This window comes from Phocoena sinus, chromosome 4 (genome assembly GCF_008692025.1).
Source record: "Phocoena sinus isolate mPhoSin1 chromosome 4, mPhoSin1.pri, whole genome shotgun sequence".
Taxonomy (NCBI): Eukaryota; Metazoa; Chordata; class Mammalia; order Artiodactyla; family Phocoenidae; genus Phocoena; species Phocoena sinus.
The window spans coordinates 50,892,381-51,036,559 of NC_045766.1; positions in this window are offsets into that span (position 1 = coordinate 50,892,381).

The following is a 144,179-nucleotide window of genomic DNA, read 5'->3' on the forward strand; positions in this document are numbered from 1 at the left end:
AGATAGCTCTTTTTCGTCGGGATTAGCGAGGAAAATTCGGCTTGTCTATACAGTGTGAGTTGTGGGACGAGAGTAATGGGGATACATGGGAAGGGGGAGGAAGAATTGATCTCTTTTGTGAGGGAACCATTGCACCACAAAAACATGCCTGGTGGTGCTTCAACTGATGTGTTTACCGTGAGGGATGAGTTGCAAAGAAACCCAGTATCGGCCAGATTTGGGCGGCTGCCGTAACAGATGGTTTGATTTTTTGAATCAAGGAGGCAGGAGGGAAGCCGCGTTCAGGCGAGGGGAGAGATCAAGAGAAATAGCTGGGTTTTCAATGAATAGTAGGTGGAACTCCTGGATGCAGGAGGGGCCCAGCAGGGAGAGGGACTTGTGGCCTAGGAGGTCGACCCGCCGGTGGGAGGAAAACACGGTTAGTGGGTGGGCCAGAGTCAGTATGAGTGTTTGTTTGGTCAGTTCGGCTGCCGCTGCTAGGGCCCCAAGGCATGGTTGCCATCCCCGAATGATTGGGTCTAGCTGTTTGGAGAGGTAAGCCACGGGGCGGTACGAAGGCCCTACAGGCTGGGCAAGGAGTCCAGTGGCTATTACGGCCCGTTCATCCACAAAAAGATGAAAAGGTCGGTTTGGGTTGGGCAGAGAAAGGGGAGGAGAAGATATCAGAGCGTTACGGAGGGTGAGAAAGGCCTGTCGAACGGCGGAAGGAGCGGTGAGGGGTCCTTGAGGGGTTTCTTTAGCGGTTAGATATAAGGGTTTAGCGAGGAGAGCAAAGTTAGGGATCCAAGTGTCGGAAAAATCCTATAAGGCCCAAAAAGGAGAGAATTTGTTCCGCTGTTTCCGGAGGCTGGAGTTCACGGATAATCCGGGTGCGGTCGGCTGTTAGACCTTTTGTGGTAGGGGTAAGGTGGAGCCCCAGGTAGGTTATAGAAGATACAGATAACTGAGCCTTGTCTGGGGAGACCCGATAACCTCGAGAGCCAAGGTAATTGAGGAGATCTGCAGTATGTTGTCTTGAGAGGCTGAGAGACGGGCTACAAAGGAGGAGGTCATCTACATATTGAAGGAGTGTGCCTGGGGGTAAGGGAGCAGGAAGTGAGGTCCCGTGCCAGCGCCTGACCGAAGAGGTGAGGACTGTCGCGGAAGCCCTGGGAAAGAACTGTCCAGGTGAGCTGACTGGAAGTATGAGTATCCGGATCCGTCCAGGTAAAGGCGAAGAGGAAATAGGAGTCGGGATGTAGAGGGGATAGTGAAAAAGGCATCTTTGAGATCCAGAACCGTAAAGTGGGTTGTGGATGGGGGGATATGGGAGAGCAAGGTGTATGGGTTTGATACTACTGGGTGGAGAGGAATTATGGCCTCATTGATTATTCGGAGGTCCTGGACCAGGCGATAATCCCCAGAGGCCTTGCGGACAGGCAGGATGGGGGTGTTGCAGGGAGAGTCCATGGGGATAAGGAGTCCCTGGTTTAGGAGTCTGGTGATAATAGGTTGTAGGCCCCTAAGGTGAGTCTCAGAGATGGGAAATTGGGGCCTTGATGGAAATTTGGAGGGGTCCTTTAGGCAGATGAGAACGGGGGAATGGTGTGTTGCTATTATGGGCTTAGAAGTATCCCAGACTTGGGGATTGATTGGGTTCGGTGTGATTGGAAGAGGGGGATAGGAGGGGGAGGGTTCTAGAGACAGGCCGAGAAGAGGAAGCAGGAGTTGGGAGGAGGGGACCTTAGGGTCAAGTCTAACCAGCTGGAGGGAGGCCCCTAAGTGGAAAAGGACATCTCGGCCTAGCAAGGGAACGGGGCAGGATGGTATGACTAAGAAGGAATGAGTAAAAGGGAGTCCTTCGATATGACATGGGAGTGGACTGGTCTGGAGTGGGAAGGATGGTTTGCCATCAATACCCATGACCGACATCTGGGAAGGAGAAACTGGCCCGGAATAAGTAGGCAGGACCGAATAGGTAGCCCACGTGTCCACCAGAAATGAGATGGACTTACCCGCTACCTGTGGCGTTACCCTGGGCTCGGCGAGGGTGATGGGGGTCTTCGAGTCCGGGCGACGTCAGTCGTCAGCCAACCTCAGCAGTTCGAGTGGTAATGCCATTGGGTCGGCCTGCCCCCCGCGTGGAGACGCTGAGGGAGGGCCAGTCGTAGGGCAGTCACTCTTCCAGTGGCCCGTTAGCCCGCGCTGGGACAGGGCTTAGAAGGAGGTTGGGGATTGGGACATTGGCGAGCCCAGAGGCCTTCTTTTCCGCATTTGAAGCAGGCCCCCGGCGGGGTTGCCTTTTTCGGACCCCGTGGATGCTGTGATCCATGGGAGATGGCCGGCCTTAGGGTGGCTACAAGAGCTTGGGTTTGGAGGGCCACCTTCTAGTGCATCCGAGCCTGTCGGCTGGATTCTGCCAAATCCTCACGGCCATTGTAGACTTTAAAGGCCATCTTTACCAGATCTCGAATAGGGGTTTGAGGGCCGTCTTCCGTCCGTTTTAATTTTTTTCGGATGTCCAGGGCTGATTGGGTGATAAAATGGGTGGCTAGGACCGCTGCCCCTGCCGGGGTGTTGGGGTCCAGCCGGGTGTAGAGAGTTAAGGCCTCTCTGTAAGGTGATTGAGAAAGATAGCTGGATTTTCGTTAGGTTCTTGGGTTATCTCTTTTAGTTTTTCAAAATTGACCACCTTATGAGCAGCAGCCTGCATGCCAGCCAGGAGGCATTGGGTCATGAGGTCGCGTTTACGGCGGCCATCTTGGCCATCCTGGTAAGTCCAGCCTGGATCGGTGCCAGGTACGGCAGTCGCTCCGACAGGCATGGAGTTGTTGGTAAGGTGAACCTGATCTGCATGGTTTCGGGCAGCAGTTTGAATTCTTTCCCTCTCGTCAGGGGTCAGAGTAGAAGATAGGATCACAAAGGTATCGTGCCAGGTTAGATGGTAAGCTTGAGAGAGGTAGCGAAATTCTTTGATGTAGCGGGAAGAGTCGGCAGAAAAGGAGCCTAATCGCTTTCCTATTTGAGAGAGATCTTGGAGGGAAAAGGGAACATGAACTCTAACTAATCCTTCCGCTCCTGCTACCTCCCTCATAGGGCAGAGGAGATTTGGATCTTGGGAGTCGTGAGAGCGTGTATGTGCACTAATTGGCGAAGCAAGGGGCGTGGGAGGAGAAACCGTCGAGGGAGGCGGGGGAACGGTTGGAGGGGCTGGAGCGGGTTCGGAAGTAGGAGGGGACCGCCTCAGGGTAGGGTGGACGTTGGAGAGGAGCTCTGGAGCGGGGAGAGGCGAGAGATTCGGGTGGGTCGGCTAGTGGAGAGGCATCCAAGGGGATTGAAGTTTTGGATGGAGATGTTTGTTTGGCAAGGAAGATTTGAGAGGTAGAACAATTGACGCAAAGGGAGGGGCGGGAGCGCAAATACCAAAAAACCTGGACATAGGGGACCTCAGACCATTTGCCCGTCCTGCGGCAGTAATTATCTAGATCACGGAGGATGTTAAAATCGAAAGTCCCTTCAGGATTGATTGTCTAGAGGATATTGTAGCCAGGCCACAGTGGAATAGAAAATAAGCCGTCGGCGACGGAGATCTTGGGAGAAGCCGAGGGCTGTAAAATTGGCTAGGAGACACCCCAGGGGCGTCTTAGGATCTGGTTTCGATTGTGAGTTTCCCATGACCCCCAGTCTGTCCCTGAGTGAATGGAGAGGGAGAGAGGCGTCCCTGGTCTCAGCCTCCAATTCACGGCAGGTTGGAGGGCGGTCAGGCGATTGGGACGTCTCCACAGTTGCCCGAGACCCGGAGAGAGGACGGAGGAATCCCTGACGCAGCCGCGATTAAGGACAGGGAGTCCAGTGGGCAGGGACTCTGGGAGTCAGAGGGAACAAGGGAGGGGGACTTACCCCATTTTCTGCCGGATCGGGTGGATGAGTAGAGGTTCCCTGGTTGTCTCCTGGCGGAGGGGAGGAGCGGCCCGCGCAGTAACCCGCGGGGCTTGGTACCCCTCCCGGGTTTCGGCACCAAATGTAAGGTCGGATCTTAACAAATGGCACCGCGAAACAGAGGAAAGCTTCCAGTGAGCTTTATTAGGGAGTGCTCCTGGGCGAGGTTCACTGGTTCACTGGTCCGAGAGAAAGGGGCCAGAGAAGTCGCGCCCGGGCGAGGGTTGGGCAAGATTTTATAGGGGAAGAAGGGAGAGGGGTGTGGTGAATCTGGGAGGGCGCAGGGTATTCCTTATTTGGTGGTCTTTTCGGGTATCCTGGGGGACCGTTGGTCCCGCCCCTCGAAAGGTGGGAAGGCTGGGCTGGGTTCAAAATCCCCAGGTCAGTTCCTGGAACTGGGTGGTCCGGAATGTCTCCAGGGCAGTTTCTGGAACCGGGTGGTCCGGAGAATTTCAGTCTGATGCAACCTGTGAATCTGATTGTGTTCCCCTGCCTCGGGCCAGTTGGCCTTACAAAAAGCAGAGGTGATTACCTGGATTTGAGATTGATGTCTGAAGTGGAGGTGAGGGTTCAGTCTTGCAGGACTGAGACTTTAACCTGTGGGATCTGATGATAACCCCAGGTGGACAGTGTCAGAACTGAAGGAAATTGTAGGACATCCAGCTCATGTCACAGAATTGCTTGGTGTGGGAAACACCTCCCCCATTTTGTCCCCAGAAGTGTTCTGGAAGTATAGTATGAGACGAGAGGAGAAACTCAGGGGCATATTTTGCCTTTATGGTGTCCTTGTTTTCTAGATGCTTTAAGACATGCCCTTGGTCTATGGTTTTCAAAGACAAACTTGATTATGATGTGCCTCGAGTTTTATTTCGGTTTTTGGTATGTATCTTGCTTATAATTCACCGAGTCCCTTGAATGCATAGTTTGATTTTTTTTCATCAGTTTTGAAAAATTAACAGCCATTATCTCTTCGAGTAGTTTGCCCCATTCTTTCTTTCATCTTTTTTGGGCAGCCTAATTACATATGTATTACACTGCTTGATACTATCCCTCATATTTTAGATATTCTGTTCGTTTTAATTCCTATTTCAATTCCTATTTTTACTTTTTTTTTTCTCTTTGTTTCTGTTAGGAAGCTTTTTATTGATCTGCTTTCAGTACTGATACTGCCCTCTGCTGTGTCCAGTCTATTAAGTCCATATTTTACCACAATTTTGACATATAACGTTTCTATTTAGATCTCTTATGTCTTTGCTGAAACTTAACATTTCTTCATGCTTATTTATCCACCATTTTAACTATATTCTTTAACTTTTTAAAAAATCATGGTCATTTTAAATTCCTGGTTTGATAACTCTAACATTTGAGCTCTCTCTAGATCTACTACTATTCACTATTTCTTCTCTTGTCCATTGGTCATATATTTTGCTTTTTTTGTTGTCTTATAACCTTTCATTTTTTGCCACGTATTTTGTATAAAAGGAAGAAGGAACTGAAGTAAATAAGATTTGCTTTTAGAAAGGGGCACTTTTAAATTAGGCCACTGGAGCAGGGACTGAGTCTATATGATCTAGTTAAGCTGGGTTTGACTTATTTCAACATTAGCTTATTTTTGTTTCCCACTGTCTTCAAACGTTTTGAAGATTGGAATCAGGACTTTTCCTTCTGCTAGGCTTGAGATCAGAGCACTGCCAAGACTCCAGAGATCTGCATGTGCCTCAAAGCTGAGCTGTAAGCTTTTAGAACTGTGGAATATATCCCCCGCATAGGGAGATTTGTACTCAGTTGAGCCCTTGTACATGTCGGTGGGGCTGTTTCTTAGCTCTCATTCTTTGACACCACTCCCCTCTGCTTTTAGTGTATTACTCCTTACACTTGAGCAAGAATTGGCGGGTAGGTGCAGATTTGGTCTGTGGGTGGAGTTCTAATTCCAATCTGCAGTGCCAGCTCACAAGTGACTGTTAACACTTTAAATCTGTATCTAATGTCTACTTATGCCCCTCCCACATTCCACCCCATGTCATTCTTCCTCAGCACCTTTGTTCTTTTCTCTTCTATGAGCTTGGCACTTTCTGGACATTAGTTCATTGAAGTTTCATTGTGTCCTCAACTCTTCAATGAGTTTTAAAAACTATGATTTTTGTAGCTTATCTGGCTTTTTGTTGTTATTGTTAGAGTGGGAGTAATAGTCTCTTGTGACTTTCTTATCTGATTGGAAAAGAAACTTCATTTACATTATTATTATTATTGTCATCATTATAATTATTATTATTAATTTGAAATGCCCTCATTATGCATGGGATCTCTAGTATAGTTGCAAGTGACACATATAACAGAGGAATCAAACTACAACGCCCCCTATTCTCACTAGAAAATGCTTGTAAGAAATTAGATGTTTTTGTTCTCTCCTGAGTTTAGCAAACTGAATTTTGTAGTACTTAAAACATGAGGGAATTTTGGAGCAGGGCATCTTAATGACTCATGCTCTCCTTCTGGTTTCTTGAAATTCAAATTTGGAAACATTTAGCAGAAATATTTTGGTGCTCTGAACTGGTGATGGTGTATATAGGACCCTAATTGTCACTGACTCATTTCACAAAAGATCTTTTCCCCTGCATTCTATTTCCTACTTCTCTAACTTCCAAGAAATATTTTTGATAATTAAGAAGACCTGTACTTTCATGTGTTGCTCTTCTTTTACTTTACAAATTAAGACATCCTCCATATCCATGCTACAGTTTTTTCGGATGTTGTGTGATGTGATTATGCTATTAATGTTTTTACTTTCAAACTTCATATATTTACTTATTTTAGTCTGTCCATGTACATCAGTGCCTTTATCTATTTAATTACTTTCATTCTTACTTGAATATAATCCATGGTGTTTATATAAAATTTCTGGTACACTTATCCAAACATAGTCATGTACACGTGTATGTGTGTGTATATATATTACATGTATGTGTATTCATATATAACAAATATTAATAAACATGCACACATTTTAACAGAATTTCTGTATCAGCATAAAGCTTTTCATATTACATTAGTACCATCTATACTCTGAAATAGAATAGACAGTTTTGTAACTTGTTTCTCCCATTCACTATCCATATATTCTTAAATATATGGATATTGATAGCCCATTTTTCCTTCTGTTGTGAGAATTGTCGTATTTAAAACTTCAGTAGCTTATCCTAGCAATTTGATCATGCATCTTGCCCTGATGGAATTCTGCCTGGACAAGGATTAAGTAGCAATTTGACACATATTTGTTTTCCTTTGGTGAATATAAATCTCCCATTCTTGGAATGGAGAATAGGTACCTTTTTAAATTTATTTTTTAAACACTGGTTTGCAAAATCTTCAGAGTAATTCCCATTCCTAAAATCTCTTTTATTGGTTTTGTATTGATGAGTTTTCTTGGTATAGTGGAAAGTAAAATTGCATAGAAGCAATGATGAACAGCTTTGTTTACTTTTTTATATTATAAGTTTATTTTAGTCTGATTGTCCAGTGTTGGATGGGACCCAGTGGACACTACTCCACAGATGATTTACTTTTCTGGGCTAGGGAAGTACAGACGGGGTTTGAAACATTGCATACCATTGTCGAACAAATTGGACAAAAGTAAATCATATATGGAGTTCCTGATTAGGTTAACTTGAAACAACATTGAGGGACCTTTCCAAGTTTTTAGAATTGCTGGCTTCTTCAACAAATGCTCCTCTAACATTGAAAATAACCTATGACCCCTAAACTTGACCTGGACAAAAGGGTCTCCTTCCTTGGGTCAGCAAGTTAGATATTCCTTTATAGCACAAACATACACAAAAATACAAAATACAGACAAAAAACAACATTTAAAAAAAGGATACCTCTGTCACTTGAGATCTGGCACTCAGCACTGGTATAACATGGCCTATAGTCCTAAGCATCTATTCTTGTGGCCAGCTCCATTCAGGCACCAGGGAAAAGCCTCTCCATGTCTTTAGTTTTTTTCCCTAGAAATCACAGAAGATGGCCTCCAAATGTGGTGAAGGTTTGGGGATAATGCCTTCATGAACATTGAAAATTGACAATGTTTTATAGTACAGGAAGGATTTGAGAGGCAGAAATGCTTCATTGGCAGAAAAGACATGTTAATTAACTTGTCAAATGCTTCCTTCCAGATAGCATGACTGCAATAGATTTTGCAGTATAATGAAATATTGTTTCTCAGTAGTGATGCTTAGTTTCACTATTTTATTTTGCTTAGTTTCCTGTTCTAATTCATGGTTCTGGATGTACTAATGACACAGCATGAAATTTACAACAGTTGCATATGATGACTGAGAAATTTTTACAATAAAAAATCATTGGTATTTACTCACCTTGTGTGTATGTAGATCTAGAGGTAATTTAGGTGAAGTGTGACACTAGTTTTTTACATCAACAACAAGATGGACATTGATTGCAAGAATTGAGAATAGTTATGGTCTTATCAAAAAGTAATGGCTTAATTAAAATTTTCAAAAATTAAGCACAAATATCAGATTTTAAGTAATGGATTTAAATTTTTTTTTATTTTAATATTAATTTTATGATTTTAATAGTTGACAGAATATTTTATAAGAAAATAAGACAAAATAATTTTAATTAAAAAATTTGATAGCATTTAATGAAGTATATTCAAATTTAATAAACTTTTGAAAATAATAACATTACTTTTATTTATTTAAACCATTTCTATCAATACAGCACACGTTATACTAAATCATGATCAGAATGATAAAAATCAGTGTTTCTGTTGAAATCAAGAAAAATAAAATATAATAAGTTATGAATTACATATATCTGTATTTCATTACACGTCCAAACATTACCAGCTGACCAAGGAACACCCAGCATTTGCAGTAATAATAATCTTTTGATATTTTTTAAACTTTCAATTATATAAGAACCATAGCTGTATGCATATTTTTCAAGTTTTTTATTATGTAAAGGTATATTTGTCAATGTAGAAGAATAAAAATAATGTATCTAGTAATTCATTTGCTTGACATATAGTTTTAAAATTATTATTTAGTGGTTAAATATTTAGTATAAAATTTTGAGTATTTAATTATGATACATGGATCTCATTTGGCCTTTGATTCTACATTTGTTAAGCATAGAACTGCACTTAATTCAAAAAAAATGTAAACCAGTTATTATATATTAAAAGTTATCATTGATTTCCTTAGGTATGATAATACCATCATACAGTTAAATGTCTATGTTTTGTAGAGACTCTTATAGAATTATTTAAAAGTTGAAGTGATAAAACATCAGAAATTTGCTTTAAAGTATGACCCCCAAAATCATTGTAAGTTCCCTTGGTTTTTATTATCTTAATGGAACTCTATTTGAAAAGAAAACGAGTAGGCAGATGTTCCATTTGTAAGTTAGAGTTTAGTGAAAAAATGTCTCTTATTCCATGTAATAAAGAACTTTATTTTCATTTACCTCAAAGTATATTTTGAAAGTCTTAAAAAAGTCCTGGTGGCATTAGAGTTCAGGGGCTAAAACTGTGTGTTTTAAAATGAGTCCGACCTGGGTTTCGAGTCTACATTTTCAGTAGCTTTTTGACTCGTGGGTAAGTTGTTTATCTATCCTAAATCTCAATTTTCTCATTTGAGAAATGACAATAATGCTACTTATACTATTGTCATAGCATCATAGTGAGAATTAAACAAAATAATATATTTTGCTTAACACAGTGCTTGATCCAGAACAAGCACTCAAGATGATAGGTACTTAGTAGCATTAGTCTTCATGAGTTTGGGGTTATAAAAAGACTAGATATGAAAGTGGTTGTTCTCCTTTGTTTATGGAAATAGATTATTGGCAATGTTTATAGAGCATTTATGTTTTTCTGGGCATTCAGTTAATTGGACCTTTAGCTAAAAGTGTATCTTTTCTTTCCATATAGCATAAGTTTCTGAAAGGAAAGTGAGCGTTTCTGGTTTGGACATGGTGAAGCTCAGAAATTCTGAGGTTGTCATATTGGATGTTTGTACTTGAGCAGACATCATTGCCTGGTTGAAGTGGGATGGTTGGTAGTGGGAGAAGAGGGCTGAGGTTGGATGGGAAGAGAAAGAAAAGAGGAAGAGAGAAGAACAAGAGAAGGATTTAAAGAACTAAAGAAAGAAATATTGGTGCCTGTCACTTAAAAATGGCAGACAATAGGAGAAAATGTTCTAATTTTCAGAGTAATAGAAGTCTTCAAGCTACATAATGTGAGTCATTTTTAGTATTAGAGATGGGTATATATACAATAGAAATATATATATAGTACATATTTTGTATATTTTCACACACATATATATATATGAAAGATGAAAGAGAGAATTAGAAAATAGGTATAAAAATTAACAGCCATGCCTTTGCTGCCTATCATCTGAAATCAAAGAGGCTGGGAGTTTCCCTTAGGCTACCACTTAGAGCCAGATATTGTAGATTTTATATATATATATAATATACACATATATATTCATGTTTAAGGAGCCAATTAATTGACATGCTAATTGATAAGTCAGTAGCTCATATGAGTTTTCTGTGGTATGACATAATATTAATGGAACAAAAAGTACTCCAAATACTCTTAGAAAAATTACACTGCGTTAAGTTGCTCATTTTGGACATCTCCTGGGTGACAGTCATAGACTTCCTGCATATATACTCCTCAGCTAATGTTAGGGGCTCCAGAGCTCTGGGATGACTAGAATGAAATTCAAATAGCTTCAGGATAATTTAAAATTTTAATATTATGTGAGCTGTTTCCTCTTGATCTTTCTGACCTAAAATCTTAGAGTTATTTTCAGCACCGTTCTCTCAACCTCACGTTCCAATATTTATAACACCCTTGCATTACACTCATTTCTCCTCTGCAGTTACTCAAGAAAACAGTAACTTATTTATTCTCATGCTGATAGTCTTTTCCAGTTCCAGATTCCATATAACACAGGAGAAGCAGGAAATGCTACCAAGGCATAAATGCCCGTGAGAGAGAGTGAATTCTGTTGCAAGGTTCTGTTGTATATTCTTTGAGGGTGAGGGTTCCAGAGACAGGGTTGAAATCTTGTTTAAAGCTAACCTTCTACAGCAGGTTTACAAATCAGCAAATAGAAGAGGATGAGTCTTAAGCATGTCATCAGTAGCTCTTCCCTAGGGAAACAGGAGCTGCAAAGAGGCAATTCCCATACTATGTATATGGAGAAATATATCAGGGGAGCTAAAGAATTACTCCTGAGACCCATTACATTGGAGCGTGGTGGCATCTGTCCCAGTGATCTATAGCTTATGTGCTATGCATGTATTTTTGCTTTGGATGATCATTAGCTATGTGTACTGCAAGTGCATCTCCATGCTAGAGGAAAAGGGGAAAGGAAACCTTTGGCGAATGCTCTTTTATTGAAAGGGTGAATTGTTCTTAGGCAGGTTGGAAGAAGTAAGCCAGGTAGGCATGGTAACAGAGGAAATCAATGATAGGACGTTTGTGATTAGAAGTTTGTGACTCAAAGTAAATAGTGGAGAAGGAAACCGTAGCAACAATAAAGTGCACAAACAGAAAACCTATCCACCATGGAAATTTTAGCCTAGTTAAGAGGATTTCCTTGTTGGAGTGTGTGGGAACTGTTTGAAGAAACACAGGATATAGAACAGTGGGGACTGTTTGATACACAGGAGAATCATGGGCTCCGCCAAATGGGAAGAACCTTGCTAATAAGCCGGGAGGAAAAGACTTAACATGACAACCCTCCTGTGAGGGGTTAAGAGGCAGCTGCAGGTGGGCTTGCCATGGCTGTGAAGAAAGCTTTTCATTCAGTGCCCAGCACGGGGAAAACCAGAATAAATGGGACACTGTTGCTCCCTTCATTGCATCAGTTCTCATAAATGCCCCCGCTCCAAGCAGGCACATAAAAACTCGAATCGGATACCACCTGAATTCTAGCTCAGAGAATTTCTCCAGTTTCACCTTTCCTTCATACACTTTAAATTTTTTCATTCATCAGATCATGCTTTAATCAATTCTTGATTCATCAATTCCTGACATACTTAGATTAAGATATTGGTCTCCACCATTTAACTTTATCATGTTTGGATTAGGTCACCCTGCTTCAGACAGTAGACTGTGTACCCATGTAAGGTGTTACTTCTGGCAATTGCTCCTTAGTTCTCTAGCTGCCAGCATGGGCACAAGGTCCTGAAATTCTGGGCAGAGCCCTGTTCCCTGGGACACTGCAGGCTTGATCCATGGTTCCATTCAGCTTGCTGGCATCTTACTTCGAGTTAATAGAAGTAAAAACAAAAACCATAAGGAAGTGCTATTACAGAGGTACAAACTAAGTGCTGTGGGAACTAGTGGATGGAGCAGACAACTAGGTTTATTTTTATTAAGGCCTCTGAAAAATATCTCACTATATCCAGTGGGAAAGATGGGGAAAAAGTAGGTGAGTAGTTAAGTACTTTTTCATCTAGTTGGACAGCTATCCCCAAAGTAACTAATAATGTTAATCAACTAAGTAAATGTTGGAATGAAATCCTGAATCGCAGCACTTAATACCAAGCAGAGGAAAACAGAAACAAGCGGTGACAAGAACTAGTACCTAGGAAGACAACAGCAGTGGCAGCTACCACTTATCTGATAGTTGAACTGTACTGGAGCTTTGCAAGTATCACAGTTAATCCTCTCAAGACTCTTTTATGAGCTGAGCTCGGCCCTTATTTTATAGAGTCGGGAAGGGGAGGTAACTTGCCCAGGTTTGCACAGCTAGTACAAAAGAGCCAAGATCTTACCCCAGGTTGGTTCACATAGAAGGCCCCTTTATTTGTGTTAACTCATTTCATTCTCACAGCACAATGAGCTAGATTTTGTCAGCATCTCCCTTTAACAAACAAGGGAACAGAGGTAACTCTAGCTCCAAACTTTGGCTCACCACTAGAACATAATGATAGTTGTAATAATAACATAAACACTTGGTAAAAGCTAATGGTAAAAAGCTTGGTTAGAGTAGAAATTAAGGCTTGGAAAAACACATATGATTTATTGTGGATCAGAAAAGAGAAGACCTGGGTTATAGTTCTATTTTATCATTTATTAGCTATGTGCCCTTGGGCCAGTGTGTTAAACTCTCTGTACCTCAGTTTCATTATCTATAAACTGTGGAAAATAATACCAGCCTCCATACACCATAAAGCTTTAGAAGGAGAAAATGTGACAACGTATATGAAATTGATTTGAAAGTATGAGTGTTATGCAAATCTATGCTTTTGTTTTGTTGTTATTTTGAAAAGGCAACTGGTAAAAAAAAATAATCATCTGAAAATGGTGCAATAAAAAGTGTTATTTTATGCTTACATGAATTAAAATAATTCAGACACATGATTTTAAAGATCAGGGAGCTAGAAGTTTGCCTTTGCAATGAAAATGAAAATTAAACACACTTAAAAGCCAAGCCTAATAAGGTAACATATGGGTCTGAAGTGTAGCTGTCCCCTTAATATTCTTAGGGCTTTTTACTCCTTCAGTTAAAGACAAGAAAAAATGAGTCTTATAGACAAGACAACCTGTGGGTAGTAGAAGCACAAAAGAACCCCTCACTAGACACAAGTATATATTTTAGGATATATTCTTTTGATTCTTTGATGTGAGTGTAAATCTATTTACTTACAGAATTGCAAACCCACTTACCAACACTATTATCCAGGCATAGTATTTCTAAAAGAAAAATAATTATAATCAATAAAGTTTCCGCCTTCCACAGGATCAAAGAAAATACAATAAAAGAGAAGTTAATTGAAAGCTAATTTAATTCCAGTAGCAGATTTAAAAAATTATAATTTGAAATAAAATTTGAATTCCAATTGTGTGGTTTCTTTTCCTTTTAAAATATGGGGTCTTTCTCCCAGGTTTAAATAATTATATTCCAAAATTGTTGGGGAGAAAAACCATCAACTATTCTTTTCTCACTTGCTTTCATCTTGGTCCCCACCACAGAGAATGACCATGGCTTAATTTACATGAGATCATCTTTTGAATGTTTTTGTCTTTAGAGTTTTTTAAATTTATGTCCTTCACTCCTATAAAGTAAAGGAATTTCCAGCATTGGATAGCAGAGAGAAGGTCTGTTGTATTCATAGCTAATACTAAGGGATGAGAAATATATGTAAAATGGATTACGTGTCATCTTTTGAAGCTGTGACCCCTATGGGTCAATCTCAGAGTAATCTCTCTTGCAGAAATGTATAGTCTAAATAATAATTTTATTGTTTCTTCATTTCTCTAGAAGAATATAAGGAGCCGTGTTTCACAGGAAAGCTTATAAAAATTCTAGGTTGTCTCCTATTCTCTAAAACCCCATATCTCTTAGGTATTTACCTCATAGGAATATTACAAGGAAGAAGTAAGATTTATTGAACTCACTGATTGTAAGCACCTAATAAACATTAGCTATTTTCAATAGCATCTGAGAGGACCCTTCTCCTCATTCATGACTTTCTGTCCCTTCCATTTCTCTCCATCCCCCATCCCCAAACACAGACTCCCCTCTGAACTCCTCTGGAACCCCTTTGTCCTCACCTTCCACCTTCACTATCACAGCCCACGGTTCCTGTTTTATTCCCACTGTATTTCTCTCCACAGCCTGTCAACAAAGTTATAACCTTCTATGTTTTGACCTTTTTTTCCAATTCTGCAATGCTGAAAAAAAAAAAAAAAGAATGTGGCAACAGCAGAAATTTCCTTAGAGGGATGAAGAGGACCAAGAACTGAACAGGCAAAGCCAGGACCCTCTGGCAGACCAAGGGAGAGAAAAGACTGAGAACACTCACACTTCACAGATACACAGGATCAGGAAGTGGAAGTTATTTTTTCCTGGTCTCAGGGATAGGACAGGACACTGACATTTGTGGAATGTGTTCTAAATGGCAGCCACTTAATCCTCCCACAACTCGGTGATGCTGGTATTATTGCCATCATCCTTACAGACAAGGGATTTGTATGACATTAAGTCATGAGTCTGGGTTGCAGCTCAAAACCTTGTTTCTAAAGACCCTACTCTCATGAATAAAAGGTGCTAATTCCCCCAGCTGAGGATGAAGCAAAGCATTCGGTGAAGGAAGTTTGACTGATTTGTGAGCTTTCTACCAACAAGCATTCAAAATGTTTTTATTGAGGGGCAGTTAGGCACCAAATATTGGTTTAGGTACTGGAGTGGTTTATAAGACAACAGCAAGTTTACATCCTAATAGTGAGGGCAATGAAGAAAGCCAGGAAGCAAGGAAGGGAAGGTGGAAGGGAGGGAGGAGGGAAGGATAAGAGTTACGGTAAATTCAGATCTACTAGAGATTGGGTGGTTAGAAAACCAACTTGATAAGGAGAAATTTAGATTTTATCCCAAATGTGATGGGACTTTCTTTTTTCTTTTTCAAAGACACTTAAATTCTCAAAGTAACTTGGTGACCATACTTCCTTCATCATCAGCAATGGACTGGAGATTTATTTTCTGGATGGGTTGGAAAAGAGGGAGTCTGGGTTTATTGACATTAAGCCAGATGAGCATTTTGGTACTTTATTGAAAATAAAAATTCAATAAAAATCTACTCAGTTAAAAATGAAACTGTCCAACTGTCATTCCCTCGGTGGCCATCCATGCTTATATTCTTATTCCACACCGTGCTTTGCCCACTCCCAGAGAGATTAGGAGATTTTCCTTGGATAAACAAAATAGGAAAGTGATAACACTATAGATGCTAATTATAGTGATCCCCCAATGAAATGTCTGAGTTAACACTGTTACCTCAGAGTAAAGCCTGCCACTCCCCAGGCCAACCCATCACCACAGAGACCTCTCACCTATCACGACAGTCAATAGATGCTACCTAAAACAAACAAGCAGATAGAAATAAGAGTTTAATCAGATTCTTTAAAATGATATAAACACCAGAGGAAACAGTTAAAATGACTTGAAAAATGGTTGCTTCTGGAAGTTGGAAATCATGGGTAAAAAGGGTTGGGGATGTCATTTATTTAAAGTGTTTATAGAAATATTTGACTTTTAAATTATATATACGTCTCACTTTAATACACGTAAAAATTAAATTTAAAGGGTGAACCATTATTAAAATGTGCCCAAATTCCTACAGAAAAGACTATTGGTCAAACAACATTTAAAATCTAAACAAAAATTCACGGAAGGGATTGATGAGAAGTATAATAGCAAAAACATGATTCACTAGGTTAGATGAAGGTGATTTTATGTGGCTCTAGTGAGTGTTAAGTTTACATATTCTGATATATGATCTCTATATACAGAAAAATGTCTTTGGATATAGACAGAGGAATACTTTAAACTTATAATCGTACACAAAATATCCCATAACATTATTTTTTGTTCTTTCACAAGAGAAGCATCAGTATATAACGGTTAGGAGCCCAGAAGAGCCAAACAGCCTGGGTATGAGTCCTGTCTTTGCCATGAACTAGCTGTGCCTAATTTCCCAGCTGTAAAATGGGTGTTATAATAATACCTCGCTCATGGCATTGTTATGAAGAGTAAATGACAATATTTGTAAAGTTACAAGAGTATCTGACCCATAGTAAGCACTAGATAAGATTTTCTTAAATAAAAATCACAAACATATTTTTTTTGTTACAAACTTTATTAATGCTCTAGGCCTATTCCAAATTTATTAAGTTTGAAAACTAATATCTCAAATATTGAAAACTGTTTAAGACATTTCTTATATTAAAACTTACTACAGTTTATTAAAAGAAACTAGTTCTCTATTTCATCCATGCATATAAAATTAAATATTCATGTATATAAAGTACACATATCTCTGCATGTACCTTTAAATGGTAGTTCTAGTGGAATAAAGTTATGAGCAATTAACCAAAGTAGACAAGAGATGGACACATTTAAGATAGAAAGCTTTGCACTGAAAGGCAACATTTATCACTTTTCAGTGTCAATTTGATTATGGGTTTGTTTTAACCTGTTCTCTAATGGTTAAAGTTAAATAGCATTATGAAGACATTGTAACTAAGAAAGGACTCTGGGAAAGGAAGTTGCTTATGGGATTAAAACTTAATGAAAAGTAGACTTGAACTGGATCCTTCATGGTAACTTTTAAAAGCATTGTTAATCTGTCAGCATGTGGGTAGTATTTGTGTGGACATTTACAGGGTCCAGGCTTTATAGTTTCCATTAAGGAAAAAAACAAAAAACAAAAACCTCTTCTTCTGTTAAACAACTGAGGGAAATTGCTGTGGCTTCAATCGACAAATATTATTGAGCACATACAAAATTTCTAAGGCATACAAGAAAAATTACACATTGTTCCTGGTCTTGTTAGGGAGGTAAGACATAAACCTGAGTTAAACAATTCAGGAAAAGTTCACCAATGTCATAAAACCATAGGAGTCTTAACTGAAAAATAAAGACTGATATAAAAAATAAAAAGTACCTGAAGGTGAAGAAAGGAGGGATAACTGGTGTGGCTGAAGTGGTGTGGAATTCAATTCTTTATGGAGAAAGTGGAAGTCAGCAGGTTCTTGGAAGATGGATACAATTTGAGTATTCAGAGAAGAAAGGAAATGATATTTCCATTCATGGAAGATAAAATGGGGCAAGGTCTGTCAAGTAACTAGTTTGGTTAAGGAAGTAGAAAGGACTAGAAATAAGTCTTCTAGATCTCTTTTTCAACCAAATAAATGGTCCAGGTGCACTGACTTGAGCTGAGCTTTCTCAGGGTTGAGCCCTGAAGGAAGTACAGGTATGATCTGTGACTTTGAAGCATGGAATAAAGGGGCATCTGAAAAAATAACACCAAGGACAAAAATAAATGAAAAATCAAAGTGGACAGCCCAGAAAACCATGTGTGAGTTAAAGGGACTGCCTTTAATGAGAGCAGGATGAAAGGAACAAATTTAGGTGGACACACAATAGACAGATGTTGAGGAATTCTCCAAAAGTTCTCCTCTAGAGAGTCAGGGATGGATGGACATATGGCCTCATCTGTGGCTGGTGATGGAGCCATGAAGGACACCATGAAGGTTCCAATGTAAGTTGGAATGCTAGTTTGGGACCAAGTTATCAGAAATCATGAGTTTTAGGGCAGGCATGAATTTCACTCTGGAGGCAATAATGATCTCCTGGATCATTAACTAACTGAGATAAGGAAATAATAAATTCAGGAAAACCACGTAGGAGGTTATTCGTGTATCCCAAGTGATAAGTGGTGATAAGACATGAACCAGAAAATTAGAAATGGGAATGGAAAGAATGAAAAAAATATAAGAGACATTGAGGAAGAAGGATTGTTAAGGTTCAATGATCATTTGTCTCCCAAGAGTGAGGTCAAAAAAAAGAAATGAGTCAAACATAATTCTCAGGACTTGAGAATAGGTAACCGGGAGAATCTTCTGGGGGAGCTGCTGAAGGAAAGGGAAGGTGAAGATTACATTGCTTTCAGTTGGCTGGCATTGAAAATAAATTGTATAAGTAAAATCATTTACTGAATTTAATTAATGAGGAATTCATAGCCAACTATTAGGCTATGCTATTTTAAAAAGGTAAAAATTCTTAGGCTTTGCTATTTTAAAAAGGTAAAAATTCTATATCTATTAATACCGGTTGATTCATAATTAATCTTGATTAGCCTATGGGTCTCATGCTATTTTTCTTGCAAGCTGATAGACAATATTTGGTATTTGACTCAGCATTAATTAGTTAAATTTAACTCTAATGGTCTTGATTTGGTTTCTTGGGGATAGATGTTATTTCACCTTTTGCTGTATTCTTAGAACTAGCTATTAGGATGAAAATTATATCATTGAGGCCAAAGTTCACTCCACCATTGAAATTTCTTCGAGTTACAGGCCAGTCATGGTCTAACACAGCTTTGAAGATTTTATAGAGTTGGAAGAAGAGACACTAGGAAAGGATACAGCAAGGCAGTGACCAATGAGGTAAGAGATAGGGGAAGAACAAATATTTTAAGACTTGAGAACGATGTTTCTGAAACTTTAATGTGCATATAAGTCACCTGAGGAGGGATTTTGTTAAAATGCAGACTTCGATTCAGTAATTCTTTGGAGAGGCCCAATACTCTGCATTTCTAACATGTTCCTAAAAGATGCTGAAACTGCTGATCCCTGGACCACATTTTGAGTAGCAAGGCACTAGAACTCAAAAGAGAGGATTTTTAAATGAAGGAAGGTTTCCGTGCTCCTCGCTTTCAGTTTCTTTTCAGATGCTCTCTCCACCCTTCTCCACCTGGCACTGTGCCCCAGGAGGCTGATGTTTATGGATTATAACAGTGGGCTTCTTTGTTTTGGTTTTCTGTTGGTTTGGGTTAGTAAGAAGAATTGGCTGAAAATGGAAGGAGGCATGTGAGTGAGATCTGGGTATGTACAATTAGTTTTGCTATAACAGGACATTTCTTGTCCTAAAAATCACCACACAGTGCAAAGTCACGCAGTTAAAACCACAGGGTTGGGCTTCCCTGGTGGCGCAGTGGTTGAGAGTCCGCCTGTCGATGCACGGGTTCATGCCCCGGTCCGGAAGGATCCCACATGCCGCGGAGCGGCTGGGCCCGTGAGCCATGGCCACTGAGCCTGCGCGTCCGCAGCCTGTGCTCCGCAACGGGAGAGGCCACAATGGTGAGAGGCCCACGTACCGCAAAAAAAAAAATAATAATAAAAACAAAACAAACAAACAGAAATCCCACAGGGTTATGGGAAAATGGGATTAGGGGCAGAACACACAAAATCTTTATCAGTGACACACACACACACACATACACACACACACACTCAAAGATGGAAACCCAATAAAAAATATAGCACAGTTTTACACATGTTAAATTGTTAAAAATACACAGATATATTACAATAAATATGGCACTTTACCTCAAAAAGGACCTGCATGCAGTTTGATTGCAGAAGTGGGCATTGGAAAAGTTGTAGAATATGAGTTATTGTAAAGTGGTGGAAGGTGGATTATCTGAAATTGGAAGGAAAGTTGTAACACCAGATGTGAGTGTTCGTGGCTCATAACACATGGTGAACTGAGGTAGCAGGTCGATATTTGAGGTGTGTGCGCATGTGCCTTTTGTGCGTTCCTGCTCAGCATAGTTTAGCTATGCACTTTTCTCTGTTCGCTCAGTACTTCTCATGGATGAAATTGTGCATAAGCAAACATCAAATTTAGTTATGCTTAAATTGTTCCTTAATATATCAGTCGCATTGGAACAAGTTTGCATTTTCAAAGTAAGAGTTTTGTTGCAGGTTGCCGCCGGTCGTCTGCATTTCTCTGTTTAGGTACATGGCTCTTGTAGGTATCCCCTCCTACAGCTACAGAACTTACTTCTGGCTTCTGGTAACCACCGGTCTCCTGTCCACTTCAGAGAAGGTATGGTAACAACTCCGTTATTTCTAGCCCTGGGTGATTTCACCATTGACTGTTAGTTTTACTTAAGCTTGCCTACACCTTTGTAAATAGTCCTTTTAATGTCGTATTACCTACAATTACCTACACTGTTTGAGTTGGCCAAATGTGTCCTTCCAGACCTGGATAGTATTCAAATGTGATTAGTGATGTGAAGAGGTAAAGGAGAATGAGGGCTTGGTGGAGGACTTTGGATATAACTTCTATTGGGATCCACTAACAGATATTTTAATGAACCGGTTCTGCACACGGCAGCCTTTAAAAAGTAAAAGTAAATCAGATCAAGTCATTCCCCTTCTCAAGAACTTACAATGGCCTTCCTTTGATCTTAGAGTAAAGGCAATGGTCCTTTCAATGGCTTACAAGACTCCGCATGGCCTGTTTTTCTGCTCCATCTCTGAATTCTTTACTCTCTAGTACCAAGTCTCCATTTTGCTCCCTTTGCTCCAGAGACCCTGGCCTCCTTGTGGTTCCGGGACACAGTAGGCAGTCTTTTCAATGATGTAGGCAGGAGTTTGTGGAGGCATCTTAACTGAAGAGATTGGAAGGCTGTTTTCTAGATTAGGAGTATAATTTGTAACAAGGAACAAATTTCCTAAGTATGAAGGCCCTTGACTTTTCTGGCTGGGTCAGACAATTCATTCATCACTGAAAAGCTAAGCAATGTTGTTCAGATTAAAATGTTTTCAAATTGTGCAAATATGACTCGAATGAAAAGGGAGGGCTACAGAACTACCACAGGCTGTTGGAACTCATTCAAGAAGCCCACTGCCTGACCCATGCAGGAATCTTACCATCTGTGAAGCTGGTCATCCAGTCATGGCCTGAAAATATTTCAGGTTCTGTCTTACATTTTATTAGGATTCAATTATAAGTCATTTTTGAGTAAAAAAAAAAAATGTGTCTCCCTGCCCAACAGCTCCAGCCAGGCACTATGGCAATAATATACCACTTTGTTTCATTAAAATTAAAATTTCCTTTTTTGTTTAAGGTTAATCCCTAAAAAGTTCGGAAACCCAGCAATTCTTCCTCAGATTCTAACAGTTTCATCCAGCTTTGCTCCAGAACACAACCAGAATTTTGCCCACTCTTCAACGTTCATTTATACTTCGCTGCAAAATGTTCTGTTTTACATTCTTATAACCATCACCAGCATCATAAGCTCTTAAGTGATTTAAGGCAGACAAATGAGGGAAGCTCTTCTAATGATGCAAATAAATTACATTTCATAGTTTGAAAGATTAAAGAATGTGCCTGATTTTTCTCCCAACATTCTTAGCTTTACTTAGAATAGATGAATTCCCCAGGTTTGGAGTTTCCATATGTTTACACATAAGAAAACCAGGGGATCTATTTTCTTACATTTCTATCTGAGAATAATTTTTATTGAACTTTCAAGACTAGTTTAAGGTGAGTGTTATTAAATTGAAGTCACTGAGTTGGCTGTAAGACAAAGCTGTCATTTGACTGTGATGCCTCTATTATATGAAATATTTAAATTAGGGATCTATTTCACTGTTCTTAATTGAATGGTTCAAAACAAAGAGGAGAGTAAAACTTTAATTCATATACCTAAAACAGTTTCTGTGAATGGCAGTTATATAAATTCTTATAGGGCATGAGTAGAATAATGACATCTAAATAATCACAATGTTCATTCATTTTCATTTATTTGATGTTTATAGAGCATTGATTATGTGGAAATATTACACCAAAATAGCAAAGAAGAGTGGTGTTTAATAGTGTTTCATTTTTTTATTGAAGGACACATTAGCCTTAAAACTGATAAATGATAGACTCTTTGGGCAACTAAATTACAGTTTTTGCCTCCTTATGATGAAAATCTTCCTGACATAGATGTTCGAAGATAAATGCTATTCTCCAGCTGTTTATGGTAAATTCATTTATGTCTCATGCACTAGAAGCCAGACACAAAGAGCAGGCAACTCACAGTTCTTCTGTGTTCCTCAAATGCCTAATTGAAGTATAAGGCAAGGAGTGGAAACTGAATGTGTTGAGTGATGTAAAATTATTCACGTCATCATGTGGATGCTTAGTGACTCAAAGTGATGACATATCTGCAAAATTGAATTTATGTTTACGTAGATGTTCTGTTACTCTTTATTCATACTCTCAAATTGAAAGCCTTTATTATAATCATATAAATACTAAGTATGGAATGAATTGTAAACACTACTATCAAGTTTTTGCAAAAGTTTTATGTGGGGAAATCTTAATCAGGAATTATTTCTCTTCAGATACTGTGTTTTCGCTTTCAGAAAAGTCAGCTGCCCAGGAAAGACACCAGGGGAAAATACTACAAAATATAGAAGACAAACAAAAAACGATGTTAAAAAAATCCCATGGCAATCGTTTTAGACAGTTACACTGTAAAATAACAGAACAGCCATTGTACAGTTTGACCAGATAGGAGATATGTATAAAAGTGGCATGGAAAGAAATAATTTAGTATGTTTATGACAGCTGGCTTACAGTGAGACTGATGGACAGGAAGGTGAGTTCTGAGGAAGGCATTGATGGTACCAGCATTAAGTGAAGATCAACAGAGACTTACTTTCCCAGCCAATTTTCTGTTCTTTTGTAGAAACAGAAAATGTACAGTGATGAGTGCAACATCTGTTGAATTGTTTTCAGTGTGCCAAGCTAATATGGGGTTTTTAGTTTGAGAAACAGGTTTTAAGAAAAGAAATAAGGAGAAAAATGTGGCACAAAGTTAGGAAAGAAAATATTTATGTAAAGAAAGCTTTACAAGAAATACTGTAAATTTCTGACTGAAAATAGGTTGACAGGCAGCTTCACAGCATGGCTGAGGGAGACAGGCAAGAAATTCTTGGTTCTATTTTTTCATACAATGACAGTTACATGCAACAGCAGTTTGGTACAGTTGGGCTTTAGGGAAGACGTTTTTGTCATGCATGTTTCTTCTGCTTGCTGGTTTATGGGGAGACAGTTGCATTGAAGGAAAGGAGGGGAACAGCTATCTGTCTAAGATGAGGAAGAGCCCATGCAAGGTGGCAATTATAGGGAGGTGGCAGGAAGCTGGCCGAGGGTGGTGACGCCTCATTGTCAAAAGTCAAGGAGGATTTAACATCAAACAGGAAGCCTCACCATAGAGAAATAGGAGCACAGAACATGGATGATGTGATTATAGGAAGCTTAGTGAGGATGCCAAGTGACATCTGGGCCAAGCTGAGTATAAATATATGTATCGGCCTAGAAATTAATTAAATCTACTTATGTTCAATACTGAATAGGGATTATTACCAACAAATAACCCCTTGCCTACCTGTCTAATTCTACTGGTTAAGATTGACATGTAATTAGGTGGGTGTATGTTCTATTTAACTACTAATCGAATAAGGTCCTTTTACCCAGGTGAATGCTATTGCTGACTGAATCTGATCCTGTTTCAGGGATGGGTCAGTGAAGAACTACGGTGAGTGTGAAGAATGAGCTGCTGGTCAAAGCAGTTACCTATATTCATAGAAAGTGGGGCTAGAAAAATAACGACTTCTTTATTTCTTGGCTAGGTCCCTCCTTCTCTTTGGAATAATTCACTACATTCATGACAGGCCCTTAAAAATATCAGTTATTAAACAATTATAAAACAGTGGCTTCTCTACAGTCTACATCTTGATGTAGCATTTGTCAAGAATTCCAGAGTTTTTGAAAGGAAATTTGTCTTATTTCTATGAATACTACAGTTGCTATAGTCCCAATAATTCCACATTGCAAGTGATATAGCCTCTGGAAAAAAAAATTAAAAACGTTTTATGGAGAAAAGAATAAGAGTTAACAAAAAAACTTGCTAGAAATACAAAGAGAAATAGAAATACATTGGTAATGAAAGGCTTTATTTCACATGTTACTGTCCATGCATAAGTTAAGTAACATAATAAGGTACATGTAAAAATCTGTTCCCTGAAAACACTACCTTTTCACATGCATGTGGATTATTTATAAAAATTACAAAACTAACCCAGGTAAAGTTCTTTAACTCAAATAGACTAGTTGCCATGGTAAAAACAAAGGAAGTTTCAATGAGCAAATAATATACATCCACCCACTCTCCATAGGCCCCAGTTCTTTATTTTTTTTATTCAAAGAGAAAGTCACAAAAATTATAATCATCCTCATCAGTTCACTCAGTCCCATGTAATTAATTATTTTTTTATCTTGATCTTTTGTTAGCACTTTTATGAATTCATCAGTTTTCCATCACAGCTCTGAAAATGCTTATTCATTCAGTTCAGCAGTACAGTCAGTTACCAGAAACCTGTACTTGTCAGAGTCTTTTCCATGAATTCCTTGAACATGAAACCCTTTTATAGGAACATTTTTGCGAAAGCATCAGAGTACACCCAAAACTGTCTGTAAATGACAAAAGACTTAAAAATGACCACGGTTAAAGATTTGATGAAAGTTCATAATAATGCAATTGACAAGGAAATTTAGTTATTTCTGAGATATACATTTTAAAGTAACAACTAGAGTTATGACTTATAACATTATACCGGAACATATGAGATTTTTAGAAATTTCATGTAATGTCTGAAACATTTATATTAACTTATTTCCATACAAATAACCCAAAGAAAGTTTAGTATTAGTTGGTTTCTTTTGTTTGTGTGGTTTTGTTTTTTTTATACTGCAGGTTCTTATTAGTCATCAGTTTTATACACATCAGTGTATACATGTCAATCCCAATCGCCCAATTCAGCACACCACCATCCCCACCCCACTGCAGTTTTCCCCCCTTGGTGTCCATACGTTTGTTCTCTACATCTGTGTCTCAACTTCTGCCCTGCAAACCAGTTCATCTGTACCATTTTCTAGGTTCCACATACATGCGTTAATATACGATATTTGTTTTTCTCTTTCTGACTCACTTCACTCTGTATGACAGTCTCTAGATCCATCCACATCTCAACAAATAACTCAATTTTGTTCTTTTTTGTGGCTGAGTAATATTCCATTGTATATATGTACCACCTCTTCTTTATCCATTCATCTGTCAATGGGCATTTAGGTTGGTCCATGACCTGGCTATTGTAAATAGTGCTGCAATGAACATTGGGGTGCACGTGTCTTTTTGAATTATGGTTTTCTCTGGGTATATGCCCAGTAGTGGGATTACTGGGTCATATGGTAATTCTATTTTTAGTTTTTTAAGGAACCTCCATACTGTTCTCCATAGTGGCTGTATCAATTTACGTTCCCACCAACAGGGCAAGAGGGTTCCCTTTTCTGCACACCCTCTCCAGCATTTGTTGTTTGTAGATTTTCCGATCATGCCCATTCTAACTGATGTGAGGTGATACCTCATTGTAGTTTTGATTTGCATTTCTCTAATAATTAGTGATTTTGAGCAGATTTTCATGTGCTTCTTGGCCATCTGTATGTCTTCTTTGGAGAAATGTCTATTTAGGTCTTCTGCCCATTTTTGGATTGGGTTGTTTGTTTCTTTAATATTGAGCTGCATGAGCTGTTTATATATTTTCTTTATATATTTTGGAGATTAATCCTTTGTCCGTTGATTCATTTGCGAATATTTTCTCCCATTCTGAGGGTTGTCTTTTCGTCTTGTTTATGGTTTCCTTTGCTGTGCAAAAGCTTTGAAGTTTCATTAGGTCCCATTTGTTTATTTTTGTTTTCATTTCCATTACTCTAGGAGGTGGATCAAAAAAGATCTTGCTGTGATTTATGCCAAAGAGTGTTCTTCCTATGTTTTCCTCTAAGAGTTTTATACTGTCCGGTCTTACATTTAGGTCTCTAATCCATTTTGAGTTTATTTTTGTGTATGGTGTTCGGGAGTGTTCTAATTTCATTCTTTTACATGTAGCTATCCAGTTTTCCCAGCACCACTTATTGAAGAGATTGTCTTTTCTCCATTATATATCTTTGCCTCCTTTGTCATAGATTAGTTGACCATAGGTGTGTGGGTTTATCTCTGCACTTTCTATCTTGTTCCATTGATCTGTGTTTCTGTTTTTGTGCCAGTACCATATTGTCTTGATTACTGTAGCTTTGTAGCATAGTCTGAAGTCAGGGAGTCTGATTCCTCCAGCTCCATTTTTTTCCCTCAAGACTGCTTTGGCTATTTGGGGTCTTTTCTGTCTCCATACAAATTTTAAGAGGATTTGTTCTAGTTCCATAAAAAATGCCATTGGTAATTTGATAAGGATTACATTGAATCTGTAGATTGCTTTGGGTAGTATAATCATTTTCACAATATTGATTCTTCCGATCCAAGAACATGGTATATCTCTCCATCTGTTTGTGTTGTCTTTAATTTCTTTCATCAGTGTCTTATAGTTTTCTGCATACAGGTCTTTTGTTTCCCTAGGTAGATTTATTCCTAGGTATTTTATGCTTTTTGTTGCAATGATAAATGGGAGTGTTCCCATAATTTCTCTTTCAGATTTTTCATCATTATTGTATAGGAATGCAAGAGGTTTCTGTGCATTAATTTTGTATCCTGCAACTTTACCAAATTCATTGATTACCTCTAGTAGTTTTCTGGTGGCATTTTTAGGATTCTCTATGTGTAGTATCATGCCATCTGCAAACAATGACAGTTTTACTTCTTCTTTTACAAGGTGTATTCCTTTTATTTCTTTTTCTTCTCTAATTGCCATGGCTACAACTTACAAAACTATGTTGAATAATAGTGGTGAGAGTGGACATCCTTGTCTCATTGTTTATCTTAGAGGAAATGCTTTCAGTTTTTCACCATTGAGAATGATGTTTGCTGTAGGTTTGTCATATATGGCCTTTACTATGTTGAGGTAGGTACCCTCTGTGCCCACTTTCTGGAGAGTTTTTATCATAAATGGGTGTTGAATTTTGTCAAAAGCTTTTTCTGCATCTATTGAGATCATATAGTTTTTATTCTTCAATTTGTTCATATGGTTATCATGTTGATTGATTTTCGTATATTGAAGAATCCTTGCATCCCTGGGATAAAACCCACTTGATCATGGTGTATGATCCTTTTAATGTGTTGTTGGATTCTGTTAGCTAGTATTTTGTTGAGGATTTTTGCATCTATATTCATCAGTGATATTGGTCTATAATTTTCTTTTTTAGTAGTATCTTTGTCTGGTTTTGGTATCAGGGTGATGGTGGCCTCATAGAATGAGTTTGGGAGTGTTTCTTCTTCTGCAGGTTTTTGGAAGAGTTTGAGAAGGATAGGTGTTAGCTCTTCTCTAAATGTTTGATGGAATTCACCTGTGAAGCCATCTGGTCCTGGAGTTTTGTTTGTTGGAAGATTTTTAATCACAGTTTCAATTTCATTACTTGTGATTGGTCTGTTCATATTTTCTGTTTCTTCCTGATTCAGTCTTGGAAGGGTATATACCCTTCTAAGAATTTGTCCATTTCTTCCAGGTTGTCCATTTTATTGGCATAGAGTTGCTTGTAGTAGTCTCTTAGGATGCTTTGTATTTCTGCGGTGTGGGTTGTAAGTTCTTTTTCATTTCTAATTCTATTGATTTGAGTCTTCTCCCTCTTTTTCTTGATGAGTCTGGCTAATGATTTATCAATTTTGTTTATCTTCTCAAAGAACCAGCTTTTGGTTTCATTGATCTTTGCTATTGTTTTCTTTGTTTCTATTTCATTTATTTCTGCTCTGATCTTTAGGATTTCATTCCTTCTGCCAACTTTGGGTTTTGTATGTTCTTCTTTCTCTAGTTCCTTTAGGTGTAAGGTTAGATTGTTTACTTGAGATTTTTCTTGTTTCTTGAGGTAGGCTTGTATAGCTATTAACTTCCCTCTTAGAACTGCTTTTGCTGCATCCCATAGGTTTTGGATCATCGTGTTTTCCTTCTCATTTGTCTCTAGGTATTGTTTGATTTCTTCAGTGATCGCTTGCATATTTAGTAACGTATTGTTTAGCCTCCATATGTTTGTTTTTTTTATGTTTTTTTCCCTGTAATTCATTTCTAATCTCATAGTGGATGGTTGATATGATTTCAATTTTCTTAAATTTAATGAGGCTTGATTTGTGACCCAAGATGTGATCTATCCTGGAGAATGTTCCGTGCGCACTTTAGAAGAAAGTGTAATCTGCTGTTTTTGGATGGAATGTCCTATAAATGTCAATTAAATCTATCTTGTCTATTGTGTCATTTAAAGCTTCTGTTTCCTTATTTATTTTCATTTTGGATGACCTGTCAATTGCTGTAAGTGAGGTGTTAAAGTTCCCCACTATTATTATGTTACTGTCGATTTCCTCTTTTATAGCTGTTGGCAGTTGCCTTATGTATTGAGGTGCTCCTATGTTGGGTGCATATATATTTATAATCGTTATATCTTCTTCTTGGATTGATCCCTTCATCATTATGTAGCGTCCTTCCTTGTCTCTTATAACATTCTTTATTTTAAAGTCTATTTTATGTGATATGAGTATAGCTACTCCAGCTTTCTTTTGATTTCCATTTGCATGGAATATTTTTTTCCATGTTCTCACTTTAAATCTGTATGTGTCCCTAGGTCTGAAGTGGGTCTCTTGTAGACAGCATATAGATGGGTCTTATTTTTGTATCCATTCAGCCAGTCTGTGTCTCTTGGTGGGAGCATTTAATCCATTTACACTTAAGGTAATTATCAATATGTATGTTCCTATTCCCATTTTCTTAATTGTTTTGGGTTTGTTATTATAGTTCTTTTCCTTCTCTTGTGTTTCTTGCCTAGAGAAGATCCTTTAGAATTTGTTGTAAAGCTGGTTTGGTGGTGCTGAATTCTCTTAGCTTTTGCTTGTCTGTAGAGCTTTTGATTTCTCCATCGAATCTGAATGAGATCCTTGCTGGGTAGAGTAATCTTGGTAGTAGGTTCTTCCTTTTCATCACTTTAAGTATATCATGCCACTCCCTTCTGGCTTGTAGAGTTTCTGCTGAGAAATCAGCTGTTAACCTTATGGGAGTTCCCTTGTATGTTATTTGTCATTTTTCCCTTCCTGCTTTCAATAACTTTTCTTTGTCTTTTTTTTTTTTTTTTTTTTTTTTTTTTTTTTATGCTGTATGCGGGCCTCTCACTGTTGTGGCCTCTCCCGTTGCGGAGCACAGGCTCCGGACGCGCAGGCTCAGCGGCCATGGCTCACGGGCCCAGCCGCTCCGCGGCATGTGGGATCCTCCCCGACCGGGGCACGAACCCGCGTCCCCTGCATCGGCAGGCGGACTCGCAACCACTGCGCCACCAGGGAAGCCCTTCTTTGTCTTTAATTTTTGCCAATTTGATTACTATGAGTCTCAGCATGTTTCTCCTTGGATTTCTCCTGTATGGGATTCGCTGCACTTCCTGGGCTTGGGTGGCTCTTTGCTTTCCCATGTTAGGGAAGTTTTGGACTATAACCTCTTCAAATATTTTCTCTGGTCCTTTCTCTCTCTCTTCTCCTTCTGGGACCCCTATAATGCGAATGTTGTTGCATTTAATGTTGTCCCAGAGGTCTCTTAGGCTCTCTTCATTTGTTTCCATTCTTTTTTCTTTATTCTGTTCTGCAGCAGTGAATACCACCATTCTGTCTTCCAGGTCACTTATCCGTTCTTCTGCCTCAGTTATTCTGCTATTGATTCCTTCTAGTGTAGTTTTCATTTCAGTTATTGTATTGTTCATCTCTGTTTGTTTGTTCCTTAATTCTTCTAGGTCTGTGTTAACCATTTCTTGCAGCTTCTTGATCTTTCCCTCCATTGTTTTTCTGAGGTTCTGGATCACCTTCACTATCATTATTCTGAATTCCTTTTCTGGAAGGTTGCCAATCTCCACTTCATTTAGTTGTTCTTCTGGGGTTTTATCTTGTTCCTTCATCTGGTACATAACCCTCTGCCTTTTCATCTTACCTGTCTTTCTGTGAATGTGGTTTTTGTTCCGTAGGCTGCAGGATTGTCGTTCTTCTTGCTTCTGCTGTCTGCCCTCTGGTGGATGAGGCTATCTAAGAGGCTTGCTAGGAGGGACTCGCCCCCAGTTCTTAAGACTAGCTAGTGTTAAAAGGATATTCTACCAAATCTTTAAAATTAATACATCAAAAGAGAAAAATAATGGTGATCATCTCCATAGATTCTGAAAGGTGTTAGGTAATATTTAATATCTAAAATAAGAATCTGTGCGTACTTCTACAATATGATGAAATATGAATAAATATCACACTATGATAAAAGAGTAATAGATGAGTAATTCCCCAATATGTTAAAATTGAAATAGATGAGACTTTCATAGTTGTGGTATAATTTGTTAACCCAAAGCCAGCATCATGCTTTAGCACTAAAAGCAGAAACAAGATATCAGATATCACCTTTATTATTTAACATTGTTATAGAGGTGGCAGCCAATGCAATTAGACCAAAGTAGGAGGTATAAAAGTAGATTGTAAAAGAATCATTGCTATCAGACAAAGTGAGTCTTTACCTAGAAAACCTAAAAGAATCAATGCAAAAACCATGACAGACAAAAATTTAGTAGATGGCTATGTATACGTTTCATATACAGAAATAAAAAAAATCAATTATAGAACTAAAACTAGTTAGAATTAGTTAGAAACTAGTTAGGAAATCTGATAGAAGAAATGTCCCATTTACAAAAGCAACACAATAATAACATACCTACAATTAAATAAACCTACACACACATTGGACAGAAGTACAAAGCTAAATGGGCAGATTCCTGATCTTAATGGTTGCTTTTGACACACTTTTTTTTCTGACAGTGATCAAGCAGAAAAAAATCGATTATTGAGGATAGTAAAAATTCAGACAACATAGTTAATAAGCTGATATGATGAATAGAATCTTGCATTCGTAGAACATGCTTACTCATTTCCAGCACACATGAAGCATTTAACAAATCTGAGCAAACAATAGAACTAAAAATAAGAACCTGCAAAATCATTAGGTTGTGTTTCTTATTTTATAACCTCAATGCAATGAATTTAGAAAGTGGTGAAAAAAAGCTCCAATTCCTATATTTTTGGAACCTAAAACAAACAAAAAGCCACAGCCATTCTAAGATATTCATAGTCCAAAACAGAAATTCGAATGTGAATTATGAAACAATTCTAATTGAATGACAAGGAAAATAAAAACTTGTAAAATAAAGAACATAAAGATATTTACATTCAAATTCATATGTTAAAAAAGCAAATAAAGAAATGTAATATTCAACTCACAGGCTCAGAAAATGAAAAACCATGAGGACCTAAATTAGTAGAAGGAAAGAGGTTAAAAGAAAAATAGTTAATGAAGTTGAAGACAAAGGAACAATGGAGAGGTTTTACAAAACCCAACCAAAAAAAGATTTACAATAAAATAAGCAAATAATCTAATAAAGTTAATCAAGAAAAAATAAAAAAACAAAGAGCAAAATTGTACACGTCAGGAATAGAAAAATAGATAGAACGACAGTTTTTAAATTCTCTACAATGACAAAACAAATTTGTGAGATGGATAATTTTTAAAATAAATTTAAATTAAAGAACTGATTCAAAAGGAAAGAGGAAAATGTACTAGATCTATAGCCATTAAAGAAATTGAATTGGTAGTTTAAAATATAGTCAATTCTCATTATTCATAGTAGATATGTTCTATGGAGTTACTGTGAACACTGAATAAGGAAATATAAACCATTGCTCCTTGGGGAAAATACAAGGTGAGACTCCTGCAAGCTTCTGATCACATTTTCATCAAGTGTTAAATATGTAGTCTTGTTTTATGTGTGTTTCTGTTAAAGACACTGTATATAATATGTGTTGATTCATTAACATTGAACTCATGGCAAACAGCATTATAACATGCCTGAACAAAGCTTATCTAACACATGTAATTCTCTGTAAGGTCTATCACAGTCTTCTTTCACTTAGAAACATTAGACAGCACTTCAGCACTACACTTGGGGACTATTTTAAACAGCAAAATCACCAGCTAACGGTACAAAAATGCGAAAACGTGGCACTAAATAGACAGTAAAAAGGACACTTGTTTACAATATGAGATCTGGAACAAGAAGGCAGAGTGTCACCTGGTTTGACCTCAGGTAGAAACATTCACATTGTGTAACTGAGATTTTTCAAAAATCTCTGAATGTCTGTGAATGACTTAAAAAGAGCTGTGAATATCCATTTTGGGATTGCAAATAAGTTTTAGTGATTAGGCAAATTCAAAGATACAGAATCCTCTAACAATGGGGATTGAGTGTCTATCACAATAATTACAAAGCCCAATTTTTCTTTATAGAAAGATTTTATAAAACTTTGAAGACATTGATAATCTCATTTTATACAAACTATTCTAGGGAGAGAAAAATAGAAAAGCTTCCCACCTCATTTATAAGATTGATGGCAAAACTAGATAGGGAAGAAAAATTATCAGACAATTCACTTACTAACATAAAGAACAAATTCAAATAAATTATTAACAAACTAAACTAGAAAACTATTCAAATAACCAAGTAGATATGAAAGAATAGTTTAACAGTAGAAAACAAGAAAGCAGTTCACACTGTTTACAGATTGAAGAGAAGAACCCTACAATCATCTCAGTAAATGCAGAAAATAAACAAAAGGATGGCATAAAATTCAATGCCTTTTCGTCATTAAAAAACAAAACAGGGCTTCCCTGGTGGCCCAGTGGTTGAGAGTCCGCCTTCCGATGCAGGTGACACGGGTTTGTGCCCCAGTCCGGGAAGATCCCACATGCCACGGAGCGGCTAGGCCCGAGAGCCATGGCTGCTGAGCCTGCGCAACTGGAGCCTGTGCTCCACAACGGGAGAGGCCACACAGTGAGAGGCCCACGTACCATAAAAAAAAAAAAAAAAAAAAAAACCATGTAATGGTTTTAAACAACAACAACAACAAAAAGGTTCTTGTGATATAGCTTTTTGCTCAATGGAGTTAATCTTTCATTTTAATTCAGAGAAGAAAATAATACAAATTAAAAGTGAAGCATAACTCTGTGCATTTAACTAGGATTTTCACTTACTTATGTGAGAAATCATGAGTAAGTTTACAAACATGTTAAAATGAGGAAGCTTGATTAGTGCAATAATCATTTTTCTAAAATTCAATATACACAATTTTTTAAACGTCTTTATTGGAGTATAATTGCTTTAAAATGGTGTGTTAGTTTCTGCTTTATAACAAAGTGAATCATCTATACATATACATATATCCCCATATCTCCTCTCTCTTGCGTCTGCGTCCCACCCTCCCTATCCCACCCCTCTGGGTGGTCACAAAGCACCAAGCCGATCTCCCTGTGCTATGCGGCTGCTTCCCACTAGCTATCGATTTTACATTTGGTAGTGTATATATGTACATGCCACTCTCTCACTTCATCCCAGCTTACCCTTCCCCGCCCCATGTCCTCAAGCCAATTCTCTACATCTTCATCTTTATTCCTGTCCTGCCCCTAGGTTCTTCAGAACCAATTTTTTTTTTTTAGATTCCATATATATGTGTCAGCATACAGTATTTGTTTTTCTCTTTCTGACTTACTTCACTCTATATGACAGAATGTAGGTCCATCCACCTGACTACAAATAACTCAATTTCGTTCCTTTTTATGTCTAAGTAATATTCCATTGTATATATGTGCCACATCTTCTTTATCCATTCGTCTGTCGATGGACACTTACATCGCTTCTGTGTCTTGGCTATTGTAAATAGAGCTGCCATGAACACTGTGGTACATGACTCTTTGAATTATGGTTTCTCAGGGTATATGCCCAGTAGTGGGATTGCTGGGTCATATGGTAGTTCTATTTTTAGATTTTTAAGGAACCTCCATACGGTTCTCCATAGTGGCTGTATCAATTTACATTCCCACCAACAGTGCAAGAGGGTTCACTTTTCTCCACACCCTCTCCAGCATTTATTGTTTGTAGATTTTTTGATGATGGCCATTCTGACTGGTGTGAGATGATACCTCATTGTAGTTTTGATTTGCATTTCTGTAATGATTAGTGATGTTGAGCATCCTTTCATGTGTGTGTTGGCAATCTGTGTGTCTTCTTTGGAGAAATGTCTGTTTGGGTCTTCTGCCCATTTTTGGATTGGGTTGTTTTTTTGTTTTTGATATTGAGCTGCATGAGCTGCTTGTAATTTTGGAGATTAACCATTTGTCAGTTGCTTTATTTGCAAATATTTTCTCCCATTCTGCAGGTTGGCTTTTCGTCTTGTTTATGGTTTCCTTTGCTGTGCAAAAGCTTTTAAGTTTCATTAGGTCCCATTTATTTATTTTTGTTTTAATTTCCATTTGTCTAGGAGGTGGGTCAAAAAGGATCTTGCTGTGATTTATGTCATAGAGTGTTCTGCCTATGTGTTCCTCTAAGAATTTTATAGTGTTGGGTCCTATATGTAGGTCTTAAATATATTTTGAGTTTACTTTTGTGTTTGATGTTAGGGAGTGTTTTAACTCCATTCTTTTACATGTAGCTGTGCAGTTTTCCCAGCACTACTTATTGAAGAGGCTGTCTTTTCTCCATTTTATATTCTTGCCTCCTTTATCAAAAATAAGGTGACCATAGGTGCATGGGTTTATCTCTGGGCTTTCTATCCTGTTCCATTGATCTCTATTTCTGTTTTTGTGCCAGTACCATACTGTCTTGATTACTGTAGCTTTGTAGTATAGTGTGAAGTCTGGAATCCTGATTCCTCAAGCTTCATTTTTCTTTCTCAATATTGCTTTGGGTATTCGGGGTCTTTTGTGTTTCCTTACAAATTGTGAAATTTTTTGTTCTAGTTCTGTGAAAAATGCCATTGGTAGTTTGATAGGGATTGCACTGAATGTGTAGATTGCTTTGGGTAGTATAGTCATTTTCACAATGTTGATTCTTCCAATCCAAGAACATGGTATATCTCTCCATCCGTTGGTATCATCTTTAATTTCTTTCCTCAGTGTTTTATAGTGTTCTGCATACAGGTTGTTTGTCTCCTTAGGTAGGTTTATTCCTAGGTATTTTATTCTGCTTTTGCAATGGTAATTGGGAGTGTTTCCTTAATTTCTCTTTCAGATTTTTCATCATTAGTGTATAGGAATGCAAGAGATTTATGTACATTAATTTTCATCCTGATACTTTACCAAATTCATTGATTAGCTCTAGTAGTTTTCTCGTAGCAACTTTACGATTCTCTATGTATAGTATCATGTCATCTGCAAACAGTGACAGCTTTATAGTATCATGTCATCTGCAAACAGTGACAGTATCTCTATGTATAGTATTATGTCATCTGCAAATAGTGACAGCTTTACTTCTTCTTTTCCGATTTGGATTCCTCATATTTGTTTTTCTTTGTATTCCTCTTATTTGTTTTCTGATTGCCATGGCTAAAACTTCCAAAACTATGTTGAATAATAGTGGTGAGAGACCCTTGTCTTGTTCCTGATGTTAGTGGTAATGTTTTCTGTTTTTCATCATTGAGAACGATGTTGGCTGTGGGTTTGTCATATATGGCTTTTATTATGTTGAGGTCAGTTCCCTCTGTGCCTGCTTTCTGCAGGGTTTTTATCAGAAATGGGTGTTGAATTTTGTCAAAAGCTTTTTCTGCATCTATTGAGATGATCATATGGTTTTTATTCTTCAGTTTGTTACTATGGTGTATCACATTGGTTGATTTGTGTATATTGAAGAATCCTTGCATTCCTGAGATAAACCCCACTTGATCATGGTGTATGATCCTTTTAATGTGCTATTGGATTTTGTTTGCTCGTATTTTGTTGAGGATTTTTGCATCTATGTTCATCAGTGATATTGGCCTGTAGTTTTCTTTGTGATATCTTTGTCTGGTTTTGGTATCAGGGTGATGGTGGCCTCGTTGAATGAGTTTGGAAGCGTTCCTCCCTCTGCTATATTTTGGAAGAGTTTGAGAAGGATAGGTGTTAGTTCTTCTCTAAATGTTTGGTAGAATTCTCCTGTGAAGCCATCTGGTCCTGGGCTTTTGTTTGTTGGAAGATTTTTAATCACAGTCTCAATTTCATTACTTGTGTTTGGTCTGTTTATATTTCTATCTCTTCCTGTTTCAGTCTTGGAAAGTTGTGCTTTTCTAAGAATTTGTCCATTTCTTCCAGGTTGTCCATTTTATTGGCATATAGTTGCTTGTAGTAATCTCTTGTGATCCTTTGTATTTCTTCAGTGTCACTTGTTACTTCCTCTTTTTCAGTTCTAATTCTATTGATTTGATTCTTCTCCCTTTTTTTCTTTCTGAGTCTGGCTAATGGTTTATCCATTTTGTTTATCTTCTCAAAGAACCAGCTTCTAGTTTTATTGATCTTTGTTATTGTTTCCTTCATTTCTTTTTCATTTATTTCTGATCTAATCTTTATGATTTCTTTTCTTCTGCTGACTTTGGGTCTTTATTTTCTTCTTTCTCTAATTGCTTTAGGTGTAAGGTTAGGTAATTTATTTGAGATTTTCTTGTTTTTTGAGGTAGGATTGTATTGCTATAAACTCTCCTCTTAGAACTGCTTTTGCTGCATCCCATAGGTTTTGCGTCAGCGTGTTTTCCTTGTCATTTGTTTCTAGGTATTTTTTGATTTCCTCTTTGATTTCTTCAGTGATCTCTTGGTTATTTAGTAGTGTATTGTTTAGCCTCCATGTGTTTGTATTTTTTACAGACTTTTTCCCCCTGTAATTGATGTCTATTCTTACAGCGTGTGGTCAGAAAAGATGCTTGATACGATTTCAGTTTTCTTAAATTTACCAAGACTTGATTTGTGACCTAGGATATGATCTATCCTGGAGAATGTTTCATGAGCATTTGAAAGAATATGTATTCTGTTGTTTTTGGATGGAATATCCTATAAATATCAATTAAGTCCTTCTTGTTTAATGTATCATTTAAAGCTTTGTTTCCTTATTCATTTTCATTTTGGGTGATCTGTCCATTGGTGAAAGTGGTGTGTTAAAGTCCCTTACTATGATTGTGTTACTGCAGATTTCCCCTTTTATGGCTGTTAGCGTTTGCCTTATGTATTGAGGTGCTCCTATATCGGGTACATAAATATTTACAATTGTTATATCTTCTTCTTGGATTGATCCCTTGATCATTATGTAGTGTCCTTCTTTTCTCTTGTAATAGTCTTTATTTTAAAGTCTATTTGGCTGATATGAGAATTGCTACTCCCACTTTCTTTTGATTTCCCTGTGCATGAAATATGTTTTTCCATCCCCTCACTTTCAGTCTGTATTTGTCCCTAGGTCTGAAGTGGGTCTCTAGTAGACAGTATATTTATGGGTATTGTTTTTGTATCCATTCAGCCAGTCTATGTATTTCAGTTGGAGCATTTAATCCATTTACATTTAAGATAATTATTGATATGTGTGTTCCTATTACCATTTTCTTAATTGGTTTGGGTTCGTTATTGTAGGTCTTTTCCTTCTCTTGTATTTCCTGCCTAGAGAAGTTCCTTTAGCATTTGTTGTAGTGCTAGTTTTGTGGTGCTGAATTCTCTTAGCTTTTGCTTGTCTGTAAAGGTTTTAATTTCTCCGTTGAATCTAAATGAGATCCTTGCTGGGTAGACTAATCTTGGTTGTGGGTTTATCCCTTACATCACTTTCAATATGTCCTGCCACTCCCTCTGGCTTGCAGAGTTGCTGCTGAAAGATCAGCTGTTAACCTTATGGGGATTCCCTTGTATGTTATTTGTTGCTTTTCCCTTGCTGCTTTTAATATTTTTTCTTTGTATTTAATTTTTGATAGTTTGATTAATGTGTTTTGATGTGTTCGTCCTTGGATTTATCCTGTATGGGGCTCTCTGTGCTTACTGGATTTGATTGACTATTTGCTTTCCCATATTGGGGAAGTTTTCAACTATCATCTCCTAATATTTTCTCAGTCCCTTTCTTTTTCTCTTCTGCTTCTGGGAACCCTATAATTCGAATGTTGGTGCATTTAGTGTTGTCCCTGAGGTCTCTGAGACTGTCCTCAATTCTTTTCATTCTTTTTTCTTTATTCTGCTCTGTTGCAGTTATTTCCACTATTTTATCTTCCAGATCACTTATCTGTTCCTCTGCCTCAGCTATTCTCCTATTGATTCCTTCTAGAGAATTTTCAATTTCATGTATTGTGTTGTTCATCGTTGTTTGTTTCCTCTTTACTTCTAGGTCCTTGTTAAAAGTTTCTTGTGTTTTCTCCATTCTATTTCCAAGATTTTGGATCATCTTTACTATCAATACTCTGAATTCTTTTTCAGATAGACTGCCTATTTCCTCTTCATGTGTTTGGTCTGGTGGTTTTTTTTCCTTGCTCCTTCATCTGCTGTGTGTTTCTCTATCTTCTCATTTTGCTTAACTTACTGTGTTTGGGGTCTCCTTTTTGCAGGCTGCAGGTTCGTAGTTCCCGTTGTTTTTGGTGTCTTCCCCCAGTGGGTGAGGGTGTTTCAGTGGCTTGTGTAGGCTTCCTGGTGCAGGGGACTTGTGCCTGTGTTCTGGTGGATGAGGCTGGATCTTTCTGGTGAGCAGGACTGCGTCCAGTGTTGTGTTTTGTGGTGTCTGTGACCTTATTATGATTTTAGGCAACCTCTCTACTAATGGGTGGCCTTGTCTTCCTGTCTTCCTAGTTGTTTTCTGTAGGATGTCCAGCACTGTTGCTTTCTGGTCGTTGATTGGAGTTGGATCTTACTGTTGAGATGGAGATCTCTGGGAGAGCTTTCGCCATTTCATATTACATGGAGCTGGGAGGTCTCTGGTGGACAAATGTCTTGAACTTGGCTTTCTCACCTCAGAGGCACAGACCTGACCTCCGGCTGGAGCACCAAGACCCTGTCAGCTACACGGCTCAGAAGAGAAGGGAGGAAAAAAGGAAGAAGGAAAGAAAAATATTAAATAAGTAACGTTATTAAAAAAAATAATAAAATTAAAAAGTAATTTTAAAAAAAGATAGAGAGAAGAGAGCAACCGAACCAAAAAACAAATCCACCAATGTCAAGAAGCACTAAAAACTATACTAAAAAAATGAAAAAAAATGGACAGACAGAACCCTATGACAAATTGTAAAAGCAAAGCTATATAGACAAAATCACACAAAGTCCAGTGTCTCAATTTTGAGATCATTCGTTGTCTATTCAGGTATTCCACAGATGCAGGGTACATCAAGTTGATTGTGGAGATTTAATCTGCTGCTCCTGAGGCTGCTGGGAGAGATCAACCTTTCTCTTCTTTGTTCATACAGCTCCCGGGGTTCAGCTTTGGATTTGGCTCTGCCTTTTCATGTAGGTCACTTGAGGGCGTCTGTTCCCGCTCAGACAGGTCGGGGTTGAAGTAGCAGCTGATTAGGGGGCTCTGGCTCACTCAGGCCGGGGGGAGGGAGGGGTACGGAGTGATGGACGAGCCTGCGGCGGCAGAGGCCAGCATGACGTTGCAGCAGCCTGTGGCGCGCCGTGCGTTCTCCCAGGTAAGTTGTCCCTGGATCACGGGACCCTGGCAGTGGCGGGCTGCACAGGCTCCCGGGAGGAGACGTGTGGATAGTGACCTGTGCTTGCACACAGGCTTCTTGGTGGCTGCAGCAGCAGCCTTAACATGTCATGCCCGTCTCTGTGGTCAGCACTGATAGCCGCGGTGCGCACCGTCTTTGGAGCTCATTTAGGCGGTGCTCTGAATCCCCTCTCCTCGTGAACTCTGAAACAATGGTCTCTTGCCTCTTAGGCAGGTCCAGACTTTTTCCCGGACTCCCTCCCGGCTAGCTGTTGCGAACTAGCCCCCTTCAGGCTGTGTTCCCGCAGCCAACCCCAGTACTGTCCCTGGGATCTGACCTCCGGAATCCAAGCCTCAGCTCCCAGCCCCCACCCGCCCCAGCGGGTGAGCTGTGAAGCCTCTCGGGCTGGTGAGTGCTGGTCGCCACCAATCCTCTGTGCAGGAATCTCTCTGTTTTACCCTCTGCACCCCTGTTGCTGCGCTCTCCTCCGTGGCTCTGAAGCTTCCCCCCACCACCCGCGGTCTCCACCAGTGAAGGGACTTCCTAGTGTGTGGAAACTTTTCCTCCTTCACAGCTCCTTCCCAGAGGTGCAGGTCCCGTCCCTATTCTTTTGTCTCTGTTTTTTCTTTTGCCCTACCCCCAGGTATTTCTTGCCTTTTGGGAAGTCTGAGGTCTTCTGCCAGCGTTCAGTAGGTGTTCTGTAGGAGTTGTTCCACATGTAGATGTATTTTTGATGTATTTGTGGGGAGGAAGGCGATCTCCATGTTTTACTCCTCTGCCATGTTGAAGGTCTCCCAATATACATACATTTTTATTGTATGTTCATTATTTCCTGTGTCTTTCCATTTTAGATTTGTTGTTCCTAGTATCCAGAAATAGTGTTTAGCATCATATATTGAAGAAGGAAAATCCAAGAGAAACATAAAAGCTTTTTGATCTTAGCAACACGTTAGTTGATTTTTATATAATTATTTTTGTTCTAAAGATATTTGTCATAGTGAGACATTTGAAAACATTTTATAGTGCTTAAATTAATATTTAAAAGGAAACAATGGTACTCGTAAATGTGTGTCATTAAAATTGTTTTCACAAATTCAAAATAAGTATTTTCCTTTCAATTTAGTGTTTTATTTCTATTTTAAAAGGAGAGACCAAATTTTTCTGTACCATTTAGTGATTGATGAATGGTAAGAGTGCCCCTCTCTGATACTTTAGCCTGGGAATGGGGTCAAGTGCATAACTGCCCAAAGGACCAGGGTAAGCAGCAGACTGGCTCCAAAATGAGCCTTATGTTGGTGAAATAATAAGAATTCCTTTTCTCCATGAGGAGACAAATTGAAATAGGGGCGAAAAATGGATTGGATAATACAAGTCATAATGAAAAGTTTTCATTCACTTCCCTTAACTTTTCTTCAAGATAGGCATTCAAAATACAAAGAAAAAAGAGGAGTGAATTTTGCGTTTTGTATGCAGAATCAATCGTTCACATCCTCAAAAGATTTATTTTGGTCTCTAATATTTAAAGTAAATCATATTGATTCTGTGAATCACTGTAAATTCTCAACTGTCATTTCGACTTTTTGTACCTGGGTGGAGTTCTTCATTCAGGGAATGCTTTCTTAAGTGACTTATACATCCATGACTTTAAATTCTTTTCCCTCATTTGTCTTTGAAGTGCAATTTTTAGTTTATTCTCCTTCTACCTCCAAAGAAATCTAAGCTTTAGTTTTATGTTCTCTTTGTATTCCCACATTTCTAGGTTTAGTTGGCGTTCTTTCTGATATCTTTTGAATTTCTGCATCACATCAGTTTCATTCTGACAGATGCAGCCTCTAAAATAAGGTGTGCGATGCACTCGAACCTAAAATAAACGAGGGTTAGGTGCGTCATACCTGCAAATAATGCCATTTATCTAGAGAAATGTATTTAATGCTTATTGTATGAATACCAGTGTTTCCACGTGCTGTATAATACCATCTGTCACTTCTTTTCATACAATACATAATTCAATATATCCCTTATTCCATTTTTTGAAATGCAGGATTCTTGCATATAGCTGTACATACTGTGACTAGAATCCAGGTGTATTATGAAAATTATATCAAATATTATCCAAGACAAAATTTAACTGCATGTTGAATCAAGTACTTTCTTTGTTGCTAAGATATGCATCAAGGTAAGCGTATATCATGGCATCTTTCACCAACTTCATTTAAAGTATATTTTAAACACAGTGTTCTGGAAAGTAGAAAAGTACCTGCTGTTTCTATTAGGGGAATCAGTTTGTCTCTGGTTATGTCACTGGGCCTCCTCAGCTAGAGTAGCAGAAGGGAGAAAAACGAAAACATAAAATGGCAACATGTTATTGGGAAATGGGCATTCTTTTTCTCATACCTTGCTTGAAATATAAGAATAAGATCTTAATTAGATTTATATTCACTGGAATGTTGATCCAGAATATATAATATAAAGAGGTTAGATTGACAAACATTTGTTGAGTGAACAGTAAGTGCCAGGCCTGAGGCTAGGTTGAGGACCCTGAGACAGATCAGATCCCTGGTGCTCAGGCTCTGATAGGCAGACTTACACATAGAGGATGGTTATGGAGCATTAGTGCTACTGACACCATGGATGAGAGCCTGGGGACAATGGAGCTGCTAAAAGAGGTGTCTAATTCAGCTGCTGGAAGGAAGAAGGTGCCAGGGAGAGCTTTCCAAGGGAGGTTTCACCTGAGCTTGAATTTGAAGAATGAGTAGGAGTTAATTGTTTAGGTTGTTTTTAGATCATGTATCATCTAAGCAGTTTTAGGAAATAGAAATTCTGAAATTATCTTGTCATGCACAGTTTAGTAGGTTGGATCAAAAGCCGACAGTTCGTACATCTTCTCTTATCTACTTTCTTACATACACACACAATTTGTGTGTGTGTGTGTGTGTGTGTGTGGCTTTACTATCAGATATACTGCATTATAGCTAGAACTATAGGATGTGTGTGTGAGAACAGATGATAGGAATTATATATTAGATCATCATTTTAATGTGGCTAAAATTTACCTTCTAAAGCATAATTGCATATTTCTCTTCACACTGACGTTTTCTCTAAACATAAAGAATACCTGTCCTTAAAACACAACACAGAAACAGGCAGTTTTATTGGGTGTGGTCTGCATTTCTTTTGGACATATTATCTCATTACTGTGGCAGATTCCTCTCTATTTCAAAATTTCCAAAGGTGAAATTAAGAGAATGAACGCGTGCTTGCTTCATGGGGTCCCCTCAAGGGGAGGAATAACTTTACATTCTAGCTTAGACACTTTCCATTTCACAGCTTTGGAGAGAGGATAATATATATCCCATCCCACATATCTTTTTGTCAACATATTTACAAAATGTGCATGTTGCCAGAAACCAGGTTGGTCTTACATTGAACAGGAGTTACTTTGGCTATGAGTTAAATTTTATGGATAGAGGAAAGTGTCTTAAGAGATTATTTTAATCAATATGGTACAAAAACCTAGAGAACATACTCCTTTGATAAGCTGTTTGGTTGTCTTCTTCAGAGAAGAGCCTCTGGCAGATTAGTAAGAACAGGCAAAGATTCATGAATAGTGAATAACATTTTCCTCTATTTATTCCTGAAAGACTTTTTATTGATTCTTCTAAGATCTGTCATTCTAAGTTCTAACAAGGTCAACATAATCGCTTTAGGCCATAATGTGCAATACATTTTTTTCCTTATCTGGCTGGATAGTTTCATGGTATTTTAGTTATTTTTCTTACTCATTTACATTATGATACACTTCACTTACAAAAAAATACAAAAGTAATACACTGTTCTCCCTTGTATCTGCTATATAGCTTAATAAAGAAAGCATTACAAATACAGATGAAGCCCTTTTACGTATGGCTCCATGATTTCATTGTGCGAGATCAAGCCTAAAAGTAACCACAATCTTAAATTTGTAGTTTAACCTTCTGTGTGTTTATACTTTTACCAATTAAGTGTGTATTGTAAAATAATATTTGATGTCATTTTACATATTTTAGTATCGTATTCTCTGTGTATCCTGGGAACTGCTTTTACTCAACATTATGTTTTTGATATTTTTTCCATAGGTGACTCTAGCACATACATTTTCATTGTTGTATAATATTCCATTGTATGACTTCACCACAATTTGTCTGTTCTCTTGGTTCAAGTATTTGCTATTGCAAACAAAACTACTATGAATATTTTTATAATTGTCTTTGTGTATGTGTGTAACCGTTTTCTATGTCATATGATATAACAGTGAAATTGCTTGCTTATAAACCATGTGCTTTTGAAACTATAAAATATTGGCAAATTGACCTCCAAACTCTCTTGTACCAATTTACTTTTCCACCAGAAATTTGCAAGACTTTGGATGCAAAAGAAAATGTATCTCTTCCCTCCCCAAATACATGGGTTTTTTGTTTTTTTGTTTTTTTTGTGGTATGCGGGCCTCTCACTGTTGTGGCCTCTCCCATTGTGGAGCACAGGCTTCCGGACGCTCAGGCTCAGTGGCCATGGCTCACGGGCCCAGCCGCTCCGCGGCATGTGGGATCTTCCTGGACCGGGGCACAAACCCGTGTCCCCTGCATCAGCAGGTGGACTCTCAACCACTGCGCCACCAGGGAAGCCCCCCCAAATACATGTTTTTTATTCATTGTTGAATAAAGTGATGAGAGCTGATATCCTTGTTTCTTAACTTGAGGGAAGCATTCAGTTTTTCACCCTGTGGATGTTACTTGTAGAATTTTATAGATGCCTATTATCAGGTTGATGAAATTACTTTCTAATTTTAGTTTCTGAGAAAACTGTTTGTTTTGCTTATGGGTCACAATTTCTGGTTTCTTGGCCTTTCTGTTGTTTTCTGGGTTCTTCTTGTTTGTTTTTTTGATTGACTGCTGGACATTGTGATTTTATGTTGCTAAGTGCTTAGATTTTGTTATCTTCTTTTAAAAATTGTTTTGCTTTGTCTGGAAAACAGTTTAATTGTTATGGATCAGTTTGACTCTTTTGAGCCTTATTTTTAGAATTTGATAGCATCATATTGACCAGTCTTTACTCTAGGAATAAATTAGTCTCCACTGACTGTCCTGCTGATCATCAAGGAAGGTCCACTCCAATTGGTCAGAGTTTGAATGGCTCCCTATACTATGTGAGCTCTGGAAATGCTGCAGTTTTCAGCACACTGGTCATTATTTCCTGACTTCAAGGAGTTTTATTGTGTGCATGTACTGTTTAGTGTTTAACAACAGACTCAAAGGCATTCCTATACAGATTCCTGGAGTTCTTTTTTTTGAATAGTTTATCTTTGCAACTCTGCCTTGCAACTTCTAGCTACCTCAGATTCATTGAACTGGAATATTTTTCTCTTCAGTTAGTGAGACCACCATGTCATGCTTGTGATTTTCCTCATTCCACCATAATCCAGATAGTGCTTCCAGGAGGAGCGACATGGTGCTTGTAGGGCTCATTTCTTTCATTTCCCTGTTTTGAGAAATCAGTTTCACCCTGTGTATATTTTCCAGTATCTTAAAACAGGTTTTTTCTTGTATTTTGTCCAGTTTTCTAGTTGTTTCCAACATGAAGTTAAGTCGAGATTAAGTCTTGTCCCTCTATCATGGCTGGAAGCACAAGTCATTGTAATATTTTTAATTATAGAAAAGATTTTAGAGCATCTTTAGGTTTACAGCAAAATTCAGTAGAAGGTACAGAGATTTCCTATGTACTCCCTGTCCCTACTACACATGTGTAGCCTCCCGCATTATCAATATTCCCCACCAGAGTGCTACATTTGTTACAATCAATGAACTTACACTAACACATCATTATCACTCAAAGTCTATAGTTTACATTAGGATTCACTCTTGGTGTTGTACATTCTATGGCTTTGATTAATGTATAAAGACCTATGTCCATTATTGTAGTATTAGGCAGGGTTGGTTTCACTGTCCTAAAAATCCTTTATGCTCCACCAATTTATTCCTCCCTCCCTCCTAACCCCTGGTAACCACTGATCCTTTTACTGTCTCCATAGTTTTGCCTTTTCCAGAATGTCATATATTTGGAGTCATACAGTATGTAGGCTTCTAAGATCGGTCTCTTTTGCTTAGTAATATGCATTTAAGTTTCCTCCATGTCTTTTCATGACTTGATAGCTCATTTCTTTTTAGTGCTGAAGAATATTCCATTGTCTGGAAGTACCACAGTTTATTTATCCATTCTCTTACTAAAGGACATCTTGGCTGCTTCCACATTTTGGCAACTGTATATAAAGCTGCTAACAACACTCATGTGCTGGTTTTTGTGTGGACATAAATTTTCAGCTCTTTTAGATAAATACCAAGAGGTATGATTGCAGAATCATATGCTAAGAGTATGTTTAGTTTTGTAAGAAAATTCCAAATTTTCTTCCAAAGTGGCTTTACAATTTGGCATTTCCACCAGCAATGAATGCAATTCTTTTTTGCTCCACAAACTCACCAGTATTTGGTGTTATCAGTGTTTTGTCAGTGTTTTATTGACTGTTATAATAGGTGTGGAGTGGTATCTCATTGTGTTAATTTGTATTTTCCTGATGACAGATGATGTAGAGGATCTTTTTTGTGTGTATGTGCTTATTTTCCATGTGTATATCTTCTTGGTGTGATGTCTTTTAGATCTTTGTCCCGTTTTAATATCTAGTTGTTTGTTTTTTTATTGTTGAGGTTTAAGAGTTCAATACATATTTTGGGTAACAATCCTTTATCAGATGTGTCTTTTGCAAATATTTTCTCTCAGTCTGTGGCTTGTCTTCAGCAGAGTAGAAGTTTTTTTATTTTAATGGACTCCAGCTTATCAATTATTTCTTTCATGGATTATGACTTTGGTTTTGTAACCAAAAAGTCATTGTTATAACCAATGTCACCTAGTTTTTCTCCTATGTTATCTCCTAGGAGTTTTATAGATCTTTATTTTACATTTAGGTCTATGATTCATTTTGAGTTGAGGGTTTTTTTGTGTGTGGGGGACGGAAGGTCTGTGTCCAGATTAATTATTTTGTGCATGTGTATGTCCAATTGTTCCAGCACTATTTATTGAAAAAAAGTATCTTTGCTCCATTGTATTTCCTTTGGTCTTTTGTCAAAGATCAGTTGACTGTATTTATGTGTGTCTATTTCTGGACTCTATTATATTTCATTGATCTATTTGTCTATTGTTTCACCATACTATGCTGTCTTTACTGATTACTGAAGCTTTATAGTTAGTCTTGAAGTTGGGTAATGTCAATCCTACAACTTTGTTCTTCTTCAACGTTGTGTTGGCTATTATGGGTCTTTTGCCTTTCCACATAAACTTCAGAATAAGTTTGTCAATATCCACAAAAATAACCACTGGTATTTGATTGGGATTGCATTGAATCTATAGATCAGGCTGAGAAGAACTGACATCTTTACAATATTGAGTTTTCCTATCCATGAACATGGAATATCTCTCTGGTTCTTCTTTGATATTTTTCTTCACAGCTTTGTAATTTTCCTCATATATGTTATGTACCTATTTTGTTAAACTTATACCTAAGTATTTCATTTGGGGGGAGATGCTAATGTACATGGTATTGTGTTTTTAATTTCAAATTCCAGTTGTTCATTACTGGTATGTAGGCAAGTGATTAACTTTTGTGTATTCACCTTGTATCCTGCAACCTTGCTGTAATTGTTCATTAATTCCAGGAGTTTTTTGTTGTTGCTGTTGATTCTTCTGGATCGTTCACATAGACAATCATGTCATCTGCAAAGACATGATTCTTTCTTTCTTCTTAATCTGTATACCTTTTAGTTCCCTTTCCTATCGTACTGCACTAGCTAGATTTTACAGTATGATGTTCAAAATTATAGTGAGAAGAGACATCCTTGCCTTGTTCCTAATCTTAATGGGAAAATTTCAAGTTTCTCACCATTAAATATGATGTTAGTTATATGTTTTTTGTAGGTATTCTTTATCAGGTTTAGGAAGTTCCCCTCTATTCCTAGATTACTGAAAGTTATTGTTACATTTAAAAATCACATTTACTATTACTGGAGTATGGAAATTTTATGGTTTTGTATATTAATCTTCTATCCAATATTCTTGCTTAATTCTTCTAATTAATTATAACAATTTGCCTGTATATCCCTTCAGTGTTTTTCTATGATAATTACAGTTTTCATTTCTCTCTCCCAAATCTCATAGATTTTAGCTCTTGTTCTTGTCATCCTGGACTGATAAGAACAGTCAGTATGCAGCTAAACAGAAGCAGTAATGGCAGGCATCTTTGTCTTGATCTTAATTTTTAAAGGTAATGTTTCTAGAATTTCAACATTAATTATGGAAATCATTGCAGGTTTTTGTCAGGTAATCTGGATCTCTTGTGGATGTGTTCATTTGTAAGGTGACAGAAAATGTGACAAGAATCTAGTATCTCAAATACAAGAAGTTATCTTTTCTCATGCAAAAATAAGCCTAGATGTAGACCTTTCTCTCATGCTTTCAGAATGCCTGCTGCAAGTTCAGCTACCCAGACTAGAACCCTTTTAAGGCAGGCTGGGAAAGTGAGCATTTGGCTTTGTGGCTTATATAATGAAAGACAGCATTGGTAAAAGAGTTTTTAGATTATACTAACCCAAACTATTGTGTCTACATAGTTCATTTTATTTTTATTAAGAAGATTCTCTTTTATTTATGATTTGATAAGTTTTTTTATTTTAAAATATAAATTAAAGTTGATTTAACAGAATGCATTTCTTTTTTGCATGTGCAAAAATTATGCTTTCTGCTCTTTATTAATGTGTTGTATTACATTACAAGAGCTTTTAATATTATATCATCCCTATACTTCTAAGATATAACCAACCTGATCATTATTTATTTTTTTAAATACATTGCAGATTTCAATTTGCAGATATATATTTTTAGGAGTTTTGTGTATATTTGTAATAGGCTGCAGTCAAGCCTGCTACAGAGCCAGTAATGCAATAAAAACACAATGCATTGATGACACAAAATTGTGGTCATCTTAGTGTAAAAAGGAATTGCTTTGTATAGTAGTAGATAGACCCTTTAATGATATGACCCCTCTCCTTTTTCTAAAGCACAAATGGAAGAAAGCTGGTTACTTTGGCTCCTTTGATATGGTGGGTTTCTCCTCCTGCCCTCTCTTCATTGAAAACAAAACTTAAGAAGCATATCTCTGAGAAACCAGGCAAGAATTGGGAAGCTGTATCTACTTTCTCACTTGTGTCTTTATCTCATATATTTTGTATTTTACTTGTTAACTGGTTCAATAGGAAACTGAAATGAAGGTCACCATGTATTAGATTTTAGTCATCATTCTTGGCAGTCTTTAAACTGAAATCAAACCTTTTTGTTCTAGCATCACACTGTATTAAAAGTGAAATTGGCTTATAATTGTTGTTTCTTATAATGTCTTTTTTGATTTTGTCTCAAACTTATATTAATCTTATAAAATTAGTTGAGGGGTTTTCTTTTCTTTCTTTTTCTTTTTTGGAAGTTTGGTATACATTGCTAACAGAATTACTTGGCCTTGTCCTTTTGATATTATTCTTTGTGTTTGTGTGGGTTGGAAGGTAGATCTTCATCTACTGATTTAATTTCTTTAGTGATCGTAAGTGTTTTTAGAATTTTTCTCTTTCTTCTTGAGTTAATTTTGGTAAGTTATGTCTTCCTAGAAGGTTTTTTTGTCTAAGTTTTCAAATTTATGGGTTTAAATTTAGTTATAGTGTTATTTGTATGCCTCTGCCATAATTCTACCTACATATTCCTTATCAATCCATTTTTTTATGAGTCTTCAGAAATTTTTTTCTTGATCAATCCTGACAGAGACTTGTCTCCTTTGTCTTTTCAAGAGTCAGTGTGTGTGTGTGTGGTGTGTGTGTGTGTGTGCTTGGTTTTTTGATTCTTTTATTGTATCTCTTATTTCTATAAATTTGCCTTTTTTTCATTATTTCCTTTCTTCTATGTTCTTTGGAATTATTATCTTTTTCTAGCTTCACAAACGGAGGCTATGATGGTCATTGACTTATTGACTCTCAATTCCAAATTCATGCTTTCTTTGTTTTAAAGGAGCTTAGCCTTATAAATATTTCTCCTTAGTCTGCCAGAGAGATCTTGAAGGACATTCCTGCTTCCAAAATAGCTTGCTCACCAGATTCCTGAAGAATGTGGCTTGTTTTGCACCGCTTGGTCTGTAGAGAACCTCTTGTTTTAGATGCCTGTAGGGATCAGCATTCTCCAGAATTTTCCTGTTGTGTGCTTTCTGTCGCTCTTAACTTAGGCAGCAACAACATAACTAGGAGCTCGTGACAGCATGAGCTGGTGCCTCAGCCAAGATCTCTGCTCCCTGTACCCTTCCCTCAGTCCTATTGGTACCATGCTAGGAGCCTCAGTGGGCCTGCTATTTAGTGGAACTTTTGCCCAACTTAAAGCTGGCCCAGAACCCCACAGGCCCAAGCTGCTCACAAGAAGAGCACTAAGTTCCTTCATAGAGAGTCTTCTCCAGCTCCTGTTTCCAGTAGCAACATCAGCAGTGCCCCCTTCTCCCACATCAACCAACCACCTCCAACTTGCCACACACCAGTCTCCCAGGGCTTACCTGTCAGCCTGGCTTGCTTGTGTCTTGGAGGTTTATTTCCTCCACTCATCCTGATGTGAGCACAGCACTATTTATCAAATCCACAGTGATGTCCCAACTCCATCTGCCACCTGTTCACCATCAGCCTCAATTTGTCTGTTCTCCAAAGTGTTGTTCCTGCTTGTCTGGCAAGTGTGGATCAGCTCTGGCTTGGCAATCTGGCAAACTTCTTTGTTATCTAATTGGCTGCAACCACACGTTCTTCAACAAGGTTTGAACCACCCTTTCAAATTTGTCCTTCCTTGGACACTCTCCCACAGGCATAGGATCGATTCCCTTTACGGTTTTCTTTTTATCTTTATTGTAACTTTCCAATCATAACTAATAATTCTTTATTATATGATATTAAATGTTATCAAACTTCCTCTTGTTTCTTTCTCTTGACTGAACCCAACTTATTCAGATGCTAACAATTTCAGCATGTTTCCTAATAAAAATATTTAAGGCTATTAATTCCCCTCTAATAGTGAATTTTTGCATATGGTAAGACTCTTCTGCTATAAGGTTTTCTGTAATAAGAATTAGCCCATGTGTGATGCATAAGAGAATGATGACAGCATAATGCATACATTGGTTCATGCATTAAAAAAAAGTTAACATGTTAATAGTTTATCTTACCAAAAGTAAGAGCAGTAGAACAGAAAGTACACTAAAATAGAAAATACACTAATATTGCTGAATGCTGCTAGCTGGGTGGGGGCTGGAATATGGTACTGTTCATGGTACCTATTCACTCAGTGTTTTTCTTTTTTATTTAGTTAAGCCGTGTGCTTCCTCTTGCAGTTGCTGATTGTGTGATTTTTCCTCATCTCTATGCCTTTCCCCCTTGCTGTAATTCAGCACCTTCAATGCTTCCTTACAACCCTTATTATATTTGCCTATCAAAAAAATAAAGTTTTGTATTTACTACAGCACTTAGTTAAAACAAATCATGTCCTTTAAACTATGCTATTTATTATTTTAGTAGGATTGTTATTCTTTTTATCAGCTCTCTAGTTACAAAGTACATAAATTTTAAATGTTTCACTCCTAGACCTATCATTCTGACATGTTCTGTTATTATTAGTTGGTGATTTTGCAGAAATCAAGGTTTTGTAGCAGATAGCTATATCATATTACACACAGAAGCTTATGTTTCTCAAGTTCAAGTCTTTCCTAATTTCCTTTTTAATTTATATTTGATACATAAATAATTTAAATACATGTTATTTAATTTCAAATGTATGGAAATTTTTATTTTAGTTTTCTTATTGATTTTTAACTTAACTGCACTTTAGTTGGAGAATGTGGTATGAATGGCACAGATTTGTTAAATTTATTGAACATTGCTTAATGGCCTAATGCACTGGACAATTTTTATAATGGTCTTCTTGTTCTTGTGTATTGTCTAATCGCTGGATTCAAAGTTCTATATATCAAGTGCTATAGATTGAATTTTGTCCCTTCAAAATTTATATGTTGAAGCCCTAACCCCCAGTGTGACTGTATTTGGAGATAGGGTCCTTAGGGGTAATTAAGGTGAAGTGAGGTCACAGGGGTGGGGCCCTAGTCCCATAGGACTAGTGGCCTTATAAGAAGAGGAGAAGGGAGATTGATCATTCACTCTCTCTCCACCTGTGCAGAAAGATGAGGTCAGGTGAGCACATAGTGAGATGGTGGCCATCTACAAGCCAAGAGAAAAGGTGTTAGTATCAAACTTACCTGCTGGCACACTGATCTTGAACTTCCAGTCTCCAGAACTGTGAGAAATAAATTTCTATTGTTTAAGCCATCCAGTCTGTGGTGTTCATTATGCCAGATTGAGCAGACTAATACATCAACCTTCTTAGCTGTTCAAATCTTTCTCTCTCTCATTCCCTCTCTCTCTTTCTCTTTTTTGCTTGAGCTCTCAGTTACCAAAAGAAACAAAAACAAAAACTGTATCAAACTTTCACACATTATTGTGGATTTGTCTTCTGTAAAATTCTGTCATTTTGTTTTAATAGTTTTGAAAAATACTATGAAATGTATAAATATTTAGAATTGTAAGAGACCTGGTGAAATTTATCTTTTAAAATTATGAAGTATATCTCTATATTCATAAAAACTTTTGATCTCAGAATCTGTTTTATATAAACATCTATAAAGCTACAGTATCTTACTTTTGACTAGTAATTTCCTCATATATAATTTTCAACATTTTAATTGCAACGTATTTGCTTTCAAGTTTTACATGCACATCTTGTAAGCAATTTTTACAAATCTGTTCTTGCGATTTCTGCATATACTGTCAATCCTGATACATTCTGGGTTTTCCATTTAGACTTCTTTTTCTGTAAGTTGTTTTTCTTTCCTGTCTGTATTTTGATATTTCAAGTTTGTTTTGTTTTTATTCCGTTTCCCTCCCTGTACAGGTTTTGCAATTTATATACCTTCTTTATAGTCTTTTAGTGACTGTCCTTAAAATTTTAACATGCATGCATATGATATTTAACAAACTCTAAGGTTAATCAGCATCTCTGTTTATCTCTAAAACCATACAAAGATCTTAGAACAATTCATTTCTGATTTTTCTTCCTGTCTTACATGAGACCATTGTCATTTTTTAGTTTCATCTTGTTTCATAACCCTTAAAATAATTAGTTATTATTGTTGTTTCACTCAGTCAGTATTTTGTGTTTATTCACCTTTACCAATTTCTTTCCTCACTTTTCTTTTTGAAATTTCAAACCTTGTTTCAGTTTATTTCTTTCTGAAGTGTGTGTGTGTGTGTGTGTGTGTGTATATATATATATATATATATATATATATATATATATATATATATATATATATATATACTTTAGGCCACAGCATGTGAGATCTTAGTTCCCCCCTCAAGGGATTGAACCTGTGCCCCCTGCATTGGGAGAAAGGAGTCTTAACCACTGGACCACCAGGAAAGTCCCTGAAGTATACTCTTCAGATGTTCCATTTTTGAGGGTCTATTGCTGCTAAATTTTTCAAGATATTTTTCTTTTTCAATCTAGAAATGTCTTTATTTTATAATTGTTTGCAAAGATGGTTACATCAGATATAAAATTCTAGGTTGATAGTATTTTCCCTCAATATTTCCAAATTATTATTTGCCTGTTTTTTTATTTTTCTTGTCTTTGGATTGGTTTTTCATCCATCCATCATTCCTTTTTAGATTTTCTATCTTTTACAAACAGCTAATAAGATCTTCTCTTTCTCTGTGGTATCCTGAAGCTTATAAGAATATGTCAGGGTTTGCACTTATTTTTATTTATGCTAGTGATGTATTTTCTGAACAACTTTTATCATTTCTGGAAAATTTGAACCCATATTTCTTCTAATTTTGCCTCTTGTCCATTCTCTCTATTCTTCTTCTTTAATATCAATTAGATGTATGTTGGACCTTCTTATTCTATTTTCCAAATCTCTTAACGTTTGCTTATATTTTTCATCTCTTTATTTTTTCTGCCACATTCAACCTCTTCAGAGCTACTCTCCAGCTTATTATTTCTCTATTCCCTTGTGTCTGTTTTTCTGTTTAACTTGCTAATTGAGTTTTATGTTCAATGGTAATGTTTTTCAGTTCTAAAATTTTATTTTGTTTTCTACAAATATGCTACATATTATTTTTAATGGTATTGTGCTCTTCTGTAATCTTTCCACAGCAGTTTTAATTCTTTACACACTTTAAACATACCTACAGTGTATTCTAAAGCTGAGAATTTCATTGTCTGATATTCTTAGAGGCCTGTTTCAGCTGTTTTCAGTTTGTGAAGTTATTTGTTTCCTCATGAATTATGTAATTTTAAAGGTGGGTTTATATTTGGTGAGATGTTATCTGTGATAACCCTCTGAGGCATGCTTTAAGGTGTATCTCTTCAGAAAGAATGTGCATTTTTTTCAGGTGCAATTGGTTTCTATCAACCAGAAACTTCATTATATTATGAGGTTATCTGGATCATGTAAGTAGTCAAATTCAAACCTATGTAACAGAAAACAGGTTTTTTTTTTTTTTTTTTTTTTTTTACCTCATGCAGATCCTAGGTAAAGATAGATAAGTTTCCTTTTTGGATACCCTTGCTGACAGGTAGATTTTTTTTTTCTTTCTAGCTTACTCTTCTTGAGGGTTTAGCCTTTAAGGATTTAAGCTCTATGAGGGGGCATTAGTTCCAATAACCCAACCTGTTTGGATCCCATGTGATATCTCCTGTCTCTGTGAGGCCATTAAACCCAAACCTGTTGTTTATTAAAATCAACTAATGTAGTTTTCCACTCTGGTTTTTTTTTGTTTTTTTTTTTTTTTGTTTTTTGTTTTGTTTTTGCAGTACGCGGGCCTCTCACTGTTGTGGCCTCTCCCGTTGTGGAGCACAGGCTCTGGACGCGCAGGCTCAGTGGCAGTGGCTCATGGGCCTAGCCGCTCTGCGGCATGTGGGATCTTCCCGGACCAGGGCACGAACCCGTGTCCCCTGCATCGGCAGGTGGACTCTCAACCACTGTGCCACCAGGGAAGCCCCCACCCCCAGCTTTTTTTTACTCTGAATTCCATTGCTTTCTTGTTTGCTCAGTTATGAATTTAAAAGATGCTTCTTATATTAAATCCAACATTTCTAGACATTTTGTATTAGACATTCTTTCAGGTTATTTAGTCCACTTTACTGTTTAAGTCAAAGCCCACTATTATTTTTTAAAGGGGTTCTACCACAATTCTCATTGAGACGTGGATTATTTTATCACATTTGATTGGAGAGACAAAGAACTAATATTTGTTGAGTAGCTAAATGTGACAGGCACAGAAGGGGTGCTTCAAATGACAGTTTTTCTAAGTTTAAATAATTGACATCTTGTGTCTTTAGGAATTAATTGTAGTCAGTAAATTTAAAAGAAAAAAGAGGACCCATAATTCAGGAAAAAATTCTGGAAAATAAAGAGCAATCTTGCTCTATATTTCAGGGACTCTGTAAAATAGGTAGTGAGAGGAGAGGAGAATATTGAAGACAGAATTAATTTATTTCTCACCTGGTTTTAAGATAATCTTATTTGTCACTGGGGCTCAGTTCTCTCCATTCCTTGGTACAGCTTAGCACTGTTATTGTTCTTATTGTATGTTGACTTAATTCTCTGACATGATTTTTCATTATTGCCATGGAATGACTGCTATACTGCCATTACTTACATTTTCTTCTTTTTCATAACTTCACACCCAGTGGAAAAGAATGCAAATCTCTTTAAATAGCTTTCACCAAAGTCCTGAGATTCATTCTGGTTGGCCTCACTTAGGTTATATTCTCACCTAATCATAAGGATTAAGCAAATGTAATGCCCTGATTGAATTAGAACTAAGTCAGGTGATCCAACCAGTGGATGGGCGCAGACTTAGCTCCAATAGGAAAACATGACTGAGAGTGACAGAGATTCAAATATAAAAAGGTTTTTGGTATCTGAAAATTATATATTACCATTGCTACCTGACCCGTTGCCTATTCTATATTTACTATACATATCCATCTGTCTTAGTCTATGCTCTATATTAAATATCCTCACCCTGTCCATAAAGGAAGGCAACAGAAGTGTCATCTAGTGCTAGATTATAAATCTCTGGATAAGGTGTAAGCCTTCCAAGTCAATTCTAATTTTAGATCCTCATGATTTTCTACATACGGATAATTGGTAAATGTATTTATTCTCCAAATACTCAATGTAAAATAAAAGAAAAATGAATGTAATTACTGCAAAAAAGTGAGTGGGAAACAAAACAAAATCATTTTAGATTTTTATAATACATAGCATGCTTCTAGGAAGGAATAATAAGGAATCACTGCCCTGGAAGTGGATTGAGTTGCTGGGTCAGCTAATTTGGTTTATTCTTGGAAGGACCTTCCCCATCCAGGATCTTCTAATGACAACATTTGGGGCAATCATTGGGAGCATCCTCCAAGTGGAGAGAGACTTTAAACTAGAACTTTGAGAACCATCTTGTAAAATTTCTTGTACTTCATCTTAGTAGTTCACATAATTCTGTTCCTGTATTAGACTCACAACTCTTTGACAGCATGGACATATTTTATTTGCATTTTATATCCAACATGAAGCATTGTGATTCATATAAAATAAGCAATTGATAAATGTTTGCTGAAAGAATGAATGAATGAATGAATGGACTAATAGTGATCAAATAACAGAGTTAGAGGGGCTCCTAGGGGATGACCTGGTCCTGCTGTATTTTCAGGCAAATAAACATCTAAATGAGGAAATAGGACACCAAAATAATTAGTTACTTTATGCAATACAAAGTTTGACATGTTTTCTTCCACATAAAATTAAATTTTCCTTTGGGATAATTATGTTTAATAAGTAATAAGATCTTACAGAAGAGTCCAAATAAAATTTGTCTTCTGTAATAATCTTGAAGATTTTGAATTACCTTGAGGAAGTACAATACTTTCTATTTCCAAGTCAGTCAAATGTCTGATATCATATAAAGATTTAATCATCCACACCTCAGTGGGGCTACTAGATTTAGTTGGTGTTTTTGAAATTGCTTTTTCCCTGATTGTAAAGAAAAATCTGCAAAGCAATTGTCCATTTATAATATGTATATTATATATACATATGTGCGTATGTATATATTTGCTTATTTATTCCTTATTCTTTGCACGAAGGTCATAGCAAATTGACTAAGGTTGTCATCTTCTTCATTATTTTAATAACTCCTTGTCTGAAAGAAAAAGCTGGATGTTGACTTGTATGGCCTTTGGAAAATTGCTACTTTAATCTGATTCTCACTGGGCTTGTTAACAATTATAAGACCTGCTGAGATGTCAGTAATGTTCTGGAAACTTTTTCTAGTCTTCTGTAAGGATGATTTTATAATTTTTATTACTTTTTGAGTTATTCCTTGTCTTTGAAACAAACTTTATTTTAAATCAGTGTTTCCCAAACTTCAGTCATTTATTAACTACTTTTATGATTTTTACAAACTGTTGGAAACCATTAAATCTTTAGTATTTTTCTTAAAATCAATTCATATTTTTATTTAAATACTATATTTAAGGAATCTTTATCCTATTACTAAAATATAAAAGAAATATCTCTTTTCATAGATAGCTTACTGTAACAACAAATTCAACAGAATCAAACAAAAATCATTAAATTCTAGCTAGGTATCACTGTCTGCTAAAGTATGGGAGCTTGATTTTTATTATGAAAAAATAAAGATTAGTTCATGTTAGAGAGATATTAAATAAATCTTAGCCTTAAATTGAAACTACCTCTTTGACATCATTAGGTTGAAAGAAAAGGAAATAATGTTCTTTCTATCTGAATTAATATTATTTTTACTATGTCCTGTTATCAGATGTCACGTCCAATGTTACCTAAAACCATGTCTCTATCACTAATATAGTTTCTGTTCCCTAACTTGGGGAAATACCATTCTAAAGAAATATCATCAGATATATCATATACTGTTCTAAATTTGTGTGTGTGTGTGTGTGTGTGTGTGTGTGTGTGTGTGTGTGTGTGTAAAGTGGAAATGTACATAGGGGTATGAGATATCAAAAGCTTATAGCTTATATATGCTTACAGAGCTTATATAGCTTATATATATGCTTACACCCTCATTTAGGTATACTATATTTTGCATAAACATTTTCTTCAACTTCCTGATTTAACTCAGTTTTTAATTTAAATAGCTATTTAGTTGCATATCAGGAAAATTAATCTTTGGCCATTTTTAATAGAAAGAACAAAACTAAAGTTCATTCTGATTTTTGTTTTATCAATTTTTGCTCTTGGGTCAATCTTTTTGCCTCCCTCTCTTCTTCTGCCCAAGCCCTAACACATTCTCTACTCAACAGCCAGAATGATCTTTTATGAAATCAAGATAAAAATCTTGGCTCTGCTTTAAAACCTTTTGTGGATTCCCCATGCAGCTTAGAATAAAATTCTTAGTGCGTGCGTCCACTTGTGGACCTTCCGTGTTCTGGCCGCTGCTCGTCTCCTGCAGTGCCTATCACCACTAGCTCGCCAAGTGGAGCCACGATGGCCTTATTTCTGTTCCATTCATGCCAGGCTTTTCCTGCATTAAATCTTTCTCACATGCTGGTTTAGTTTTTTTCAGTGGAATTCTCTTCCCCTGGGGCTTCACTAGGCTGATTCTTTCCCTCCCTTAAATCTCAGGTTAAATGTGTTTTAGACTGCCCCTGTATACCCTTTATAAGTGGATTGTTCCTTCCTATAATATTTTCTACCTGTTTCTTTCTTTTGCGTAGTTTTTTGGGTTATATATTTGTCTTTTTCCTTGTTTATCTTTTACTTCCCTAGCGCTCGCTAAGCTCTGTGAAGGCAGGGCTTATGGTTATTGGTTTCAGTTGCTTTTGCATACGCTGTTCCAGTACCATTTTGGGTGTATAGAAGCACTAAATGTCTATTAAGTGAATTTTGTTTTCAAAGAGTTGTTTTATTTGTTTCGTAGACTGAAAATAATCTCCCTCTTAAATAATTACTTTGTTAAGAAAGAAGTGTGTGCTGTGTTCAGTGTTCAGAAAGAATGAACAGTTGAATAAACAGCTTCCCTTAGTTTGTAATAGTGCTTAAAACTAATCATAGTGACTGAACATAAGGGGCAGCATAAGCATCAAAGATATATGGTTTTGCAGCAATACCATCTTAAATCTTCTTCTAATGATCTCTGTATAATTATGAATCCCTAAGAAGAAATTAACTGCTTTCTGTGTTTGAAAATATGCTTAACTACGCTTAATTCTTTTGCTTTGGATTATCTCCAGGCTCTGAAACTTTCTTTGCCTAAATAGAATTGCATTTGGACTTTGGAGGAAACAATTATTGTTATATATTTGTAGGTGTGAGCACCAGCTGCCTGTGGAAATTTGAACACATTAAACCTGTGAATTCATAAAAAAAAAACCAAAGAAAACTTTGAATGTGTGGATTTAGCCCAGAGACCTGAACCTGAATTTTACTACTGATTTGCTGTGGAAAATTTAAGCCATTGGTCAGATTTTTGATGTGTCTGTTACTTCAGTAATAAAATAAACATATTTATTCATTCTTATCCAATTTTCACAGGGGCCTTATTTAATACTTCTGGAAAATGTCTTCAAATACTCCTAATGAATATTTTTGTAGGTTGCAAAATGTCACATTTTGTGTTTATAATTCTGCCAGATACTGCTGGCTGACCACTAACAATTCGTTCACCCCCCTGCCCTAGTGTGGAGTTGTTGCTGGACCTGGACTACCCCTTAAGGGACTCCCTTTCTCAGACTCTTTCCCTTATGCCCCCATGACTAATGGAATGTGTGCCCCCCAGGCTGAGGTAGGTAAGCATGGAATATGTGGTCCTCAGTGTTCTGTTCCTCAGGACTGCTGGCAGGATGACACTGATATGTCTTTGAATGGTGGAGCCTAATAATAAAATCTGGGGTCCCTGAATCACAGCTTGTAGGTGGGCTGCCCAAAGAGCCACCCACCAGGAACATCATCAGCTTTGGACTCCATAGGAGTGAGAAATAAACTTTCATTTGGTTGTGCCACTGAGAGTTAAGGTTTGTGTATTATAATATTCACCCTGATAAAAACAATTTAAATTTATTATATATATTCTATATGTATGTGTGTGTGTGAGTGTGTGTATTACATACATTATTACAGGGCTACTTTAACTCTCATTTCACACAAGAGGGATCTGAGGAAAAAGAGACCTTGAAGAGGACTAAGCAAACTTACTTAGGTTACAGAATACATTAGTTAACAGCTAAACTAAATCCAGTGCTTTACCCATTATAGCAATATTCAACAAACTATGAACCCCGAGGTCAAATCAGGCCCACTGCATGTTTCTTTATAAATAAGTTGTATTAGAACTCAGTCACACCCATTCATTCATATAGTGTCTAAGGCTGCTTTCTTGCTTTAAGGCAGAATTGAATAGTTGTGACAAAGGCCATATGATCTGTAAACCTTAAAATATTTACTGCATGGCTTTTACAGAAAAAAATTTGGCTGATCTGGGCATTGTACTACACTCCAACTGACTCCTCAAGTTAACTCTGAATATGGAACATGATTAAAAAAAGAAAAGTAGGCTCTAAACTTTATATCCCTCCCATACTTGCGGGCACATAGGAAAATCCTTTAACTTCACTTCATATTTCTATGTGTTCTTCCCTCCTTTCTATGTTTACTTGATGAACCATCCTATGTCTTAAGTACTATTGGGAAATAGGTGGATCCAGCTTTTCCTCTTGCTTCTGATATGATCTAAGATAAACTTCAAGGAGGCAGGATTTCAGAGTGAAGTGGTAAAATAATAAGACTTGCTTTTCCATTTCTCCTCCACCCCCACCACCCCCCCCCCCCACCGGCAATGCTGAGCTTGGGCACTTGCCGATTATTGCATTCCCTCAGATTCAGCCTCCAGGTGTCTGGCCAAATGCCCAAGAAGGCAAGGGACCTGGTATTTCTATTACAAAAACTCTTTCTCTCTATAAAGAGTCTGTAACCAAGCAGGACCCTGTGGGGCCTTCTGGGGACAGAACCCTCCCCCATATCCTCTGCTTTGGCACCTCTCTGAGGAGCTAAATACCTAGATAATAGTATTTGATGCATATTTCCTGAGTTGTTTTGCAGATGTAAAAACCCCCACCAAATGGAAGATGCTAACTACTTGGTGACTATGAGCATGTAGCCCCTAGGCCTATAGGAGCCTAAGGATTTAATGTTAACCCATGTGACACCTCCCTGTTATCTCACCATCAACCAATCAGAGAACTGTGCACGAGCTGATCACATATGCTGTGAGCCCCCTCCCTCACCTGGCCTATAAAAATACTTTCCTGAAATCCGTTTGGGAGTTTGGGTGTTTTCAGCACTAGCTTTCTTGAACTCCTTGTCTGGCACCTTAACAATAAACGCTGCACTTTCCTTTACCACAGCCCGGTGTCAGTAGATTGGCTTTACCGTGAGCAGACAAGTGGACCCAAGTTTTGTTCGGCAACAATGTCATATTTTCTACGGAGGTGTTTCTTAACATTTCTTACACATTGTCACTCAGGACATATGTCCCATGTTTGCATTGATAAGGTAGATTGTAGGCACTTTTCAGTTCCTTATTTATATGTATGTAATCCAATTACTTTCTTTCCCACTTTACAAAAACACATCAGAATGTGAGACAAAGACATTTATTAGAGGACTAACCCTAAATTCATTATAATTTATTTTTTAAAAAGATATTTGTCCCATCACTCATAGATGATTCTGATAAACAAGCTTGCTGTAACATCACGTATGAAGACAGCTGAGTCTGAAAAGGAAAAACCTGAGAGGCTCATAATAGGACATTCTGTTTGTTTCCACATCATAAGTTGTGGTAAAAATTGATTTAAGTAGACAAAACTCAAAGAAAATGAACACTTTGGAAAGTCCTTTTCAGCTTATTTTAAGGAAAAGTCAAGTAGGAGAAAAGATGCAAAATTATGATACTCTATTTCGAAGTGTTCTTGAGAGGGAACAAATTGGAGTCAGACTCCAAAGGTGGTGTTATCAAGAAATCTTATAGCCTAACTCATCACTATGGCTGGTAAGAAAAAACAAAAAAGATTGGTGGCAAATGACAATTAAAGTGTTTATAAGACACCAGAACACCAATGGGCCTCCATTCTTAGCAATCATCCCTTCCAACTTTCTTCCTCCAGCTCCAGCTCCCATGGTTCCTACATCAGTTTGAAGCTGATAGATTCTCTGTTCTGCCAGATAAGTAAGGATGGAGCTCAAAGGAAAACTGCCTACCCCACTATAGCAAACATGAGGTATGTTCCTTGCACTTCTTGAAAAATCAATAACTGTGGTTTCCAAAGAATTCTTGTTATACATACTTCCTATAATTTGTTCTATAATTCTAGTATATCACGGGTTACATTTATTTCTCTAGTTGACCTGAGAATATATCAGCTTGGAAATCAGTGTGAGTCTGACAAAATGCATTCGAACAGCCACTTACAAAAGGTGTTTTAGAATACAACTTAATGACAAGTTAGAGATTGCATGTACATTTTGCTTTTGTAATGAAAAGTTTGGTGGTTACAGGGTGGTTAAGACTGGCTGGGTCCGTCTTGGATATCACCCAAGTTGTATTTATTTAGTGGCATAATGACAACTGTGATAACAAAAGCCTTTTATAAGTATCAATAGTTTTATCTATAATTCAGTTCTGTGGCATAAGTTATGGCATAAGTAAGGAAAACATTCTTTGTTTTATCAGTTTTAATATGAATAAGAAAATTTAGAAACACACCTACATCAAAGCAAAATCTCGTAATTTTAATGCTAGTTGCCTCTGCAATACCTTTTTCTACTTTATTTTCAAAATGTTTTCCTTAGGTTCATCAGAAACAGCTAAAATTATATGCTGTTATTTATGGTATTATATTGACATTAAATCATTCTTTACTTAAGTTTTTATCTTTATTTTGACAGTTCATTGTAAGTGTTGGGCAAGTGATGACATTTGCAATTCAAGTGAATCAGTCACTCTGAGCTTATTTCATTTGTTAAACTTATGACTAAAATGTTAATAGCTTTTTCAGATAGTAGAAAGTAAATAAAAGTGTATGTTATCATAAAAAAATTCGTATGTGAAGAGTGACACAAGAGGGCAATTTTAGAGATCTTTATAATGTGATGTGGTGACTAACAAACTATTTTTTTTTCTTTTTATTTCTGGCTTCAGCCAATATGTGTCATTTTTGTAAGTACTAAATTCATCATTTTTCTTTTAAATACAAGAAGTCAACTCTGGGTAAATAATATTGTCCTTTCACTTGATGTATAATTGTATTTCTTTCAATAATACAACTTGGTAGAATGCATAGTAAAGGGAGTCAAGGAACTTTTTGGATTAATGCAAAGGATTCTCTATTTGTTTCAGATATCCTTGCTTTTACTGTCTGGAAAGTCTCCTCCTCCTTTTTTTTTTTTTGTTTGTTTTTTTAAATTTGTTTCATAAGAATGAATGTTTCTCCAGTTTTTCAAGGCCAATCTCATGATATTTACCTTTTTTTTTTTTTTTTTTTAAATTTTTATTTATTTATTTATTTATGGCTGTGTTGGGTCTTCGTTTCTGTGCGAGGGCTTTCTCTAGTTGCGGCAAGTGGGGGCCACTCCTCATCGCGGTGCGCGGGCCTCTCACTATTGCGGCCTCTCTTGCTGCAGAGCACAGGCTCCAGACGCGCAGGCTCAGTAATTGTGGCTCACGGAGCTAGTTGCTCCACGGCATGTGGGATCTTCCCAGACCAGGGCTTGAACCCATGTCCCCTGCATTGGCAGGCAGATTCTCAACCACTGTGCCACCAGGGAAGCCCCTTTTTTTTTCTTTTTTTGAGCAAAGATTTAACTTTTAAATTTCATTAAAATTTAGCCTAACGTTTGAGCAAGCAGTTTTGCTGATGGCAGAAAACTTAATTTTGCTGATTCAGAGTAATATAATCATTTCTAGAATAAAACTGATCCTTCCCCAAATGACAAGAAATAAATCTGACAATATTTACATAAAGGGCTGTTTGTCCTATGATTACTCCTCTGCTGACATGGGCTGGTAATTAATTTATTGTCTATTCTCTTGTGCTTTCCCCGTCAACTTTGTTCCTGCCCCCGCTGGCTCCCCCACCACCAGAGGCAGACTAATAAAATCCAGGCATCCTGGCCTCTCATCACTCAGGCCTGCGGGAGTCCTAGTAATATACTGTTTGGTCAAGTATTTTTATAAAATTTAGAAAAATAGGAGAGTTTAATGGTAATCATTTAAGACCACTGTTTCTCTCTGTACTGATGTTTCCTCCAGCGTGTGTCATCCCGGTGTCTGGGTGGCACTGGAGTAGCCACTGGCATTTTAGACTCAGTTAAGGAGAATTTGAATTGGGGATGCATTTAGTTTGGGTTTAGCTGGATTTGTTTACATGCTTGCTGTCATTTTTGCATATTATTATTTCTACCCATCCTGGTGTAGGAATTGCTTCAGGTAATACTACCACTAACCACTTACCATTGTGACAATGAACTGCAGGACCAGACATTGTATCAGGATATGAATGTGCCCTACAGCACTGAAATAATACATAGGAAACAGAAGAAGAAAATGTTTGAGCAATTTGATTATAATGTGTCTTGGTATGATTTTTTTGTGTATTTATCCTGCTTGTGCTTCACTAACCTTCTTTAATCTTAATTTGGCATTTTTCATCAAATATGGAAATGTTTAAGTAATTATATCTTTAAACATTTTTTTCTGCTTTGCCCTCTTTATTACGCAAGTGTTAGATTATTTGATATCGTCCCACAGACTACTGAGGCTGTGTTTAGTTTTTTAGCCTTTTCCCCCCTTCAATTTCTACTTAAGTTTGAATAATTTTATTACCCTATCATCAAGTTAACTGATATTTGCTTTTGCGTTGTCTCATATGCTGGTATACCTATCCAGTAAATTTTTCATTTGAGGTATTGTATTTTCAGCCTTAAAAGTTTCATTTGTTTCTCTTTTATAGTCTGTATTTTTTTTCATAATTATGTCTGCTTTCCTTTTAATCCTTGACTGCGTTTATAATAATTGTTTTTAAAGTCATCATCTGCTAATTCCATCATCTTTGTCATTTCTAGGTCTCTTTCTATTGATTTGTTTTTCTTCTTGTTTTGGATCACATTATCCTGCTTCTTCACATGTCTAGTAATTTTATATTGGATACTGGATATTATGAATGTTTGATTATTGGGTGTCTGGGTTTGGGCTTTTTTTTCCTTTAAAGAGTTGAAAAGATTTTGAAAGATTGAAATATTTGTAAGTTGGGAGGTGAACTGTACAGACATATATTATAAAAAGATTACTCTGGTATGGATGAGAAATGGGAAGCCAGGAGAATAGTGACAAGCTATTGTTATAGTTCAATTGAGAGTTCTGACATTTCATAAAGGCAGTAGCAGTGAAGGTGGAGAGAAGAGACAGCATTGAGAGATACCTGAGAGATAGACTGATATCTTTATTCTCTTCTCAATGACCAATTCTGGAACCAATTTGAACTTATTATTTCCCAGGTATAACCTAGGTGTTTTTACCTCTGTGCTTTGGTATTTATTTTTTCTCTCAGCCTGGTATCTTATTCTTTGAGGTCCTGTTCAAATGCCAGCTTCTCTTTGAAGTTCTCTCTACTCTTCCCACGTTCCTAAATGGTATTCTTCTAATGCCAAACACGTAGTAATCTCTCAGTGTATAGTGTTGATGGTGAAATGTGATCTTGGACATCAGTGTTTTACATAATTTTCTATGAGCCTAATAACATGGCTTTTGGGTGTGGAGAGGAGAATATGATCTTAGTCATAAATGTTTCTTAAACAAAGAGAGCACTGCCTAGAAGAGACCCAGCACCATCCCCTCATTCTTATAGAGCCCAGTTACTTCTGCTCCTGTCCTTAGCCCTGTTCATTGTTTTGGAACCAGAACAAGTTCAGGTGTGATTATAAATAGAGGACAAAGTACTCCTATAACATTTGGTCTCTGCTACATAGAGATACAGAAAGAGAACTTGAACATAGAAGGAGGTGGCTTCAAATTTTGTCTTTTTTTTTTTTTTTTCAGTTAATAGCTGTTTCACCATGGGAAAAATATTTAAATTTTCTGGTCTCAGTTTGTCATTTGCAAAATAGTGATTGTGTTTTCCAACTTACTTGTTTTTTGGAATTATTAAATAGGAATATATATCTAAATGCCTAGATTCATGCTGTGCTTTGTAGAAATTCAGCAAAAGTTAATTCTCTTCCTTGTTTTTCCACCTTTTGCCTTTAGCATTCTTCTCCAACAACACATGAGTCCAACAACAAAGTCATCCTGGTAGATTTCAAATATTTAAATTTGTATTTTGTAGATTTCTTTGTATGTCCACATACACTGTCCTAATTGATCTTCTTACCAACATAATGAGGTTAGCTGAGGAGCTAGAGAACGTATCAGTCAAAATGAACCCTAGGCACACATGCAGATGCACGCACATATACATACCTGTTTGTACAGTTTTAGACATATTAGTATACGCTGGCTGAATATTACCCAATTTTGGTGGGTAGAGGAGCTGGGGTCCCCAAAATTCAAGTTACTTACCAACTTGAATGTTGAATGTAACCGTATGTTACCTCTCTTTGACACCCTTTCCTCTCTCATTTGCCTGGCTTAACTAACTTCTGTTTACCCTTCAAGAGTCGGTCATGTGTCTGTATCCCCTCCTTTCCTGTCACCTCCATCCTTGCCAGTCTGGGTTAGGTGTCCCTCTTCTGTGCTCCGTTGCTTCCTACACATCTCTTTCATAGCCCTGATCACACTGTTGTAATTATCTGTGTATTTGTCCTCTACTACACTATATACTCCTTAAGAACAAATAACATTACTTATTCATGATTTTATTGCAGTGTTTTTTTGCAATATGTTAAAAGTTGTCTCTTGAATGAAAGAACAGAAGTCAATGGTGACTGTGAAATTGAGAAGATTTTTCAGGAGCATATGTGAGAAAATCCAGGAATTACTTAAATTAGATAGAATCAGGATCCATTGATTTTTGTTCATGAGGCAAGGGGGATAAAGACAAAGACAACTATCTTATTATTGATAATGGGGATAATATCAATTCTTACCATAACCCTAGGCTGGTTTGTTTGGTTTTTTTGTTTGTTTATTTACTTACCTGCTTGTTTACTTACTGATTGATTGATTATAGCCCTATGCTGGTATAATCGTTATATACAGAGTTTATCAGGCTGCAATAGATATTGTGAGTCTTGGAGAAGAATAGAAGTCACAAAAGGACAGAGTGGAAGTTATGTTTGACCGGGGGAAGAGTCAAACTCATGCTTTTGCTTTATGATGGTGTTTGACAAGAGTGAATTATAGTGACAGTAAGATGGACTTATTCTTCTGCATCCAGTATCAGGGAGGTATCTTTCCTCCTTTTCCCCAAGAAACTCTGCTTCAGAAAGGATAAGAAGGGAGGAGCTCTTTTGTAAGGCTATAGGTGACTTTGATAGCTTAATTTGAATCTAAGTGGGAAGAAGGAAGAAAGGCAGAGAAAGCTTAAGTTCAAATCCAAAGACTCTTTTTGTTTTTTCTTCTCTTGATTCTTCAAAGACTCTTCTACAGAGAGCTGTGCACTCTGTGGACCTAAATGATCCAGAGTCCCTACTCTTGTGGCAGGGTTATGTTGGTGAGAATCACAGCAGACTACATTCACCTCCCTCCAGGAGGCTGCCCTCAGCATCCACCCTAGGGACAGCTTTGAATCCACCCACACTTTATAATAAATAGAACATTTGCCCACAGATTTCACTTTGCTCTAGTGTCTTAACGATCATCCCCCAGTGCCTCTGACAGACTTAAACATAATAGAAACCAATTTTGACTCTAATTCAATGTTCTCTGTAGGAGAGGATGACTGAAGTTTAATTACAATTCTTTTATACCAAATGTGTGTGCATACTCCAGCATTTGATGTGATTCCTCCAAAATTTCCATCTCAAAATCAGCCCATCAGTAGAAAAGTCACATGCAGCCCAGTTAATTATAACGGAATGTGATTGTTTGGGGCTGTATTCCAAACAGAACACCATGGCATCTACAAAAACAAGCTTCTAAAAAACTGATAAGCCTGTTTTCATTTTATTTTGTTTTTTTTTCCTCCTTATGTAAATATACTGAAAAGAGACTAATAAAAAGTGTCTTATTTTATTTATACAGTCTTTTTTTCATCTGTGCAGTCCATTTCATTGCCCCTAATCTTCTCTCTCTCCTTTGTATAGCTGAGACCCAAAAGTTGGAAATGTATTCTAGAACAGGTTGAATTTAAGGCATGTCCACTGTTACTTTTTTTTTTTTTTTTTTTTTTGCGATACGTGGGCCTCTCACTGCTGTGGCCTCTCCCGCTGTGGAGCACAGGCTCCGGACGCACAAGCCCAGCGGCCATGGCTCACGGGCCCAGCCGCTCCGCGGCATGTGGGATCTTCCCGGACTGGGGCACGAACCCGGGTCCCCTGCATCAGCAGGCGGACTCCCAACCACTGCGCCACCAGGGAAGCCCCACTGTTACTTTTGAAGAATAAATTGCTCCAATATAATTTACATTTGGAAGAGCACATATGATGGACTATATATTGAAGGCAATAACCAAGTTTTATGTTTATTTTTTGTCTCCTAAATCACAGACCTGAATGAGAGATGCTGAACAGTAAATTATGTGTTTTGTAAGTTAAATTGATATTTTTGGATTACTATATATGCTTCATATACATGTATGTGGCATGAGATTGATTGGGGCTCTATTCCCCAAACAGCACAGAACAGAGAAATTAATAGAGAAGGCAGAGGAGGTACTGATGTGAAAATATTGATCTCAAAATATTGCAATCAAATTTTTGCAATATTTAGAGCTGCTGTAGCTGTTCCTTAACAACACAATATAGGATGAATCAGTAGTATGTTAGCTGTCTTTCAGGTTGGTGGCAGTCAGTTAGAACATGTATAATATTCTCTACCTGGTCTGTAGCTGTAACTGTGATGTACAGGAAAAGCAAAAATTTAAAAAGAAAAAAAACTTATGAAAACACATAATGCAATGATATTAGGATATATACTTTTGTATTTTTATTCTTATATAAGGTTATTTGCTGGCTATTGTTGGCCTCTAGTTCAGTCTGTGTTATTTAAAATCTAATATATGAATTATTTGGATAGAATTCATGTTCGGGGCCACGTTGTTATATGTATTGATGTACAGCCTTGAATGTGAAAAATTATTGTAAACTATATTTTACAACCTTTTTTCTGGCTTTATTATATAAATTTTCTATTTGGTCGGTGATTTAATCATATCATAATTTAATGAATCTGTTTATTCTTTTTTTCAAATATTTGTACGCAGGAGGTACCATCAGAAATGTCCCTGGGCAATTTCCGGAGGGGTTACAAGTATGGAAACATCTCTGATGGGAAACTTATGAAATGAACAAAACTCTATTTGCTGGAACTGGTCTGGCACAGGGAGAATACAAACAAACGAAAATACTGTGATGAGCCCTTTGTAGCTGAAAGTCAGATCCCAAGAGGTGTGCTTGAATGACAATAGATAATCAATAAACTGCCTTTCAGGAAGGCAGATCTGGTTAACCAGGAAGCTTTTATTTTGCTGAATGATAGTGTGAGAATTATTCACCAAAACTGAATTCTTCAGAGAAATGGAGGAGAGGCTAAGTACTAAGAAGGCACTCTTTCTTCTCCATCCTCCTCTCTCACTGTGCTGTCTTATCTCTAAGTGAATGTCAAATGAACGCTTAAAGAATCCCAGTTTGATAGGGTACCATCATACGCTCCTGACTGGGAGGATCCCATGGGTCAGTGTGCCTAGCCTAGTAAGAGTTTAGGCTGACTAAGAACTTTGGTTCTAGGTGCAGGGGTGGACACAGAAGCAGATTGTTTTTTCTTTAAATGAGTGTGCTCCTAAAGAGATCCATGCTCAGAAGTGCAGATACACCCAGGTAAACAGTAATGCCCTCTTCTTTTCGCTATAGATCAAAAGAAAGGGCAAAGGCCTTAGATCAAGAATAGCATCTAAAGACATCACTCCAAATATAACCCAGTAAAAGAAGTCCTGTGGGGGTAGAACATGAGGATGAGAATGAGAACAACAAATGAAGTCTAATTACACAGGAGCGAGTATTACTGATTTGAATGACTCAAATGTTGGTGAGGTCGGTTCATGGCAGTGTAGATGAGCAGGTCGAATTATATTTTGTAAATAGGCTCATGCCCTTGTACTGGTAGAGTAAAACCCCAAATTTGCAGTAAGGTTGAATTTTTTTCAAGATTTTGCTTTGTGAATTTTTATGCCTTTATCAACTTCATAAAGTGAAATTATGATAAAAATCTCAACCTCAATAAAGGTACTGCAGTATATTTGTATAGTCCTTTACATTTTATAGAGAATATATATATTATATATTATAGATATACAGACATTCATTTATTACATGGAATTTTAAATGGTATAAACATGTGATTTTTCAAAATGTATTCCATTCTAGCAGAAGTATACGTCTAATTTTGGCCCTAGTTTTACAAGGTACTGTAATTTTTTCAGTAAAAGGGCCTATCTTCCAATCACTGTAGAGGAAACTAATATACTCACATTAAATGGAATTAGTTGATTATATTAATGTTATGATGATAAATGTAGATAGAAATATGTAGATGCATTGTATTACACTTTAAATACTTTTTCAGATTGTTCAGACTTAGTTTACAATTTAAACTGTTGCAGTTAGAGTTAATGAAGTAATAAAAATTATATGTAAGTTGTTGCATCTTTTCCCCTACTTATAGGGAAGTAAAATTGCTTGAGCAATAACTTTTAGGAAGGATATCAAGGAACATCTTATGTAACTAGTATCTGGCTTTGCATTTTTCCTTACTTGTCTCCTTTACCTCATTCCCATGTGAGATAAATGAAAGGATTTCCCTGAAAGAGCATACACACATGAGAGCCTGGAGGACTTAACAAGGCTAAACTGGGTCCCCAAAGGCTTCACCTCTTGACCTGTCATTTCCATCATTAGAGATTTATTACTTTGAGCCTTGAAGATTTAACCTATAAGAGAAACTTATTGAAATGCAAATATTCCTAGGAGAAATAGCATCTTAAAATGTAGTCTGCTGACGTTTCCTTAGCAATTAGTTAACTATAAGCTGAGAGCATTCTAGCACTGAAGGGAAGAGGAGACAGTTTGTATTAGGAGACAAAGATCTCTGCCAGAGTCCTTTTCTGATTCTTTCACTTTTCTCCACATGGTTGCAGTAGGAAGGAAAGTATAAAATCTCAGAAAAGAATGGCTGCATCTAGACAGGTTGCCAGGACCAAGGGTTCGCAGAAGTTTCTGTACCCCAAGCATGGCAAGGAGGCAGCAGAGCCAGAGGACATCAATGCACTGGTCTGGCATGGACTATGAGAATTTAACAGCAAACAGTATGGAGTGAAGTATGAAGCGTTCTGAGTTTAAGACCCTGGAACCCCAGCATGACCAAGATGGGGGGATAAATATCTCAAATGACTGATACTGAATCCCAGCTTGGGTGATACAATCAAATTTAGATTGCTATAAAGAAAATGAACAATTATAAGTTTTCTTTCAACCCAGACTTTTCCTTGCAACTCAGTTACAAATGAATACTCAGTACAATGGTCAAGGTCTTTTCTGGGAGGTTGATTATGTTAAGCAAACGGTTGCATTTGAACGTGATGTTCTTGTTGAACATGCTGTATCCTCTGCAGGTGAATGTGGTTGAAAAGTAGACTTTTGGGCTCACTTTTCTTTGACTGTTAAAAGAAAAAAAATTATGTAAAAAAAAATAAAAAGAAAGAAATGTCTTCCCTTCAGCTGCTAAAATTGCCACCCTCAGAGAACCGTTACAAGTTCTGCCAAAAGTTCTGTTCAATCATCAACTACCCCTATACTGAATATTAAATATATGAACTTATGATTCTCTTATTCTATATCCTGCTTAATTTCTTTTATCAAGATTTTTACCCTCTCTCTCTCTCTCTTTTAAAAATTTCCCTCTCATATTCTCTGAAAAAGATTTTGTAGTTCTAAGGCTTGTGAACCCACAGTCAGGTTTAGGATGAACCCTGCTTTCTTGGAACATGATGTCCTCCTTCTCAGCCTATCTTAGCCCTTCTCCTGAACCTCTTCCTGTTAAGCTTTGATGACTGATAATGTTGCATATGTTCAAAATATATTTAGCTCTGGGAACTAGGCCTAAGGGGGAGATTCGTTTTATAAAAAAAATCATGCTGATTTTTTACTGCCTAGGATACAGTAGACCCTAATAAATATTTGCTGACTACATAATGGTAGCTACGTATGTATATATGAGATTGATGGACAGTTATGTTGTATTTCTGACTTCAATGATAGTTGCTAACGGAAGGCTTAGCTTGTACAAGGCCTCATTCTATCAATAAGTATTTTACATGCTTTAACTTATTTAACCTTCAAAACAATCAGCTGAAGTTGGTCTTATCATTTTCCCCATGTTCCTGAGGAAGCAGAGAGATTAAATAATTCAGGTCACAAGCGGCAGAGCTGGGATTTAATCTAGATGGTCTGGCCACAGACCCCATATACTTAACCATGAATGCACACAAGAAACACTAGAAACATAAAAATTTTACACTCTTTTAAGAAAGAAGGAATACTGTTATAATATGATACTGTTCAGTGCATTCTCCCATATCAGGCAACTGTTTCAAGATATATTCTATAGTGTGGCATTTGTTAAATAACCAGTCTCACTATAGACTATTAGGTGTATGTATTTGTATTGAGGGACATTTGAGAAACTGACCTCTGTAAGGAATCTTTAATCCTTTTGGAAAATCTTTTGTTAAGAGGCCTATATTTAGTGATCGATTTTGTAATTTGCATAAGACAGATTTGCAAAACAAATTGGTTTAATTTTCAGGTGTGAAAACTCTCTGGGAATTGGTAGCTTTTCCTTGATGTAGCAAATATCTTGATCATAGAGACTAACATTTCAAATAACATCTCTGTTTTCACAATCAGGGAGCTTTATTTTATAAAGTCAATAAGATGTAATTACATCAGAGGTTTTATTGAAAAAAAACAACAAAATTAATTTACGTTGCAGAGGGCTATGGTGAGTTTCACATTCATGTGTATTAACACACAGAACTTTAAACAGAAATACGAAACAATTCTAAAAGTTGGATACCACTGAAACTTTCCAATATAATGATAAGCAATAGTTTCATCACATATTTTAAGAAAGCAACAAAGAAAGCATTTCACTTTTGACTTTATCACATTGCTTTGCAGCTTATTTCTTGATATGATACAGGTCCTTGTGGAAAGTATTCAAAAGCCTGCATTAGTTTCCTACTGCTGCTGTAACAGACTACAACAAACTTAGTGGTGACAACACAAATTAATTGTCTCACAATTCTGGAGGTCAGAAGTCATTGGACTACAGTCAGAGTGTCCACAGGGCTCATTCCTACTGGAGGTTCTGGATGAGAATCCATTCTTTGCTTCTTCCAGCTTCTAGAAGCTACTGGCATTCTTTGACTTATGATCCCAAAACTCCAATCTCTGCTTCAATCACAGTACCTTCTTTCATTTTGAGCCTCTTGCCTCCCTCTAAAAGGACCCTTGTGATTATACTGGGCACATTAGGATAATCAAGAATAATCTCTTCATCTCAGTGTCTTTAATTTCATCTGAAAAATTCATTCTGACATATAAAGTAACATATTCACAGGTTCAGGGGTTTAGAATGTTGACATCTTTGCCAGACTTTTATTTAGCTTTACACAAATCCTAACTTATTTTTTATATCTTATTTCACTCCATCCAAACCTTTCCAATCCTTCATTTCTACCTATTGATGGTGTTATTGTAAGCAATATAAAAAAGATTTTCTTGAGATGTAAATTAATGAATCAGTTAAATCAGTCCATCCATTTGTGCATAATTATTATGGCCCAATAGGTTTAATAGGCTTCCTCCACTTTACCGTCTTGTCCTTGGTACTATTTTCTATAGCCAAGAATTGGATGAATAGACCCCTTTTTAAATTTTAAAGTAGTATAAAATATTTATCTTGAATTTTTTGACATTCATCTCTCCTTTCTTAGAGACCTCATGTTTAATTTTAACAAGACTCCCTTCTTAAAAGATTTTAAATGCGTGTAAGAAAGTAACATCTTTAAAAGCTGCCAAAGAGGGAAAGTATAACAGAGTTTCAAAGCTGGATGAAAAGTAAACAAACAAACAAAAAAGAACAATTCAACTAATATATCTCTAAAATGACCAAATGGTAGGAAGCCATGGGATGATTTGCAGACTTGGGGAGCCAGTCAGGGAAGGACAAATGGCCGAGGCATCGGGAGCTGCTCATGTCAGGATGAGTGTGTCTCTAGGTTCACACTGTCTACATGTCCATTAATGAAACCTTAAGACCAACACTTTTTTTTTTTTTTGCTGTAAAATTACACTGGAAAAGAACTAGTAGTTTTGTTTATTCACTGTGGAACATCCTATGACAATGAGTAATGCTGTACAAAGGGATGCTGTGGTAAAGAATTGGAGTAGAATACCTGTTTTTTCCCTTGTCAGAAAAGAAATGTTTACAAAAATAAAGGGCTTGGCTGTTTTTACATAATCTTCAGTTATTGAAAGTGTTTTGATTTGTTTTGGGAGGTGGTGATGGTGCTGTGAGTTCTGAGGGATCTTTCTGGGAAGAACAAAAATATGTGCCTATAATTACCGAGAAAATGGGAGAAAAATGATGCTTGGTAAATTAGTAAGCCTTTGAGTCCTACTCTCTATACTTTGGCCTGAGAAATAAACAGTTGGGAGAGAGGTTGGGAAAGAGTAAGATTTTACTGATATTCATCAAATGTTGAGATGAGGTCAGGAATAATTGCATGATGCATGCAATTATGTACTGTATACTTGATGTTCAAATACATAATAGACACCTTGAATGAAGACTTCAAGTTTTGATTAAACGAGTAACATTTTGGTGTTCCCCCGTATGTTTTCTCATTATATATATATATATATTTTGCGGTATGCGGGCCTCTCACTGCTGTGGCCTCTCCCGTTGTGGAGCACAGGCTCCGGACGCGCAGGCTCAGCGGCCATGGCTCACGGGCCCAGCCGCTCCGCGGCATGTGGGATCCTCCCGGACCGGGGCACGAGCCCGTGTCCCCTGCATCGGCAGGCGGACTCTCAACCACTGCGCCACCAGGGAAGCCCTCATTATATTTTTAAAAATGTAATCAAAAACATTTATTGAGTGCTTGTCATGTGTCAGACACTTGGCCATGCCCTAAGTTGACGAAAACAAACACCTGACTTTCTGGGGCTTATTGTCCATTACAGAAAAACAGACATATGAATAAATAATGAAAAGCAACCAAATAAGGAAAGAACATAAACTAATGTAATAATTCCAAAAATTGGCACCCATGGAGAGAGATAAGATTCTAGAGTGAAACAGAGAGACTTCCTGAAGTCCTGAATAGTATAGATAATAACGAAGTACTGAACTATGGATTCTTACCAGTATCCCCAAAGTTGGGGAGAAGCAAATAAGTGCTCATATCTTTTTCTTCTTCTTACTGGAGAATAATAAAAACAGCAGTTGGGAAGGAACAAGTATAAGTGAGAGACTTGGCTAGGTTGGATATTTCTCAAGAAAATAAAGTTCTACAGCTGGACACCCAATTGGAGGAATAATGCAAAGAATGGGGTTATCTCAGATAAGAGTAGATGGAGTGGGCTGTGGTATAGTGAATGTAATAGGCTCTTAGAGGAGAAGCAGCCCAGGTATTCCAACGAAGAGTACAAATTTATATCAGCTGAGCTCTGTTCCCCCTCTTGTCAGGCTACAAAATTGTGGATGGATGAGAAGTCCCTGGCCATGAAAGTTGCTTAGGTGATAACAATTTGCCGCCAGGACTGACTGAGAACCACTGGTCTAAGGGAAAGAAAATATAACCCCCACCAAATGAAACACAGCCAAGGTGTCATCTCACAGATGAGAGAACTCAGGCAAATCCAGCATTCATGAATCGAAAGAAACCAGGAAGGTGAAGCTTTGGACAATCTTGCATATACCCATTAACATACAAAACTACTGCAGGACAGCTTAACAAAATAATGACCTGTGAGCATAAAAAGGTTATGATCATGAAAGACAAAGACTGAGGATCTGTTAAAGATCAAAATAGAGTAAATGACATAACAACTAAATGTAGTGAATAATCCTGGATTGATTGTGGATCATAAAAAGAACAGTAGTGGGACAACTGGTGACATCTGAATGTAGTCTGGAGTTTAGATAATACTATTACATCCATGGTAATTTCCTGATTTTTTTTAAAACATCTTTATTGGAGTATAATTGCTTTACAATGGTGTGTAGTTTCTGCTTTATAACAAAGTGAATCAGCTATACAGATACATATATCCCCATATCTCCTCCCTCTTGAGTCTCCCTCCCACCCTCCCTATCCCACTGCTCTAGGTGGTAAAAAAGCACCGAGCTGATCTCCCTGTGCTATGTGGCTGCTTCCCGCTAGCTATCTATTTTACATTTGGTAATGTATATATGTCCATGCCACTCTCTCACTTTGTCCCAGCTTAGCCTTCCCCTCCCCATGTCCTCAAGTCCATTCTCTACATCTTCATCTTTATTCCTGTCCTGCCCCTAGGTTCTTCAGAACCTTTTTTTTTTTTTTTTAGATTCCATATATATGTGTTAGCATATGCTATTTGTTTTCCTCTTTCTGACTTACTTCACTCTGTATGACAGATTCTAGGTCCATCCACCTCACTACAAATAACTCAATTTTGTTTCTTTTTATTGCTGAGTAATATTCCATTGTATATCTATGCCACATCTTCTTTATCCATTCATCTGTTGATGGACACTTAGGTTGCTTCCATGTCCTGGCTATTGTAATAGAGCTGCAGTGAACATTGTGGTACATGACTCTTTTTGAATTATGGTTTTCTCAGGGTATATGCCCAGTAGTGGGATTGCTGGGTCATATGGTAGTTCTATTTGTAGTTTTTTAAGGAACCTCCATACTGTTCTCCATAGTGGCTGTATCCATTTACATTTCCACCAACAGTGCAAGAGGGTTCCCTTTTCTGCACACCCTCTCCAGCATTTATTGTTTGTAGATTTTTTGATGATGGCCATTCTGACCAGTGTGAGGTAATACCTCATTGTAGTTTTGATATGCATTTCTCTAATGATTAGTGATATTGAGCATCCTTTCATGTATTTGTTAGCAATCTGTCTATCTGTTTTGGAGAAATGTCTATTTAGGTCTTCTGCTCATTTTTGGATAGGGTTGTTTGTTTTTTTGATATTGAGCTGCATGAGCTGCTTGTAAATTTTGGAGATGAATCCTTTGTCAGTTGCTTCATTTGCAAGTATTTTCTGCCATCCTGAGGGTTGTCTTTTCATCTAGTTTATGGTTTCCTTTGCTGTGCAAAAGCTTTTACGTTTCATTAGGTCCCATTTGTTGATTTTTATTTCCCTTTCTCTAGGAGGTGGGTCAAAAAGGATCTTGCTGTGCTTTATGTCATAGAGTGTTCTGCCTATGTTTTCCTCTAAGAGTTTGATAGTTTCTGGCCTTACATTTAGGTCCTTAATTCTTTTTTTTTTTTTTTTTTTTTTTTTGCGGTATGCGGGCCTCTCACTGTTGTGGCCTCTCTCATTGCGGAGCACAGGCTCCAGATGCGCAGGCTCAGCATCCATGGCTCACGGGCCCAGCTGCTCCGCGGCACGTGGGATCTTCCCAGTCTGGGACATGAACCTGCGTCCCCTGCATCGGCAGGCAGACTCTCAACCACTACACCACCAGGGAAACCCCTTAATCCATTTTGCGTTTATGTTTCTGTATGGTGTTACGGAGCATTCTAATTTCATTTTTTCCATGTAGCTGTCCAGTTTTCCTACCACCACTTATTGAAAAGGCTGTCTTTTCTCCATTGTATATTCTTGCCACCTTTATCAAAAACAAGGTGGCCATATGTGCATGGGTTTATCTCTGGGCTTTCTATCCTGTACCATTGATCTCTATTTCTGTTTTCGTGCCAGTACCGTACTGATGATTACTGTAGCTTTGTAGAGTGTGAAGTCTGGGAGCCTGAGTCCTCCAGCTTCCGTTTTCCTTTCTCAAGATTGCTTTGGCTATTCGGGGTTTTTTGTGTTTACAAATTGTGAAATTTTTTGTTCTAGTTCTTTGAAAAATGCCATGGTAGTTTGACAGGGGATTGCATTGAATCTGTAGATTCCTTTGGGTGGTATAGTCCATTTTCACAATGTTGATTCTTCCAATCCAAGAATATGGTATATCTCTCCATCTGTTTGTATCATCTTTAATTTCTTTCATCAGTGTTTTATAGTTTTTCTGCATACAGGTCTTTTATCTCCTTAGGTTGGTTTATTCCTAGGTATTTTATTCTTTTGTTGCAATGGTGAATGGGATTGTTTCCTTAATTTCTCTTTCAGATTTTTCATCATTAGTGTATAGGAATGCAAGAGATTTCTGTGCATTAAGTTTGTATCCTGCTACATTACCAAATTAATTGATTAGCTCTAGTAGATTTCTGGTAGAATCTTTAGGATGCTCTACGTAGAGTATCATGTCATCTGCAAACAATGACACATTTACTTCTTCTTTTCCGATTTGGATTCCTTTTATTTGTTTTTCTTCTCTGATTGCTGTGGATAAAACTTCCAACACTAGGGTTTCCCTGGTGGCACAGTGGTTGAGAGTCCGCCTGCTGATGCAGGGGACACGGGTTCGTGCCCCGGTCTGGGAAGATCCCACATGCTGTGGAGCGGCTGGGCCTGTGAGCTATGGCCGCTGAGCCTGCGCTTCCGGAGCCTGTGCTTCGCAACGGGAGAGGCCACAACAGTGAGAGGCCTGCGTACCGCAAAAATAAATAAATAAATAAATAAAAATTCCAAAACTATGTTGAATAAGAGTGGTGAGAGTGGGCAGCCTTGTCTTGTTCCTGATCTTAGTGGAAATGCTTTCAGTTTTTCACAACTGAGAATGATGTTGGCTGTGGGTTTGTCATAAATGGCCTTTATTATGTTGAGGTAAGTTCCCTCTATGCTTACTTTCTGGAGGGTTTTTATTATAAATGGGTGATGAATTTTGTCGAAAGCTTTTCTGCCTGTTTCCTCTTCATTTTTTTGGTCTGGTGGTTTTTACTTGCTCCTTCATCGGCTGTGTGTTTCTCTGTCTTCTCATTTTGTTTTACTTACTGTGTTTGGGGTCTCCTTTTCACAGGCTGCAGGTTCGTAGTTCCCGTTTTTTTTTGGTGTGTGCCCCCAGTGGCTAAGGTTGGTTCAGTGGGTTGTGTAGGCTTCATGGTGGACTGGACTGGTATCTGTGTTCTGGTGGATGAGGCTGGATCTTGTCTTTCTTGTGAGCGCACCATGTCCGGGGGTGGGTTTTGGGGTGTCTGTGACCTTGTTATGATTTTAGGCAGCCTTTCTGCTGATGGGCGGGGTTGTGTTCCTGTCTTGCTAGTTGTTGGCATAGGGTGTCTAGCACTGTAGCTTGCTGGTCGTTGAGTGGACGTGGGTCTTAGCGTTGAGGTTGAGATATCTGGGAGAGCTTTCGCTGTTTGCTATTATGTGGAACTGGGAGGTCACTGGTGGACCAGTGTTCTGAACTCGGCTCTCCCATCTCAGAGGCACAGACCTGACACCCGACAGGAGCACCAAGACCCTATCAGCCACACAGCTCAGAAGAAAAGGGAGAAAAGAATAAAGAAAGAAATACATAAAATAAAATAAAGTTATTAAAGTAAAAAAACAATAAATTACTAAAAATTAAAATATAAAATGTAATTAAAAGAAAAAAATAAAGAAAGAAAGAAGAGACCAACCAAACTAAGAAAAACCCCACCAATGATAGCAAGTGCTAAAAGCTATACTAAAAAAAAAATAAAAACTGACAGAACCCTAGGACAAATGGTAAAAGGAAACCTATACAGACAAAAATCACACAAAGAAGCATACACATACACACTCACAAAAAGAGAAAAAGGAAAAAAATATATATTTTTTTAAAAAGGAAGAGAGCAACCAAATCATTAAACAAATCTACTAATGATAATAAACTCTAAATACTAAACTAAGATAAACATAAAACCAGAAGCCAGTCAGTCGCATACAGCAACCCCAAGTCTACAGTTTGCTCCCAAAGTCCACCACTTCAATTTTGGGATGATTCATTGTCTATTCAGGTATTCCACAGATGCAGGGTACACCAAATTGATTGTGGAGATTTAATCCACTGCTCCTGAGGCTGCTGTGAGAGATTTCCCTTTCTCTTCTTTGTTCGCACAGCTCCTGGGGTTCAGCTTTGGACTTGGCCCTGCCTCTACATGTAGGTCGACTGAGGGCATCTGTTCCCGCTTAGAAAGGACAGGGTTAAAGGAGCAGCTGATTAGGGGCTCTGGCTCACTCAGGCCGGGGGGAGGGAGGGGTACGGAATTCAGGGCGGGCCTGCAGTGGCAGAGGCCCACGTGACGTTGCAAGAGCCTCCCGGGAGGCTCCCGGGAGGGGAGGTGTGGATACTGACCTGTGCTTGCACACAGGCATCTTGGTGGCTGCAGCAGCAGCCTTAGGGTGCCATGCCGGCTCTCGTGTCCGCGCTGATAGCTGTGGCTCGCGCCCATCTCTGGAGCTCGTTTAGGTGGTGCTCTGAATCCCCCGCTCCTCTTGCACCCTGAAACAATGGTCTCTTGCCTCTTAGGCAGGTTCAGACTTTTTTCCCATACTCCCTCCCAGCTAGCTGTGGTGCACTAACCCCCTTCAGTCTGTGTTTACGTCGCCAACCCCAGTCCTCTCCCTGGGATCTGACCTCTAAAGCCTGAGCCTCAGCTCCCAGCCCCCACCTGCCCCAGCAGGTGAGCAGAGAAGCCTCTCAGCCTGGTGAGTGCTGGTCGGCACTGATCCTCCGTGCAGGAATCTCTCCACTTTGCCCTCTGCACCCTGTTGCTGCGCTCTCCTCCATGGCTCTGAAGCTTCCCCACCACCACCACTCGCCTCCACCATTGAAGGGGCTTCCTAGTGTGTGAAACTTTTCCTCCTTCACAGCTCCCTCCCAGAGGTGCAGGTCCTGTCCCTATTCTTTTGTCTCTCTTTTTTTTTTTCTTTTGCCCTACCCAGGTACATGGGGAGTTTTCTTGCCTTTTGGGAAGTCTGAGGTCTTTTGCGAGCGTTCAGTAGGTGTTCTGTAGGAGTTTTTCCACGTGTAGATGTATTTCTTATGTGTTTGTGGGAGGAAGGTGATCTCCACGTTCTGCTCCTCTGCCATCTTGAAGGCCTCTCCCTAATTTCCTGATTTTGATAATTGCACTGTGTTTATATAAGCGAATGTCCCTGCTTTAAGAACTACACACTGAATAATTTGTAGGTAAAGATTATGTCTGCAACTTTCTCTTAATCTTCTCAGGTAAAGCAATTGTGGTAAAACATAATATTTGAGGCATCTGGGCATAAGGTAACTGGAATACCTTGCACTGCTTTTGCTACTTTTCTGTAGGATTGCATCTATATCAAAATAAAAAAGTTTTTTGGAAAAAACAAAGTAAGTATTAAAACCTGAACAATATAAAATTAACAATATAACTAAAAAATAGAACGGCAGAGGGAAAACATAGAATTATAAAAGTATAAAAGCCTTTATGTTCCTTAGCAAGAAGTTAATTAATACTGTCTGAAACTTAATGGTTTGGGGGAGAAAAAAATCTGAGTCCAATGTCTTTATGCTTTTTGTAAACTTATTTCATAAACTTGTAAGTCTTTTAAACAGTAATATCTGTTATCCTGAGGAATGATTTCCTTGGTTAAGTATTGATAGTTCCTTTGGATGTTTTATCATTTTTTTTTCTCTTGTGAAAATCACAAAATTAATATCTATAATATGGTTCCTTTTAATGTCAGGTAACCTGGCTTTCATATTCTATCTGTATATATGTTTTATATGATGACTTGAACAATAATTACATAATAATAATAAAGTTTACTTCTGGATGATAAAGTTTTGAGTTTTCTTAAACTTTAATCTTCCTGATTTTGAGCACTATTTGAATTATATACTGTGAGCAGAATGCACTTTTTAAACAAAAGGGATTTATTTTTAAAAAAACAAAAAAAAGCTTAAAAGCGATAAACCAAAAATTTTACCTTGATAAATTACAGACGAAGGGAATATAGATTCTTGTTACTTTCTTCTTTGTACTTTTCTGTATTTGAAAAATTCACCATATTTAAAAGAAATTAATTAATAAAGTTACAGAACTGAATTTGGGTCCCCTTGCCCAGCACACAGAAAAGCCAATCTACTGATACCAGGTTGTGGTGAAGGAAAGTACAGCATTTATTGCAAGGCTTCAAGCAAGGATTATGGGCAGCTAATGCTCAAAAGACTTCTGATGGCTTCAGGAAAGGGTTTTTAAAGTGAGAGAAAGGGTCCACAGGGTGTGTGATCAGCTGATGCACAATTCTCTGATTGGTTGTTGGTGAGGTAACAGGGTGGTGTTCCAGGAATCTCAGTCATCAACCTTCTGGTTCCAACTGGTCTGGGGTCTACATGCTGGTTGTCAGCATGCAGTTAAAGTCTTCCACCTGATGGGGATTTTAGTATCTGCAAAACAACTCAAGGATATGGCTCAGGATATTATCTATAGCCTTGAGGAGGAAATAAAGGTCCTTGACTTTGTTTTACAGCTAAACTATTATTATTTTGTCTTGCTTCACTGTTTTCCTTTGTCTCTGTATTTTCTCACTTCTCTGATTTAATTTGCTCTTTGGAACCTCAGGAAGGCCAAGGAGGCTAAAGCTTTTCTACAAACAAGAGGCAGGGGACATGGGGGTGGTGGTGTCTGTCCCTGGGAAGGCACCACAGGGTCCTACTGAGTTTCAGTAATAAACATAATACAATTTTATAGACACTGCATTGGGAGTATATATAGTGTACAGTTGGAAAGGTAGTAGGAAGTGGTCATTTCTAACTGAGGGGCCAGGAAATGCTTCCTGTGCATGGTGATCCCCGAGCTGAACCTGGTGAGATGAGATGTGATGGGTAGATGGAGATAGGATGGAGGGAGGACTGCAGAAGGGATCCCATGAGCAACGACCATTCTCTTGAAATAACCTGGTAACCAGTAGGCTTGTGTAGAGACTGTGTGGAGTGGGGGTTTGGGGAAAGCAGTAGTGGCAGGGGTAAATTGGTGGCTGGCAGGGTGGTGCAAAGTAAGAGATCAGAATAAAAAATTAGGAATGGGCCATTGGAAGTCTTTAATAGCCATATTAAAGCATTATAGGCTTTATCTCATAGGCTAGTGGATTTAAGATCAGGCTTTCCAAGATGAAATAGCACCTGGAGGGACCTCCATGTAGTGGAGGACAGAGGACGTGTGATGGGGCGGAGGCAGACGGAAGAGTAAGTGAGGTTCCATTGCTCAACACAACTTCAACAGGAGCAACTCCAAGTTTACCTGGTTGACATGTTGAACTTCTATTTTAAGAAAGGTTTTATGGCAAAATGTTACAGAATCCATAGCTCCATGGCCTGTAAGCTCTGGGGGTAGTTAAGATAGGTAGCATTTGGCTTCAAGTCTTTAGAATATCTAATTGGACAGATTTTATTCCTTGGGTCATGTTGTCACAGGGTGAGGTCTGACAGAGAGAGAGGCTTTCACAAACACATTAGAAGTATCCCATTACTGTATTATTCTATGGCAATTCCATTTGCCTCTTACCACACCATTTCAACTACTCATATCTACAGGAAGGGAAGGAATACCCATTGGGAGGTAGAGAGAATCTCATGAGAGTAGGGTGGTGGGGATATTCTGCTGATTCAGCTACCTTTGCTTTTTGTCCTGAGAGGTTTGATATTCATATATGCTATACCACACTCTTCATTGTCCCTTGGTAAAAATTTGAAAAAAAAAAAACAAAAACCCTTAAGTATGTATACCAGATATGGGGAAACATGTCCTTCATCTTTCAAGAATTAGTTGAAGAGGAAAGGAAAAACTATTCTGACAGGGAGCTCTATGGAAGAAGGGTAGCAGATTTGACATTTTCTGTCTGATTTAATATCAATTCTACTTTAGAATTAGACGTTAAAAAGATTATTAATATTTTGACAATTTTCTGACACCTCCTTCCCCCACGTCCCAATATGTGAAAACTATGTTTTAGGACCATGAAAAGCTAAAAGAGATGTTTCAGTGGAGAAGTAACAGGACCAGATTCACATTTTAGAATCATTACTCTGGCAGAAATGAGGTTTCTACAGTTTATGGAAATTACATTGGGGCACAAAATACGAGATTATTGCAATAAGAAGATGAGGGATTGAAATGGAGAAGCCTTTCCAGAAATATTTGCTGAATGGATGGATGGGTGGATGAAAGAGATCCTGAGCTGAGGCAACAAGATAGGAGCATATTCAGCTGCAAGACTTCGAGGTATATCAAAGAGGTAGGCTACAAGGCACACAGACTGGACGCTGAGAGAAAGATGAAAGAGAGAATCTGGGTGATGTCTAGGTTTCTGGATAGGGCCACAGGGCATCATGGTGATATCTTTTTTTTTTTTTTTTTTTTTTTTCTAAGATAGGTACATAGAGAAGAGATGGAAAAGTGATACATTTTGTTCTGGATAAACTGCTTTTGAGATGAGCATGGGATATCTGGGTAGAGATGTTCAGTAGGCTTATGGAGAGAATGGAGGAAGCCATCCAGACTGAATAGAAATATCTAGGCTTACCAGCATAGGGGAGTAATTGAAGTCAGTTATAGGGAAGGAAATTGCTCAGGGATAATGAGTAGATAGGAGGAGGAAAGAATGCCAAGGGACACCAATTTTAAGGAAAATCAGAGGATGAGGAACCAACAAAAGAGACTGAGAAATACTAATCAGCCAGGAAGTATATTCTACCCCACCCATATCACAGTGCATATTTGCGTATGTGTCTGTCATCCTTTCCGGACTAAGTCTGTTAAGGAATGGAACCATTTCATTCCAAAAACCTGAAATAGGGCAAATAGTAGATGATAAATAAATGTTGCTTAAGTACATACACATGTTTTCATTATAATATATATTTTTGATTACTTTAAGTTCTTTCCCTATGTATTTGGTGGATGTTCATGTTCATAACTTAGTAAAGTTACCCATTTTTGTGTAGCACTTCATTAACTGTAATTATTACCCTTACATAACTGTGGCCAGAGAAACATTAGCCCACCATGGCTGAATTTTAGGAACATTGGCCCAAACAGTAGGAGCAAATAACTTGAGACAGCATACAGGCAATACCGATAATGCTCGCAGATTTTTGCAGGCTTCCATAAATCACCAGGAAGCCAAGGTACCTCAGCAACAATAACTTGACTACAGATGTAAAATCCTCCCTCAGAGAACAGGAAAAAATACTTTCCTTCTGTAAAGTTGTTTAACATTCTGAACCACTTTGATAAATTAATTTGCAGCTGAAGTAATAGCATTTCTACATATGTATTTTGCATTAATGCAAATCTAGATCTAATATTCAGGAAAATCATTTTACATTGTTAATATTATTTCTAGCTATAGCCTGCGTGGCTGACATGACGTGCCTACAGGGATGATTTCAGAAGCACTTGAAAAGCCCTCTGTCCTCTCAAATACAGTCCTCATCTGCTCTCTGACTCTTCTCATTTCCTTATTCTGTAAGATGGTTATTAGATTTAAGGATTACAACCGAAACACCCATTACAAGGAGGGCATAGTGACTGACTTCTTCAATAACAAGTTATGAGCAATTGTGAAATTTGGAAAGTAGAACAATCCTACATTTAAGTGCTGTTTTTGGAGGAAATTGTTAACTTTCATGTCATAATTAACCCTTGTCAATTACAGAAAAATATATTCATTTGATCAATTGTATAGCCCTTTGTTACTGGTTCTCTTAAATCTCAAAAAAAGCAGTCCTGGCCATTGAATCATAAGCTTTTTGAGGGTAGAAAGAGCCTCTTAATCACCTTTATATCCTGCCCTTGGTGCTAGCATCTGACAGGGTTTTGCATAGGGAGGAGAAAGAGAGAAGTGAAAGGTATGTTCCAGAGTAGGAAATGGTTAAGACAAAGCAATCAGGGAACACCAAGAATAAATGACCCATAAAAATGTGTGATGACGTGAGACAATATGAAGAAAAAAAAAAAAGGAAGTTTCCTTCTTTTGAGAGACTGTGTCTAGGATTCTTCTTGGGGAAGGAGTTTTTGTTACAGGGAGAATGTTCCCTCCACAAGGCACAGAAGAGTTGTGGACAATGAAAGGAGAAGCCCCAGGGAGCCCTCAACCTGATGCTGAGTTTATGCATGCTGTTTATGCATGCTCCAAAAATAACATCTCTTTGGAGTCCTGGCTTTAGAGGAAACTGATAGAACTAAAAGTACATTTGACATGTTCATTACGCAAGGAAATTAATCCATTATGGCAATTAGTGTACTCTTTTCAAACTAAAACCAACTGAAGGAAATTATAAAGGTAAGTAATTTCTTTTTTTAAAGATAAGTAATTTTAAGGAGCATTCCAAGTTGTCTTTTCACAAAGAAAACTGAGAACATTTGATTTAATAAAAATAAAAAAAATTATTTTATTTTACTATTTAAAAAAAAAACTTTCTAAAAAGTAGAAAGAGAACATTTGAACAAGGCCAGGGTTTGATCTTATCAGAAAATGATACACCCAAGTTTCACTAACCCTTTTAAAACCACTATCATTTTTAGCACAGCAGACAAGAATAACACAAGAGTATGATTTCCAAATGAGAAATACATTGTCTCGATAAATATTAAACCATACATATAAAGTAATATTTCAAATACATAAAGTAGAATTAATGTAGAAAAATATGTAAAGTAGCATTTCATTTAAAGAAAAAAATCCAAAAGACTAATATTAAAATGTGAATGTGATTTTACATGTCAATGTATATGAGTTTTAAAGTAATGCATGTTACAATATTTATCTTCTTGAAATTTCACATATCATGTACCTACCATTGGAGTCATCAGTAGGTGGCAATATATTTGTTTACTATGTCCAGAAATGAGTTGAAGGGGCAGATAGCAATATTGATAATAAATATGCAATGGAGATATAAAAGACTTTTCTTATACTAATTCAACTTTTTATAAGCAAAATATTAGGATATATTTATGTAAAATTTAAATTTGCATGTTGGAAACAAATAGCAAATAGAACATTTTCCCCCTAGCATAAGGTTATGCTTAAAACATTAACATTTAAATGGCATGAATTTTAATAATGTCTCTAAACAATGTGTTTTCTGGCATTTATTCAGGAACTGAGTAACGTACTAAAACTTGTTTTGGTCAAAAGCTTTCTGGGAACTCTGTCTTGTCTGGCATGCTTACGCTTCCTAAAGGCCATGGGATAAAGGATCAAAGAATATGTTGAAATCAAGCACTGAATATTAGCACACCCTAATTTCTTAATTTTTTATTTGAATGTGATACACATATAGAAATGTGCGCGTATAAGTATAGAATTTGTTGAACGTTCACAAACATAATAAACTGTGCAACTATATACAGATTAAACAGTAGAAAATTACCAGCACTTTAAAACCTCCCTGTGATTCTCTCTGGTCACTACGCACCCTGCACCATCACCACCTCTCAAGGGCAAACTCTACCCTGATTTCTAACAGCATAGTTTAAGTTTTTTTGTTTTTATACTCTATATAGAGTTAATGTGTATTCTTTTGTGTTCATCTTTGTTTGCTTAACATTGTATTTGCGAGAATCACCCATGTTATTATTTCTAACGTATACCATTCATTCTTATTGTTAAGCAGTATTTCTTTGTGTGAATATATCACAATTTAGTTAACTGTTGATGATCTTTTGTGTAGTATCCAATTTGAAGCTGTTCTGAATAGTTTTGTTATGAATATTCTAGTACACATTTTTGGTGGACATGTGTATGCATTTGCTCAGTATATACTTAGGAATGGAATTGCTGGGTCACAGGTTATGTCTCTAGCTTTAGAATAATAGATACTACCAAACTGCTTTCCACAGTGGTTGTTCCCTAGCATGATTTTTAATCAACCACTAACATACATGGGCTCTTTCTATTTACTACATTCTTGATTCAGCCTGAAACCATAGGTGATCCCACAATTATTTTAGACCAAATTCCTTGAGACAGTTCTTTCAGACCAAAGTAAAGTTCTATAGAATAAAGAAATTATTTAATCTACTTTATGCACCTGTGAATGTATGATTCTTGCCTCCATATTTTTGTGATGTTTCTTGTCCAAAGAAATAGAATGACTCTAACGTGTCTGGGGAAAAGATGATCTCAGCTATCACAACTCTTAGTGTATGTTACATTTTCCAGTACTTTTCACAGGAATCTCAGGTATTATTATCCTCATTGTATATGTGAGGAAACTGAGTCTCAGAGAGGTTAAGTGACTGCCCAAGGTAGAACAGCTAGTGAGGGGCAGTGCAGAGATCCAACTGTTAGACCCAAACGGTCTACGAGGGATTCCAACTCGCCCAAGAACCGCCAAGAGTCGAGAGCCGCTGCAACACGCAAGAGGTTTATTAGGAGCCGATGCACCGGGGTTCCCTGAACCTCACGCAGGAGGCCGATGGGGAACCCCTAAAAGCGGAATCACATACTTTTTATAGGTTTATTTACTCATAGGGCGGGTATATTCTCACAATGATTGGGTAAATGTGGTGACTTTTGAATTCATTGGCTTAGGAACTTTTGTCCCACCTTCTGGCCGTTATAGTTGTCTGTTCATTGTGGCGGTTAGGGCGTATACCTGTTACGGGCAACTGGAAAATTACCCGCTGTCTGGCAAGTCCCCGTCAACTGAAAAACTCCAAGAATTGGTTTCGATAGGGAGAAGGAGTGGCGCACGATAGGGAGAAGAATTGGTTTCGATAGGGAGAAGGAGTGGCGCACGATAGGGAGAAGAATTGGTTTATGGGAACAAGTGAGGGGGTGGAAAGTCCCTAAAGGCCCCACATTCCCCCTTTTTTTTTTTGTAACTAATTTCAATCATGGAATTTCAGTTTCTTTTTGCGAGTTTTGGTATTGTTGCCTTAGCATTAAAACTTGTACCGTACTAATGCGTTCTCTAATAAAGGCTATCAGGCGATTCAGAATGCATGGTCCAAAAGTTAAGAGCAACAATAAAATAATGAGGGGCCCTAACAAGGTGGAAACTAAAGTAGTAAGCCAGGGAGATTTATCAAACCACGATTGAAACCATCCTTTTTGATTTTTCCTTTCCTGTTGTCTTTTGTCCAGGCGCTCCCTAAGTTTGTCCATAGTTTTGGTAATAGCCCCAGAATGATCAATATAAAAACAGCATTCTTCTTTTAGTGCAGCACATAGTTCGCCCTCCTTAAGGAACAGCAGATCTAATCCCCTCCTGTTTTGCATTACCACCTCTGAAAGCGAGGTGAGGGATTCTTTTAACTGAGTTATGGAACTTTCTAACGCCCGGAGGTCAACATCTACAGCTTGTCTTAAGGCATCATAATAGTGGGGTTGTTGAATGAGGGCTGTTGCACCTGTTCTTACCCCGGCTGCCATTCCTAGTCCTAGGAGTACAGCCAGGGTGAGTGTTATGGGTTTCCTCTTAAACCTTCTTCTGCCCTCATATTCATCTAGAAAGGATGAATCTGAATGATAAATGAGTCTGGGGACTAGCTGAACTAACACACAAAAATCGGTTGAAGCTTTAAGGACCTCTAAAGAAATGCAGGGGGTCAATCCTGTGTTACATGCCCACCATCCATCCGGAGGAGGGAGGAGATACCCTGAGCCCTGTGGGAGGCTTAAATTGGCACAAAGATGTCGGTGGGACGAGGGGGGCGTTCCTACACATGTACCGTTTCCTAATACTGAGGCCAGGGTCAATTTACTATTTTCTTCTTGTTTCCATCGACATTGATCTGGAGTGTTAACATTATTATAATTAGAATTATATCCTATAGCATCATAATAAGGGGGAGGAGCAGCATAGCAAAGCCAACATGATTTGGTAGCCTCCGGGTTTGTGGCATTTAAAACCTCAAAAGCCGCCTGGACCAATGAGAGCATTCGGTCCCGGGGGGTCTTGGGCTTGATTGTCATTTCTTTTGGCTCAAAAGTTTGCTTTCTTATCTCTGGTAACGCTGTGGGAGGGGCCAAAGGTAGCAAAGAGTGCCCTATCTCAGGGTTGGGGCCTATAGGAACTGGAGTAGGGGTTTCAATTTTTAGTTTGATGGTCATTAGTAATCCATCATCATATCCTTCTTTATAAAACCTGATTCCCCATGAATGGCCATTTATCCAGTTTTTTATCTTTTTTTCCTGGTTCACTAAAAGAAATCTTAAGGGGATGGCACCATTTAGTACATTCAGGCCTATAAGTTAAGGGGTTGGTTGGGTGTGTATAATTGGCTGTCACCTTAATAAAGTCCCAGCCAGAGGTGGGCTTCCAATAGGTGTCTCCTGTGGTTTCATATCCCCAGCTTTTGCAATAAAAGTTTTCAGTTCCTCCATATTTATAATTAAGGGACCTGTGGCGATGGAACCCGGGGCATATGTAGAAAGCAGGAGCTCTGAGCCCAGTCCTCCGAATCCCGTTTTTGCAACCCTTTCCGGAGGAATCAGCTCTAGTTGATAAAATTTTTGGAACATTATGTTGATCATAATAGTCTTCTAAATCCCAACCGGGAGCCCCTATGGCCAGTTTACAAACATCAGGAAAAAGGTTTGGCCACCAGGTCCAAGGAGCAGCAGTATGGCTAACAGACCATATTACATCTCCAGTTTGGGAAATTACCTGCCAGGTTAAATGCTGGGGCAGGTGAGGACTAAAATTACTCACAGTCAGTAGGGGTAACAAAGTTAAAGTTATAAATCTGATGATCGCAGAAGCTTGAGCTTGAGCGGGTTGCTGGTCTTTTGGGCTCGCCATTCCGATGTTGCAGATGCTGGTGCGGCCTTCACGTGTGAAGCGTGGATCCACGCAGCGATGCCGTCTACCTTTATAGCCGTGGGGGTGGTGAGCAGGACGATGTATGGTCCTTTCCACCGAGGCTCTAGAGTCTGGGTTCGGTGCCGACGGACGTACACGGAATCTCCGACTTGGAAGGGATGAGCCTCTGCTGGTGTTCCTGGTCGGTAAGCCTCTGCCAGCTGGGACCACACCTCCTTTTGGACCAACTGGAGTCCCAACAGCCTAGCATATAAGTCAGTGTTATTCTGGCAGTCAGGACTTAATTTCTCCCTTAGCGTAAAAAGAGGAGGTGGGGCCCCGTATAGTATTTCAAATGGAGTAAGATAATAGCGGGAGGGGGTATTTCTAGCCCGGAACAGGGCTAAGGGAAGGAGCACCGTCCAATCTGTACCGCCAGTCTCTATGGACAATTTAGTTAGGGTCTCTTTTAGAGTTCTATTCATTCTCTCTACCTGTCCTGAACTCTGGGGTCTATAGGCACAATGTAATTTCCAATCAGTCCCCAGGTATTTGGCCACACCCTGACTTACCTGGGCGACGAAGGCGGGACCATTATCTGATCCTATTACCTTTGGTGCCCCGAACCGGGGGAAAATTTCTTCTAAGATCTTTTTGGCCACCACGGTAGCTGTCTCCTTCTTCGTCGGGAAAGCTTCTACCCATCCTGAGAAGGTATCTATAAAAACTAGAAGATACCTGTTACCGTACCTTCCAGGGCGTATTTCAGTGAAGTCGACCTCCCAATAGGCTCCTGGGCGGTCTCCTCTGAGCCTTTTTCCGACCTCAAGTTTTCCTTTATGGGAGTTTACCTGTTGGCATGGAATGCACTCTCGTGCAATCTGCTCAGCTAATTTAGTTAGTCCAGGGGTATCATAACCTGTCTTGTGTAGTAGGGACATCATCTTTTTGGTTCCCAAGTGTGTCCATCTGTGAATCTGTTGTAGCATGGATTTTGCTTGTTGAGGAGATAATGTTCCTTTAGTTATGGCTGGGGTACTTGTTCCCCTATCATTTGGTTTCTCAGGACTCTCATCTGATAGTTCTAGTATGATTTCCCATAGAGCCACTTCTCGTGCCACCCTATCTGCCATGTTGTTGCCTCTTGTCACCGGGGTATTGTCCTTCTGGTGTCCGGGGCAATGAATGATGCTGACTTTAGTGGGGAGCATGAGGGCAGCTAGCAGTGCCACTATTTCTTCTTTGTTTTTAATTTCTTTGCCCGCCGAGGTGAGCAACCCTCTTTGTTGGTAAATGGCCCCATGGACCTGGGCGGTAGCAAATGCGTATCTACTGTCCGTATAGATGTTTACCTTTTTGTTTTCTGCTAGTTCCAATGCTCTAGTCATGGCGATTAGTTCAGCCCGTTGGGCCGATGTCCCTTGCGGTAATGTGGCTGCCCAGATGACCTCTTTCCCGTCTACCACGGCTGCTCCCGCCCGACGCTTACCTTCCTCTAGGAAACTGCTTCTGTCAGTAAACCAGGTAACGTCGGCGTTGGGGAGGGGCTGATCCATCAAGTCTGGTCTGCTACGGTGTGCTGCAGCCAGTACTTCCTGACAATCATGGATGACGGTAGTGCTTTCCAGGTCAGGGTCGGGTAGCAAGGTGGCCGGGTTGAGTCCTGTGGCTGAGGTAAACTTAATACGATCTGAGTTTTACAGCAGGGCTTGGTAATGAGTCATCCTGGCATTTGTTAGCCATCTGTCGGGTGGCTGGCGAATTACACTTTCTAATGCATGGGGGGCTGTTATCGTTAGGTTCTGCCCCAAAGTCAGTTTGTCAGCATCTTTGACCAAAGCGGCCACCGCGGCGATTATTTTTAAACAGGCGGGCCATCCTGCTGCCACAGGATCCAATTTCTTTGATAGGTACGCAACCGGGCGATTCCAGGGGCCCAGTTTCTGAGTTAGTACTCCCTTTGCAATACCTTTATTCTCGGCCACGTACAGATGAAAAGGCTTAGTGATCCTTCCCCCGTTCCTTTTTTTAGGGCATTCTCTTGCCCAATGACCTTTTTCTTTACGGTAGGCACATTGGTCCTTGTCTAATGGCCGCCTTCTATCCGTTGTTCGCCCTTCCTGTCTATTTCTGTCTCTACTGTTTCCTCCTCTGACTACAGTGGCCAGTATCTTACTCAAATGTCTTTCTTGCCTCTTATCTCATCTTACCTCACGAGCCTCTTGTTCCTTCTGCTTTCTTTCTTCTCTTTCTTCTTCTGTCTCCCTCTTATTATATACCTTATCTGCCTCTTTTACTAAGTCCTGAAGGGAGAAACCTTGTAGGCCATCCAGCCTTTGTAACTTCTTTCTAATATCAGGGGCCGCCTGGTCAATAAAGGCCATTGCTATGGTGGCCTTATGTTCCTCAGAGGTTGGATCATAAGGAGTGAATCGTCTAAAAGCCTCCATTAAGCGTTCTAGGAACACGGTTGGCGATTCCTGGGGCCCCTGAGTTACCTCTCTTACCTTAGCCAAATTCGTGGGGCGCCTGGCCGCTCCATGGAGACCCGCCACCAGAGCCTGGCGATACATTTTCAGGTGCTCCTTACCTTCCAGGGTATTAAAGTCCCAATTCGGCCTGACGAGTGGAAAACCGGCATCAATCTCATTAGGCAACTGGGTAGGTTGTCCATTGGCGCCTAACACATTCTTTCTAGCCTCCAGGAGAACCCGTTGCCTCTCCTCAGTTGTGAGGAGAGTCTGGAGGAGCTGTTGACAATCATCCCAGGTGGGTTGGTGGGAGAAGACAAGAGACTCTATTAGAGCAGTAAGAGCCTGTGGGTTTTCAGAGAAAGTAGGGTTATGCATCTTCCAATTATAAAGATCTGCAGAGGAAAAGGGCCAGTATTGAAGGGGCCTATTCCCGTGGTTATCGGGGGGGCCATATTCTCTAAGGGGTAAAGCAGTAGGATCCGGGGAAACAGCCCTCCGGCTTCTGGTGCCCGCCGAGGGACCCCCCCTTTCCGCCATAACAGGTGGCCCTACTGGTGCGGAGGGTTGTGAAGCTGGGGGTCCTAGGGGCGACATGGGATTTAGGGCCGGAGGATAAGGAGGTGGGGAATCTAGAAGAAGCAAATCAGACTGCAGGTCAGGATATATCGCCTTTGGCGGGTCCGGGGCAGCAGATGACTTTTCCGTGTCTGGGGTTTTCTTCAGGGCCAATATCTCCGATTGTGCTGGAGCGCATGCAGACGTGCCTGTTGAGGAAACAAAAGGGCCGGACCCACGGAGGCGGGGAGAGAACTAGATCTTCCCAGACCAAGATATATGGTATCTGGTCTGGGTGTCCGTGGGGTCCTGTGTTAAAGACCCTAGACTTGACTAGCCCAACCTTATCTAACAAAAAAGATCCTTCGGGTGGCCACCCTGTCTGAAATGTAGGCCACTCAGAGGTACACAGCGTTTGCCATTTTCCTTTCCTTACTTCTACCGAAAGGTTGTGGGCCCTAGCCCTAACTTCGGTCCAGTGGCTTAGGGTAAGAGAAAGAGGAGTCGTCATAGTTTGTCCCATTGTCGTCCGTCAAAAGAAAGATAATAGTACAGAAAAACAATAAAATTTCAAAAGACACACATTGATATTGCCGCCGCGAACTTAAACCCGAAACCAACTCAAATTCAGATGGCAGCTTATATAACCTGCCAGAACCAGCCGCCGCGAACTTAAACCCGAAACCAACTCAAATTCAGATGGCAGCTTATATAACCTGCCAGAACCAGATGAAGGGGAGACAAAATTTGTTTCTCCTTCCAGATGGACCACCAGGGCGTCCCCCGGGGCCCGTGGACACCAGCTTTCGGCACGTCTGCCTAGCCAGGAGTCCAATACAGATTCCACAGCAAGCCGGTTCGCACGGCTTTTTCCTAATGGCGGCTAGCAACAAACAAACGACAAACAAACAGACAATTGGGCTCGAGCCTACCTGATACCTCCGACTCCCGATGTTCTTGTGACCCGGGGGCGAGAGGGGATCCCGGACGAGCCCCCAAATGTTAGACCCAAACGGTCTACGAGGGATTCCAACTCGCCCAAGAACCGCCAAGAGTCGAGAGCCGCTGCAACACGCAAGAGGTTTATTAGGAGCCGATGCACCGGGGTTCCCTGAACCTCACGCAGGAGGCCGATGGGGAACCCCTAAAAGCGGAATCACATACTTTTTATAGGTTTATTTACTCATAGGGCGGGTATATTCTCACAATGATTGGGTAAATGTGGTGACTTTTGAATTCATTGGCTTAGGAACTTTTGTCCCACCTTCTGGCCGTTATAGTTGTCTGTTCATTGTGGCGGTTAGGGCGTATACCTGTTACGGGCAACTGGAAAATTACCCGCTGTCTGGCAAGTCCCCGTCAACTGAAAAACTCCAAGAATTGGTTTCGATAGGGAGAAGGAGTGGCGCACGATAGGGAGAAGAATTGGTTTCGATAGGGAGAAGGAGTGGCGCACGATAGGGAGAAGAATTGGTTTATGGGAACAAGTGAGGGGGTGGAAAGTCCCTAAAGGCCCCACACAACCAAGTCTTTCTTTCCTCTTTTTTACTTTAAAAAAAATATATTTTATACTGGGGTATAGTTGATTAACAGTTTTGTGTTAGTTTCAGGTGTACAGCAAAGTAATTCCGTTATACATATACATGTATCTCTTCTTTTTAAACCTAAGTCTTTTTTGATTCCAAAGCCCAGATCTTTCACTTTGCCAAGTGCATCTCATGGCACTATGCCACCTGATGATTCCTTTTCATGCTGCCTGTTTAATATCGGCCCCCTCCTGCACAAAGAGGGAGTCAAGTGTGAACCTCCTTGAGGGTTGCTTCTGCCATGTTAATTCAGAGTGGTTGCTTTCTGATAGATTGTTTCCCACTGACTTTCATAATTAAAACATATGCAATATGAAAAATAACTTGAAATGTTACACAATCTTTTCTCCATATTAATACGTATATAGGGATGCGGTATTCTAGACACAGGTACCAAAACAAGGCTGTTTTGTTCTTTGCATTTTTAGTAGGGGTCATAATTTCATATTTGCAAATATTACAAGTAGAAATGCTAATGCTGTGTCTTCAAGAGCTCTTCCCTTTTGAAGATATAAGCAAAGGCAGTTGCTATCTGTGACCATGACTCAAAAGGGCTGTGTTTTCTTCCCTAATGCATTGAGGCTGCATATTAGTTTACAACTGGAGTCACTAGTCATTCTATTTCTCCCCTTGCAGTTTCATCATTTTGCGTAAAATGTACCATTTCATGACTACTTGCCATGTTCCAAGCTGCCTGTGTGGTTTTTTTTTTTTTGCGGTACGCGGGTCTCTCACTGTTGTGGCCTCTCCCGTTGTGGAGCATAGGCTCCGGACGCGCAGGCTCAGCGGCCATGGCACACGGGCCCAGCCGCTCCGCGGCGTGTGGGATCTTCCCGGACCGGGCACGAACCCGTGTCCCCTGCATCGGCAGGCGGAGTGTCAACCACTGCGCCACCAGGGGAGCCCCTGCCTGTGTGTTTTAAATGTACCTGCTGCACAGTGGTGCCACTTCATTTCATCATACGGCTACTGCCAGAATGTCCAAGCTTTGCACCCATCAAACTTGTGGAGTTTGTTGAAGCCAATAGCGTTAGTAGACTCCAGTGTCAATACTCTGGCTTCATTCCATGACCTCCAAGTTGGTGATCCTCTCTTGCTATTTAGTGCTAATTATGGCTTTAAATGATGTTGGTGAGATAGTCAAAGAATTAGATGTGATTAATATTAAATATAAAAGATCTAACTCTCTCATGGACATAAAGTAGATTACACAGTTATCTTCATTCTATATGCCTTTACTTTGGTCTGAAATAATTTCTTTTACATTTTCATTTGGATCATAATTAAGAAATTAAGCTGAATGAGCCACATTTGCTCTAAGAATGAATAGAATTAAATCACTGTGCTGTCATTCTCCCTTGGGCAACAAATCTTTGCCCTTGAAAGTGTATCCATTAAGTATCATAGTGTTTTGTGCTTGGCCCTGTGTAACTCACTATTGTCAGCAATGTTTGGATGAAAGGATGAGAGGAATGCTTATGAAATTTTCAGGACACTAGGAAGTATCATAAATTCAGTAAATTAGGATTAAGATTTAAAATTATTCCAGGAGACTAGAATATTTCAGCAAAACAAGTGGAATAAAATTTAAAATAGAAACTGGGAGGATTATGAATTTAAACATAAAGGTTTAACTTTATATGTAAAAGATGTAGACACCTGCACAAAAGAAATTCCTATAAAAATCTGGAGGATTTAGTTCACATGGAATTAAGTTTTGACCGACAATATGATGCTAGTACAATCCGTCTCAATTTTATTTACTGTTAACTTGTATTACTGTGTATCTGCCATTTAACTAGGTAGTCTTACATATTACCTGGGGAAGATAAGTGAAAGCACTTCAAGTGGTAATTCCTTGTATCTTCTTTAAAATTATGAGCATACCACATAGGAGTAATTAACTGAAGGCATTTCTTTAGGAAGTTAAACTTAGGTATTCTAGGGACATTCCTTTCTGGACATCTAATGAATGTAAGAATAAAATAAAGAACCATGAGTGTTCATTAATTCTTTCTTTGACTATGCCCTCTTAAATTCCATTTGTTCCAGCCATGATTTTAGCAGTCTTAGTCAGTTGATGTCAACATTCTCTGACACATCTGATTTGACAGTTTACACTGTTGAAGAAACAGTCCTAACGCTAAGTATAATGTTGAAGAAACATTCCTAACAATGTATTATCTGTAGGTTTCTACAGATATTGAAGGATAAGTTTTTGTCTCAGAAAAATAGTTTTCTTTTTAAATACACAAGTTCTTTGTCAAATGTTTGATAGACACTCTGGGGTTATGCACTGAAAAGAATAAGAGGTGATTTCTATCTGGAAGTGTTGTTGACAGCTATTACTCATAGCTCCCTCGCCTGTGAAAGGAGCTTACTGTTGTCTTTGTCCAACTTTAAGTGTGAGTAGAGGTGCACCCGATGAGTGTGTCAGCATGAGTTTGCTTCAAAATATATCTCTGAGGTAGGTAAATAAATTTAACAATGGCACATTGGAGAGACTCATCCAACCTTATCTGGGACCACCCTAGTCATGAATGCTGTAGAAGTGATTCTTAATCTTGGGTCTCAGTTTATACCTGGTGAGCTCTTCAGTCTCAGAAAGGACAAAATTTGATGTTTCTTAAGCAATTAAATGTTAATTGCTTAAGCTCCACATAACAGTAGTAATACTGTTCTGATTTCCATTTACATGTGTTGATCCAACAAAACATAAATTGACTGTACTTCCAGATCCAGTGGCATATTTGAACACTGGAATGAAAATAGTTTTGTGATGGTTATTAAAATGTGAAAAAAAAATGAATTCTTAGTATGAGAAACTTAATATTCAGTAAATGTTCTAAGGCATGTCTTGTACTCTTATACGAGGGATTGGGGGTTTTGTATGCGTCTTACGAACAGTATGAGGATGGCCTTTAGGGTCTAGGAAGTTTTAACCATCTTTGGACAATTTCAAAGAAGCTTTCACAAAGCGACCAAAATCATTCAAAATTGATTTTCTGTGGTGTGACATGGACGTCTATGAGAAGTAAGACAGGAAATAAATTTTTATTGAAGTATATCCCTCTTAAATATTTTGAAATCGCATATGGTAACTGTATCCTCCTTCTGGAATGTATAGATAAGAAGGGTCATAATTCCCATATTTTTGGAATCTAGAATGGGTAGCCATAAAGGAATAGTGAGGGAAAGTTAGAGACCATGTAGCCTGAGAGGCTACGAGTCAGAGATTAAATCCATCTGTAGTTCAGGAGATGGGGACAGAAAATAGCTATGTACTGAAGGTGGTGCCTGTGAAAATATATTGAGGCAGGGCAGTTTGAGTTGGGGAACTGTAAGAACAGAAGCAGTGTATGAGCCCCTTGAGATACGTGGGTATAGGACATTTAGAAAGACTGAGAGCATAGCATTCTTCCATGAGCAGTTTTCTTTCTCTTACAAAGAAGCCATACATTTCTTTTTCTCCTATATGAGCTGCACATTAAAATATCTTTATAAAAATATCTTTATATTCCTTGGAAATATCACCTCATGCCCACTTTAAATTTTAAATACTGTTTGCTGTTACTTTTTCTTATTTCAAATTCAAACCTTTGGGTTCCTCTTTAACTAAATCTCAGATCAGAAAGCAATTGCATTTTTAATCAGGTAAATTTATACCTACCTTTTAGACCACTTTCACTTTGGAAAAAAAATTTGCTGACAAAATTTATGATATTGAAATTGTTGGAGTTATGTGTGGAATGGGTCCTTTTTCATGGGTACACACATTCATTATAAAAACAAATAGTTTTTACTTTCTTTTAGCTAATTGTCTATTTGAGTATCCTGCCATCAAGCCCCTTAGGCTTGGAAGGAACATTAAACATTATATAGCTCATTTACTCTTATATTACTGAATCTACAGCATTTCTGCTAAACATCTGTGTGGTCTGAATCGATACTTCAGTGAATGGGAACATAATACCTTTTGAGGTGGTCTGTTCTTTCTTTAGAGAGTCTGACCTATTAGGCAGTTCTTATTATTGAACAAAATCTCTCTCTGACAAAATTGGGGACCGATAATAAAACAAGTGTGCTTTTTCTTCCTTTTACTTCAGTGATTTGCATGTTACCATCATGACCCCTACATGTCACCTATCGAGTCTTTTCTCCTTCATGTCTGTTTTGAAACTACATGCCTTTCAACTAAATATTGTTTTGAATTCTTTCACCGTCTTCATCACTCTCCTCTGGTCACTCTTGTTGATACACATTATGTTAAGTGTAGCATCTATACCCGACCACGGTTGTCCAGAATAAAATAGAAAGGAATTGCCACTTCACTAGTTCTATTAGAATAGCCTTAAATGCTATTAGCCTTTTTGGTGGTCATATTTACTGCTGCCATTCACTGTGCTTACTGTTTTTTAAAACCCTCAGCCTTTATATTACTTATAGTTCTTAAGGCACAGTTCTTTTCCTCTACTTGTTAGGCGCTCAAGCAAAACTCTGCCACAAACTACTACTCAACAGGCAGTTCGTGACTATCAAATAATCTTTCCTACTTTCCTTTAGTCTTACAAGTTATTTTGTCCATGTATAAGGTTGGAGGCTCAGAAAAAAACTATTCACTTTGTATTTGTTGTTCTTTCAACTTTTATTCCTTAGATTTTGACTGTCTGGGGGGGTGGTTAGAAAATTTTTTTTAAATAAAACTAAAATGCGGTCACTGAAGTGGAAGTGCTATGCATTTGAAAGAGTACCTTTAGCTAGGTATATATGCCTAGTTTGACTAAAATTATAGCTTCTTTGACATTTCTATGAAGTGCAAATTTTGAGGACCCTTCATTTCTTTTACTTTCTGTGCTTTACTTTAATACTCATATAAAGACAGTCCTAAAAATAGTGACTATTATGGGATAAATGTAACTTTTAGTACTAGCTCTCTCTTGCTCTGGGTCGTAACTGGATGAAGGTATGTGATATTTTTTATTTGTTTCTGCTCTTTTTATAATTAGAGAGCTTGTATTCAAATCCTATACACTTTCTCTTTTGTTTGTGCTATTAATTTTGTAAGCCCCAAACAAAGGATAATTCTCTTATGTTCATATATGCTGATTTGGTCTTGATATGTACAACCAAAATAAAATTGCTATTTTTAAAGTCAATGGAACAATCAAGTGAAAGATATCACTTTTGGTGATTATGAGCCAAGATTTGTCAGGTAGCCTTGGCAACTGAATTTATTTAAAATATTGCCTATACTGGCTCAGAAATATAAGAGCCATTCAACATAAAGCACAATTCAAATCATATTTTTGCTCTGGTCCACTGGTATCAATAGCAGCTGGAAAAAATATAGCATGTATCAGTCATTAGTGTGAAGGCCAGATCTGAGAAAAGACTTGATAAAGAACATGTACTTACAAAGTTAAAAATTATAAATAATAGCCAAATGCAAGAGGAGTTTTCTGTTATATTTGACTCTTGAACAACACTAGTTTGAACTGCCCGAGTCCACTTGATGCAGATTTTTTTCAACAGTAAATACTACAGTACTACACAATCTCAGTTGGTTGAATCTGCAAATGTGGAACCTCGGGTAGAAAGGATCTATGGATATGAAGAAACCATGGATACAGAGGGCTGACTGTAAGTTACACATGAATATTCGACTGTAGGGAGGGTTGGTGCCCCAAGGGGTCAACAGGATATGTAATATACACATATAATTCCTTAAAGTCATTTCAAGATAATAAAGAACACCATTATCAACCCTGAAGTACATATCTATATTCCTGTGTATAATACAACTAGAAGACATCCCTAAGATACCGAATTATGTCCTATTTGGACACATTTTCTCTTAAACAAGTGATTTACTCATTTAACCATTAAGAATTGTTCCAGTCTTAAATAAGTTCTTTGGCAACTCAAAACACATCTGAATTAGTTTGGCAAACAAAAGAATAAATATAATCATAATATATTAGCATTCTAACCTTAATGAATATTATTCTAATCAGTTAATAACAACTAATGACAATGCTCATCATTTGAATGAACAAAATATTGCTTTGTTTTTGACAGTACAAATATTACATCATACATGAATTAAATTTAGACAAAATCAACTATGGTGACTCAGAAAAGGAGAGATATTTAAATATGTCAGAGCCTGATATTTCACTCAGTGAGTATAAGCTCCAAGGTTTGACTGTACTGTAGTTCAAAGGTAGTTCAATTTAAGTAATATAGCATATAAATACATAAATTTCAAGATTCTATTAATGCATTTTTCTTTTTTGTAGGAAAAAAGGAAAGCACTTCTACTATTTTCCCTATAATATCTCATACTTAAGTAGCACTAGTGCTAAACTATTGTTTTATATGTATATAGTTCCAAAGATATGATGAATTAAATGTTATTACTATTATCCCATTTTCAAGATTAAAAACCTGAGGTATAAAAGGGATGTGTCTTGCCAGAAGTCACAGTATTCATATGAATGTTGACCACAAGCAACTTGGCTCTAAAATCTTTCCTATTAACTACTGTACTCACTCAGTACACAAATAAGTTCACATGTACATGTTCACTATACAAGTTATTTCATACACCTGGGGTGTTTGGCTTTCTGCAGTTTATATATTTTAGAGGAATTATGTGGTCATCTTAGTTTGGGCTGCCATAACAAAATACCATAAAGTGGGAGTCTGAAACAACAGAAATTAATTTTCTCACAGTTATGGAGCCTGGGAAGTCAGAGATCAAGATGCCAGCATGATTGGTTTCTCATGAGGGCTTCTTTCTAGTTTATAGATGATCACCTTCTCCCTGTGTCCTCAGATAGAGGAGAAAGAAGAAGAACAAGCTCTCTGGTGTCTCTTCTTCTAAGAATACTAATCCCATCATGAGATCTCTACCTGCATGTCCTCATCTAGACCTAATTATCTCCCAAAGACCTTTCTAAATACCATCACATTGGGGGTTAGGGCTTCAACATACAGATTTTGGGAAGACACAGTTCCATTCATAGCAATGGTAGATTGAAAACTTGTGAGTTCATGGACCATGTTTTGTCCATCTTTGTATCTCCATGACTCCTGTAGTAGGGCTTTGCATATTTTGTGCTCAATAAAGATATGGACTGCTTATCAAAAACTAATCATAATAGTATTATTTTTAATATCATTTTTCCTGATTCCAAACCTAGGAAATATATTTTAAGACCACCATATAATTGATTGACTTAGCTGAAACACTTTTGAAAGAGAAAAAGAGTGGTTTTAAGAATTACCTTAGGACAACAGGGGGATGCTGGGACTGTCCCTGGCCAATCGGGAGGGATGGTCAGCTTGTGTATGTGAGAGTAGGACTCTGAGGCTCAAAGGTTTGTCCAAATGGAAATACTTGAACAGATTCTCTGTCTGCAAAGACTGTGCTTTTGTAATTTTATAACATAGAATCCAGAATCATAACATTTTAGAACTAAAGAAGACTTTAGGAACTATTATTATCTATTAGTGTTACAAACCACTGGTAACTTAGTGACTTCACAACATCCACTTATTTAACTTAGTATTCTGCTGGGAAGTTCTTCTAGTCTGAGCTGGAATGGGCTGATCTCATTTGGGATCACATGTGTGCTTTGCAGTTAGCAAGTTGGAATGGTGTCTGGTTGGTCCTACATGATCTGACCAAAGCCAGGTGATCAGGTGGTGGGTTGGCTGCTGACTAAAGCAATGAGTGTGAGTGACAGCCTAGCATGTTTCTCATTCTCCAACAGGCTAGCTTGGGCTTGCTCACATGTCAGGGTTCCAAGTGCAGCAAGTGGGGACATCCCAAATGTGAAAGCACTGTTCAAATCTGCTTGAATCACATCTGCTGTTGTCCCTCTGGCCAAAGCCAAGCACATGGTTGAGCCCAAAATGAGTGTAGGAAGAGTTACCCAAGGGCATGGATACAAGCAGTCTGGAACAAACTGGAGGCCATCTCTGCACCAATCTTCCACAGAAGCCCTTTGGTCCTACATCACTGTTTTCACATTCGAGGAAATTAAGACCCTGGGAGGTCAAGAGACTTTAGCAAAGCCACACAGCTAATTGGTACATTGCCCTGAATTAAAAATAGTATGATGCTTTAAGGCCCACTTAAGTACCAAGTCAATCTGAACAATGTCTCTTCCATGTACTAAAACTTATTTTGAATAATCTTTATTCTCTTCTGCTAATTGAAGTTAAATTTTTTTTAAAGTGAACATATAAACCCATAAAATTGTTATGTGTCAAGTTTGTTATCTTTGTCTAACATAGTTCTCTGAACATACAAAAATTTTTAAATGACATAAAAAGGAGAGGTTTTTCTTAAAATATTTAAGAAAATTTGATGTTTCTCTTGTGATATTTTGCTCCCCTAAAATTATTTTAAATGATTTTTCCTTTAAGTCTCCTGGGCTATGAAAGACATGCAAGGAATATATAAGTTGATTAATTAGGAAATACAGCTATCAAATGGTAGCTTAACTTTAGCTGTACTTTTGGCCTGTTGGTGGATGAGTTTGCTATCTTTGTCGACACTAAACTTTGTTATGAATGTATGATGTATGTTGGCATTTGTGGTATTAATGTCAGTGCTTATTCTTTCCCTAAACATTTGTAACAGTTGCTAATAAGCTTGTTGATTGTAATCAAGGGGCTGAGACCTGTCACAGAAAATATTACTACATACTTCTTGGTTGTCGCTAATGGTATAGAAGATGCAGGGAGAGACAGAGAGACGTCAAACATGGGCAAAGACAGTTTGGCTATTTTGAGGACCATCTCAAGACAGAATTTAGCCTAAATAAACCTAGAATTAGGGCCAAGGCACATAGTAGGTTCTTATTAATTGCATTTATTTTATTGCTTTCTTGACCATATTGTAAGATCATATTAGTCAGCTAGGGCTGCCATAATAAATACCCCAGACTGGGTGGCTCTCTCTCCTTGGGTTTCTTCTCGTTCCCTCTTCTCACTGTGTCCTTAAATGGCCTTTTCTCTGTGCACACAAACTTTTGGTGTCTCTTCCTCTTCTTATAATCCTGTTGGATTAAGTCTTCTCTCTCATGACCTCATTTAACCTTAATTACCTCTTTTAGGCCCTGTCTTCAAATACAATCACATTGGGAGTTAGAGCCTCAATATGTGAATTTTGGGGGGACACATTTTGTCCATAACAAACATTATAACAAAAATTTGGACCCTGGTTAAAGAACGTGATTTTCATGATTTTCCTCAATAGTATATTATCTCCCCTTTATGTAATCATCCATTAATATACAAACCTTTCTATCATTTTTAACTACCCATATTTATATACTGATATTTTTCTTTCATATTTAACCCTTGGGAGTCCTTTTTTTGAAATAACTGGGTTTTGGGTTTTCTCCATTTTTTCCTTCTTTTTCACTAATGTGAACTGAATTTTGGCACTTCACCAAGCTAAAATATGAGCTATATTATAAACATTTCAAAAACTGGCCTTGTTAACATTTCTTACTAATCCCCATCAAACCTTGAGGTCATCTACAATCATTTCCTGTTTTTTATCTATTTGTATACATTTAGGCAGCATTAGAAAGAGAAATTTTTGCTTATCTGTCTCTTGTGGTGGTTTGTGTGTTTTGTATTATTTTGAGGTGGCAATGTTTTCATGTTAATGAGACAGCAAAGGGGAATCAGGAAAGCTCATTCAGTCTCACACCTCTTCCACTAAATTTATCTTTGGCACAGGAAAATGAATCAAACCCAATCACATGAATTTTATAAAAATATATATCATCTTTGAAATATTTGGATGTTCATTTGAGAAATGTACTTTATAGCCAACTTTCTCTCATCCATGCTACCAGATAGAATAGGTCTGGCCTAGATAATCCACAATAGCCCCAAATCCCCAAATTCTTTACTTATATTTATAACATGGTATATATGATTTACCTTTTACCTTATTAACTACTTCCTGCTATAAAATTATTATTTACAAACTAACTGGTCAAAAGGACATTATGAACAACATAGGGGAATCAGAGTTATAACTGAGTAGTTTATCTGCAGGTAGTTAGAAATGATAGTTGTACTTAAAAACAGAATGTATTATGTTTAAGCTCAATTGTGGTTAAAAAAAAAACCCCAGAAAACCGAAACAGTGGCTTGAGCAATGTAGAAATGTACTTTTCTCTCACATAAAAACCAATCAAGTAAATATTGCAGGGCTAGCATGGTATGCTACAAGTGTCAGAGACTCAGGCACCTGTCTTTTTATTCCATTGTACATAGACTTGCTCTGTAGTGCAAGTTGAAGAGACCTAAAGTCCAAGAAAAAAGATGGAGGATGGAACCAAGAAGTCGGTAATATGCACTATTCCCTAAAGGAGGTTCTTGAAAGCCTCTACACACTTCTCCTTCCAGCTCGGTGGCCAGAACTGATGAATGAACTGCTTGCTATCAACAATGCATGATTGCTATAGGTTGGAAAATAAACTATTCTGGGCAGCCATGTGCCCAGTTAAGAATTATATTCTGAAAGAAAGGAAGGGGGGACAACTGGAAATCAGTACCACTGTGCATCCCTTTTGCAATCGAATATCTGTGTACAGTTGATTCTTGAACAACACAGGATTGAACTGTGTGGGTCCCCTTTACATGGATTTTTTTCAATAGTAAAGCCTACAGTACTATACGATCTGCCGTTGATTGACTCCACAGATACAGAAAATCGGATATGGAGGAGTGTCATATAAGGAGGGCTGACTATAAGTTATACACAGACTTTTGACTGCACTAGTGTTAGTGCCACTAACCCCTGCATTGTTCAAGGGTCATCTGTACATTGTTTTCCCCACACATGGAACAACAGTAACTCCTTCCACAAGAAAAATGACCCGAAAGCTCATCAAACGACTACATCCAGTTCAAAGTCCATATTTCTTGGTGGTGTGTAGTTTTCTCTGTGTGGTTGTGGCTTGTCGTAGTCCAGTGAATCAAAATGAACAGGTAGATTATTTGCCTCCACATATTCACTATACAGTGGTAGGTGTGCAAGTTACCGATTTATTCGCTCTCTACTCCAAATTCACCTTTTCTGCCTGCTCCATGAAAATGTATGTGGATCCTTTAAATACTTTTATTTTCCCAGCTGGCACTGGAACTTTGTCAGTAGAGGGTACTGGAGAGACATTGCAGGAGGAAACCTGCTTCCGTTCCTGGTTCAGGGGCTCACTTGCTTTGTGGGTTCCTGAAGCATGTGTAGTCTTCTCCAGAATCGGGCTCCGGAAGCACTCCCAGATTCCTCAGGGTCTAGCTCCTCTAGTGTACAGTGGCAGCAGCACCCAGCAGCCCCCTGCTTCCCACGGCACATCACCCTGCTCAGGCGATTTGGTAGCAGACTGCCTACTACCTGTAGCACCCTTGGATCCTCCAGTGCCGGGATTTCCAATGCACAGCAGTTAGCAGCATCCCATGGCCAACAGCTAACTCCCATCACACACACCTCAGGTGGATATTGTAGTGCAGTGCCTCCGGTGAGACACCTCCGGATGAACAAATTTCCCTATCACCCTAGAGGGTAGATTTCTGACACGTTCCAGAGGGCAGTTTTCTAGCAAGTTACGCTGGCCGAGCTCTGCAGTGACTGGTCTCCTCTGCAGTGGGCCATGTCATGTCCTCTCCACCAAGGTCAGGATCTCAGCCCTGTGGATGTAGGCTTTCTTCCTTGGATACTCTGTCACAGTCCCAGGGGTAGTGACTGGTCTTTATATCTGCTATTCTTATATTCTTTCGAATTCTCTTTATTCTTACTAGCCAATTTCCCATTATTTAAATCCTCTGTTATGGTTAATAATTCTTTATATTAAACTTGCCCTGTTCAAATAACTGTGTGATTTCTCTCTCTTGATTGGATACAGTGGACTGATACAGTGGATCATATCCACAATAAAAGCTCCAATCCAGAGAAAAGAGACAATTGGGGTTACTATTACAGAGGATTTATCAAATTACCATGGGCAGGAAGAGTGAGGACTGTCTTCTCTATCAACAAAAGGAGTTCCTTGGTTAGATCACCTAGTAAGTATTGCTGTCTTAGTAGAAAATGTCTTGTTCATTGGCCTTCGTGCCTCCTGGTAATGGTTTCTGGTGCTTTTCTTCTTATCTATTATCCATCTTAATCTGATCTAAGTTGGGTGTTGGAGAGTGTGCAGTATGACTTTTAGAAGCAGTATGATTTTCTTTGTAAACCACTTCCTGTTAGTGCACATGTGAGGTCTGAGAGTTGCTCTAAGAATTGAAAAATAACTTCATTTTCAAACCAAGTTATGTCTATCTGCCAGTAACTAGAGTGGCAGTCTATGATGTTGAGGACTCACAATTAGTTTGAGTGGCTCCACTTTATGAGGTCTTTGACTTCATGGTTCAGGATGTCAGCATCTGCCCCAAACAATGAATAGAGAAAGAAGTAAGGGGAGGCAAATGGTGCAACTGCATTGTTTCTTCAGGAATATTCCCCAGAGATCTCACAAGCTGCTTTTCTTTACTTTCTCATCTCATCACATTTCTTCTCACCACACTAGCCAAGCGTAGTCACAGTGCCACAACTAATTTAATTGCAAAGGAGACTGGGAAATGTAATCTGTATTCAGAGTGGCCATGTACCCAGCTAAAAATTCTATTAATATGATGAAGGGATGAAATGGACATTGGGGGACAAGTGGGAGACTGCCACATATGGCTCCTGTGATTTGAAATACATATGGACCAATATAAGAAAAGTACATGGTTCTATACATGCCATAAATTATAAAATAATACATTCTTTTTTTCTCATTGAACATTGGAAAGCTTCTTCCTCTTTAAAAAAAAAAAGAGGCTGGTTAAAATTTACTAAGCACTTTAAGGCAATATTTGAGGAGATAATAATCGTATTTAAAAACAAGCTCTTCCCTTTGTTTAGTTTCAGAAACTGATTTCAAATTCCTGTTTTATGTTTCAAGAATTCTAGGTAGCATCTGTGTGGCAGTGGTTGGAACCATTCTTTGAGATTTTAACAACATTTAGGCCCCCAGAGCACCATGCATATTGTAAACTTCAAGTGGAAAGAGAAAGAGAGAGAGAGAGAGAGAGAGAGAAGCAGGGAGAGAGAGAGAGAGAGAGAGAGAGAGAGAGAGATTTCCTTCAAGTTAGGAATAACTAAGAAACCAGAAAATTTAATTCACTTATTCATTCATCCAAGGTCGTCTTACTAAAAGAGTGACAATCTCTTGTTCTCTAGTTTAAAACCAGTTATGTCTGTGTTGTAGGTCATATAAGCAGCACAGGGAATCTAAGATGAGTCACTTCAACATTTGAATATGTACACTACCTGATATAACTGAGTTTTACAGAAACTGGTAACACTTTGACAGTGTGTATTTTTAAAAGTATCTTTTCTACAAAAGTCTCAAAGCACTTTACATTTGAAACATTGAAAACTCAAAAGAAAAAAGGTAGAAATCTGAAGCAGTGGGAAGCATAGATCAATTTGGGAGTAATTACTTCAATTATTTCTAATAAAATCATTTTGTATTAAGTGAAAATAGTCTTAAGTTTTAAACATTCACTGACGATTAAGAGTTGCAGGCTCAAGCCTTCATCTTTCCATTAAAAAAATGAGCCCTATTATTCTTTACAGAGTTAATAGACTTTTGTAGTTTTTTTTTTTAAGATAAAGGAAAGTATATAATTGCTTAGACTAATCAAGAGGGACAGCCAAATCCATTTTTCTTAAGTACAGTCACATTGCAATAATTGAAAATTGAAAACATGAATGACAATGGTCATACATTTTGCATGTGATTCCAATACAGTATTTCTATCCTCGTTGTAATACTGTCTACCTTCATTTATTTAGAAATGATTCTTAGACTTGCAGTGTTAAGAACACAGATGCTGGAGCCAATTTCTAATCCCACCTCAAAAATTATTAAGCTACATGACCTTGGGTAATTCACTAAACTTCCTGTCTGTGCCTCAATTTCCATCTGTATATAACGGGAATGGTAATAGTAGCTATCCTATTGTGTTCAGAATCAAATACATTAATATTTTTAAAGTATACAGAACAGTGGCTGTCGCATAATTAGTGTTATTTGAGTTTAGCTATTGTTATTAGGTTCTTTCCAGCTCAAAGATTTTATGATTCTATTATCTTCTCTATAATCTTCTTTAAATGGAAATATAAGCTATTGATAGATGCTTTGTGTTTTAGTGCATTTATAAGCATTGACATCATGCTGCAAATAATGTGACAGTTTATGATTTGTGATATGTGGTACATACAGTAAGAAATTTGTTTTGATAGAGCACCTTCTGGAAAGGGTGCTACTTAACTGGAGAGCCTATTTTGGGTTTGAAATAGGTAGGATCCACAAGTCCAAGTATCTATAACAAATAAGTCATTTTTTCCCCAACTTTAATTATGTATGCATGTGTGTATGTATGTGTGTGTGTCTGTGTGTGTATATATATATATATATATATATATACATATATGCTTTTCAATGATGTGTAGGTAGAAATTTCTAATTCCTCCTCAGTAACGAAGTGGTGAAAATCTTTAGCCTGGAAGGAAGACAAGAGAAATCTATCTCTTTTGGAACAGTCCTAGTGTATCTATCTGCTGGAGATTTCTCCTCTTTGTGGGCAGTTCAGGTTTTCATTACAATTTTGTATTGCTTCCTAAGACATTCTTGTGCAGGGGTAAGCTGAATATCTGTGTACTTGTATAGCAAGATATTTAATCCTAAATGCAAAAAGTTTTCAGTCACTCAGTCTGATATTGTTCAATGTGAAAAATTTAAGGCAGAGATTTTTTTTCTGTTACTCTGGATATTTCTATATCTACAGAGGGTACATTTTTCCTGATGTGCCCTTTGAAATATTGGATAAAATCTGTTTTCTCCTTGGCTAGAATACCTGGCTACAGAATATGGTAATTCTCAGCTTTGAGTTTGAATCATACAAATGTATCACCTATTCATAAATTTTAATCAATAATTTAAAAATACAAAAATAAATTAAAAGATACTTTTAAAAGTAAGGACTTTGTCTTATTGTGTAAGGCAGTATCAATAAAATATAAGTATTAAATGAAGCTCTAATAAAAGTCTCTCCACTCAGAGTTTTCTTTTTAACTATTTTGTTTTCATTCTCATGTAGTTTGCACTACTATCAGTATATTCCCAAATTCAAAACTTTTAAATTCCATTGTGTCTGATAAACTTTTCTTCACTTTCATATAAATGCTGTTGATTTTAAAAATCAACTGGGTGCTTAGGGTACAGGGTGGAAGCTTAACTTGATCTTCCATTCAGTGGTAGTAAAACTTGAAGGACGCCAAATTCCCTCACAGTGAGAAATGGATCTCTATGAGGCTGACACAATGTCTGAAAATCTCGCCATTAACATTGCTACTTGCGGGCTTGGTGGAGACAAGCATTTTAATTAAGTTAAGGCATCATATTTCCTGGGTAAATCATTTGCTACCAAAAACAATACCATGCATTTTTCCATCTTATTAACACTTATTAACACACAGCAGAACCCTGAGGAAATGACATGAGATAGAAAACAAGTGTTTGTCTTGGAGGAATGAAGAGGTAGGAAAGGTCAGATTCATGAGAGTTGCCAGGTCCCCAGTGGGCATTTCTAGACCAAAAGGGAGTATGGTGAGGTTTCAGGAATCTCTTGTGGTTTCTCCTAAACTCTTCACCATGTTATTTGGGTTAGAACTTTTTTTGTTTGTTTTCCATTTTTGTTTTCTGTTCTGTTGGTTTTACTAACTGGCTCTTTAAGACCAGAGCTACCCACATTTGATGTGACCTTGTTTTGTCTCTGTACTGGTTAGCTGTGATCTCAAATTGTCATTCTGTCTTGGTGCTGCTGCAAGAACTTGCTTATGCCACACATGTCTGAAAGTTTCTGTGGACTATTTACTTAAAAATAATAAACAAAAACAAAGAGTACTGTTAGGCAAGATGGTAATGACAGAGCAGTGCATGGAACTCTGAACATGAATGATAAATTAATTTTTTTTTTTTTAATGAATGTGAAAATGATATAGACTCCCACTTCTGGCTAACTATAGCCATTAAGTATCCTAAAAATCCCCTGATTTAAAACAATTAAAATAAAGTAAAACCATCAAAAATCTAAGAAATCAAGAAATTAAAGAACAATCAAAACAAAACACACGAAACCCCAAAAATGGCTGAAATCCAGAGGAATAAATTGATCCTGGGGCTGCAAAACTCCTGGGGGAATTTTGTAACCTCTAAAATAAGAGATTTGCATTTTATTAACTATGCAGAAATAGGTGACAAGTCCTTGGTTCCATGTAATGTGAGAATTGGGAGTGAGGTCTTTATTAAAGTGAAACTTTTAATGAGTTTCATCTATAGTAAAAGAGTAAACTAGTAAAATCTAACTCATCAACAAAGTAAGAAGACAAGGAAACTTCTCTATCTTGCCTTAGGGTCTAAGTAGAAAAAAAAAAGTTTATCTTGAGAAATGGTAACTGAAGGCCAACTCTCATGCAGGTTTGGGTTTCAACATTATACTATTCACATAATATGTGTACATATTCTGGCACAGTAAACCCCAAGCTGGTAAATTAACAGGAACAATGCCACTGCATGGTGTTTTGGGTAATTGAGCTGAATAAAATACAAATTCTCTCTGGAGCAGTCACATCGGGCTCATGAGGGTTTTATCTCATGAGTGTAAGAATGGTTCAGTGTTGGAAAATCAGTCAAGATAGTTCACTATATTGAGAAAATTACATCATTATATCAATTGATGGAGAAAAGTCATTTAACAAAATCTAACGTCTCTTCATGATGGACACTCTTGGAAAACTAGGAAGGGAAAAACACTTTATAAATCTCATAAAAGGCATGTACAAAAAAGCTAAAGCTAACAAAATACTTAACGATGAAACACTGAATGATTTTCCCTTAAGATCCCTTAATACTTTTTCCCTTAAGGAACAGAGCAAAGATATCCACCCTCACCACTTTTAGTCAACATGATACAAGAACTCCCAGCCAGTGTAATAAGGAAAGAAAAAGAAATAAATGGCATAGGAATTTGAAAAGAAGAAATAAAAGTCTCCCTATTCACAATGATTATCTATATATAGAATTCCAAGGGTTCTGAAAAACAAAACACAACTCCTAGTACTAATAAGTGAGTTTCCAATGTCACAAGCTACAATGTTAAAAATCAATTATAATTCTGTTTCCTTTTTGTTGAGAAGGAAATCAGTTTATAAAATATTATTTACTATAGTTCCCTCCAAATGATCAACTTAGGTATGTATGTAACAAAATATCTAGAAGGATCTGTATGCTAAAAATTACAAAATTTTGATTAATCAAAGACCTAAATAAATGGAGAAACATGTAGTGTTCATAAATTGGAAGACACAACATAGTAAAGGGAACAATTTTCTTGGATGTAATTAGGAGCCGATTAGATGCTGCAGAGGAAGATATCAATGAATTTGAAGACATAACAATAGAATCAATCCAAAATAAACAGAATGAAAAAAATAAAGACTGCAAAAGGATATCAGAACCTCAGTGATCTGTGGGGGAGACATCAAGTGATATGACATGCATTTAATTAGAATCCCAGAAGAAAGGTGTGGAGAAGGAAAAAAAAAAAACTTAAGGAAATTAGGTCTGAAAAAAAGATGAAAAGTATACACCATGTTTCCAAGATACTCAGAGAATCCACACACAGAAATTCCATGCCAGAACAGATGATAATCAAATTGGTAACTACTAAAATAAAGAAAATAATTTAGAGCAGGCAGATGAAGAAAGCTACATCAAATGCACTGGACCAATGATAGCAATGACTTCAGAAAACTTCTCTTCAGAAACTGTGCAAAGCAGAAAACAAAGGAATAACATCATTAAAGAGCTGAGGTGGGGAGGAATACCTAGAATTTTATATCCAGAGAAAATACTTCTCAAAAACAAAGGTAAGGGCTTCCCTGGTGGCGCAGTGGTTGAGAGTCCGCCTGTCGATGCAGGGGACATGGGTTCATGCCCCGGTCCGGGAAGATCCCACATGCCGCGGAGCGGCTAGGCCCGTGAGCCATGGCCACTGAGCCTGTGCGTCCGGAGCCTGTGCTCCGCAACGGGAGAGGCCACAACAGTGAGAGGCCCACGTACCACAAAAAAAAAAAAAAAAAAAAAAAAACAAAGGTAAATTAAATTTTTTTCAGGAAAACATAGTATCAGAGAATTTATTGCCAATACAGCTGCATGACAAAAAATGTCAAAGGAAATTCTTTGTGATACAAGAAGGAAGCTTAGATGTAAATAAATAGAATAAATAAATTAAATAAATAAAAAATAATTTTTCTCCATTTTAAATTTGTATAAAAGCTAATTGACTAGGGCAAAAACGCAAGTAATTTATTGTGGTCTTCGTAATATATATAGAAGTAAAAATGTATGAAAACAGTAACATAAAGGGCTGGAGAGGGAAATGGTACTATGTTGTGATAATCCTCTTAATGTGGAATATTATAATATTATTTGGAGGTAAATTTTGTTAAGCTTATAAACTCTCAAGAAAACCCTAAGAAAATATTAAAAAGGAGTCTTAGTTAAATAACCATTAGTAGAGATAGTGAGATACTGAAAGTTATTCAATCCAAAAGAAGGGAGGGATAAAAAAACAGAGGAACAAAGAACACAACAGACAAGTAGAAAACAAATGGCAAGACGGTAGATTTAAACCTAAACATGTCAATTATAACATTAAATATAAGTGGTTTTAACACACCAATTAAAAGACAGAGATTAGCTGATTGGATGAAACACAACCCCAAAATCTGTAGTCTGTGAGAAATTCTATATATAAAGAAAAAGGTTAAAAGTAAAATGATGGGGCTTCCCTGGTGGCGCAGTGGTTGAGAGTCCGCCTGCCGATGCAGGGGACACAGGTTCCTGCCCTGGTCCAGGAAGATCCCACATGCCGCAGAGCGGCTGGGCCCATGAGCCATGGCCGCTGAGCGTGCGCATCCGGAGCCTGTGCTCCGCAACGGGAGAGGCCACAATAGTGAGAAGCCCGCGTACCACAAAAAAAAAAAAAAAAAGTAAAATGATGGAATGATATTTGCTATAAAAATATTAAGCATAAAAAGATTGGCTATATTAACATCACAAAGCAGACTTCAGAAGAAAGTATGCTACCATGAATAAAGAGGGGACATAAATGTTCATATCAGAATTAATAGCTGAAAGCTGGCCCTTTCACAAATACCTATAAACAGTTGAATGGATAAAAAAAAAATTGGTATACCTAAACAATGTATAAAAAGATAAAAAGTAATGCACTACTGAGACACATGACTGCATGGATACATCTCAGAAATATTATGCTGCTGAAGAAGTCAGGCACAAAAAGTTACACTGTGTGATCTCATTTACATAAACTCTAGAAATGTCAAATACAATATCTGACAGAAAGCAAATTAGTGGTTTTTGCATCCAGGGATGAGGACTAGAGCGAATTGACTGGAAATGGGACAAGGGAGCTTTTTTAGATGAAGGAAATATTCCATATCTTGATTTTGGTGGGGGGGTACATGAGTGTTTAAACCACCCACACACATGTGCACTTAGGAGGGTTCATTATATTGACTGTAAACTGTATCTCCATATGTTTATTAGAAATGAATGAATTAATGAATATAAGAGTAAGTAAAAAATCTGAGGCAGGGCTTCCCTGGTGGCACAGTGGTTGAGAGTCCGCCTGCTGATGCAGGGGACGTGGGTTCATGCCCCAGTCTGGGAAGATCCCACATGCCGCGGAGCGGCTGGGCCCGTGAGCCATGGCCGCTGAGCCTGCGCGTCTGAAGCCTGTGCTCTGCAACGGGAGAGGCCACAACAGTGAGAGGCCCATGTAACGCAAAATAAATAAATAAATTAATTAATTAAAAAAAATTACATCTCCGATTTGCATATCTTACTGCCATTGAAATTGACATTTAAAATTTTTTGTGTATTTTATTTCTTTGGTAAGTTTTTTAAATTGAAATATATTTGACATAGTGTGTAAATTTAAGGTGTATAACATGTTCATTTGATATATTTATACATTGCAATATGATTACTGTTGTAGTGATAGCACCTTCATCACATCACATAAGTATCATTTCTTTTTTGTGGTGGGAATCATTAAGATCTAGTCTCTTAACAAGTTTTATGATTATAATACAATATTGTTATCTATAGTCACTGTGTTGTACATCAGATCTCCAGGACTTATTTGTCTATTAGTTGCAAGTTTGTACTCTTAAATAATTTCTCTTATTCCCCCGTCTCCCAGCCCCTGGTAACCAGCATTTTACTCTTTGTTTTTATGAGTTTGGTTATTTTAGCTTCCACATATAAGTGATATCATACAGTATTTATCTTTCTTTGTCTGTTTTACCTCACTCATCATAATGCCCTCAAGTTCCACCCATGTTGTCGCAAATGGCAGGATTTCCTTCTTTCTCATGGCTGAATGCTATTCCATTGTATGTATATACCATATCATCTTTATCCACTCATCTGTTGAGAGGCACTTAGGTTGTTTCAATATCTTGGATATTGTGAATGATGCTGCAGTAAATATGGGAGTGCATATATCTCTTCGATATCTTGTTTTCATTTCCTTTGGGTTTATACTTAGAAGTAGAATTGCTGGATCATGTGTTAGTTCTACTTTCAATTTTTTGAGGAACCTCCATCTTGTTACCATAGTGACTGAACCAATTTAAATTCCTACCAGCAGTGTACTATGGTTCCCTTTTATCCATGTCTTTGCCAATACTTTCTATCTATTGTCTTCTTGATGATGGGCAGCGGATCTAAACAGACATTTTCCAAAGAAGACATCCCAGTGGCTAACAGGTACATGAAAAGATGCTCAACATCATTCATCATCAGGGACATGCAAATCAATATCACAGTGAGATATCACTTCACACGTATTAGAATGGCCATCAATGTAGCTGTTTATTCATCATCTTTTGTCCCCTTTTCAATCAGGAATTCTCATTTTTTATTGGTTGATAAGAACCCCTTTTATTTATTTATGTTTATGTTTTAGAGTAACTATTTTAAGTTTATACATGTCTTATTTATTGTAAATCTTTTCCTCAGTATCTACATTGTCTTTCAGTATTTGCTTTTAGAATTTTTAGCTGCTAAGCTGTAGATTTTTTAAACCTGTGAGGCATTGATCTTTTCTTTATTGTCCCTTTCTTTCATTTTACCTTTAGAAAAATTCTCTCATGCAGCGTTTAGGTATTCAATGAGAATTTATTCTACATTTTGGGGGGAGTTAAAATTGTACATGTTTATGTAGTACATATATAATATTTAATAAACATACATATAAAACATATATAATACACATAAAATACATATTATGTATATAAATTAATTAATTGCCACTCAAGGAAAGAGGAGAAAGAACAAGAGCTCTTACTCTCTCCCCTTGGCTTCCATATCTCTTTTTCTCTCTCTCATATATACGTATATCCCCCTAAGTGAAAGAGATTTTTATTTTAAACTTTAGGATAAGTTGAAACTTTTATAATGAGCATTTCTCAAAGAGCTAGAATTATATATATATATATATATATATATATACCACAAATATATATACAGTATATATATACATACGTACATACACAGATATATACATGCACATACACACAAACACAGTAAGGATCTAACATTATTTTGGTTTCAGCATCATTTATTTATTGGATAAAGTAATTTTTTATTTATTTGAAATGCTTTATTATTTTATTTTTTTCTACAAAATAGAATCTCTTTGAGTGTTTTCTGTTTTTTAGATATTTATACACCCACGTACTTAAAAAACACTTAAGGCATCTTCCATATTGAATAGATTTAGACATATGTAAGCGAAGCATCATTGAAAAAATTTAGAAGAAAAAATGAGAAACTTATTGTACCGGAAAACTTGGGCAAGGTTATAATTGCAGTAGGGGAGAAAAGCTAGATATGCCAATTATGGCAGGAGAGAAAAAGTGTGGGTTTATGTATTTCTCATAGTAAACATAATGTTGAGTGTTCACTATATATAAGATATTGTAAAGTATATTACATGTATTAGCTCACTGAATTCTTAAAAATCCAGGATTTCGGGGCTTCCCTGGTGGCGCAGTGGTTGAGAGTCCGCCTGCCGATGCAGGGGACACGGGTTCGTGCCCCGGTCTGGGAAGATCCCACATGCCGTAGAGCGGCTGGGCCCGTGAGCCATGGACGCTGAGCCTGCGCGTCCGGAGCTTGTGCTCTGCAACGGGAGAGGCCACGACAGTGAGAGGCCACAACAGTGAGAGGCCTGCGTACCGCAAAAAGAAAAATCCAGGATTTCTTTTTTACCAATGAGAGAACCAAGACTTAAACATTTAATTTCCCTTGTCAGAAAAAGTTGGGACTAGGCATCAAATCCAAATCTTTCTGACTCCAAAGCCATCATCTTAACTATTGTGCTATATTACTTTTGTCAGATTATAGAAAACATAAAAGTTTATCTGGTGAGACAAATACTCTCCTATCCCTATGTTCTAGATGAGATTTATTGTGTGGATGTTGAGTAACAATGATGGATGATGTCTTCAACACACGTTTTACAGAAAACAGAGTAACACTTTAAAAATGGGCATTTTTTGTATCAGCTTTTGATAAGAGCTTAGTTCATGACATTGAATTATAACTTAGTGCAGGCATTTCTATGGACAACAAGGCTAAGACAGCTCAGATATGTTGCTATCTATGATCAGCTTTGATCAAGAATGTATTTCTCATATGCCATCATAGGGAGAGCCACAGGGGATCAGAAGGCAGGGCTTACTTTTTTTTAAATATCAGGTAAATGGCAGATTCTGTTAGAGAGGAAAACAAGTCATGCAGAAAAGCCAATGTGAGTTAGCAGTTATCTGTCCTCAAAATAACCAAGATAGTTCCCTAAAGAAAGAGCAGAGTTGAGAACTGACGCTGGTTTGATTACTTATTCTCTGCATGTGAAACTTTGAGTTATGTGGAATTAAACTCAGTGCCAAGTCAAAAAATGCTAGGATTAAAGGGCTGTTCAGAAACCTGATTCACCACTGTATTCCAGCACTCAGGAAGTGCTGGGCATAGAGCATATGTTAGATAAATATTTATGCAATAAATAAGTGAATAATAGCATGAAAGAATGATTTTCCAAGGACATAATTTTTTTTTAAAGAGCTATGTGTGTATCTTCCTGATCACTTTTGGGATCATATTAAAACTTTGACAATATATGAAGATTTGATTATGTTTCAATTTTTGTTAATAACTTTCATTGACAGGAGTTTTTCCTTTAATTAATAACGTAACAGTCGCATACAAGGACTGTACTAAATTGTTCCTTGTACATAGTGTCAATAAATCTTCATCAAAACCATTATAATTTAGATATAGGTTCTTCCTTCTGCAGTTGAAGACAATAAAGGCTCAGAGAGATTAAGCGTCTTGTCCAAGGTTGCACAGCTGTGAGTAGCCAGGATTTTGCCCTATCTTCCCAAATCCATGCATGCCATTTATGATTCTGTAAACCAAATATGGATCCACATTTTCTCCATTTTATGTCTTTGAGAATTATAAAAGTTTCAAATTATCCTAAAGTTTAAAGTAAATCCCGTTCACTTAAGGATATATGTATATTTAAGTGAGGAAGAGATATCAAGCCAAGGGGAGAGAGCAAGAATTTCCTTTTGTCCTTTCTCCTCTTTCCCTGAGTGGCAACTGACTAACACACCTCAGAGACTACATGAATTGAGCCACTTATTTTTTTCTGGGGTAAATCACACAGCCTAGCAAAACGGCATTGCTGTTTGTATGCATGATCTCTGATTTCAAACGAGCACCCACCCCTATTCAGCATTCTGTATTTCTCTATTATGCTCACTATTCTCAGAAATGTCTATTGTATATATTTTTTTACTTTTCTAATTCGTTCAGTCTCTGTTAAGGTACCAAGTCATTACTGCCAGATAATCTCATATTTTATAGAGAATATAAAAGTGATCAGATGGGTGATTTCTCTAATTCCACCACCAAATCTGCCAACAATCTTGGATCTGCTTCCATACTAGTTTTGTTGTGATTCGATGAAGGAAGAGCAGGACATTATGGCTTTAAAATTAATGAAAACATTTTTGCGGACCCCTAAAATCATTTGTAAGCCCCCAAAACTGTTCCTACTGTGCTAATGAGTAAGTGGGCTCTGAGGAAGAGCCTTTCTCACTATCGAATACTAATCCTTCTTAATGCACTGGATTGCATCTCCTGCCACCTGCTCAAAGAACTTTCTATTTGTTTCCTCTTCTCACTATATTAACCACTTTTAAAAATACTGGATTTTTACCACCAGTATGAAAACAAGCTTTAGTGTCTTCTAGTTTTAAAACAAAGAACAAACAACAGAACATTCATTATCTTCCCCCTGTTGCTAACTGCTCTCTCTGCTCCCAACTAGAGATAAGCTTCTCTCAGTTCTGCCTTTCTTTGAGATTAACCAAACATTTTTAATAATAATTATTTTCTTCTATTAACTTATAGTAATGCATTATTCTTTTAATTGTTATCCAAGGAACTTGCACTGCCTGTATCCTCTACTATAAATTGAATACAAATGGTGAGGGCAGACATCCTTGCTTTTTCACAATCTCAGGGAGAAAGCATTCAATTTTTCCCATTACAAGTGATGGTAGCTGTAGGATTTTTAGTATATGCCCTTTAACCAAAATCGAAGAAGCTATTTCTATTCCTAATTTGCTGAGTTTTTAACACATTGCTTTTTCCACATTTATTAAGATGATCACATGATTTTCTTCTTTAAACTGTTGATAGGGTGAATTGCACTGACTGATTTTCCCCCCATTTTTTATTGTGGTAAAATACACATAACATAAAATTTACTATCTTAACCATTTTTAAGTGTACACTTCAGTGGCATTAATTACATTCGTATCGTTGTGAAACTGCCACCACCATCCATCTCCAGAACTATTTTAATCTTCTAAGGCTAAAGCTTTATATCCATCCAACAGTAACTCCATTTCCCCTTATTCCCAACCCATGGCAATCGCTATTCTATTTTCTATAGCTATGATTTTGACTTCTCTAAGTACCTCATAAAAATGAAATCCTACAATACTTATCTTTTTGTGACTGGTTTATTTCCTTTAGTCTAAGATCCTTAAGGTTCATCCATGTTGTAGCATACTGAAGAATTTTTTTTAAGGCTAAATAAGATTCCATTGTATATATATGCCACGTTTTGCTTATCTATTCATCCATGAATACTTGGGTTGCTTCCACATTTTAGCTATTGTGAGTAATGCTGCTGTGAATATGGGTGTACAAATATCTCTTTGATACCTTGCTTTCAGATCTTTTGAGTATATACCCCAAAGTGGAATTGCGGGATCATATGGTAATTCTATTTTTGAAACAACTCCATATTATTTTTCACAATGGCTGTATCATTTTACATCCCCACCAGTAGTGCACAAGGGTTCCAATTTCTCTACATCCTCACCAATACTTGTCATTCTTGTTTTCATAGTAGCCATCCTAATAGGTGTAAGGTGGTATCTAATTGTAGCTTTGGTTTGCATGTCCCTAATGATTAGTGATGTTGAGCATCTTTTTATGTGCTTACTGGCCATTCATATATCTTTTTTGGAGAAATGTCTATGCAAATCCTTTGCCGCTTAAAAGTTTTTCTTTGCTTTTCTTATTCAAAATTGTTTGGGTTATTCTATGTCATATGTATTTTTTAAACATTAGGATTAACTTGTTGATTTTCAGGAAAAAAAACTTCATGAGATTTCATTGGAATTGCATTGAATCCATAGATCACTTTGGAGAGACTCAACATATTAACATTATTGAGACTTTAATTCATGGAAAGCACTGTATTTCACCATTTATTTAGGTCTTCTTTAATTTCTCTCAGGAATTATTGCACATATCTTGTTAAATATAATCCTAAATATTTCATAGGTTTGCATTATATTAGAACTGACATGTTTTAAATTTCAAGTTCCAATTGTTGTGTTAGAATATAAAACAATTGATATTTTGTATATTGACTTTTTATCCTGAAACTTTATCCTAGACTCATTTATAATTTTGAGTAGTTTTCAAAAAGATTCCTTAGGATTTACTACATACATGATCCTGTCACATGTAAATAAAGACAAATTCATCTCTTACTTCCCAAAATGCATGCCTTTCTTTCATTGTTGAATAAAGTGGTGAGAGCTGAAATCCTTTTCTTGTTCCTGAACTTGAGGGAAGCATTCAGTTTTCCAACCTGAAGTAGATGTTAGTTGTAGGATTTTATAGATGTTCATTATCAGGTTGATGAAATTACTTTCTAATCTTATTTTCTGAGAATATATGGGACTGATTGTTTTGCTTATGTGTCACAATTTCTTGCTTCTTGGTCTTCTAGTTATTTTTGATTGGCTGCTGTATAGTGTGATTTTATGTTGTTGAGTGCTTGGATTTTGTTATCTTCCTTTAAAGATTGTTGCACTTTTTTTTCCAAAAGACAGTTTAGTTATTCTGGATCAGTTTGATCTTTTTGAGACTTGTTTTAACACTTGACAGGGTAGGTATTGACCAGTCTTTAGGAATAATGTAGTTCTTCCACTTAAGTATGGCTCTCTGGAGTCTCCAGTGACTGCTCTGGTGATCATCAAGAATTGTCCAGTCCAGTTGGTCGAGCTGAATGATTCCCTTTCCTGTGTGAGCCTTGGGAGGACTTCTGCAGTTTACAGCACCTTGGCCTCAGGGAGTTTTTTCCCTGGCCTTATGGAGTTCTGTTGTATGTATGTACAGTTTAATTTTAACATCAGATTCAAGGGGACTACTGTGGAGATTCCTGAAGGTCTTTTTATGAAAAATTCTTTTCATCTGGAACTTTGCTTTTACACCCTGAACTGAAATATTTTTTCTTCCGTCAGTGAGATTACCATGTCCTGCTTATGATTATCCTGAATCTCCCATAGTCCTGACTGTGCCTCCAGAAGGAGAGCCACAGGGCTTGTAGGGCTTGTTTCTATCATTTCCCTTTTTATCAGCGATCACATTTTTATACTATGTAGTTCCCAATATCTGAAAACAGGTGTTTGATGTCTTTTTTCCAGTTTTCTGGTTGTTTCTAGGAAGTTAAGTACAGACTCTGCAACTTCCTCATGGTTGAATGCAGAAGTCTTGTTATATTTTTAAAAGTTGACTTTCATTTTCTTTTTACTGCAGTTTTAGTTTCACAGCAAAATTGGGTGGAACTGAGAGATTTCCTATATACTCCTGGCCCAACACATGCATAACCTCCTCCATTATCAACGTCCCCCACCAGTGTGGTCCATTAGTTACAACTAATAAACCTACATTTACAAATCATTATCTCCCAAAGGTCATAGTTTACAATAGGGTTCAGTTTTGGCGTCACACATTTTATGAGCTTGGACAAATATATAATGACAAGTTTGATATTAGTAATCCAGATTTAGGCCATTTAAATAGATGTGTAGTGATATCTCACTGTTGTTCTCATTTGCATTTCCTGGATGACATATGATGTACAGCATCTTTGCTTATTTGCCATCTGTATATGTTCTTTCGTGAGGTGTCTGTTAAGGTCTTTGGCCCACTTTTTAAAATTGAGTTGTTTGTTTTCTTATTTTTGCATTTTAAAAGTTGTTTATATATTTTGGATAACAGTTCTGTATCAGATATGTTTTTTGCAAGTATGGGTATTCTCCGCTTTTCAAAAATTTGCTTTGCACCACTTCACTTTTATGAAAGGTCTACATTAGCAGCTGTTTCCACTAAACTAAAGAAGAAATGATAGCATTCAGCGTTTGTTTTGCAGCAAGCAATTATAGAAGCAGCTCGCACCTGAGGAGTGGTAGTGACACTGCCAGGTTCCTTTCCCAGGAATTACACTCAGCATCAAACTGCCATGGCTGTGAACTGTATCTTGAGCATCTGTGCTTTATTTGATTTATCTTGTGCATCCATTAGCAAGATGTGCCCTGAGGTATTTGCTTCTTTGCTTTATGTCATTTCAGCTTATGAAAGGTTTCATAAGAATGCTTTACTTTTGGATAGTGGGGGAAACATGTATTATTTCCCAGTAGCCTTTTGTGAGTGTGTGTGTGTGTGTGTGTGTGTGTGTGTGTGTGTGTGTGTGGCTAGCCTTTTCATTCTCTTGACGTTGTCATTAGCAGAGCAGAAGTTTTTAACTGCAAAAAAATCCAGCTTATCAATTCTTCTTTTTTTTGGCCATGCTGCAGGTCATGTGGGATCTTAGCTCCCTGACCAGGGATCGAACCCATGCCCCCTGCATTGGAAGTGTGGAGTCTTAACCACTGGACCACCAGGGAAGTCCCAAAAATCCAGCTTATCAACTCTTTATTTCATGGGTCATGACTTTGGTGTAGTATCTAAAAAGTCATCACCATACCCAAGGTCATCTAGATTTTCTCCTATGTCATCTTCTAGGAGTTTTACAGTTTTTAATTTTACATTTAGGTCTATGATCCATTTTCAGTTAAGTTTTGTGAAGGGTGTAAGGTCAGCATTTAGATTCTTTTTTTTTCACACGTGGACATCCAATTGTTCTATCAACATTTGTTGAAAAGACTGTCTGCTTCACTGTATTGCCTTTGCTCCTTTGTCAAAGATCAATTGACTATATTTATGTGGATCTATTTCTGTGGTCTTTTTTCTGTTTCATTGATCTGTTTGTCTATTATTTTGCCAATACTACACTGTCTTGATTACTGTAGCTTTATAATAAGTTTTGAAGTTGGGTAGTATCAGTCCTCCAACTCTGTCCCTCTGCTTCAATACTGTGTTGACTATTCTGAGTCTTTTCCCTCTCCAAATAAACTTTAGAATCAGTTTGTTGATATCTACAATGTAACTTGCTGAGAATTTTATTGAATGAGTCCTTGGATCAAGTTGGGGAGAACTGGCATTTGACAACATTGAGTTCCCTGATTTATAAACATAAAATGTCTCTCCACTTACTTAGTTCTTATTTGTTATGTTTCATCAGAGTTTTGTAGTTTTTCTCACATAGATCTTGCACATATTTTGTTAGATTTGTAACTAATTATTTCAATTTGGGGAGGTGCTAGTATAAATGGTCTTGTGTTTTTAATTTCAAATTCCACTTTTTCATTGCTGGCATATAGGAAAATGACCGACTTTTATATATGACCTTTGTATCCTGAAACCTTACTATAATCGTTTATTAGTTTCAGAGGGTTTTTTGTTGTTGTTTATCCTTTTGAATTTTCTTCATAGACAATCATGTCTTCTGTGAACAGCTTTATTTCTCCCTTCTCAATCTGTATATCTTTTATTTCCTTTACTTGTCTTATTGCATTAGCTAAAACTTCCAGTGTGATGTTTAAAAAGAGTGGTGAGAGGGGACATCCTTGCCTTGCCTTGTAATTTTTCTATGTTTTTAAGACTCACAGAAGTTTATAAAAATATGAATGGACAAGGGCTACAATGCTAGATTTCCTCTTTTTCCCTTACCTCTTTTTATGCCATAATTTATATACCAAATACTTTAATCTGCTGTATTTTTTGTGACATTAAATTTGCCAATATATAGGGCATGCTATAAATATTACTATAATATTTAGAAATTGGAAATCTAGACAGTAAATAGGTATTCAGCAATCTATAGAGAAATGGTCTATTGCTAAAAAGACTATTTTTACATCTGTTTTGGTATATTGATCCTATTTGGGGATTAGATCCTACTCCATCATTACACAGATTTACTTTTCAAATTTTTTAAAAGAAAAATTGTCAAGTATTCCTTAAAAATTCCATTTAAAATCTCATCATTGTACAGCACTCTGTTTATGTATACCAAGTCACCACATGCCATTGCACAGTAAATTTTTCTAAAAAGAAAAAAGAAAAAAAGGCATAAATATACTTTGAGTTCCTCTATTCACTCTGAATAAAAATCCCCCAAATGATATTGCCCTAGGCCAGCGGTCCCCAACCTTTTGGGCACCAGGGACCAGTTTCGTGGAAGGCAGTTTCTCCACAGGGTGGGTTGGGGGGTTGGTTCAGGTGGTAATGAGAGTGATGGGGAAGCGATAGGGAGCGACAGGGAGTGGAGATGAAGCTCCGCTCGCTCACCAGTCCGCTCACCTCCTGCTGTGTGGTCCGGTTCCTAACAGGGGGTTTGGGACCCCTGCCCTAGGCATCAATGTATAAAAATGAAACTATATTGTACTGACAGAGAAGGATCTTCATTTTGAGGGGTTATTTTAATTGGTGAGTAAACTTTTTATAAACCACATACAAACTCTCATCCGCTGCCACTAATTGTTATTTTAACATAGTATACAAAACAAACAACTAGATTATTTCATCTACTGAATTCACAGCACATCTAAAAATTTTATTTTCCATATCCATAGATGTCAAGATATTATAATTTGTATTTACCACAAAAGTAAAAAAAAAATGTGAAGCATGGTGATTATAGTTAACACTGTATTACATACTTGAAAGTCACTAAAAGAGTAGATCTTCAATGTGCTCACCACAAAAAAAGGTAATTATAATGAGGTGATGGAGGTGTTAACTAATGCTATTATGATAATCATTTTGCAGTATATGTATATCACATGAACACATTGTACATCTTAAACTTACACAATGCTATATGTCAGTTATATCTCAATAAACATGGGAAAAAGTCAGCAAAATTAATTAATGTCATTAATGTCATTTTTCACCCTTTCTTTGCTTTATACTTCTAGGTGTGTCAGGAAGAAGACTGTAATAAGGACCTTCATAATTTATGTGGTAAGTCTTGGGTAACTTCCAATGACAAGTACTTTCAGTGGTCGAAAGTTATAAAAAGTGAGTTATGGGATTGAAAATCTCTAATTGAATTGATGGAGAAATATTATTAGAAACAGGTATAAAAATACTTTATAATTTACCCATTAACTGAAAGTAAAGTGGCTTTTTAAAATCACTCAGACATTGCATTTCATCACAAACAGTCTAAAATCACTGTAGTCTGAAGTCAGAATTTTTCACATTAAGAAAACTTCAAGGAGCAGTTCCCTGTGGTAAATATATGAAATTTGATATATTTAATCTTTGTGTTTAATGCATTTTAATGAATATAAATTTGTCTGTGTCACTTTATTTCTTTGTTAATGGTCATTTGGTTTCTAAACATATATTAATTCAATATACTAATTTTAAATTTTGAAAAAGAAGACATTCCTAATCTAAACTTCTCTACCTGTACCTGAAAAAAAAACTCTTAAGTTTTGTGAATAAGGCATATTTACTAGAATTCTTGAAATGGAATTTGATACATTCATTTGGACTGATTTTTTTTTCTAGCCGTATCTTTCTTATTGTATATTTTATGTGTTTTTAATTCAATCATTAATTTGATTATTTGCTTTATGGGATTATGTTATTCTTTTATACCACTCTAATTGCTTAAGTATTTGTAGCCACAAATGTTTCAATATAAGAATCTTGTTTCTATACCAATCTGATTAGTCATTCATTTTAACTTTTATGGTATTGTTATCATGGTATCCTCTCTGTAGGACATATTTCAGCTCCCTTGGTTTTCCCTTTTTGGTTTCTTTCATTAAAATTTCACCTCAGCAGGGATGCCTCTTGGTGCTAGCTTAAGTTAGTAATAATCTCCAATTTTACTGAATCTTCTAACCTAACAGACCAATGCTACTTTTCGCTAAGAAAACTTCTTTGTTGGCTTATCTGCAAGCCTTAGTCAACCACGGGGATTCAAACATATTGCTTGTTGCTAAGATCATACTATTTTGACATCTGATATTGTATATAGTTATAAAATTTTGTTCATTAGTTAATGCTGGGAAGCAATTTGATAAGCTGCTTATGTCTTCTCTATTGACTAAAACTAAGCATTTCAACTTTCTTTTAAATCTAAAAAAACACCTCTTCTTCAAACAAAATTGTAAGTGAGACCCTAATATTTGAAAGAGGTAAAATTTAAAACTGTTCTGGCTGAGACAGAGATGGTTGCTCCCCTTTCAATCTCCTCACCTCTCTCTAAAGGATATCCAGAGAGAGAGAGAGAGAGAGAGAGAGAGAGAGAGAGAGAGAGAGAGAGAGAAAGAGTATGTGTGTTGATTCCTCTTTGAGTAACTCTAATGTATACGTAGCTTGTCTGTGTATCTATGGAATCATCAATAACTGGCATATTTATTAACATGGACATACATTGTTAATTGAAAAGAACAATATGGTCTGAGGCTATCTGTGCATACAAAAAGTCATATGCCAGTCTTTCTTTTAGCTCTATAGCACTAGGCAAATTATTTGACCCCTCTCTTCCTTGTTTTTCTCATCTATAAAATAGGTATAATGGTAATAACAATCTTATAGAATTGTTAGGTGATTTAAATGAATTATTACATGTAAAGACATAGAATAGAGCCTGGCAGATCTACAAAAGATCCTACAAATATTAGTTGTTATTTTTCTGTCTTTATTGTACTTTAATTTATGATTTTTCTACATTAGTATGTATAATTTTTGTGATATAAAAATTATAAAATGAAAAATTCTGAGGGAGCATATAAAGCAAGGAAAAATACTCCCTAAAAATGTAAAAGTGCCTGCATTTTTACCAAACCTTAAATGTTAAGGTTACAAAATTTTTGGTTACCATGATATCTTTACAAGAGGCTGAAAATCGGGGCTGTGTCCAGGATTCTGTGCTTTAGATTAGCAATCTGATTTTTGATCTGAGCTTTACTGGATGTTAGGGGTTCTGCTGAGGTGCCTCTGGGGTTGGAGCAGGAAATGAAGGGAGGATGAGTGAGTAGGGTCCAATACATTCCTCCTTTTTTCAACAGTACAACTTCATTTTTATCAGTTTTATATAGTAGGTGTCTAGAAAAATAGTTGAAAACAAGTGTAATGAATCAAGTGGAACATGTCCTACAAATATTTGAATCACATCAAGCCTATAAAGATGACTCATTTGAACAAAGAGAAACATAGTACAATGAGCAGAAGCTTTTCTTGAAATAAACATTACGTGTCAATTTTATGAGAATGATTAATGAGACCATTTTTTTTAATGAGATTGGGTACCATGATGACCCAAGATCCATTAATTATTATAGACAACTTCTCAATTGTACAGTGCTTCTCATCAATTTCCTGAGTCTATAAACAAAAATTATCAGATCACCTCTCATGTTATTAGAATTTTGAAATCTAAAAAACCCTGAAGTATGTCAGTGCCAGTTTTCACAAAGCAACTTAATTTTAAAAGAACCTATAGAATTTGTTGTCCCCAAAGGAGAGGCTTTTCCAGACACGACTCACTGAAACTCATTTGCCAGCTCAAGTTGGAGTCTCAGAGCCTCTTTGTAATGCTGAGATTATAAACCAGATGCCTCCAATCAAGATCAATTCCAGGAAATGCTGGCCCAGCTTACACTCAAAAAAATGCTCAGAACTTTTTGGATTACACCCATCTATTCATGGTGAGTTAAAATTAGAAGGAAAGAGATCTTTCTTTAGAAATCATTCAGTGTTTCTCAAAAATCTTCCTGTGACATCACATGTTTATTTACCTAGGAAAGTATGAAGAATTAAAAGTGGATTTAGAGAGGTGGTGATTTTGCAGGGTCTCTGATTTCAGCTGGAGGCCTTGATAAGTGGCAGGTGCTTTATCACGAAGACTAACTGGCATGTTGCAGACACAGTGTGTTTTCTCCCTTGTACCAAGGACCTTTCTGATGATACAGCCTGAGAGCTTGTCTCCTCAAATCAGAATGATGAAATTTTCTAAGTGGCAGATAAATAGCCCTTTCTGTCTTTCAAATAATCAACGCAAAAGCAAACCACATAGAGAAAGGCTCAGATGGAATTTTTAGGGCCAACAGCAATATGGGTAAGTAATAGCATTAAAGGAAGCAACAGTAGCATGAACAGAGAGTTCAGGAGAATTAGACAAGAGCAGAACAGTCCAACAGCATAGAAACCAAAAAGGAAGAAAAGTGAAAAAGAAAGAAATCTAATAAGAAATAGTATTCACTAGAACTCCTTATCTACCTAAAGACTAAGTAACTTGCAGAAGTCTCCCTCTGCAAGTTTGCTGCAAACATAATACTGTAAGAGGAGATGTGTAGTTTAGTTGGCAAGATCTGTGACAATGTTAGGCTTAAGGTGAGAGTGTTGGACCATGAAGTGAAGGAATAGACTAAGACAAAGACCTAGCAGTCTCCAGACCAGAAAACTGTTTCCATCTCTCTAGGGTAAAAGGAATAATGGTTAAAATGGACTCAGAATTGTACAGTTGTCTTATAATGAAGTTGAGTACATTTGATTTAACTGCTTTATTTGAATATAATTTATCCATACTTCAGCAACCAAGGAACTCTTAAATCACTTATCTAAGCCTTGTTTAAGAATACTAAAGTAACTATTTGTTTTTAAGGATGCTGTCACATCAATGCTAATAATATTTCTATTTATGATAGAAATGCATAAATACAGTTGGGTCTAAGTGCTTTTGTATGCTCTAGAATATTGACCATTTATATTTTCTAGAAGTACAATAACTTCTATCCCATTCTATAGAAGCAGCTAGGATATTTTATGTAGATTTTCTTTATCAGTGCTGGGTTCATACAAGACACTCAATAAATGTTTGTTGATAGAATGAAAGATTGATTCTTTCTCAGCCACCTGCAACTTTTCCATAGTACATATTAAAAACTGTTACTTAAGGGATCAACAAAAGATTACTAAATTTAAATGAAGGTAGTACTTGTGTTTTCCTTCTTGATTGGGGTTTTCTTGTCTAGAAATTTAAACTGGTTAACTTTTGCATGAATTAAAGTAAAAAAATTCTTCCTGCATTTTTATAATTTCAACCTATTTCCAAAATTCACTTTGACTGAACTGACTAGCCAAAAGCCAGTTGATGCCTGGACTAAGTTAACATGACATACTCGATTTAAAAAAATTAAAATGTAGAAAAAATATCACCACTGATTGTAACTGCAGGCATAGCCGATAGCCACAGTGTTTAAGGTCTAAACTCAAATTTGCAAATGATTTAGGAAAAAAAATGGAAAGGCCATAAATTATGTTTTTAAAAGTACTGTAATTCATGGAATATTGCTTCACCTATCAGTTTAGATAATTAGGGAACAGTGATCCCCTCATTGTGTTAGCTGTCCAGATAACTTATCTGGGTAAACATAGCTTCCTATGGTCTGGGGGCAGTGTAACAAGTTGGTATAATCTTTTCAAAATGTCAATAAAATTGTATTTCTTAAAGGTAAACCTAAGCAAGGCACTAGCAAACCAGGCAGCGCCTCCAATACAGCCAACTCAGAGAGGGAATCTTGCACGTCATTCAGCTACACCCACAGCAGGTAATTACAATCAAGGTCCTGCCACTTGTTCACCATCAGCACAGTGCTCTTACCTTTCCACTCAAACATGATTTCATTCTAAAATATCTAAAGTTGTTGGCTCCTCTACCCCTGGGCAAACAACTTACCTCACAACATGCATTACCCCATAGGAGCAGGTGTCAGTCAGCAGCCATATTGTCAAACTTCCCCACTGTTCCCTGTTATGACCCTATTATAACTCATCCTCCTCAAATATCGTTATCTTATGGTTAAAAATGTCTACACTTCAAACAAAGCAAGGACCTGGCACTGGTGGCTTTGTTAATGCTTTTCCCAGCTTTCAACACTGACGGCTATTTTAATTAGGAGCACAAATTTATGTACAACAAGTTTAATGCAAAATCTAAACCATATGGATGTATTGCAGCTTCTCCTGCTTAGTGCAATTCTCTACACGGCTTTAAACTGATCTTGAGGTTTCCATAACATACTGATGTTTTATCGTTACCTAACATGTTGGTATTTTATGGTGGTGTTAATTCAAAGATAATTCAAGTTACATTGTTGTGTTTAATTATGACCAGAGGCTCATAAACACACTCATAATTTTGTATTAAGGAATGAATTCCAGCATATAATATAAATGTTCCAGGTTGTGCAAGTAATAGTTGTGTCTGTACTACTGAATAAATTGTCAGTGCCTATTTGCTGTCATTTTTATCAAACAGTCAGTTGTGAATCATTCCACTAATCTTGTCTTTGAGTAGGGGATGAGTATCATGGAAAATAGAGAAGATGATTAACATATGGACTCTATCTTCAGGGAACTTACAATCTAGTGGGCAGATGTATCTAATAAACTAACGAAATACAAACACCTAAGAGAGACCAAAATATGGGCATAAGAAGAAGAAATTATGTCTACTCCAAGGTTTCAAGTGTCAGTGACTCAGAGAATTAAGTATTAACAAAAACAAATATGTTAATAGAAGGATCTGATTTCATGGGAGAGGAGGAGAGGATGAATTTGGCATTGACCATGTTAAACATCCAATGTGAGTCATACAAAATGGACACATCAAAATGGAGATATTCATATTGAAAAACCAGTTATGCTTTTATGAATCAAAGAGTTGTAATGTTTGAATTGTGTTTTGAAGCAATGGTTATCACATTTTTTGGTCTCAGGATCCCTTTGTATTCTTAAAAATTTTTGGAATCTCCAAAGAGGACCTTTCTTTATATGAGTTATATCTATCAATTTTTATATTAGAAATTGAAACTGAGAAATTTTGGAAATTAGTATTAAATAATTTAAAATAATAGCTTAAAAGTCTTATATATCACCATATTTAATGTATTTTATGGGAAAAAAAGAACTACTATTCCAAAAAATATCAGTGAGTAGAGTGATACTATTTTAATTTTTTGAAAATATCTTTAATGTATGGCTTAATAGAAGACAGTTGGAGTCTCATATCTGCTTCTGCATTCAATCTGTTCTGATATCACACATTTGTAGATGCTGGAAAACTCCACTGTAAATTCATGAGAGAAAGAGACTGAAAAAGAAAGCAAATAATGCCAAATTATTATGAAAATAGTTTGATCTTGGTCAGAGATGTGCTTTGTATGACGTGAGCCTTTCAAGTATGTTTACACTTATTTTATTGCTCAGAATATGGTATATTTTTGTAAAATTTCCATATACATTTGAAATGAATGTGTATTCTGCTGTATTTGTGTGAAATTCTCTATAAATACCAATTAGGTCAAGATGGTTGATAGTATTGCTCAAATCTTCTATATCCTTACTGATTTTCTGTATAATTATTCTATTAGTTACCGTGACAGTATTGTTGAAATATCTGACTATAATTGTGGATTTGTCTGTTTTTCCTTGCAGTTTTATCAGTTTTTGCCTTGTGTATTTTTAAGGCCTATTATTAAGTGTGTTAGCAACCAGATTTGTTAAGTCCTCTTGAAGAATTTAACCCTTTTTCATTATGAAATGACCTTATTTCCCCATGCTGTTCTTTGCATTGAAATATGCTTTGATATTAATATAACCACTCCAGGCCTTTTAAAATATTAGTATCAGCATGTATCTTATTTCCATTTTAACCTATTTTTCTCATATTTAAAGTGTGTTTCTTGTTGTCAACATATAGTGAGGAGTTGCTTTATATTCAATCTGACAATCTCTCTTTTAGTTGGAATATTTAGACCACTTGCCTTAAATGCCATTAGGTTTGACTGACAGTGTTAGGTTTAAATTTATAATTTGCTCTTCGTTTTCTATTTGTCACATCTATTCTTTGTCCCCTTTGTGTTCATTTTGTCTTTTTATAGATTAATTGTATATTCTTATGATTCTATTTTATCTCCTTGTGTTGATTATTAACTGTAATTCTTTGTTTTGTTGTGTGTTAGTGGTCATTTTAAGGTTTACAGTATACAGCTTTAATCTATCACAGTGTACCTTCAAGTGGTATTATACCACTTAATACATAGTATTAAAAGCTTACAATAGTATACTTCAATTTCTTCCCTCCTGACCTTTACACAGTTATCATATATTTTAGTTGCAAAACATATGCAACTAATGTTTTGCATATGTTGCAAAACATTCACTACATTATTATTTTGTTTAAATAATTTAGTTTTAAAGAGATTTACACAAAATAACAAATATTTTGTATATTTATCCATGTAGTTACCACTTTCAGTGCTTCTCATTCATTTGTATAGATCCAGGTTTCCACCCAGTGTCATTTTCCTTTTATCTGAAGACTGCCCTTAATAATTCTTGTAGCATGAGTCTGCTGGTGATGAAAACCTCAGTTTTTGTAGATCTGAAGAAGTTATTATTCTTACGTTATTTTTGAAAGATATTTTTATTGGTTATAAAATTGTAGGTAATAGTTTCTTTCTTTCTTCTCTTGTTCTCTTGTTTGCATTGATTCCAACCAGAAATCTGTATCTTACCAATTGTTCCTCTATACATAATGTGTTATTTTTTCTCTGACAACTTAAAAATTTTCTTTTTAACACTTTTTTTATTATGATATGCTTTGGTGTAGTTTTCTTCATATTACTTGTATTGACATTTGTTGAGATTCCTGTTATCTGTGAGTTTTCGTTTTCATTTAAATTTGGAAAAAGTTGGGTCATTAAAAAAATATTTCCTTTGTACTTTTCCCTTTACTTTCCTTCAGGGACTCCAATTACACATTTAGTAAGTGGTTTGAAGTTGTCCTACAAATTAGTCATGATCCATTAATTTCTTAAATGCTCTTTCTTTCTTTTATTTTGGATAGGTTCTATTACTTTGTCTTCAAGTTCACTTAATTTTTCTTCTGCAATGTCTAATCTACCATTGATCCTATAGTGTGTATTATTAACTTCAGACATTGTGGTTTTCATTTTTAGAAAATCAATTTAAATTCTCTTTTATCTTTTCTATATCTCTACTTAACATGTTCAATCTTTCCAATAGGTTTTCCAGTTTATGGGATACAGTGATAATAACAGTTTAAATATCCTGATCTGCTTTTGTTATAACTGTGCTGGATGTGGTTTGGTTTTGATTATTTTTCTTCTTATTATGGTTATATTTCCTTATATTTTTTGCATGACTAATAATTTTTATTGGATATCAGACACAGTGAAGTTTACCATGTTGGTTCCTGGATAATTTTATATTACTTTAAATATTCTTTTTTCTCCATTTATTGAGATCTAATTGACATAAAACATTGTATAAATTTATGGTGCGCAATACACAAAAATAAACTCAAAATGGAATAAAGACCTAAATGTAAGACCAGACACCATCAAACTCTTAGAGGAAAACATGGGCAGAACACTCTATGACATAAATCACAGCAAGATCCTTTTTGACCCACCTCCTAGAAAAATGCAAATAAAAACAAAAATTAAAAAATTGAGACCTAATGAAACTTAAAAGCTTTTGCACAGCAAAAGAAACCATAAAGAAGACCAAAAGACAACCCTCAGAATGGGAGAAAGTATTTGCAAATGAAGCAACTGACAAAGGATTAATCTCCAAACATACAAGCAACTCATACAGCTACAATATCAAAGACACAAACAACCTAATCAAAAAAACAAAACAACCTAATCCAAAAATGGGCAGAAGACCTCAATAGACATTTCTCCAAAGATATACAGATTGCCAAAAACACATGAAAGAATGCTCAACATCAATTAATCATTAGAGAAATGCAAATCAAAACTACAATGAGATATCATCTCACACCAGTCAGAATGGCCATCATCAAAAAATCTACAAACAATAAATGCTAGAGAGGGTGTGGAGAAAAGGAACCCTCTTGCACTGTTGGTGGGAATGTAAATTGATACAGCCACTATGGAGAACAGTATGGAGGTTCCTTAAAAAAACTAAAAATAGAACTACCATACGACCCGGCAATCCACTACTGGGCATATACCCTGAGAAAACCATAATTCAAAAAGAGTCATGTACCACTATCCTCATTGCAGCTCTATTTTCAATAGCCAGGACATGGAAGCAACTTAAGCATCCAGCAACAGATGAATGGATAAAGAAGATGTGGCACATATATACAACAGAATATTACTCAGCCATAAAACAGAATGAAACTGAGTTATTTGTAGTGAGGTGGGTGGACCTAGAGACGGTCATACAGAGTGAAGTAAGTCAGAAAGAGAAAAACAAATACCATATACTAACACATATATATGGAATCTAAAAAAAAGAAAAAAAATGGTCAGAAGAACCTAGGGGCAAGACGGGAATAAAGATGCAGACCTACTAGAGAATGGACTTGAGGATACGGGGAGGGGGAAGGGTAAGCTGTGACAAAGTGAGAGAGTGACATGGACATATATACACTACCAAACGTAAAATAGATAGTTATAGACGTAATACACTACCAAACGTAAAATAGATAGTTAGTGGGAAGCACCCACATAGCACAGGGGTGCTTTGCGACCACCCAGAGGGGTGGGACAGGGAGGGTGGGAGGGAGGGAGATGCAAGAGGGAAGAGATATCGGGACATATATACATGTATAACTGATTCACTTTGTTATAAAACAGAAACTAACACACCATTGTAAAGCAGTTATACTCCAATAAAGATGTTTAAAAAATTTATTGTGTACAATGTAATGATTTGAAATGTTTATCATGTTATTGTTAGTTAACACAACCTTCACTTCACATTTTATTGTTTTTGTTATGGTGAGACTATTAAAGCTTTACTCTCATAGCAACTTTCTAGTATACCATAGAGTACTTTTAGCTATAGCCACCATGCTGTATATTAGATCCCCAGAACTTATTCATCATATAACCGAAAGTTTGTATGCTTTGGCCAACATCCCCCCACCTCCACTCTACTCTCTGTTTCTATGTATTTGACTTATTTGAATTTTTTTTTAAGTTTCTACATACAAATGATACCATGCAGTCTTTCTCTCTCTGGCTTATTTCACGTAGCATAATGCCCTCCAGTTCCATTCATGTTTTATATATATATATATATATATATATATATATCACTTTTTCTTAACCATTCATCTGTCAGTGGACACCTAAGTTGTTTCCATGTCTTGGCTATTGTGAATAATGCTGCAATAAATGCAGGAGTGCAGATATCTCTTGAGGATAGTGATTTCATTTCCTTCAGGTATATACATATATATAGTTCCAGAAGCAGAACTACCAGATCATGTGGTAGTTTCTATTTTTAATTTTTTGAAAAAACCTCCATGCTGATTTCCACAGTTGCTGTACCAATTATATTCCCATCAACTGTGCACCAGGATTTTCTTATCTCCATATGCTGGTCAGTATTTGTTATTTCTTGTCTTTTTAAAAGTAGCCATTCTAATAGGTGTGAAGTGATATCTCATTATGGTTTTGACTTGCATTTCCCTGATGGTCTAGAATGTTCAACAGCTTTCATATACTTGTTGGTCATTTGTATGTCTTCTTTGGGAAAAAAATGTCTATTCAAGTCCTCTGCTCATTTTTAAGTAGGATATTTTTTTCTTGCTATTGAGTTGTATGAGTTTCTTATATATTTTAGATATTAACTCCTTATCAGGTATATGTCTGCAAATATTTTCTCTCATTCCATAGATTGTCTTTTATTTTGTTGATTGTTTCTTTTGCTGTGCAAAAGTTTTTTAGTTTGATGTGGTCCCACTCATTGACTTTTAATTTTGTTTCTTATGCTTTTGATGTTACTGTATCCAAAATATCATTGCCAAGACTGATGTAAAGGAGCTTTTCCCCTTAAGTTTCTTCGAAGAGTCTTATAGTTTTAGGTTTTACATTTATGTCTTTAATCCATTTCAAGTTAATTTTATAAATGGCATAAGGGTAGAGGTTCAATTTCATTCTTCTGCATGTAGATATCAGTTTCCCAGCACACTTATTAAAGAGACTATCTTTCCCCATTATGACTCTTGGCTACCCTTGTCAAATATTAATTGACCACATATGTGTGGGTTTATTTCTGGGCTCTTGATTTGTTCTTTTGTCCTGTGTGCCTACTTTTCTGCTAGTACCATACTGTTTTGATTAAAATAGCTTTAAATAGAGTTCGAAATCAGGAAGTGTGATGCCTCCAGCTTTGTTCTTTTTCAAGATTGCTTTGGCTATTTGGGGTCTTTGTAGTTCCATACAAATGTTAGGATTTTTCTATTTCTGTGAAAAAATGCCATTGGAATTTTGATAAGGATTGCATTGAATCTATAGATGGCTTTGAGTAGTGTAAGATATGTTAACAATATTAATTATTTGGATCATGAACATGAGAAATCTTCTCATTTAGTTTGTGTCTTCTTCAATTTCTAAATACCTTGATTTTTTTCTGAGATGCAGTTATTTGGAAATAGTTTTGGTCTTCTTGGAGCTTGCTTTTAAGATTTGTTAGGCAGGACTGAGACTGGGCTCAGGCTACAGCTATTTATTTTCTATTGTTGAGGCAAGACTGTTTTGAGTACTCCATACAATGTCCTGTGAATCATGAGTTCAGTCTGGCTATTGGAACAAACACTGTCTCCAGCCCTGTATGACTGTTGGGCACTATTTACTTTTCAACCTTTTGAGGATTTCTTTCTTAGTCTCTGGTAATTTCCTCATCCATGCAGTGATTAATACTCAGCTAAATACTTGATGGGGGTCCTCTGACGATCTCTGGGGCTCTCTATTTGTGCAGCTGTTTCCTCTCTGGTAGTTTTTCCTGGTAACACTAGCTGTCTAATGTCTCCCTAGACTCTCAACTCTATCTCCTCAACTCAGGGAACCCAACAGGCTCTGATTTAGTTCCCTTTCCCAAGGCAACAGCCTGGATATTACTTCAGAACGGTAAGTAGGAGCAGTTATAGAGCCCATAATTTTTTTCACCTTCTCAAGGATGATTGTCCTTTATTATCGGATAATCCATTGTCTTGAAAATTACTGTTTCATATAGTGGTTCCACTTCTTCTGTCCTCTAACTTCTCTTTTAACTTAAAGGTGGCTACTCTGAGGTACAAAAATTTGAGTAGGAAAATAGCACCTTTAATCCCATTTTTTCTAACAGTGCCATCGAATTTTCTGTAGCAAGACACCTATCTTGTCTTTCACTATTGCTGCCCCTTTCAATTGCTGGTGCCAATTATTGTATTGGTTAGAGACCAGGAGCTGCAACAGACACTATTTTAGTTTGTGTAAAGCAAAATTGTTTTATTACCTGTTGTTTATCAGTATAATTGAGAGAGCTAGAAGAGTAGACTCCAGTGAGCTTCTAGCAACAACTCTTATGTCATAGAGTTACATCATTTCTACATGAATAGAAAAGCAGCTTTTACTTTTGCAGAGAAATATCAAATCTGGAAGTGCTAACTACTGAACCAAATTGCCTTTGCCATGATCTGCATCAGCAAAATTGTTTCCTCATGTCCTCTGCCTCTTTCCGCTCTCATTTATGAATCCAATTTATGAAGTAGTATATTTAATTGAGCGGTATTCTGACATAGTGATTAAGAACATGCAACTTAAAACCAGACTATCTGGTTTGAAATTCCACCTTCACTACATTGTACCTATCTGTGCCTCAGTCTCATTATCTGTAAAACGGAGAAAAATATTAGTGCCTATCACATCACACTGTTGTGAGAACTAAATGTTAAATGCCTAGAACCGGGCTTCCCTGGTGGCGCAGTGGTTGAGAATCTGCCTGCTAATGCAGGGGACATGGGTTCGAGCCCTGGTCCAGGAAGATCCCACATGCCGCGCAGCAACTAGGCCTGTGAGCCACAACTACTGAGCCTGCACGTCTGGAGCCTGTGCTCCGCAACAAGAGAGGCCACGATAGTGAGAGGCCCGTGCACTACGATGAAGAGTGGCCCCCACTTGCCACAACTAGAGAAAGCCCTCTCACGGAAAAGAAGACCCAACACAGCAAAAATAAATAAATAAACTTATAAACTCCTACCCCCAACATCTTCTAAAAAAAAAAAAAGTGCCTAGAACCATTTCTGGAACACACAGAGAAAAATGTTAGATGAGGGTTAGGAATTGTTTTATTGTTGTTAGTAGCAGCATCAAGGGAGTCTAGCTTTATAGCCTTTTCAGTATAAGCAGATCCACTAATAAGATGTCAGGATATCTATCCAGTTCACCGTATTGGGCCTTACAGTTCTGGATATAAGAACAATTATATTCATTGATGTAAACCTAGCTTTAATGTAAATATAGATATTAATTTGAATATATTTGGCTTATGAAACTCAAACAGAGAAATTTCTGAAATTAAAACACCATGGACCAGTGCCTAAACTATAGGGAATTAACCAAAACAACATCACCATTTGGGAACCTATTCTCTAGGTGGTATTTTCCATATTGTATTCTCTCTCTCCCTTTAACCATAATTGTGTCTAGGTTTGGTAGTAGTAATAAATAGGATATGACTGACAAGAATAGGGAGATGAGAAGGACTGTAATCCTGAGTACAAAAAGCAAACTTAGAAGGGGTGAGAAATGGGAAAAAAGGACAATAAATCTGTATGGTTTTAAGAATACACATTTTGTAAATTAAGTAGTTCCAGTTGATGACAGTTTAACAGTGGAAACTAACATAGTGTGATGACTGCCATTGTATTATACAATATGCAATGGGAACAGAGAAGAAACGTCTTTAATCTTCCTGAGGGAGTCAGGACTAAGTAAACACAAAAGTGACAAGCAAGGAAGTCATTAATTTTGAGGAGATTAAGAATCTGTAGGGTCGAGGTATCAGTAGATACACCATTATTAATACTGAATTTATTGAAGAAAATATCAGATAAAAGTACTATTTTTTTAAGCAAGAAAAATAAATACAGCAATCAAAGAATATTTTCATGAGCAATACAAGAAATGTTACAGGCAGTGCAAAAATAATTGCTAATGTAAATAGTTATGGTAGCTCAAAGAGTATACATGTGTAAATGTCATAAATGGTTTTGACTACTTTTGAGTCATTACAGTGGTGTGACAGGTAAGGTGAAATCTAAATAGTTAAAAGAAAAATGAAGCTAAAGCAATGATACAGTTTTAGAGCAGAAAAATATTTTATTTCAGATGGAGTTTTTAATACCTGTCAATTGACCCTAGCATACTTTATGACAATAACATAAAGCTGTCCTCCTTACTAGCTGCTGAATAACTTTTTTGCTTTTTTTTTACATACAAGAGATTAGAATCAGCAGACCTTCTAAAAAATAATACCAAGACGAGGAATAAGCTTTAAAATTGTACTTAAATCACACAAGGTGTGTTTAATCAAACATAAAGGTGTTTTTCTCTTTCTGGGAAGAGTATCATAACTGATGCAAATGAGTAAATTAACATATCCATTCTAGCATAAATAACCATACAGTGGCTTATCATCGTAAGGAACTGACAAAAAAAGAAAATTTTTTTACAATGATTATTAACACTAAAAAATATATTTGAGGATTTATAACATGAAAAAAGGTAAGAGTAAGAAAAATGGTTCTTTCTCTCTTTCCTTCTACCAGAATTGAGATTCTTCTCCGAAGCAGCACAGAATCTAAAAGCTAGAGGAATGTTAACATTGGAGCTAAACTTGGTCTGGGAAGTAGCTACTGGGAACTTCATTATGCCTCTGTATACCGTAAACTTTCTCATAATATCCATTTCATATTTCTAAATCTCCAAGTTCGATCCTATTCATGATCTACCTTTTACTTTATTTCTTCTAATTCTTACTTATTGTAAATAATGACAAAATTTTTTTTGTCTTTCCAGTTTTTCTTCTAATCTGGTGGGAAGTTTTATTCATAATGGTGGGCTATCTCATGCTCACTGTTCTTTCTTTCTCCATGTGTCTTCGTTCCTTCTAACACAAATGTTGACCTTGTCTGTAGTTGCCTGCTCTCAAGTCTCTTCCATCTACTTGATTTCTAGCATCATCTTGCTTTTCTCAAATTTACCTGAGTCATCAGCAAGTTATCATTTTGGAGGTATGAGATTTACATAAAATAGATGCCTGATTGATGAGTTTTGATAATTGTATAAGCTTGTGCAACTACAACCTCAGGAAAGATAGAGGTAATTACACCCCAGGAACTTCCCTCAGGCCCCTTCCTAGCCAGTTTACCACCTTCAAGAGGTAATCAAGAAGTAGTCTTCTAATAATGTGCATTAGTTATGCCTATTTTTAGCTTTCCTATAAATAAAGTCAAATAGTCTATACTCTTTTGTGTCTGAATTCTTTTGCTAAGTATTTTTGAGATTTATCTCTATTGTTAAAATTACCAGCACTTTGTTCATATTTATTTCTGAGGAGTACTCTATATTGTGAATCTATCACAATTTGTTTATCCATTTAACTCTTGATGGATATTTGGGTTGTTTCTAGTTTTAGCTATTATCATTGAAACTGCTATCAATATTCTTCACATAAACAGACTAAGTTATATAAGTCTTAGTATAAACATATATATATTTTTTATTTTGGGTAAATATTTAATGGTAGAGTTGCTAGATCATAGGGTAGATTTATGTTTAACTTCATGAGAAACTTCCAAAAAGTTCTCAAAAGTAGTTGTACCATTTTATACTCACACCATTAAAAAATGGGAGATCCAGTCACTCCACAAATTTGCCAACATTTATATTTTTTTAATCTTAGCTATCCTACTGGGTGTAAAATGATGTTTCATTATGATTTTAACTTGTGTTTTCTTGAAGATTAATGATGTAAACACCTTTTCATGTGCCTTTTGACCATTTTGTGTCTTTGTGAAATGAATGTTAAAGTCCTTCGACCATTTTTAATAGATTTTCTTTTTAATTATTGACTTGTTACTTTGTATAATTTCTGTATATTGGTTCTTTCTCTGAAATGTGTTTTGCAAGTATAATTTTCCTCATCTGTAGATTGACTATTTTTTTAACAGTACCCTTTTTTTCCCCCAGCTTTATTGACGTAATTGACAAATAAATTGGTAAGATATTTCAGTTTACAGCAGAATGATTAGATATGCATATACATTATGACAGGATTCTCAGTAGTCTATTTTGATGTTCAAAATTTTTACTTTTAATAAATTAAAATGTATCAATTTTTTATAGCTTATCAAATTTATGTTTTGTTTAAAAATCTTTGCCTAGAGAGTGATGTCAGAAAGCTGGCAGAATATGAAATCCCCAGCTGATATCCCCCCAGAAAAATAATATTTTGGCAGTCATTCACAGACAAAAGTGTCTTATGGGAGTTTTAGGATACAAGTAGGAGGTTACAAAACTCTGATGGAGCCAAGGAACAAAAAGGGCCATTTGAGAAGGCAGGTCTGTGCCCATCTGGAAACAGTGCTGCTCCCTGTGGACTCAGCTACAGCACTGTTTGGCCTGGGTCCTGCCACCAGCACCATCTGCCAAAGGACAAGGGAGGAGCCACATCTGCTCATGCCTTGCGTACTGGGTCTGCTAACCTTGTTCCTGGCTGTGGACCCTGAAGTGGCCCATGATCCAGCTCCAGTCCCACTCAGCATGGGCCAGGTACCAAAGTCAGATAAGGACACTACAAGAAAAAAAAAAAAAAAAAAACTACAGGCCAATATCTCTGATGAATATAGATGCAAAAATCCTCAACAAAATATTAGAAAAACCAAATTCAACAGTACATTACAAGGATCATACCATGATCAAGTGGAACTTATCACTGAGAAGCAAGGATGTTTTAACATACGCAAATCAGTAAATGTGATGCACAAAACATTAACAGAATAAAGGACAAAAATCACATGAGCATCTCAAAAGATTCAGAAAAAAGAATTTAACAAAATTCAAACATCCATTTGTGATAAGAACTCTAAACAAATTAGATATACAAGGAAAGTTCTTCAACATAATAAAGGCCATATATGATAAATCCACTGCTAACTTCATACTCAATGATGAAAGGCTAAAATTTCCCCCCTAATATTAAGAACAACACACAGTGTCACTCTCACTACTTCTATTCAACATAATTCTGGAAGTCCTGGCCAGAGGAATTAGGCAACAAAAAGAAATAAAAGGCATCAAAATTGGAAAGGAAGAAGTTAAACTGTCATCATTTACAGATGAAATGATTTTATGTGTAGGAAATGCTAAAGATCTCACCAAGAAACTTTTAAAACTAATAAATTCAGTAATGTTGGAGGATACAAAATCAATACACAAAAGTTAGTGGCATTTCTATATGTTAACAACAAACTATCCAAAAAAGAAAGTAGG